Source organism: Mytilus galloprovincialis, chromosome 9 (assembly GCF_965363235.1).
Source record: "Mytilus galloprovincialis chromosome 9, xbMytGall1.hap1.1, whole genome shotgun sequence".
Lineage (NCBI taxonomy): Eukaryota > Metazoa > Mollusca > Bivalvia > Mytilida > Mytilidae > Mytilus > Mytilus galloprovincialis.
The window spans coordinates 31,252,067-31,396,245 of NC_134846.1; the positions used below are offsets into that span (position 1 = coordinate 31,252,067).

A 144,179-nucleotide genomic window follows, 5' to 3' on the forward strand; every position below is an offset into this window, starting at 1 on the left:
TGGCATATAATTTCATTATATTGACAACAATGGATGAGTAAGAAAAATGGACAAAATAGGTAGAAATGTCAAAAATTCGGGTACGGCAGTCATCCATTGTTTTGTAATCTAAATCAATTTATAATTTCATCTTGCGTAGCCATGCAGAAAATATATAAGGGTATTTCTCTTTTTAATAAAATATAACGTCTGTTTTGTATCGAATTTCGAGAGTTTTCTTCGGGAACTCCGGCTTCTTCCGCCAACAAAAACCGTCAGGTACGAAATAACAATAAAAAGGAGCTTAAAAGTGTCGTAAAAATAACAACAATTAATCAATCAATCTGTTTTATAAATAAACTTTTTTTTTAGGAATTCGCTATTAAAAATTAAAACTAATTTAACTGTGTAGAAAATGTAGTGAAAATATAAGAAGACACTGTGGCAATTCTTACATGTAACTTTCGTTCCTTTAATTTCATTGAAAAATGCATTATAAACTTGTCCAGTGTCCATTTTAAATGTTATTAAAGTTTGTACACATTTGTACACATTCAAATAAGTTCTAAAATATTCAGTATAAATGTATGAAAAACATGAACAGTTTGAAATTAAACTCATTATAACTTAATTTAATCAAATTGCTTAAGGTTCAATAACCATAGCCGAGCCTCATCATAATAGGTAATACAGAAGGAATGCATGTTTACTTTATAACTTAATGCATTAATGTTGCCAGATAGTTTAAACGTATTGTATTATCCAAAATATTGAAAACAGGATCAAATACACGTTTGGCAACTTAGAACGTCTTTTACATTACATACAAACACTTTTTTTTTATAGCTATACGAGATTGTTTATTTCTCATTAGTGAAGGCCGTACGGAGACTTATCTATATATAAGTTAATACAACAACGTCCTTTTGTCTCTGGGGAACAGTTGATTTGTGACAACCATATCATACCTCCATATTGAAATTTTTTTTTATTGATAATGTAGAACAACTTCCAAAAAACATGTTGCGCGATTTTTTATTCTTACTCGAGACCCAAAAAAACCCGACCCCTTCCTATGACGTTAAACTTGTTTTTCCCTAACAAAATGCGGCATGTCAGATAAATATATATCATTTAAAAAGGATAGCCTGTACAGGTCACATAAAAATGAGTTAAGGTTTGCAAAGAGTCCCTTTATTTTAATAACATGTTATTGAAAAGGAAAACTAGAGGCTCTAAAGAGTCTGTGTCACTCACCTTTTTCTTTGAGCATATATATTCAACAAAAGATCTCTCCAACATTGTAGACGAGAAGAGAATTCATGACAGAAATCTATGTTGTGTTAGTCTTGTATTACTGATAACTTAATCTGTGAAGTGTCCCTTTTCTTTTTAGATTTTGTCCAAAGAACCAAAAGAGGATAAACAAATCCTCAGTTAAGAGCAATTACTTCTACAACGAGTGACAGTCTACTTTTTATATCAGCAAAATTTTACTTGTTAGTAGAATTTGCCTTGTTGATCATATCTTTTTTTTTTTATCAAAGTCTCTTATTATCTATTACAATTTTTAACATATAAGCAACACAGATTAATTATAAGTATCGTCATCAAAGGACATTAATTCCTATAAGGAGTCGGAATTCAACGATTCCCCCATATTGCCTTAAATATAGATCTTGTCTTGCTAGTTTTCTTGACTTATTTATGTTTCTATCTAAGATATAAGGCAAAAAACACACAAATTGGTAAAATTCGTCATGAGAAGTCGACTGACGATTTCTACCATGCAAACCCATTTGTAGAACTTGTCATGTTGATTATAATTGCATTTTGAAGTTTCTCTCTATCTATTTTAGTTTTCAAGATAGAAGGCAAAAATGAAAGAAAAAAACAAGGATTACATTTATCCTTTAAGGGAAATAATTAATACAAGAAGTTGTCTGATAGTTTTGACGTATATTGACAATTTGAAGAGCTCACCACTCTGACATGTTTTGTCCCAGTCAGTTTTTTCTCTACTTATAATAGTTTGCAGAACAGTAGAAAAAACTTGGATGTCACCTTGATGTTCTTTTTTAGCCATGTTGGTTGGCAGTCGGGGTCAATTGACACATTTCTTTAAACTAGAACTTCTGATAATGATTGTGGCAAAGTTGTGTTTTGTCGCTGTAGTTTCTAATGAGAAGATGTTTGTAAAAGTTAACGATGGAAGACATTTTGTATCGATTGCTTTAAATGCTCATATATTGCTCAAGCTATCTGATTCTTTAATATACAATGCTTACAAGACCTTACGGTTTTGACGAAAATTTATTTACAAAATAAAATAAGTTGATCATAACGAAATATTGATAATCTGATTATTGTGAAACATGTATTTATTTCAATGATTTACAAACAATGCACATAAATTTGTAACTGCTAAACCTATTTAAAAGTAAAATCACAAAAATACTGAACTCCGAGGAATATTTAAAACGGAAAGTCCCTAATCAAATGGCAAAATCAAAAGCTCAAACATGTCAAACAAATGGATAACAACTGTCATATGCCTGACTTGGTATAGGCATTTTCTTATAAACAACGTCATCAAAACATATATACACTGATAAATTATTGTATAAATCATATCACATTGCAACAGGCATTTTATTGTAATTGATGAAATCATCGTTTGTCAGTTCCTGTATTTTGAATGGAAGATCACACCATTTTTCACAGTCTATAAATGAATCTGTTTGAGGATCAAATACCTTGATATAGTCTTGTGATAACGCAACAAATTCACTCTCCTTGTAGATGATTATCGAACCCCATCTATGTTGACACTGCAATCCAAATACTTTATCTAGTTTTTTACAGCCATCAAATTCAGTTTGCTTCTTTTTAGGGAATGGTACCCTCCTTATTCTTGTAAGAATTGTATTATTGCAAACAATGAACATTTTCTCATTAACATGTCGTAATAAATTATCATCAGTGATTAAGACTCCGCAATATTTACATTTAACAGAAAAAACTCCGTTTCTTTTTTTACTCATCTTCATTTGTTGTTTTCTTCTTTCGCTTTCTTCTTTTTCATATATTAGTTTCTCTGCTATAGCTATATCTCTGGTGATATTAAGTTTGGAAACTTCGTCTATAGCTTGTGTCATTAGATACTGCCTCTGGATGTTTTTCTTTTCAGTCTCAAATTCCTTTGTTGTACCAACTATCACTTCTTGGCCTTCCTTTTTGCGTACTCTACCTATACATTTAAATACAAGTGTTTATTCCTTTATATCAGCATCTACCTTATATTTGAGCAGCAAGAAAAAAGATGGTGACATTAGTATAGTTAAAATCTTTTTTGTCCAATTTCTGAATTATCTTTATTTCGATTTTGTGTTTAATTCTGCTGATATTAAATAAAGGCAACAGTAGTATACCGCTGTTAAAAACTCATAAATCCATGGACAAAAAACAAAATCGGGGCGACAAATTGAAACTGAGGGTAACGCATTAAATATAAGAGGAGAACAACGACACAAGATTAAGATTATCATTTTTATTTCATTGATTGATATTTGTACATGTTGTAGGTTTGGCTTGATTTTGTCGGAATTTGTCTTTTAAGGGTGCCCCTAACACTACAAGGATATAACTCAGTAAAATTAGCTTAACGTTTAAATCACGTTGTATTGTTAAGGAAAAATTAAGCTTCTCAATGATCAAAATTAGTGTATATCAAACTGCTATATATCCAATGAAATTTTCCCAAGAAAGTGTGTTGTTCAAGTTTTTGAAATTTTGATATTGTTGTCAAAGGGTCAAATTAAATATTTTGTAAAAAATGAATATGAAACGAGCCAAATTAGTTTTAGTCATGGTGTTTGGTACCATCTTAAATGAATTGGCCATTTGGTAATTATTTACTTTTTATAGTATTTATTCTAAAGTGATCATAGTGATTCTAATGTGAATTGCATGAACTTTAATTTTTATAATGCATAATACTTGATCTTAATATATATATATTGATAATATGATCTATGATTTAAAACAGAAAGACAAAAGATACAAAAGGGCCATTGAAACCCATAAGTCCAATACGAACAGACAACGCCAATGTCAAAAGAAAACATACTTTAGTTGCCCTTTCCAATCGATTTGTATAGTTTTGTCTTACGCTTTTCTCTTACATCACTGTCCCAGGATAGGGGGACAATAATGTACTATTAAACATTTTAAACCCTGACACATTCTGTATGTGCCTGTACAATGTCAGGAGCTTGCAATTCAATAGTTGGGGTCTGTTGTTGTTTGTTGTATTTGTTTTTTGCAAATAGATGTATACATACATCAAACTTTTGGTTTTCTGGCTTGAATTGTTTTTCAGTAGTCATTACGAACATTTACACACGTAAACTTGTGTTGTGATATGGATAAAGCTAAATGTAAGTATTACAAATATTCTCCCCGAACTTCACATTGATAGGTTGTCCCAGACTCACCAACCAATATCACAAAAAATAGTTAAGTCATATTATCTTTGTATGTGTAATTAATTGAATCATAAATGCCCATGCTCGAGTATTATATTTTTTAAATACCTGCAAGATCAACCGAAGTTGAACAACATAAAATGTTATCTCAGCTTGGACTGATGATAAAACCATAAAGATTTATCTCATTTTAAGTACATTGAAACTGTCGATTCAATTGCACAAAATAAAAGAGACTTGCAACTTATACTTTTTTTTTAGAAATATCTGTGTTCTTACAATACATTGGGATTTAATTGAGGTATTCTTTGATGTAATGAAATGTAATTAATCATTTGTAAAAGTAGTTTGTTCTATATGTTTGTTTATATCTGAAATATGTTTTCCATGTATCAACTGCATTTATTTGAATGCATTGATACATACATATTTGTCTATTTGATGTCATGATATATTGCAAAAGTGAGAGAAGAAATGTAAATTATTAAATAATTCATACCACGCATTTGCAAGCTGCTTATTTCATCTGCACTAAATCTATAACGGATCATCATATTACATTGTGGAACATCAAGCCCTTCACATCCTACTGACGTTGCAACAATGCACAAATGTTCACCATTTCGAAACTTCTCCAAGACATCTATCTGTTGGTCAGGAGGGCGACCTGGTATTCAAACATGAAATGTAGTAAGGACAAGTATTATTTTTGTAAATAAAATCATCATAGATATCAGGATTAAATTTTGTATTTACGCAAGACGCGCGTTTCGTCCACAAAAGATTGATCAGTGACGCTCGAATACAAAAAACTTAAAAAGGCCAAATAAAATACAAAGTTGAAGAGCATTGAGGACCAAAATTCCTAAAGGTTTTGCCAAATACAGCTAAGGTAATTTGTTCCTCAGAAAAGCCTTAGTATTTCAAAAATTACTGGTTTTGTAAACAGTAAATCCATAAATATGACCATATCAATGATAACTGGAACGTTTTTAATTCACTTTACAATGTTTTTCTATAAGAAACCTTTTTTTGTCATATATTACATAAACTTATGATAGTAGTGTCGTTCCCGAGGTCAGCTCTAAAGCATTGATACTTTCTCTCAGAATGTGGGGCAATATTATATTTGATGCATGCATGAAGCAAATATACGTATAACCATATACGTTTTTGGTCCTCAGCGCTCTTCAACTTGTTTTGGCTTTCGAACTGTTTTTCACCTGGGCGTCACTGGTTTGTCTTGTGTGGACGAAATGCACGTCTGGCGTATTAAATTTTAAAGCTGGTACCTTTTGTTAGCTATTATTCGTGCGTTTCTCTGTCCTATATGTTCTCCCATGTATTTGTATTGTAGGCCTGTCATGTAATGTTGTCATTTAAATGTTATATTTAACCTTGCCATCAGAGCAGGAGGCTTGGCATGCCACAAAACCAGGTTCAACCACTATTTTGTTCTTAAAATGTCCTGTACCACGTCAGGAAAAAGACCATTGTTATATAATGGTTCATTTATGTGTGTGTTACATTTTAACGTTGTGTTTCTGTTGTGTCGTTGTTTCCCTCTTATAATTGAAGCGTTTCCCTCAGTTGAAGTTTGTAACCCGAATTTTTTTTCGTTTTCAATCGATTTACGAGTTTCGAACAGCGGTATACTACTGTTGCCTTTATTTACCGGATAAAATGAAATCTACCAAAACGTAGCCATGCAACGTTTACAAAAAGAAAGTCCTTAAAAATTGCGTAGCAGGCATCCATAATCCATAAAAAAAAATAATAGCACAGAATATTGTCAAATTGTTCTGACATTAAACAAAACTTCAACTATTCCGTTTTGAGGATGTGAATAAAGCTTGGATGCTTTGGGTACTCCTCATTACATAAGCATGGATCGTTTGAGGTCAGTTCAACCCATTTTTCTATGATTCAGAATGTAATTGGTGTAATCAAAGAGTAATTAAGGATTCATCTACAAATCAAACACAAAATGAAAACTTTTGTCTGGGTCATAAACAAATGTTGGTGTAATTAAGCCCCAGTCATACTGTCGCGTTTAGACAGCTAGGTTTTAGTACGTTTAGAAATGCTACGTTTCATTAATTTTTTATCACTTTTTAACGGTCCATACGTTTTACAAGGTTATGCCATGTTTTGATCCGTTCGTCTATGTATTGTTACGTTTTGTTATTCTTTTTTAATGAATACACGGGGCACTATTAAGTTTTAATGCGTTTTATTACGTATAAACTACGTTGAACTATGTTTCAGAACGTATAACAAGGGGACAGTACGTTTCTTATTCGGTAAACTACGGTTAAACTACGCAGTATCACGTGTCACTACGAAGTGATCATTGACCTATGAAACGGCGTCCTTAATTATAAAATTCAGGAAAGACAGAGATACAGAGAGGAACCGAAGTAACTCTAAAAAGTCAAGGAGAAAAGCTTTGATCGCTTTAAGAGATGTACGAACGATGCAGTAGATTTTCAAACACAATATGCGTTATTTTCTGAACGCCTTATTAAAAAAAATATTTAGAAATGAAATTAAACTGTTATAAGGAAGTGACTGTACAACAAAGAAATGACACATTGATAGTTAAACTCAAATCTGTATTACTGTCTTGTTCCTTGGTATTTTCCACAGTGTTTGCAATACATAGAGAACAATATTTTAAAACACTTGGATACATTAAAAGACGACGAAAAGAAAACCTTTTTTTTTTATAAAAATACCTCTTTTCGCTTTCCCTAGGCTTAAAAACTTGAAAGACACCGACATCTTGGCAATTAACATCAACTGCAAACTATGAAAACATATTCTATACTGTGTTTGTTATATTGATAAACATGAAAAACAAAAAGAAAAGTATAGAAAAGTTTTAGACAAACATATCACGAGGTGTCGAGTCTCTTAAAAAAATACAGTATTTTTAGAATAAGTGTCACATGCATTGGCTTGGGCTCCTGGCAATGGAAGTTGACCATGGTCAATTCGTTTATTCTAATTAATCTAAAAAGATGTTTGAAAAATCTTGTGATCTATGCAGTTACATGGATGCTGGGATAGATTTGACAACGATTTATTGAAATAACTGTGTAATAATAATGCACAATTTATCAATTCCATCCGTTGTCTGTTCATCTTGCTTTTAGACTAAGAAAATATTTTAGCAATTCGCAGAAAATATGATTATCTGATGTGCAGTGCTTGTCGTCTGTTTATGTGGTTCATAAGTGTTTCTCGTTTTTATATAGATTAGACCGTTGGTTTTCCCGTTTAAATGGTTTTACACTAGTAATTTTTTGGGCCCTTTTTTACCTTGCTGTTCGGCGTGACACAAGGCCCCGTGGTGAAGGCCGAACCTTGACCTATAATGGTTAATTTTTATGAACTGTTACTCGGATGGAAAGTTGTCTCATTGACACTCATACCACATCTTCCTATATCTATACATCTGATTATACGTAGAAGAAGATAAACATACGACGTAATACGCATAGGCACGTAATAATGCTTAGCAAAGCGTCATTAAACCAAGTAATGCGTACCATGAAGCGTAATATAACGTACAAAATAAAGGCAACAGTAGTATACCGCTGTTCAAACTCATAAATCCATGGACAAAAAACAAAATCAGGGTAACAAACTAAAACTGAGGGAAACGCATAAATACAAAAACCTTATGAAACACAGCAGATACGTACTAAACCGTAATAACACCTAGTAATTAGAATCAAAAACGTCTTAGTACGGATCGAGTACGTTTCTAATACGTATTTCTACTTGTCTTTCACGTTTTACTGCGCTTTTCTACGTTCCTACAACGTTTTTATTTTTAGTCACGTTTGTATTGTGCTGACCACTACAAACGGGACAGATCACGTATCAATCAACGCATAGCTACATGTACGTATATAGCCGTGTTAAGTACTGATCGGTACGATTCGCTACGTATATTGCCGTTTCGCTACGTTTTGAAAAAGTAGCAAAACGGGATAACCGAAACGTGACAGTGTGACTGGGACGTAGGTGCAAATAGGATACCCTCACGTTATGCTTGCAACTCCTACGGTTTCAAATATCTTTTATGCAAATGTGTTGTTTGCGCAAATATAATTCTTTATAAATCTCTTTAGATTTCAAATAATAATAATTTGATAGCCTATCAACTATTATAATAGTGGTACAAGGCTGCTAACTTTTTTTTTATTTACAACTTACACTAGATTATTGTATTATATTCGAAAAACTACCGTTTATATTACTTTGTAGAAAACTACACGCATTTGATATGCAAACATACCTGGAATATACACAAAAGCATGAAAATTAAAAATGAAACTTAATATGCACAACACGGTTTCAAACTGCTTGTTTTGACTTAATAGAGAATGTCAAGAATCATCAAGCTTAATTTGGAAATTTTATTTTTCGAACAATCGGCTCTAAATGACCATCTGAATATGAAGGTGCTAATCTGTTGTTTTTTTTTGGCATTTGAATCAGTTTTAGTAACCTCTGTTAATATTTTAGTAGTTCCCATGGAAACAAATAATTATACCAAAATAAACTCAGTTTCTATGATTTTCAAGTAGTTCTATCAATTGTTTGACAATTTTCTTAATGCATCATCTTCCTGACCTTGGAATTGAGACAAATTACATTACACAATATTTCAAACTCTCAATTATGTTTTATTGGTAATCATGGGAACACAGTGCAATATTGCCAAAAAAACCAACCATGGTTTGATATATAAGCCTTGTTTTATTTGACAACTGCAGCAAACATGTGATTTTCATAAAATGCAGTTTCAATCATTTCTAGGGAGGAAGCTTGATGGTTCGTGTCACACCCTCTTAACCATTCCGTAACACTTTGACTCCATGTTGGCTAGGCTTAAGACCTTGTTATCAAACATAAAATTCATTTGTCCTTTCGTTTGATGTGTTTTGTCATTTGATTTTGCCATGTGATTAGGGACTTTCCGATTGAATTTTCCTCGGAGTTCAGTATTTTCGTGATTTTAATTTTTGTATATACTTAAAGGTTACTACCTCCTTCTTCTACAGATTTGTGCGAACCAGTCAGGTAGGTACTACGTAGATAACCAGGAAGTCTTTCTGCTAAGGCTATTGCTGTTGCTCTGGTTTTTACAAATATAATAAATCTTGACTCTTCTTCTAGTTGTTGATATGCGTTTTCAATTCTTTCAATAACAACCTTTATATCAGGATTGCCCTCAATGTATCTTCCTATTTCTCGAATTTCAGCAAACACGTCTTCGGAGAGAAAAATAAATACTATGATATGACACAGAACTCACAGTTATATATAACAAAAACTTAGCTGTCGTTTATGCGTTCAATATTTTAATAGATACTATTGCTATGTGAGATATATTCCGTAAACACATGGCCTTTTTGAAGCTTGGAAAATACATAATTTAATATTTTTCATATTGATACTCTAATATGGGTTGTTTGTACAGTTATGAAGTATCTTATCAAGAGTAAGCTGATAACTTTTTTTCATTCCTGATGTGTTAAAAATGGAATCGATATTTGTAAATCCGTACTATTACTTCTATGTGTTAAGCGTACTTATTGAGAGAATTGATGTCTTTTTAAAAAAAGTACCTCTTAATTTGGATACGATTTCCCTCTCTTCCTCAGTGTTTGCACTTTGACTTGCAAACGATTCACTTGCATATCCTTGCATGATCACGTCACGAACTTGATCAATTTCTAGCAATGCATTGATTTCAAGACATTCTGTATACAACTAAAATTTAGGAAATGTAATTATAATTTATCGTTACATTGACCAAAATTTTCTTAACTTTTTTTCATTTGATAAATACCAAAACAAAAGCTTCGAAAGCCTTAGGTGGCGAAACAAAGAAAGATTTTGGTGGAGATGGGGACGAAGGTGGGATGTTCATTTTGTTGGGCTTGTTAACAATTTTAGAATAATCTTTCGTATTTTTTTGTGTTGAAATCTATACTATTAAACGAGAAGACCTCATTTTGTGTGTCGCTTCTCTTCTTTCCACAATAAATTAATCATCATGCCTCTATGTCCTATAGGTACATGGCATAGTCGCATTTGTCATCCATTCATATGATTATTCAGATTGAGTTATTTTGGGAGAAAAACGAGAAAAAAAGCGTCCGGATATTATTCCGACATTGGATGAAATTTTAAGTCAGATTAGACTTCCGGTTTGCGTTTTCTTTATACTTTGAACATACATTTACTACGAATAAAGAGTATTTTTCTATCTGACATCATTTTCAAGTTAACTATCCACGGCGGTCACAGAGTTTATTAATTGAGAGAGTATGTCTAATATACCAGTGACAGCTGGTCCGTGGATCGATTAGTAAAGTGAGAATTGAAAGTAAAAACAAATACTTTATTTATAGTAATGAATGTATATACTATACAGATAAGCGCTAAAATTATCCATGTGTTATTAAAATTAATAGAAACCAAAGAGGAATTTTTGGGAGAAAAAGGAGGAGCCGGGCTAGAAAAACAACTGTCATGTCCCAATGTACCTATGACTTTTGATACCTTTTCTGAAATTCATTAAATCTTTTACAAAAATTATTGATTTCAATGAAAGAAGATGTGGTATGTTTGCCAAAGAGACAGCTCTCCACAAGAGACAAAAATGACACAGAAATTAACAACTATAGGTCACCGTACGGCCTTCAACAATGAGAAAAGCCCATACCCCATAGTCAGCTATAAAAGGCTCCAAAATGACAATGTAAAACAATTCAATCGAGAAAACTAACGGCCTTATCTATATGTACAACATATGAACGAAAAACAAATATGCAATTTATAGTTATGAATGTACATAATATACATTTAAGCACTAAAATTATATATGTGTTATTAAAATTAATAGAAAAAAGGGGAATTTGGGGAAAAAAAGGATGAGCCGGGCTAGAAAACAAGTGTCCTGTCCCAAGGTACCTTTGAATTTTGATACCTTTTCTGAAATTCTCCAGTCATTAAATCTTTTACAAAATTTCATTGATTACAAAAAAAGAAGATGTGGTAGGATTGCCAAAGAGACAGTTCTCCACAAGAGACAAAAATGACACAGAAATTTACAACTATAGGTCACCGTACGGCCTTCAACAATGAGCAAAGCCCATACCGCATAGTCAGCTATTAAAAGGCCCCGACTGAAATACAGTGTAAAATAATTCAAACGAGAAAACTAACGGCTTTATTTATGTTCAAAATATGAACGAAAAACAAATATGTAACACGTAAACAAACGACAACCACTATTTACAGGCTCCTGACTTGCATGTTCATAATATACTAAATATATGTTCACACTGTAATTAATAAAAACAAAAAAATGGGAATTTTGGAAATAAAGAAGAAGGGATAAAAAAGATTTTTTCCTGTCCCCAAGTACCTATTCCTGAAATTCTCAAGTCATTAAATCTTCCTACAACACTTACATACTTTCAACCACGCTCTGAATGCCCGCGATTTCGCGGGTGTGTTCTAGTGTTATTAATAGAACGTTTCTGTCCCCAATTCCGACTAATCATTGCTCTCGTATCAATCATTGACATCTTTTGTATGACAACAAACGTCTAAAAAGAAAAACCTTGAAATATACATCACGGGATAATTTTCATAGTAGGGAAAACTTAACCGTGCAAGAATGATTCCAGGGAATATGAATAATGAAGGCTTTGGTCAGACATCTCTTCATTTGTTGATTTTTTTCTATAAATTTTCGTTAGTCTTTTTGTTGTTGTGGATATTTTAATAAACTAGACTTGTAGTGTATATTATTTACCCAACAATTATGTTTTTGCCGTTAAGTAACTGACATAGTATATCAGTTTCTTCATACACCTGATGTATTTCCCTCGGTTTTGGTTTGTTACCCGGATAGGGTTTTGGTTTGTGACTCGGATTTGGTTTTGGTTTGTGACCCGGATTGTTTTCGCATAATCGAATTATGACTATTGAACAGCGGTAAACTACTGTTGCCTTTATAAATGAACATATTATAAATATGTTCGAATGAAGTGAACAAGAAAATCATTACACACAAACACAAATGTAATCCTCACAGTTTTAGATTATGCAAATATCATGAAATAGTTAAAAATTAATGATGTATCCTGAATCAGTTGAATTCCTTAAAGTAAAATCCTAGATAATACTGCATTTTTGCATCATTTTAAGCCCCGGTCCAACTAGACCACGATCGCACCACGCTCACTGCGATCTAAATTAAATTCAGATCGTGGTGAGCTCGCAGTATGAGCGGCATGAAATTATAAATTTTCGTTTCTTTTACGTTGCTACTGCGTCCTCATTACGCTTCTACAACGACCCCGCTACGATTATACCACGTTCTCACCACGCTTATTCTGCGTCCTCACTACAATCTTTCTACGCTATCCTGCACGTACTCACTACGACCATACCACGATTTATCAGATTGCAACACGATCTTACAACACTTCTACTGTGATTATAGCACGACCGATCTTACTACGCTCCAAGCAATGTATCGTCAACATCGTGTTTCATATAAATATCTTCTATTTCTCATTGATACGTAGAGTTTTCATCGGAAACGGAGTCATGCAACCAAAATATAACTCGTGGGCGTAGTGGTAGAGGTAGAGGTAGAGGCAGAGGGATTTCTAATAGTAACAAATCATGATCCAGTAGATATACGTCGGACCGACCAATCAAACCTCAATCACAACTTATTGCTGGTCCATCAAGATCAAATGACGATGATTTAGTGAACGATAGTAGGGGTGACACAGATGTGTAAAGCATGGTCGAGCCATTGGAGAAAGAGGATAAGAGGTCCAAATTACATACAGACAAACAAAAGCTTGAGAACTTTTATATATTTTATATGACAATGACAATGAACATGATGATCGTAGTATGAACGTTGTCAAGTCACAGCGCGATGAGGACGGCATTGGCGTGCTAAAATTGTACTATGGTCTTAAACAGCGTGGTATAAACGTGTTAAAATCGTAGTGGAAGCGTGTTTTGGTCGCGGTAAGAACGTGATGGTCGTAATGAGGTCGTAGTAAAGTCGCTATTAGATCGTAGCACAGTCTCCACGACTAGAATTGCGCTGTCGCTACGCTGTCGCTACGATGGTACAACGACCTTTGCGATCTTACTGCGCTCTCATTACTCTTCTTCTACGACCTGATTTCGCCACGACCACACCAAGATTGTTTTGATCATGTTCAAAGTTGGCCACGCTCATCACGATCATGAAGATTTCAACCCAACCGTACTACGACCTTACTTCGATCTGCACAATTGCACTACGATCGTCAAAATTTTCATTTTTTTCACAGATCGTAGTGCGATCGTGGCATAGTGGGACACAAAAGCATATCATTTAGTCAGCATCATAAGAATTACTCCCTGATCAAAGTTCATCTCTTTACATTCAACACAAATCCCTCACAAAGGTATGACACTTGTTTAGTGTTAATCATCGCATGCTATCAATAGTACTTATGTAACATGTTTAATTTGATAAATCTAATATACCTCTAAATGTCTCAGACATGCATGCAGCAATCGAGGTACTTGTGTATCTTTATGTAATACATGCTCCACTTTTTCTTTAGTTTCTCCGATCCACTGTATATAACGGACTTCCGTTCTTTGAAATGGTGGATTATGTAATGCTTCATATAAGTCCCTGTTCTGGTGTAGAATTTCACTCAAAAAATTTGAAACTAAAAAATCAAAGATTTGATAAGCTCAAAAGAAAAGTTTAATGTTAAAGTGCCCTGACTAGTTCTAACGATTTTGAGTCAACTCGTTTTCAAAAACGTACACTAAACCTAAGCAATTTTCACGTTTTCAAGAAGCGCTTTATCTTCTGATTTTAACTGCAATTTATCTAAAAACACGAATCGAAAATAGCACATTAAAGAAGGTCTCCGAAAGACAACTGGACAATGCATGTGTGATTTGTTATACTTTCTTTTAGTGAACACGTTAAAAAAAATGTTAATTTGAATGCTATACATAAGGACAATTGATTATCCTTTGATAAACATCATGAAGTAGTGATTAATTTACAGATTATTCAACTCAAGGAAAGTTATCCGGCTGTAACATAAAACATTATGCATCGTGTATGTGACTGTTCTAACCATTAGCTTTTTTCAATGGTGATAGTTGAACTATGCGTTAATCGAGAAGTTGTATATGAACACATGTATTTGAACAGTAGAAAGTTCAATCGCAAGATAAAAGTCTTTGATTGCAGAACCAAGAATATATGTTACTTTACCTATTCGAGAGTTTAGTTTGTGTTCTACGTATTCCATTGCCCTAAATATAATATCTTTCAAAGGATCATGTTTTCTGGTAGTAGATGTAATAGGCACTGAAACAAATTAAACAACATATATTACCATCTTACACATATGATGAAAGTAGATTAACTATGCATATCAGAAGTTAAAATCTTCTTGAAATCAGTCAACTGTTTGAATTCATGTCGACAATGATTCAGTTATAGATGTACTAAATGGGACACGTCATGACACTTTTCGGCATATAAAGATAACATGTTTTTGGTGTGAAAAACTTCATTCACTTAGAACACAAAGTAATATGCTCTTTCGGCTATTCTGAGTTTATTTCTAGAATTGAAAATGAAAACTGAAAATGTGTTAAAAAGATAACAACCAGAGCAGAGAGCAGAAAACAGTCAAATACAACCAACGTGTTTTCGAAATTACAAGATAATCCCGCATCTAAAGGCGGGCTACAGCTGGCCGCTTGAAAATAATGTAAACTAGTGTAGCAATATGGACGCCATACTAAACTAGCGTCTAGATGTGTTATTAGTATTAACTAAGAAATGTAAATTATATTGTTTTGTGTAAAACATAACCATTAATCATATTCAGTGACATGGAGATAGAATGTAGGATATTTTTATGTTTAACTTCTTGATCCCCGGTTCTAGAAATGTGAAAAGCGTTAAGATACTAAAGCACGTTTCCTTCGTTCTTTATGTCATACGAGTATTTGACTTTTGTATCTTTTGATAAAAACCATTGATGCAATATTACAAAATTATGGCATCAATTTGTTTCTACTGTCATATATGTCACCATTAATTTTAAATGTTTAACTAGTGCTAGCTTTAAAGCAACATATTGAATTAAAGTCGTATCGTTTATTTTTTTGTAATTTCAAAGTTATCAAAATTATGCATTCAGGGATTGTTGATCACCCACTAGTTAGCTTTGAGTTTGTTACCGATATTTACTCAATCCCGACATTGATAACAATCACATAGACTACACTTGAGTACGTGGAGCACGTGGCAAAATAATCTATTTTATTTGTTCAGTATAACCAAATGGATCAATAGTGTAAGGTTTAATTAAGGAATGAATGTAATATTATTTCTGTCTATGAAGAAAAAACATAAAAAATGTGGTGCACACTGAATAAATCGCGTAGCGTTAATTTTAAAGTGTGCACCACATTTGTTATGTTATTTCGAATAGGCAGAAAAAAATACAATCATTTCTTATAATTTAATTCTTAATTCCATTTTAAACCGGAGAAAATCATAATAAAGCGTTGATGACGTCACGGTCACATGACAAAATTATGTCTATGAGCTGATAAACAAAACGACATCAGTCCATCAGAAGACGCGTTGCATACAAAATTCAATTATTGTCTGATGGTAACATAGTATATGCATTCTAGACAAACACGTATTGTTATGGTGTTAACACGAACCACGTTTCGTGCTATACAGATACGCTGAGTTGTATTCCTATTTCTTAGCCAACTGGGTAATAGTTTCTACAATGATTTACCAAGTGGCACAAATTTTTCTGTTTGACAGCCGACAAGTCTTCGTATTTCTTTTCAGTTTTGAATATCAGTAGAAAATCAACAAGTAAAAGGTTTGTTTGATTAAATCTTGACAGTAATCAAATACACAACCTATCGTACTCAAGGCGAACTTACAAAAGCGATATTGTTTGAAACGGTTTGTTATGATCATTTATAAATGAACCACTGCAAAAACAACGATTTATTTCATCTTTGACAAAATATTGGATTTGAATATTTATATGACAATACATTTCAGGTGTCATTGTTGTTTTCCTCCATCTTTGATTTTTAAATAACGATAAAAATGAGTCCAGATCTCAAATGAAATGTACAAATGTAGAAAGTAATTCGTTAGTTCGTGTGTAAGGTTTTTCAAGTTATTCTGTTTTATCATATATTATAGCTGTATTTTACAAAACAGATTTTTTTTTAACTAAAGTTTTCGAATATTGCTACATAGGAAGAGATAACCCAGATAAAGTTAATTTTATAATAGAATGCGTTTTGAGTTTTCCTATTTTATTATGTACATGCACTAGTAACCCGAATTTAACTTGATCGGACAAAAACGTGTTAACGCTATTTAAATGAGATTGATCGTTATTTGATAAAGATTGACAAAAAATAAAAATTATATTTAATTCATTTCAATTCATATCAATTAATTTTAACGCCAGTCAAATAGATTTCTCTGCAGTCGATCAATTGAAATCAAGTTAGTGGTTAGTTGCGTCAAACTAATAGGCCACGCCCCTGTTAAGCTATTTCAAACATGCATTAATTCGTTTTAAACATGGATGAGACCCGGACTTTTTACAGGTAAATCACTCAAGCAGAATCAATTTGCGCCAATTGCAGTTTTTGTTTCAAACTTTAAATGCGTACAGTCTTAGTAAAGTCACATGTTTCACAATTTAAACAAGCGAATGAATAATAGGGCGCCCGAATAATACACGTGACATGTTCATATATAAGGAATTAAAATAAAAACATTAAAATATATATGCACACGCGGTTTAAAAATGAAAAACTTGTGAATTTGTTGAAAATAAAATAGATAGATAATTATATAACATGATTTTAATTTGCTCAAATGCACTAGATCTTTATCGCATATAAACATGCGTTTCAAAAATTGCCAAGTTCTATGAAAACTCGTGGCATGTAAGTTACGTGTGGTCCTTTGCAACTATTTACAAAACTTTATGTATTCCTGTATATTTACCGTTTCTCTTTTTTCTTTTTAACTATAATAATTCTTTATTCCGTAAGAAAATTAATATACAGCTCATAGGATCAAATACATACACAAATTATACAGTTTACTATATTGTACTCGTATGTAAATGTAGACACGGAAAACTACACAGAAATTATTCATTGTGTACATAATTTAAATCGATGTATTTCATATTTTCGGTATTGACTGTAAAAAGTGCTTAAGTGCAGTATGAGTAAAATACAGAATTAACTCTATCTTTTTTTATATTTCTTTATTTTAGAGGTAAGCTGCTGGCCAAGTTTCACTTATTCTGTCGCAAATCATTTACTTCAATAACCAATCAATTGTATTCTGAAAGAAGTTGATTTGTTCTCTGTACGAATACATGAAATATTTCTCACTGAACATTATGTTTGCAATCGATGATCAAATACAAATCTACAGTATTTATATGAAAGAGACTTAATAATATATTTCTTTATTATTATTCTACATATATTTGAAGGATCGAAATAATCAATTCTACAAATGGATGTTATTTAAAGACTTGAAATTTTACAATTATCAAGTGCATCCATGAAATTTTTATCGACGCACCAGATTTTTCCCTTTCATCGTGCATAACGATCTTCTTACTTGTTCGTTGCATTCTAAAATTAAAATCCTACACAAATTGCAAAAACTTTTATTCTCCGGCTAGACTGCGTAAAAGATAAATATTGCTTTGTTTGTGTATACACAATGTTTTGAAGGCCGATATCCAGTTTGGCTAAAAAAGAATTAATTTGCGCCACAAGTTAATTACGCGAATTCTTTTTTTTTTTTGTATCACTTAATCATAAAAACTGCAACATTCATTTGCGCCAATAAAACAATCATTTAATTGTGCAAATATCAGTGTATATAAAGTGCGAATCCAGCTAGTTCATTTTTACTGTTATATGCGGGTATGTCTATTGTAGAATAAAGGATCATGGGAAAACTGTATTTGTTTAAGTTTTGAAAATATCAAGTTAAAGGATTTTAAGTTACGTTTTAACATATTTTCATTGTGATATGTCTTTATAATATACAAACATAGCGTTAAAATTCAAAAAAGTGTTATAAAAGCATCATAATATAGCATATCGATTATTGAAAGCGATCCATTTTAACTATAGATGCGATGAATTATCACTGTTAGTGCAGTCATTATTAATGTAGAATTTTCAAAGATGCGAGGAATTTTTATTGTAGAATTATGTGATAAATGCACTTGCAACAAATGAAAAAAAACTTAGTTGATGACTTTAGGATTTATGATACATGTATTTTCAAATTGAAATACAAACTCCTCATTCATTCTTCATCAAATATATAGCTTTTCAAACTTGTAACAAAAGCGATTCTCAAAATGTCATATTGTATTCTTCAGATTACGTTTTTCCTTGATTTTAACTTATATAGGGAATCACTGGAGCGTGACAGCAGCGGGCCCTCTTAGGCAGTCAGTGGGCCCCTACTAATGAAAAATTCTAGATCCGCGAATGGATACTACCGCAGAGGTAAAACCATACACATATGGGTTATTGTACATGAAATGCATGCTTCAATTCATTTTTGTTGATTATAGACCCTTTGGAACTCTATGTGGGCTATTTCAGCAACTAGGCAAACAATCCCCAAACTAGATACACGGTTAGATTCAGCATGTCAACGAATTCCAAATATCTATATTAAAGGACATTTGTCTATAAATTTGGACCCAACAAAATTGAAAAAGGGATCAAAAATATAAAAAAATGCATGCATCGAATACATTTGTTATTGAAGGCATGACTGTAACAATAGGATGAATATACAAAAATATCTTATTCTGGGGTCTCATTGGGGGGTTCTGATCCCGGATCCCGCTTACTGTTTTGGCAGATTCCCGTATTCCGCTTATTGTTTTGGTAGATTCCCGTATCCCGCTTATACTATGCAGTTCTATTTTTTTGTGATTATCCGTGTCCCGCTAGACTTCATTTCCCGTTTTTCACTTCACAATCATTTGACTTTCACCTGTCACGCTTGCAAAAAATCGGCAATCCGGCGTGACGCTTATACCCAAATGCGACCCACTATTTTAGTTTTTTACTCTATTTTGACTCATATTAAGCCCATTATAAATATAGTAAAAAAGTAGCGTGGATTTTTGTGTCCCTTTTTATCCCGTCTCGTTTCCCTTTTGAGCCATATATAGATGTCGTATGTGACAATGAAACAACTCTCCATCCGATTCACAATTTATAAAAGTAGACCATTATACGTCAAAATACTGTCTTCAACATGGAGTCTTGGCTCACACCGAATAGCAAGTTATAAAGGGCTCCTGTGTAAAACCTTTTAAACGGGAAAACAAAGGTGCAATCTATATCAAGATGTACGTAATTAGTGGTGAAGTGTCATGGAAATGGATAAAAAAATAAGGATAAAGATCCCTATACGCTTTATAAGAAACTAAATGGAATACATTTGAAATAAATGTTATTTCTATTGAATTTATTAGAGTGTTTTAAAACCAAACTTTCCTCCGTAAGTTAAATTTTATCAAATCTTTCTCTTACTTTATCTATTGTTTGAGCAAGTCGGCTAAATTAAGGCTTTACAGCTTATTTCCTAATGCATGTAAAGCAAAACTTTGGTTGGCTTGCTTGCTTTGTTTGTATAATTGTTTATACAAACTTTGTAAATAAGATTGACATTTTAAAACAATATGAATAGGCATAGTTTAACCTGTATTTTTAATATTTGAATTAAATTGGGTGTTATCATAATGATTATCCAATAAAAAAAGCAAGCAAATCAACTAAAGTCTTGCTCTACATGCTTAAAGAAATGAGCTGTAATAGATAGAAAAAAAAATTATACAGTGAAAATGCACCGCATATACAATACTAATGATTCGTTCCACAGTGAAAATGAAAGAATAGTATCATTATTCGACAGTAAACATGACTATAGCATTACGAAATCATCATGGTGGAATTTAGTTAAATATGAAGAAACTGAATGACAAAACATATTCTACGTTATACAACTTTAATAATTGTATTAAAATGAATATTTTTTACTGCAACAACATCTTACCTGTTAGTTATAAAGCACCTGCACGATCTGTTCGTGAAATGGAATATATTTCACAGCTGGATGGCTTTAGGCGCGATAAAACTCCGCTCGCATCTCTTACTTTGTTTAATTAGTATTATGTATTTCTGAACATATACATTTTAACCAATTTTCCTCATTTTCTTCAAAAATTAAAAAAAGTTCGTCTGTTTATTTATCATTGAATTTCTACATTAGACATTTATGGCATATACAGTAAAAATGATATTTTAGGATCCGCACTTTACATACACTGAAATATTATACACTTGTTTTCAAATGTTTCTTCTTAGAGCACTGAGGAGGTCCTTTTTGGTATTTACATGTAGGTTCAGAATTCGCAAACTGAAAGGGCCTCCTTAGTGCACTTAGACTGACAAAAAAGTGCACAATGGACCTGATGGAAAGATAGAATTGACACAAAAACATGGCATACGGAAGGAGAAGTATATAATTTCGAATTTTAGTAATTATAAAGTTAGGCCACACCAATTTAATTTCTTGTTCTACGGATTTTTGGACTCCAAAATTTGGGGCGAGCGAGCGATTTGAAAATTTTGATAAAAAAATATTTAATTTGAAAATTTTTGAGGCGAAGCTTGAAAAGTAAAGGCGAGCGATTATAATTTTTTTTTGTAAACATAAATAGTAGGTTTTGACAATATTAAAGCTTGATTTATCACTTGTACTTTGACATTTCTTTAATTTCTGAAGTATTTTTTCCCTGTTCACCAAGAAATAATTAAATCAGGTCTATGTATGTGTGACTGACAATGAGACAATTCTCCATCCAGGTCATAATCAGTTTGGGGACAACCCCTTAATGTTATAAATATCCCTTTTACATGTTTTATGAGGGATCAATATAAGTTATAATATATTTGTTTGTACAAAAGGGCTCATATTTTCTCAAAGAACTATATATCTACATTGTATCTATCTGGTATTAAATGGTCAAAACATGTCCAAGAATTTTGTAATATTCCTGGACTTTAACCATGTTAACACATTTACTTTAACAGATTAATATTATTCAAAATAAGTGGACCCCTCTTTTAGAAAAAGTTGTTTAGAATATGATGGAACTCTCCTCTTTTTGAGTACAAAATTCCAAGTTTTCAAATGTTTTGTATAGAAGAACTATACAAATCCTTGGTATTTCTATTTTCTTTTCTACATCAGTAATATGACCCCTTGTCTGAGGGAGGGTTGTTCTCAACCTGATAATAACAAACACAGGTCAAAGTACGGCCTTTTACACAGGGCTTTGATACAAACCAAACAGCAGGCTATAAAGGACCCTAAAATTATTAGCGTACACAATTCGAAAAGGAAAACCAACGATCTAATTTATATATTATGTATATCGAAACGGGAAAATACCAATGAACAACATCAACAAAGGATAACTGCTGAACGACAGGCCCCTCAATCAATCAGTTCAGGTGAATAAACATGCAGCGGCTATGGATAGTTTTGTTTCGCCAGCATACAATATAATTGCAGTTGAAGGCAAATCCTTCAGAAGTTCTTTGTACTTTATTCTAACAACGAACATTTTTGATAGGGAATATAAGTAACGGGGAAAAAAAACCAATTTTTTGTTTTTTACAGGTATAATCCGCTGTTATAAATTTATATTGGAGCACTCCCGCTTTGGATAAATAGGTTTCATGCTGAAACAAATATTCTCACAGATATTTACAAAGTGTGGTGGGGTGCTTTTATGTTTAAAATCGTTATATACAGGTTAGACTGTGATTTTAAAAACAAATGTTGATATCTTTTTATAATATTTACCAAAAAACGGTGCAGGAAATGGACATGATTACATTTCGGGATGCGGGAAGCGGGAATATAAAAAAAATAAAAAAATTCTGTTTTGAAAAAAATAGGTGCGGGCGGGTCCGTCGAACAAGAAATCAAATTGGTGTGGCCTTATTTAACAGTTGAAGTAAGTATTCTAATGTTACATGTACGTGTAAATATGTTAATAGTTTGGGCAATAGTTTCGAGGTAAATATGACACAATTAATAAAATTGAGAATGGAAATGGGGAATGTGTCAAGTTCCATTTATTGGCGCAATTAATATTATAAAACAGAAGAGATGGGCGCTATTCAAACGTTTACAATATGACAAATTACACCTAACCGTTTTCACAAATCAGTAATTTTTTCGCCCGGGGATATACACCTGCCAGTAATCTACCTTCAGTAACTTTACAATACCCAGCCGTGTCATTTCCGTATATTGTACATGTAAGTATCACGTGTTATACATGTATATACACCAGAAATACCCATTCAAGTGATTTTTAATTTCAGAAGAACTCCATATCGGGTACATAAACATAAAATTATAATAATATAAAAAATAAATGTTGTTTTATTAAAAGCACCTAGGTATGTATTTGTAAACTTTTGTTAATTCGTTATTTCATGTATCTTTTTTTTTGCTTCAATTACTTTTTTGTATCTTATTAACTTATTCGTAAATCAAAAAAACGCACAAATCTGAAATAAATCGTATGCATGGCATTGAAAATGTTGAATGATTTCTCTAACTCAAAACTAGTTATACATGTACATGTAGATGCCTCTGAAATTACATTTTTCTCGTTGGGTTGCTTGTCCATTTATTGACGTTCACGCTATATTCTTATGTTCGGTATTTGTGAAAAACGCTCATCTATCAATTTTACAAGAAATATAATACTTGTAAGTCATGAACATTGAAGTTTAACTTGCTATCATTTTTTCGTATACGCACAAACATAAAATAAAATGAAACACCTTAAAGCGGTTTCAATTATGCAGTGCATTTTGAAAATATAGTTTCCGGTTATTTTTGTTTCATACTTTTTCTATCCCTTTTCCTAAAAATTAGTACACGGGTCACTGGTTAATATAGAATAAAATTAACGGTACCAATTTTCTTGCACCAGATGCGCATTTCGAAAATACATGTCTCTTCAGTGATTTGAATTTGAGCTGTTTTATAAGAATATATGATGGTGCCTCGTTTTTAAGGGATTGTAATTCTTTAAAATAAATTTATCTATTCATCCATAAAATACACTATAATTTCACTTTTTTTAAATGACAACTTGTATCAACCGGAACGGCGTTTTACGTTTCCGCAAATTGGCATTACTTTTCCGCGAAAAAAAGATGACGTTTCCGGAAAAAAAAGTTTACGTTTCCGCAAATAAATATCTTACTTTTCCGGAAAAAAAGTAACTATTCCGGAAAAAATAAATTATTACTTTTCTGCAAATAATTAAGGAATTATACCTATTGATCGAAAGCAAAGCTATAATAAAAAATAAATATGCATTAAGTTAAAGGTCATCATAACAAGTAAGTAAAAAACATCATTAAAATGTATGAAAACATATGTTCAAACATATCTTGATATGTTCATAAGTCAGTTCTGGCATTCGTTGTTCTCTTTTCCTCGGGGTCAGGGGTGATGCCCAAATGCTTGGTGGAAATCTCAATTGCCACCCATATGAAATTCCAATATATAATCGGTAGACCTCATGCATTTATCGTCAGATGGAGCATCGACAATTAATTCAACAAAGCATTCTTTAATCATGTCAGTTGGCAAGTAAGCCAAACCAAAGATTTCTCAATGAAGTTTAACTCATCCTTACCCGAGTCAACTAGTTATATCTAGAAAATTGTAGCTATAATGAGATCAGAACATTTGTTTTATTAAAAATAAAAAAAATAAAAAAATTATCACATATGTACATTCAAATCTTTATAATTTACCAGGTAAATTTGCGGAAAAGTAATAAATGCAAATTGCGGAAACGTATACTTTAAATTTGCGGAAACGTAGTATTGGGACTTTGAATAATTAGCGGAAATGCAATTTGCAGATATTGACACCTGTGCGTTTGGATTAGCATTAAAATGTTCTTGTATTTTTATAAGAAATACTTTATAACACAATCTTGGACTTGTACAAGTACATATATGCATCTCTAAGTCCAAGCATGTGCATACAATAATGCATGTATGTACATGTATACGCATGAGTTTCTCGCTACATTGAAGACCCGTAATATAGGCCTTCCTCTTTTGTCTGCTCTATAGTCAGGTTTTTGTCTCTTTTACACATTCCCCATTTCCATTCTCATTTTTTTGTAATATACGACGGTATATTAGGGAGCGTCTAAACACCACCTAGGCCGCCTTAGTGCACTAAGCTCAAGAAGCTGCACTAAGCCCATGATGGGATGGTGCTATGAATGTAAAAAAGATACCATCGGACGCTGTTTTTTTTAAGATAATGTATCGGATTTTTTTAGTCATTAGAAATTGTAGTTAAGTCGTAATTTGATTTTTTCTGTCATTAAAGGTTTTGTCCGACGACACGTGCCAGTAATTAACAAGGTAATAAAATCACTGACCCATGCAGAAATAAAGAAACATAACAATTACACGGCTTCCACCTTTTTGTTTGCCGTGTTATATAATTGTTTGTTTTTGTAGGATTTAAAACAAAACTTTGTATTTCTTTCTTTTTTGCGTGTATTTTTTTATAGGTTAATTATTTTGACTTTATGATACTTTTTTGGGGTTTTTAGTCAAACTTCATTGTAATTCGAAGTTGATTTATTTTTGTAAAACGATTGTTTTAGGTGGTGTTTGTTTCGTTGTATTTGTAAAATTGTATGAAAGATTGGTTTGTCCTATAATATAATATGGAGCAGGTTTATGGGGTCAAAAAACATATTCCTGTATTAACTCTATACATAATAGGGCTTGTAGATTTTTTTTCTCGGAGTACAAAAATATGCACCAAATGCTACAGTTACTAGAGACTTAGGAATACCACCTAATTTTGATAAACAGTGGAAAAGTATTATTCGTTTGTGGTGTAGATTAAATAACATGAGCTCAAATCGGTTAAGTGCAAAAGTTCACAAGTGGGGTCGGTTAAGTGCAAAAGTTCACAAGTGGGCTGATAGTGTGAGTATTAAGCATAAGTGTGTTAAAAACTGGATTTTCTTAGAAAAAAAACCTTCTAGCTAAATTCAAGTCATTTATCGTGTCCTGAAAATATGGACACTAACTTTGTTGTAATTTTTTTTATGTCAAAATTGTTCCTGTAACAAATACCATGTACATGTACATATATGAGGCTATGAAAGTAAATAAATAGAGTTTACAGAAATAAAGATGATAATGGGATAAGCACTTTAAATTACAGAATAAAGAGATGAAAATATAAAGAAAAGATTAAAAGATTCATGGTTGCTTAACGACCAGTTACAAATATTACACTCTACCCTCCATGTTTTTGTCCATCTGATGAGTTAAGCCTATTTAAACTGATTATTATAGTTCGTTTTTATGTTGTACATGTACTTTTATACCACTGACCGAGACTAGGGGGAGGACAGGGAGCCCGCTAACAATTTTAACCCCGCCACATTATTTATGTATGTGTCTGTCCCAAGTCATGAGCCTGCAATTCAGTAGTTGTCGTTTGTTTATGTGTTACATATTTTTTTTCGTTCATTTTTTTTGTTGTTATATAAATAAGGCGGTTAGTTCTCTTGTTTGAATTGTTTTACATTATCATATCGGGGCCTTTTATAGCTGACCATGCGGATTTGGCATTGCTCATTGTTGAAGGCCGTACGGTGACCTATATTTGTTAATGTCTCTGTCATTTTGGTCTCTTGTGGACTGTTGTCTAATTGGAAATCATACCACATCTTCTTTTTTTATATTCCTGTGCTTTTAAAATGCCCATTATAGACATATCATGATACATTAAGCTTAACATTTTAATTTATAAATATCAAATAGCGAACAATTTATATATTTATTCAATAACGACAATGTTGCTGCAATAGGTGCCAGAAACATCAACAATATTATATTGAAAAGAAACGGCATTTTTTTCACTTGTTCTGAAAGAAAAAGATGTTTAATTTCATTCAGTATACGGACACTGTAAATTTTGAATGTAAATGAGTAAAAATTTGTTTATATTTATATATTGTGTCTTATACGGCTCTCATTTATCTTTTTAAATTATTGTTTAGTTCTGTGATTCTCATTTTATGTTTGTATGTGGTGAGACTTTGAAATAATAATAATGATAAAATATTGAATCTAAAAATATTTAGAAACTATAAACTTTTCTTAAATTTATACTTGAGTCAGAAAATTAAAACCAGCAGTGTCAAAAATATTTTTTTTAAGCTGACAAATATTTTACACTCAGCGGCATTCAATGTCATTGACATACTATATAGCACTAATCGCAATATACATGTACATGATATTTTGGACATCTTATCAGTAATCTCTCTATTGAAGATGTTGAAATCTATGTATTATAATTATTCGCTTATTAGGCAAATTCATTTTCTACAAAGATATTTTCCATCATTTTAGTTTTGATAAATACCATTACAAATAACATATTTGTCTCAGTCTCCTGTGTGAGGATATTCGATTGAAAAAAAAAAACAATAAACAATTTAAGGTCGTCAGGTAAATGTGGATTACGGATTAAGATGTTAGATGTCAAACTTGAATTAACAAACTGAGGTGAATTTAACCCGAATATGTAGTTTCTCTTCAACAGTGTTTTAATTCCAAGTTCCTTATTTTCATTTAAGGTAGATCACAATTATATATTTTTTGAGACAGAATTTTTTTATAATTTGCCAAAATGAAGATTTTACTATGCTCTTTTCAAAAATTAAATAAAAAGTATGGGTCACCGTTCTATTTTTCAAGCTATGAGGCGTTGAAAATTGCCAAAATTTGGTTAGTTTGTTCATGAAAAAACACATTAGTGTGCATAAAACAAATTCTATGAGATAGAATTTTGAAATAAATTGTGAGAAGAAAGGTTTCATAATATGTTTTAAGAAAATAAAAAGAAAACATGGTGTCACCGAACTTGTTTTCTTGCTACAAGTAAAAATAAAAAAATTCCCTATTAGCCCAGTATACATTTTGTACTAAAAGAGTTATCTCCCCTTAAATGGCACATTTGGAAAAAAAAAGATTTTAAAAGCAAAAGAAATTATATTTGTTAAAATATTTTGAATAATACGATTAATTAACAAGTTTTCTCTAAATAGAAAAAATAGTCTAAACATTGAATTCCAAATCTGTCTCCAAATTTGCAGATTTAGGCAAATAACTAGACCGATTTTGTACTGTGATTGTACAATCCAAGATGGCGGTATACCATGAATCTACCTTAAACTAAATTAATTATATAGAATGATAGAAAGATTCGGAACTAAAGATAGTCACAATTAAAAATATGTACATTGGCTAGAGGTATGGGGGGGGGGGGGTTGAGATCTCATAAACATGTTTAACCCCGCCGCATTTTTGCGCAAGTCACAAGTCAGGAGCCTCTGGCCTTTGTTAGTCTTGTATTATTTGAATTTTGGTTTCTTGTGTACAATTTGGAAATTAGTATGGCGTTTATTGTCACTGGACTATATATATATATATATATATATATATATATATATATACATAAGTACGTCTGAGTCAGTGACAACCCTACAACAGATGTATCCGAGGGAAGAACCAAAAATTTGCGAAAGCAAATTTACAGATCTAACATTGTTGGGTTGATGTTTAGACGAGTTGTATATATATATACATATATAGAACTCGTCTAAACATCAACCCAACAATGTTAGATCTGTAAATTTGCTTTCGCAAATTTTTGGTTCTTCCCTCGCCGGGATTCGAACCCATGCTACTGTGATATCGTGACACCAAATCGCCCACACTGCAGCCGTCCCGCTAGACGCAAAAAAGAGCTTTCGGTGGGCATGTGTTACCTTTCCACTTCAGTTTTAATCTAGCGGCGTACTACAGTACATGATATATAAGGCATGAAGATGTTATTGTTTACAGATCAGCTAAATTATCTATAGTAAAGGATCCTACAAATTAATGTAATCAAGATACAGTCACAGAAAATAATTATATTCATAACTGACTCAGACGTACTTATATATATATAGTATATATTTGTTAAGGGGCCAGCTGAAGGACGCCTCCGGGTGCGGGAATTTCTCGCTACATTGAAGACCTGTTGGTGACCTTCTGCTCAGTGTTGTTTTTTTTTCTTTGGTCGGGTTGTTGTCTCTTTGACACATTCCCCATTTCCATTCTCAATTTTACAATGGTACGTAAATTAAGATTTTATCCGAAAAGACGGATTTTCTACATGTACTACAAAAAATTTGTACAACTATTGAATATTGTAAATGTTTAATGCATAAATGTCCAGATCTAGATCGAATTTGCTTTGCTTCGTCGAAAGTACGAATATAGAAAAATCACAGATTTATATTACAACTAAAAGGTCCTAGAACAGTTGCAGAAATCATCAGAATTTGTTTATTGTTAGTTATTTGTACATGTATAACTATAATGCGAACCCGAAGTTGTGAAATAGCAACTAAGCGTGAATTCTTTGGAAAAGCAGCGGTTCTATGCAAACCTATTGTCAATTTCAAGTTCTGTTTCGACATCATTGTAATATATATATATATATATGTCACTGGACGTTAAAATTTAATCCTTTATTTCGTCTTCGTCTTCGTCAAATATTGCTGTTGGTTTCTGCCGAAAAAAATCTTTCAAAAAGTTGAAACCTTTGGAACTTTTTCAGATAATTTAACCACATGACAAGAAATTATACAATAAACATTGGTCACGCACGATAGATTCTGATGTAAGACACGTACCGTTACAATACCCAGTTTACACGCATCAGCGCACACAGGTTTGTCGAATAGGCCAGTAGATTGGAGGAAAGTTACCAAAAACCACGCCTACCTTTAACTATTATCCAATCAAACGCCTTTGACATAAACTTAAATAATACATGGGTAATATAACAAAGATTTTGAAAAAAGTTGAGACTCTAAATTCTAACTTAAAAGTATAGATTAATGCTCGTAATGCATTTTCGCAATTTACATTAAATTTTATACATACTTTCACCTATCTAGTGAGGAAAAAATACAAATTTAAAACAATTGCAAATTACAACTATTTTGAATTATAATGCACAGCAAGGACGTATATGAATGAATGAATGAATAAATAATTTATTAAAGTGCAACCTGAATTGCCATTATATAATACATATGATATGAACATTGTTATTTTCAGCCAGCCTTATAGGCTTACGAAGCACTGTCATTTTAAAACATTATTATACATGTATAGCTACATTTGAATTGATATAAAATATTAAGTTTTACAGTTTTTACGTCGTGTAGTTTTGTTAAAGTAAAAATGTTTATATAACATCTTGTCTTATCCTTAAACAGTCTATGATAAAGTTTGCCAACGTTTTCGGGTTGCTGATTAACAGTTCTTTTAGTGTTTCTTCTGGGGAGTCAAAGTCAACTGAGATGAGTTCTCGTCTGAGTTCGTTCCTTCTAACAGAGTAACGGTTACACAAAAACAAAAAGTGGATTTCATCTTCAGTCACATTGGAGTTGCACACTTTACAGATTCTCCGGTCGGCTGGAATATTTCGATATCGACCACGTTCGACTTCTAAAGGTAGTGTACCGCATCGAATTCTAGCTATACTCGATCGCTGTTTTCTGGACAAGAACTTTTTAACATACGGTTCAGTACAAAATTCGGTCTTAAGTAACTTGTATGTTCTTAGTTTTGGCATGTTCTGAACATTAATAATCCATTCACTTTTAAAAGTATCTACCAGTTTAGTTTTAACGGATTCAATTACGTATTTTGTTGAGATCGTATCGTGGTTGTTTGTACAGTTAATTAAGGCTGATAGACCACTATTGTTCAATATTGTTTTAACACTGTTGAACCAGGTGTTCTTGTAGCGTGTGGAAAGGTCGATATCCCAAAGGAATACTTTACGACTGATCCTGAAATCAGACAATTTCATAAGTCTACACCATAAACGAACTATATTACATTGATTGTTTACAAATATAGAAGTCCATCCCATACCACCAGTTATTGCTGGAATCGGCGAGGTTTTTCCAACACCTAAGAAAGTTCGGATTGCTCTATACTGGAGTCTTTCAAGTACATCAAAACGCTTTGATCCCCACACCCCTGACGCATAGTCCATTACAGGGATAACCGTATTTTCGAATATCTTTGTATATGTAGCAAAGTCCATATTACCCATATGAATGTATTTTGAGGTAAGTGATCCAAGCGCTCTACTAGCTGCTGTTGAGAGCTCTTTCACAGAAACAGCGTAGTCCATATCTTCGGATATCATTAAGCCTAGATAGCGGTATTTATTTGCAAAATCAATCCGGGTATTTCCAAGCATAAATTCTGAATCACATCTAGTGGCGGAAGCTTTCCGAATATGCATGATCTTCGTTTTATCAATATTGACATGTAAACAATTTAACTTTGTCCATTTATGTAGAGTTTCCAGCTGAGTTTGTAAACCATGAACACTTTCAGATATAAACACAATATCATCTGCATACAGTAAGCAACTGACCATATCATTTCCAATTGGAACTCCATAAGATAGACTGTTAATCTCTGGCACTAAGCTGTCTATGAATAAAGCGAAAAGTGTCGGAGCGAGGTTGTCACCTTGACGAACACCAGAAATTTTATACATACTTTCACCTATCTAGTGAGGAAAAAATACAAATTTAAAACAATTGCAAATTACAACTATTTTGAATTATAATGCACAGCAAGGACGTATATTAGTTATCCGTCCTTGTGCACAGTTTGTGATAAATGGGTGTCAAAATGTCTTAAACAAAAACCCAAAGACCAGTTTCAAGAAGAATTCTTTGCTTTTATTGCAGAATCGCATAAAACATAATGTTGTCGTATTTTCAAAAAGAATTATCAATTTGAAAACTACTTTTCCTTTTTACCTTTCTAAAATAATACATTACGCAGATATAGATGTGGTAGTTGCCGATTGAGTCTAGAAGGTGTCAGGATTTACACAGAGAAGACAGAATATGCTGTCTCTGTGACACAAACAACATTGATGACGAGTACCATTACATAATGAATTGTAAAACATTTAAAATATAGAAAAAGAAGGAAATGTTTAAGGAACTACTGTTAGTCAAACCCTTATATCTTTAAAGCTGTTCAACAGTTAAACTCATCAAATATTGTAATATTAGAAAAACTATGTAAGAGTTATAAATGTGAAAGTCAGTCCTCCAAGTTTATTTAATTGTATCGTTTACACATGCATGTGATAATTTTACCTTATAGTTATGTTTATGTATGTTCTTGATAACTAGCAATTGAAGTTTTATGAGAAATAAAGTATTCGTATTCCTTTAAACCATAAATTACAGTACACGAAGACCGCCTACGGGTAAAGTACAAGTGAATATATCACAAAGATCATCCGTACGCGTCCTTGTAAATGCAAAACTCTGGATTTTCTTTGATAATTACCCGAGAGGTTATAAAAGATCTAGAAAAGACTTCCAAAGGTGTTTGCCAAAAATGAATTGAAATAAAAGATTTTTGTGTAGACGAGTTACAACATTGCATAAGCATGATTAGGAAATTTGAACAAAAAATGTAAGTGCACATCTTTCTAGTGGCGAAAAACACGTATATCGAGCTACGTAGACGAAAAAGAATAAGTTCATAATGATTATGATGTAAATTCACGAAATTATAAGGTTATAATTAGAAAACAATTTAAAACACGATTCGTCATTCCCCATGTATATAGATTAAATCAGAATTATAATTTTCTAATTCTTAAATTAAATTCTGAAATTCAAAAGACATGTTTCTGATACTTGACAGTTCAGCGAATACTATTACATGAAATGCACGATGATATTGACCGAAAACAAAGGTGAAAGATTCAAATTGTAAAATCAGCCGCTGGACGGTAGAATTTCTATCAATCATTCAACGATAAAAAAAAAAGAAAAAGAAGACTATTGAGTGTAAAAGTATGATAGAAATACTTTTAATTTATTATAATGCCTGTTAAATTGTTCCAGTCATTGGTTACTAGTGATTGTCAGTCCATTTCGATATTTCATAGCACTTTTACAAATTCTGAAACAAATAAAAGAAAAAACTAATTTTCCCATGGGAAAAATATATCTACCCATGAGAAGAAATTTGTCCCGCACAGTGTTCAACTCCCAAAAAGGGAGTCTAACCAACAAAGAAATGCTTTATCATCTGTAGATTGATTTTTATATATGAAACGATGTGTATTGATTTTACTTGGTTCAATGTTCAGTGGCAAGTATTTTATATATGCGCAGGTCCTGAGACAGAAAATCAAATTATTCATTCACTTAAGGTCTTCAAAAATAACGATTGCGAGATGACGGACAGGAAGACTTCAAACGTAACTGCTGCGCGAGTGGTTACAAGAAAAAAGAAATACGAACACATTACTTCGACACTTGAGTCTCTTCACTGGCTGCCTGTGCAATACAGGGTGCAATACAAAATATTATTATATGTATTCAAGTCCGTGAAACATGAAGCGCCATTATATCTTAGTGAACTTGTAAATTTATACAGGCCATCAAGATCATTAAGGTCTGAAAACAACTTAACACTCGTAACTCCTATTGTGCGAACCAAAACCTACGGCAATAGAAGATTTGATCAAGCAGCGGCCATCCTTTGGAATGCATTACCAAAAAAACTTCAAAATGCAAAGTCGGTGCCTGTATTCAAAAAGAACTTAAAAACTCACTTTTTTCGACAAGCATTTTTAATCCCTTAAATTCGTTTCTGTGATACATTGTGCCATAGACGTTAGCCTGCTTTTGATTTATCGAACCTTTCTTTTAACTGGAGATATGTTTCATTTATAATATGTACATTGTATGTTTTTAGTAGCGCACATATTTTTTCATTTCAGTAATTATATTTTTACATGGTAATATTCCTTTTTCATCTTTTGAATACGTTTTCAAATTTTTAACTTATATTTGATAATTTTTAATTGCAATCTTATTTTAGACTTTTTTGGCTATTTTATTTTACCAACTTTATTCAGTATAATTTTATTTTGATTCATTGATATATATATTCCACTTTTTTGTAAAAATTTCCACATTATTAATCCTTTTATCTAGAAAAGTTTTAACACTTAAATATTTATTTTGTGTGTTCATGTTCTATATTTTTATCACTGTCTGTGTGTATATTTCGTTTAACATGTGATGTAAAGCGCTTTGAGTAATATTGTTTTAGATTTAGCGCTATAGAAAAATTGTAATAATAATAATAATAACAGTTTGAACTAGCGGTCAGAAACTTAAGTACTCTCAGATCTTTTCTTGCTATTGTCGTTTTGTTCTTCTGGTAAACAAGTGATTCTTTCATTGTTGAAGATTCTCTAGCGACTATAAAGATGAACAGGAATAAAACGCTGACCATTGATAATTTGTATTTTTGTTTAGCTCTGACTTTGTGTTCGATAAGGTCCCGTGTACCTTTACTCCATATTCCTTTATTTTCTATAAAGGCGTCTGTCTTGACAGTAAGTTGACACCACTTAATACAAGTTAAACCCTTAAATGTAAGACACCAGATGGAAGTACTCAAAAAGGAGAGCCAGTTTGGTATTCTGTAATGTTAGAGTTCAATTCTTCATGAAGAAACGACTACTAGTATATGTTTTCTGTATTCAGCATAGAATCATATCTTCTAAAGTATATTTTGTCGCACAATGTCTGGATATTGGTGGACATGCATCATTGCGAAACCAGACATTTACAAATGAAAATTAATACTTGTATACTATAGCCATTTAGTAGGAAAGTAAATGCACAAAAGACAAGTAATTCAGAAACATGCATGGATCACGCAAAATTATGCAGGGGCGACACCGGAGTAATGGGAGTTAGCTTCTTGCAAGACATTCGCCGTGAAAACAATTTGATATGAAGACAAGCCTTTGTTTCAACTTTGTTTTAAAATTTCAAACATGAGGCTGTTACGGCCCAGGTCAATGTTCTTAAGCAACACATATTTTCCTTTCATTTTGCTGTTAGCTTTCTGATATAAATTTATACATATTATAGACTATTATGATTCTTTTTTTTCAATTTAGTTAAACACTATTGATGATTTGCTTTTAAATAAATTTTAACATGTTTAAATGTCTTTTTCTTTTTCTTCATCTTTTTGAAACCCTGGTTTTGTATTACCACTGACCAGTTCAGTAAAGAAACAGCTGCTCCATGTTTGCATAAATGTGTTTGTAACCAATCTAACATGCTATTATAATTTCCTTAGTTTTTATTCCGTGTCTATAGATAGTCTTCATCGGGGAGGCAAGATTTATTTTGTCTGTTGGTTGCTTGGCTAGCGTAAGCTAATCGATTTACCTCACATTTTGAAGTTGGATGGAGATTGTTTCTAGATAAATGCCGTACCTTTGTACTTTGGTTTCCTGTCGGATTTTCTCAATTTTTAATTGGGAAGTTTTATCATTTGTTTTGCATAATTATTATTTTTGACTTGCAAATGAACGATTAATAAATCTAGTCCCGTGTGTGCTAGCGAAATGTCTTTAGTGTAATCTCGGAGTGTAATTTTTATTTCAACTTTTACGTTTGCATCAGGACGACCTAAAACACAAAAACTTTCTTTTTTTCAAGAATGACATTCGTTACTTCAAACAAAAATCGCTTTTATCTTCTTTTTTTTTTGCAGTAAAAGACCTGTTTCATACAATCGACTGATTCGGGAAGGTCAAGGATTATAACATGTTTTTCGTAATTCTGAAAAAACTTTTTAGTAATCTCTGGTGTATTTATGATGGCTTAGTTTGAAGCGATAACAGACGAACTATGCTTACTAGTGCTGCATAAAAAACATGAGGATATGGTTTGTCCTTTATTACAAATTTGACTCCAATAAGGATAATTTTTGTCTCATAGAAAAATCGATAATTTATTTTTCGATTTTTATCGGATATAAAAGTTATTTTGAAAAATACAAACCGGATTATTATTTATTAAAGTTTCGTATGCATCATAAATCAAGCTCCGGCAACTTTTGACTTGTTCTGATATAAATAGTAATGATTTTCATCGGAGAAAAAGATAGATATTTTTGTCGTGATTGGAAGAATCGTAAAAGTGTTATTTTTCTGAATTCTGTTTGTTTAATCGGATATCGTAGAGTTTTAATTTGATTTCTTTTTGCCGAACTGGACTTCATATTGTGTATTGATTTGAAACATGAACGAGGACCTCGATGAGAACACCTGGATTGAAAGTTTGCAAACGTTCCGACCAATGAAATTCATTTTAATATGTAACGAGAGCACCTAGATGAAATATTTTATCTATACTACAATCAGTTTTAACTTAGAAATTTCCGCTCAAATATATAGGAAATAAAATTATATGAAAGCAACAATGCAGAATGTTTCTTTTCCATTTTCTGTTTTTTTAACAATGTTTATGTTCATTTCAATTTGGAAAGTAGACTTATATTAAATGCCCAAAACGTAAATGTATATTTTCTTTTAAAACATTAAAAAACGTAAGAGTATGCCGACAAATAGCCTGTCAAGGTCGTTAAACTTAAATCAACTTACCCATCTTTATCGCAGACTAAAATTTATCTCATATATACAGAATACATGTTAATTTATTACAAGTACGTCAGGGTGCATGACAGCACAATAATCTTTTTACAGAGTCGTAAGAACAATATTTTTGTTTGATATTTGTTTCTCTTCCACAATTAACGCCCGATTTGGCCAGTGACCGGTATTACAATTTAACACAGTTTAAGAAGTTCAGTGGGCTGCTGCTTCATTTAGAATTTTGAGCATGCCTTTCTGTTTATCATATTCAACGTCAACATTATCTTCGTCGATTTTATTATTCAACAATATCTTGTTTTTCATTACAAGCTTTTCCAAATATCAATACACAGCAAGAGAATGAATATATGTTGCTTCAAGACACATCGATTTAAATTATGTACACAAATTATGTAGTTTTCCGTGTCTACATTTGATTTACGAGTACAATATAGTAAAACAGAAAAAAGAGAAACGGTAAATATACAGGAATACATAAAGTTTCGTAAATAGTTGCAAAGGACCACACGTTACTTACGATATATACATCGAGGTCGTTTTGCTTGAGTGATTTACCTGTAAAAAGTCCGCGGGTCTCATCCATGTTTAAAACGAATTAATGCATGTTTGAAATAGCTTAACAGGGGCGTGGCCTATTAGTTTGACCCAACTGACCACTAACTTGATTTCAATTGATCGACTGCAGAGAAATCTATTTGACTGGCGTTGAAATGAATTGATATGAATTGAAATGAATTAAATATAATTTTTAATTTTTGTCAATCTTTATCAAATAACGATCAATCTCATTTAAATAGCGTTAACACGTTTTTGTCCGATCAAGTTAAATTCGGGTTACTAGTGATGTATTAAGAAACCGAGTCCAGTGACCTTGTTTTCCATTTCATTATCTGAAAACATACTTTTCAGGGCTATCTCCTCATATTTTTTCTATTAATTCTATGATTTATTTTTCCTTTTATCACATAAAATTGGGTTTACAATGCATAAATATCTATACATAATCTGATAATTTTGCACAGCCTATTGCATTAAGAAAACACATAGAGTTTATTATATTTTTTGAAAAATGCATGATTTTAACTACATTTACATATGTATACACTGAATGTGAAAGGACGTTTTAATATTTTAACAAAACCATTGTCCTATGTTAGCTATATAAAAAAAATGATTTCTATGATTCTTCGTGTTTACGTCATGCCGTCTAACAAATCGGACATTGTTATTTTGTAATATAGATGATTATTTTAAAAATACCCGTTACGAAAACGCAATGTAGTCTGATATAAACACAATATGACAATAAAACTGTGTAGCTTACATTTGTAATTTGTCTCTTTACAAGTCAATTCGTCTGTGTTAATTACTGTTTAACTAATACCTTTTTCTGGAATTGATGTATATTGAAGAAGTTCTTCTTTATTTCGTTTGACAACAGACAATTCTGATACGTCCAAATTTGCCATAACTTTTGTTAAATGATCTTTTGCTGACGACAAATCTTTGGCCTTGTTTGTACCTGGTGATGCTGTTAGTCCAAGTATCTTAAAACATATTTCAAACATTTATATCAATTAGAAGTTTTTACAGCAATTAACATTGTTTACGTATTAAAATTATACAAGTCAAGGTTGACATGAATTTTACAGAAGACATAAACAAAATACACAAGTCGTTTCTACAATTTAAATCTCAAATAATGTTTCGCTTGATGAAGGATTACTACCCAAGTAACCAAACCGAACAATCCAATTCTCGTCTTTGTCAGCATATTGAAACTTAACTGAACATTGATATGATAGTCTCGTGAATTTCAAAATTGTCTTTTGCAATTTTATTCCTGACAGATCATGCAATTTGATTAATAACATGCTCGAAATTTGGTCTTTAACGAAATAAAGCGAATGGAAACAATCGATAAAAAATTAAGATAAAAAAAATGTTTTGAATTTCCCTAAGAATTAGCAGAACTGTAATTTGAATGAGATAAAACGAGAGCAATCTAGTTAGTAGTTCGAAATATTTAACATTTATTCTAGACTAACTCAAGTTATTTAGAACCTATACCTGTGGGAGTCGATGTGTCTTTCCACTATATTTTGCTATTCTATAATATGACATCAATTCGTTGTAAACACTTTTATCATGTGTATGATGACATTCGTCAAATATAATCAATGTAAACATATCTATAGAAACTTTGACTGCTGCACTATCTATAAGGTGGTTGGATAGAGATTTTGGAGTCATAAATATCAAACTAGTTTTGCCAATATCTTTTTCAAAATTTTCACTGTCGTCATCTTCAGCTTTCCATATTTTGATTTTACCCTAAAGAGAAGAAAAACATCTTTGTTAATATTTGAGACAAAATAAATAGATATATGAGCAATAATTTCTGGATGTGATGTACAGTCATGTTTTATTGATATTTTATTTTGAGTGAAAGACCCGTTTACGCGCGTCTGCGATTTAAAATTAAAATCCGGGTACCTATGATAACTATTTAAACAACTGGAAACAACTGGGTCGATGCCACTGCTAGGTGACGTTTCGTCCCCGAAGGTATCACCAGCCCTGTTATCAGCACTTCGGTGTTGAAATAAATATCAATGATAGCGTCATTTTTATAAACTCCTTCATGTTCTTGTTACAAAACTTTGAATTTTTCGAAAAACAAAGGATGTTCTTATCCTAAGAATAGATAACCTTAGCCGTATTTGGCAATTTTGTTTTGGAATTTTGGGTCCTAAATGTTCTTCTACTTTGTACTTATTTGGCTTTACAGCTATTTTGATCTGAGCGTCACTGATGAGTCTTATGTAGACAAAACGAGCGTTTGGCGTATTAAATTAAAATCCTTGTACCTTTGATAACTAATTACCACTATAACATCGTCAGGTGTTCGCAACATAAAAGAATTATGCCGATTTTTGTATACTATTAACTTTTGATCCTTTGTAATGATATTCTATATATAATAATAATTTCCTTAAATGTGCAACCTTTATGTTACACTGTAAAATACTTGTTCAAATTTGAAATATCCCCTGTGAAATAAAGTCCTCATCTTTATTTTTTTGTTTATGATATTTATATTCGCGAAACATTTAATTATAGTATCAACAACGTTATTGTTCATTTAAAAAAAGGGAAAAATTAACTTATACCTTATGATTATAAAGTTTTGATATTTTAGTGAGTCCCCGTTGATATGAGTCGAATTAGTAAGAAACAGTTTCCATTTACTGCTTTTTTTTATATAAATTACCTCATGTTCAATCTATAAAACTCAGTAATAACTACTCGCAGTATATTTATAAAATATAAATGTTATCGAATACCAATGTCCGAAGTAATGTGAATTCATAGCAAATTAGAAATGAATAAAGATATAAGCATCTGACTGAACAAGCACAATTTTAAAGGCTGTGTCCGACTACATATTAAAGATTCATTTCATGAAAAATGATCGACGCCGACGCAACTAAATACATTTGTGTACATTTTAAACCTGTAGATGTTATAAGGGATATATAGTGATACATGAAAGATGAAAATCATCATATACGCGATTACAGTCATGGTCATAAATGATTTACCTGAATATTAAGTGTGGTAAAAGTATCACATGCCCTACTGTACTGCTGTCCTAGTAATACATTTGTCTTGTTAATGAACACAATTTTTCCTGCTGAAGAATGATACATTTATTATTATAATTTATAAATGAGAGCAAATATGTATATTTCAACTGTGGTTACTTTCAATTTAAATGTGTTTTCTATTTCTTTACTATTAATTAACTCATTGTAGATACCGAGATGAAAAATTCGTATGCCAGACAGACATTTAGTCTACAAAAGATCTAACATTGATGCTCGAATTAGAAAAAAACAACAAAAACTAATTGTGCAACTGCTCGTGATATCTCTGTAATGTTAGGCCATATAGATCTTTGTATTTAACTAGTCAAACACAATTCATAAAAACATTACAAAAAGTAAAATAACAAAAATACCGAACTCTGAGGAAAGTTCGAAATATTGAAAATAAAATTATTTGGTAACATATTAAAAACTGTCTAATAATATCAAAATTGCGGTTTGGAAAATTATTTTACATGAAAAGTCCAAAATATATTAAATAGAAAGTCTTTCATATTTGAGGTAAAATGCTGTACCTGCTATCGATTATAGATAATTTTTCTACTTTGAGAGATTTGTATTTTTCTTTCAGATGTTTCAACATGTTTAACAAGTACGAAGACTGAATCCGCTTTGTTGTACAAAACGCTATGACAAAGAACAAGTGAAGGAGAAAATATACCTTTTGGATTTGTTAACAAATGACTCTCGATCACATGGAAAGCCACGTATGTTTTCCCTGCATTTGTCCCAGCGCAAATTATTGTGTTTTCGCCTTTTAATGCAATTTCTGCTAACTCTTGTTGGTACATACGGAGTTTGATTAGAAAAGGTGGTCTTTCTAAAATAAAAATAAACCTCTATAGCTTATTTTATATGCAACGATTTCAAATTAAGATATTTTGTTGAAATCGCATACTTTAAATCAAAATTGACATGTTGCTTGGCAAGCTATTAAATTAAATCATTCTTAAAGTAAGTTAAAATGTTTCTATTCATTTTCTATTGTCCTTAAACTGCTGATTTTCTATAACGTTTTGGTTCACCAAATAAAAATATCTGCCTTTCGCGTGTGTATTATACATATCGGATATGTTCCTTACGTCGTAACTACAATGCCCTTCCCTTTCATGAATGTGACCTACCGAATTAGACTATTTACCGGATTTGTAATCACATAAGCAACACGACGGGTGCCACATGAGGAGCAGGATCTGCTTACCCTTCCGGAGCACCTGAGATCACCCCTAGTTTTTGGTGGGGTTCGTGTTGTTTATACTTTAGTTTTCTATGTTGTGTCATGGGCACTATTGTTTTTCTGTTTGTCTTTTTCATTTTTAGCCATGGCGTTGTCAGTTTGTTTTAGATTTATGAGTTTGACTGTCCCTTTGGTATCTTTCGTCCCTCTTTTATAGGTCCGCTTCGAAGTACAAAAGTTCTAAATTTTCCTGTTAGACACTATATTCGTAAACATTTAACACCTCGCTTACGCTCGAATTTAAGGTATTTACAAATATATATTGCATAGGTGTTTATATAATTTATTTGCTGTGTACCGGTATCCAGTGCACTCATGAGCATGATGAGAACAGTCTAACAATATATTTTATATATATGTATAATCGGAATTGGCCATGGCTGTTGCATTTTGTCATCCGTTGAAAAAAGCATCTGCTACAGCGGTACGACCACATGTTCAATAATACTTTTTATTTAAAGCTTTCGTTTGTAATTAATAGCATGATACTATTTTCGATATATATGTATATGTTAGCGGCAATAAGTAAAATTAGGCATTAAGCTTAAATCCTAGGCAATAAGCTAACGCCTAGGCATTAAGTTATTGCCTGAAATTTTCAGGCATTAAGCTTATTGCCTGAAATCTGATGATGATTATTCATCCTATTGCCGAAGATAATTTTAGGCAATAAGTAAACCCTGGAATTTATGCATATTGGGTGATTTATTCTTGATAAAGAGTCGTTTTTTTATTATATTTCTAATTCTACATTTATAAATATACATTCATTTGACAGATCTTCAAAATTAGTAAGTTTATTTAGTAATTTTGAAAAACAGAATAAACTCATACTTTTTTCGTGTTTGTGTGGTATAAATAAGTATCAAAAAGACTTAAAAAAAGTAATTTTATCCAATTGAAAAAGGGGGGAGATTCTATAGAATAATTATAATTATATTTATTTGAAAATTTGTACACTTCATTAGTCGAGCTGGTTTGAACTTGTCAAAAGTAGACCAAATTAAGATTGGATTTTTTTTTATCACACCATTTTCTATTTTTTTTTTATTGGATAAGTAAATTGTCTTTGTTAATAGTTCGACAATTTGTGATAACAAAATGATTTTTTAACACAAATTTCTATCAAGTTTTTATATTTCTAAATTATTATTTGATGCATTTTAATATAAATAACATATTTTATTTGTTAATTTATTTCTGGTCTCTTGTGGAGATTTGTCATATTGGTAATCATGCCACATCTACTTTTTTATATTTAGGATGACACTGGGTCCTGTATTTTTGCATTGTTAAAATCGGTGAAATTTGATTTTTTTTCTTCTTTTCATTCTCAAACGTATGTTATTTGCAGTAATAAAATAAAATAGTTGAATTATTCAGTATTTATATGAAGATGCACAAGATTTTTCTATGAACTTTTAAGTATGAAACCGTGACGCTTCGAATTCAGGTCCCTCAAAGCATAACATGATTTTACCGATTATATATTCAATTTTTACTATTTACAATTATTTTGTTCAATTCTAATATAAAACGTAGTTATATTTTTTACTTATATTTTGTTTCAAAGAGTTTAGATCTACAATTATAATATAAAAAATATTTATAACCTTTCATTTAAAACTAGTAATTATTTTCTAATAATTAATCGGTGTGTGAATTAATGTTTTTGGTCGAATTTGAAACAATATTTCATTTTTTTCATTTGCTATTTTCTTTTACGCCAATACTTAGGACATCCCAGCTAATGAAATCCTCAGATAGCTTTCGATGTGCAGAATGCTAAGAAATGTCGTAAGTCGATCCTAACTATATCATATTTTCTGTCCTAAGAATATCTTATAGGACTAATCTTAGGACAGTGTCGATAAACAGGCCACAGTTATCATAATATTATTATGTAACAAAAATATTTTAATTTAAATGAATAAATGTCTTTTATTTACTCGCATTTACATTTTAGGCATTAAGCTTAATGCCTGCTCACATTTTTCAGGATTTAAGCTTAAATCCTAGGATTTAAGACTAATGCCTAACATCATTTAGGCAATAGACTTACTGCCTAGGCGTTAGCTTATTGCCTAGGATTTAAGCTTAATGCCTAATTTCACTTATTGCCTCTAACATATATACCACAGAATCAAAAATGTACAAATCAATGACAATTATAATTTATCTGTCACATAAATCCAAATGTACTATCTCAGTGTGCAAAGAATATACTGAACTCGCTGTGTTAAAACTTGCATTTTAAAAAACAAAATTGACGACTCGCATGCCATACATTTGATAAGTGTGCAATTCAGTATACAGATTCTTACCAATAACATCCAATCGAACATCTGTTATTTTATTTCCAATCTTTACAGTGTATACTCCTGCGTCTTTTCTTGTAGCATGCAAAATGCTCAGTTTGTATGTTTGATCTTTAGAATCATCACGAATATTATCTGATAGCACAGCTTCCTCTCCTTTATACCATTTGCTTGGTTTCTTTCCTCCTTCTACTACACATTCTAAGCTGATAGGTTCACCTTCATAACAGGTCTTGTTAGTCAGAGGTTCTCGAAAGACGACTATAAAATGTATCAAAGTTTTCATTTTATTTTGTTACAATTATCATAATATTCTTATTATCTGATGTATTGTAATGATAAGGTAACACTTTAATTGCGTGTTGTTCTGTTCGCTTTTTAGGTACAAGGAGCTGAAGTATTTGTATAGTTAAACTTTTTTCATTTTGCTGTTATCAACTGTTTACTAGCATTTGTTTCATAAAAGGTTAAAATGACATGTGAGGCAACTCTACTCTTGAAACCAAAAATATACCTATATATCTTATAAAAGAAGTGGTATTATAGAAAGTTAAACAGTCTCTATTTGAGTTGTGACACATGTATTTTGCTCATAACTTGAAATTATGACTGGTACAATGAGATTTCTATAAGAAATAGTTATGTAGTACAGATTATCAGTTCTGATGGTTCCAAAGGATATTATTACAAGAAATTACCCTTTCAATTTGTAATTATATCGTTTGACATCAGCTTTGTTTGATAATCAAATTCCTACATCTTTTATTTTTTATTTGAGAAGGTTAAACATATATGACTAAGCAGTCTCGTGATTGCATTGAAATCAATGAAAAATAAACAATTCGCAGTGGTCATGTGAATGAAACCTAGTTCTAAATACACAATGATAAATTTAATAAAAATTTAACAAATATAGCACAAACACAGATTAGAATAAAACTTACGACTCTCGTCTGCCGATGAATTCACAGACTGCATTGCTTCTGAAGATTATACAAACAGAAAATAAATGTTGATAGAGATTATTGATAAGATATTCTGCTTTATGTCCAACACATACAAACCAGGCATGTGGAGAATAACTGTTAACACGCTAAATCATTAAGTTATATTCCTCATGAAGACATGTGCACATATCAATACACATTAAAACTTCTTATGTCCGAAAAGTCATTTTTCTTTATACAGCATGCGATACAGATTTTGTCATGCATTTATCTGTTTGTCATATATGTTAACAAAATCAGATGAAAATAAATAAACTTGTTTTATTACAAATGACTTTTTTTTTATTCCGGCAACAAATACATTTTTGAGATTATTTACAAAAGTATCCAATATTAACAAAGCATCCGGAATGAAGTATTACCAGTTGTTGGTTTGAGGAATGCTAGTGAACTCCCCCCTCCCACCTTTACATTTATGTACACATAAATGAATATAATTTTGTTTATGAAATCTGATAAAAATATATTTACCTGTCAGAGATTGCATATCTAACTCAACCTTTGATATGCGCTGTTCGGTGAGATTGCTCCTTTTTTCTAAGTCTTTAATGGATTCATGGTCATCTGTTTCCATCTCTTGAATATCTCGGAGTCTGTCTAAATACATCTTTTCCGTGTCTTCATCCATGCAACAAGTTCTTAGGTTTTCAAATTCAAAGAATAATTCGTTTGGTTGTAATTTAAGAACATTTTCAAACCTCATCGCCATGGATTTAAATTCATTAAAAATATCATCCAACTCTTGATCTTTAACTGTTGTATTTCCTCTGTGTAAAATTGCATTACGATATCTTCTGCATCTTTCAATATCATCTCCTAGTGTAGTTTCACGCAATTGAGGATTTGTTAGATGATCCCATCCATTTGTTGGGCAAATTGTAGGAACAAGATTTCGCAAAAGTGTGTAAATGAGTGGGGTATCGAATTCATCGTAACCATTTTTTGCAGCATTATGTATTTTTTTCCATTCTACAGTTTTTAATAATTTACTTCTATTTCCTTTAAACCATCCATTCACACAAACGAGTAGGGCATTTGGTGGAATATAATGAGCCAAAAGTGCTTTCAGAATATTAGGTATCAAATGTTGCGAGGCATGTCCAAGACGCGCATAGTGGGTCTTATGCGACACATCAAGACCATGTGCCATTGAGGTATGTTATGTTGTTATTCCAAAACACATCTGATTGCATATAGGTTAATGCAACAGGTACACTGAAAACAATGATTGCGACAATTATTATAACATGTTGACCATTTATTTGAAAGACAAACACGTTTGATATCGACGAAATGGTTTCTCATTACAAAACTCGGCAGACAACCTGTAGCAACCCAATCTTTGAACGAAATTTGAAGAAACAAACACAAGATATAGTATTATACTATTTTTGTATTTTAGTTCTATATACTTTCAACATTTATAAACAAATGATTATTTAAAGGTATGAGACTCATGTTAATATTAAACTCTAACGACTGAGCTGATGATACCCTCGGGGCCTGATAGACCACAAGAAGAGGTATCGACCTAGTTTTGAAACGAATGAAAAATATCTAGTTATAAACTGTATGCTTCCAAAGTTTTTTTTGTGGATTAACGTTCATGAGGAATGCTTAAAGCCAAATATATAAAAGCAAGATTTCTGAACGTCAGTTAAATATAGGAACCGAAAGGATTGAAGAGCTATATAAACAAGAAGGACCTTGAAAAATAGCAAAAATCCATCCTACAATGTTAAATGTCTACTTTTGACTAAGGGAGTCGAAACTTTAGTTCCTATATAATTCCAAAATTAATAAACGGACAATTTTTAAAAAGGTCTGTTATAAATCAACTAATTATCGAAGTACTAATGATCAGCTGATTATACTCTCTGGTACCGATGCATTAATAGTATACCAGTAAAGGTATTTGCCCAGTGCTGTAAACAAGAAAGAAAAAAAAACAATCTTTATACATGTAGGTTCAAAGGTCCTGAGCGTTTTTCTTGATTTTCTTCCATTAAAAAAGCATAAAGACAAATAATTTAAAACCAATGTTTAACAACCGTCAGTGTTGAAAAGCTACTTACCTGGAAGATGTAGATACTATATAACTTAAAAATTTATCAGCAATGAAAATTTGGAAACATTAATGTTATAAAGCATTTCAGTTCAAAATGATAACTACTGAACTAATTATATCCTCGTTTCTTTTGTTGAAATACATTAAAGATAGACTGCAACGGAAATTACATTCTGATTATTACCTATGTATTGTTATCGTCTTTTGTCTGGTGTATTAAATTATAATTCTTGAATAGATTACCTAAGCCGTATTCGGCACAACTTTTTGGAAATTTTGGGTCCTCAATGCTCTTAAACTTTTTACTTGTTTGGCTTTATAACGTTTTTGATCTGAGCGTCACTAATGAGTCTTATGTAGACGAAACGCGCGTCTGGCGTATTAAATTATAATCCTGGTACCTTTGATAACATTTTACATAACTGATCAATGCCACTGCTGGTAGGCGTTTTGTGTCCGCGGGTATCCCAGTGGTCAGCACGTCGGTGTTGACCTGAATACAAATTATATGATCATTTTTATAAATTTCCTGTTTACAAAACCAAGAATTTTTCATAAAACTAAGGATTTTCTTATACAAGGAATAGATTACCTCAGTCGTATTTGGCACAACTTTTTGGAATTGTGGGTCATTTATGCTCTTCAACTTTGTCCTTGTTTGGGTCGATACATTTTTTGGATGTGAGAGTCACTGATGAGTCTTATGTAGACGAAACGCACGTCAGACGTATTATATTATAATCCTGGTATCTTTGATAACTTCTTTAACTTTTTACATTGATTCTGATTTGTCGCATCGGAAATGGAGTTCACACATGAAGAATAAGTGTGTGAAGCAGTTTATTTTTGATACTTTTCCTTTGATGTTTTGTTTTCTTACTAAAAACAGTCGCTATCGTGACAAAATTTAGGTTTTACGCGTCAAACAAAGCATTTCAAGAGCAGTGATTTAAGGAGGATAAGTCTTGATCATACCATAATGTCACATTGTGTGACAGGAAATACACAATGTACCTAAATCATTATCAGTTTAATCAAAAACGCATAATAACGCTCTGTATTTCTTGTATTGGGATTATTTCGAACTTAAAAGATTTTGAATACAAGGATAACAATGTATGTTTTACGGGACTCAATCAACATTCCAAATCAAACACCATTTAAAAATCAGAAGTTATTCTTTAGCTTGATGCCGAAAAATACTAGGTTTTCTTCACTTTTTGGTGTCTCCGAATATTACCGAATATGGGTAACATATTCTTCAAGAATTTAATCTAGGGATATTGAATACTGTAGCCGATTTCTTTATGGACATTGTGTCTTTAAGACAGTTCTTATTTTTATTTCAGTTCAATATTGTTTTCTTCATGTTTTACTTCTTTGATATAACATATATAACACAATATTGACTACTGTATTTTTGACATTTTTACCTATTCTGTCTTTTTGTTTTGTTTAACATCGTTGTCACTATAATGAAATTTGCTGCGACTGCTTTACAAGTGAGAGGTTAAGCTAGCATAAAACCAGGTTCAATCCGCAATTTTCTATATAAGAAAATGCCTGTATCCAGGGGCGGATTTAGGCGGGGCGTGGCGGTCGAGCGCCCTCCCCCTAAAATTTGCAGAGCATGGGTTGTCTTCAACTTATTTGAGTATCAGGAGAGACCATTCAATCTTTTTTAACATTCAAAATATATAAAACAGTCTGTTTTACATAATCAACGTAATTACTAATCAACTGACCTACGATTTATTTAAGTTCTATAAATATTATATACTTCCAAAGGAAGGTGTCAAACGCGGAGCTGTGTTTGATGAAAAAATAAATAGATATTTAGCAGTTTAAGTACAAACAATTGTGCCATTGTATTTGCGGTTTTTATAATCAATTTCTCTGAAGTTCCAAAACATCCCTAGCCCTTACTCCCTTTCACAATTCCATTATGGCACGTAACAGTCCAGATGGGATGCTTTCTTAATGTCCTTAATGAAAGATAGAAATACTATTTCAAATGAAAGGTTAGTTTATAATTTGTATCTCTGTGTCTTTATATATTTCTTACTTTCAGCCTGAAAATTTTGCCGAATTATGTACCGTATTACATCCATGGGAACCCCAGAAAATAAACGCAACTTCGAAAAAATTCAAATGCATCTCATTCTGATTTTAGTTGTTTGTGGCGAACACATGTATATAAAGTCTGGCACGACCACCGAAAATCAAAACAAGTAAAAAAAAATATTATGGATAGGACAATTAAAAATCACGGAGGAAAGTAGAAATTTTCGTCTGCAAAATCTAATACTACTATTGGTCAGGTGAGCTGATGTGATCTGTCTAGTCTCACTTTGCTTCCGTCGGTCCGTCCGTCTATCTGTCAACTCCATTTCCATCGTCTTAACCAAGTTTGTTGGGGCTGGTGTTATGGAGTGTTAAAGTCATTCTTAAGTGAACCGGTTTCATTTCACATTATTGAAACCATGTAAATTTGGCTTTAATAGACATATTGACGATCTGCAAACAAGGGTTATTTATTTTTGTTATGGTTCTGTATTTCTTTTTGTCACAACTACCAGCACCATGTATTTCAAGGATTGGTTGAGATATGTATTATCTGATATTGCTCTATAGATCATTTTACAACAAGTGCTGGTGCATGTCTTGATTGTAGATTGGTTTGCATAGGAACACAGAGTAAAAAATAAAATGATCTTCAGCTTCTGTTTTTTGGGCTGCAGCTTTATAAACAAATGTATATGCAATATGAATCTCTTAGTGCATTAGTTAGGATGTTAGGAGATTGTTGCAAATTTTTCTGATATGTAGGAGACCTTGTCATCATAACTCGAATGTTCTTCGCGGAACAGAAACATATTGTTTCACCATCTGTCCGTCAATCCGTCAGTCAGTCACTAGTGATTGTAGATTGTTATCAGGTTGGATTTAGGTGGTTTCTTTGAAACTTTAATTTCTCGCTTATTTTATCTCACAATAGTCCAAAATACCTATATTCCACCCCTTTAGAAGAATATTTCGATAATCGGTTACCTCAAAAACATTTAGCCTCGCTCCGCTCGCCGAATATAATAGTTTGCGCCCCTAATCTAAAATCCTGGATCCGCCCCTGGTACCAAGACTGGAAGATGACAGTTGTTATTCATTCGTTTTATGTGTGTGATGTTTTTTTTGTGTTTTTTTTTTTTAAGCATTGATTTACTGTGTAATAAAGCATATGATTAGGTAGTTAACACTTTCGAACAAAAGCTATCTCTCATGACAAATTATAATGACCTTGTCCGTTATCTATTAACTGAAACAGTAAAACCTGATATACACTGATTATACTTGTATGTGTACGTGTATGAATTAAGGAAAGGTATCCTATGCCATGTATTTTTGTTTTATTGATAAGGTATCAGGCTTAGATCTCTGTTTTACTCCACATTGTCATATTTACACTTATTTATTAATGACCTTGATATTGACTGGTTTTCATTACTATAAATAGATAAACAATGATTACTTAATACAGTTTTGCACCTTTACAAATTGTTTAAATATATGAAACCTTTTAAGTGTTTAATACTTAAAAATACCCTTATTGTAGATAAAGGTATGCATACCATAAACTCAGTGGGTTGTTATAATGACAAACTATTCGATGCTTCATGAATACAAAAGTTTACGTCATAGCCATGATTGTAGGAACGGTAAAGGTTTATGTACCCTTCTGTAGCCATTTTTGTACGATTTTTTTAAACATCAATTGTATCAAAACTACAGATATAACGAATAATAGAGACAGGCCATTTTGAACATATACTAGGGGGAAACTTGATGCAAAGCATTATTATTTACTGTTGCATTGCATTTAATAGAAAAGGAGTACTTTGTGGCAAATAAACCAAGATTTTTATAGAAAATCCACAGCCTTTAATACAGAGATTTTTGTTATAAAATTTGAAACATAGATTACTCACTTGCTTTTCTATGATGCGCTAGTGTTTGTTTATTACAAAAAGTTCTAACCAACCTGTAAATTCCAAAATACCTCGTGCAGAGTAACTAAATTCGAGCGCACCCTAAAAGGTGTACTTGATTTGGTCCATATTTTTATTTGTTCTAACCAATAACTACATTAATAAACTTGTTTTAAGGAAAGCAATGCTAGCACTGCATGTAATAATCCTATATCTATCGGTCATCAAATTGCCAAATATGATAGAACAAGGGTAAAGGCTGTGGATTTTCTATAAAATGTCCATATGTTTAGCATTGAAGCAACACAAGGGTACATAATCCTTACATAATATTCCAGAATCGTACAAACAGGCGCGATCATGATTTTTGATCAAACTGTTATTTTAGGCCAATCAATTATAGTATCATGATATTAAGCACACCATAAATCCGTCTTGGTGTATATTAACGTAACTCATCTAGATTATTACAAAAAAAACTAAAGTTACATACACTGACATTTGTATGATAATTATATTTTTATCAACATATTAATTGTCTATTGATTTAGACTGCAGCTCTATGTAGATTGTCACTTTATAGATTGATGTATTAAAATTATTTTCAATTCAGATATTCACTTCATCTGGTGAAAAAAAAGATTACCCTATTTCTTATATTTCCGATATCGTATTCACTCATACTGAATTTTTTAAATAACAGGAAAACCGATTAAACGAAAACGAAAGTAAAACATGTATATTGTAATTTTTGATATAATTAAAGTTTGACTGAACCATTTAAATCACCTTATGTTATGGACATTTATGCTTAGTAGTTTAATCATAAAGGCATACACGAGGCAATTAAAATAAGTATGGTGAATTTTAATGGTGTGACTGTCGGTATATTAAGGAATGCACCTTAATCATGTTAATGTATGTTTAATGAATCATTCGAAACATGTTAAAGCTTACCCTTTGAATATACAATTTGGAGTCCATTGCACTTAATCCAACTATTATTTTCTTCCAAAGTTCACTTTTTGTACATACAGCAAAACAACATGTATGCACATTTATTTTGTCGGTGACTTATGTCTAAATTTAGCTTCTATGTCATAACAAACATTTAAAATCGATAACTGTACTGCTGTGTATACATAATGCTTAGTTATATAATATGTCGCGTACATGTATTTATAATACAAGTTACTGTTACTTTACATACTGAGGTCCGATCGAGATTGTGCTTTAATTCTGTATTTCGCATAGTTTATTTTATGTTTACATTTATTCTATTTACTCAAATGGCTGCTAATTTTGGAGAAACCTTTGCATGATTTGAAAGTTTTGATTTAATCGGAGAATATCAAATGATTAATAACTATACTTTTAAAGTGCATATTTTAAGGCACACATCATTTAATTTATACTCTTATTACATTTAAACATGTAAAAGCAATTGCTTCTTTTATCTAATAAAAAAAAAATAGGAGATGGGGTATGATTTCTAATTACATGAATCAGACAACTAGAGATAGGAAGATGTGGTGTGAGTGCCAATGACATCCAAATAACAATTTATAAAAGTAAATCGTCCTGAATATGCATGAAATATTTGACACTGGACGTTAAGCAACCAACAATCAATATAAAAGTAAACCATTATAGGTCAATGTACGGCCTTCAACACGGAGCCTTGGCTCACAGCGAACAACAAGCTATAAAGGGCCACAAAATTACTAGTGTAAAACCATTCAAACGGGAAAACCAACGGTCTAATGTATATAAAAAACGAGAAACGAGAAACACGTATAAATTACATAAATAAACGACAACTACTGTACATCAGATTCCTGACTTAGGACAGGTGCAAAAATTTGCAGCAAGATTAAATGTTTTAATGGTACCAAACCTCCTCCCTTTTCTGAAACAATAGTGTAAAATCACAACATAGAAAAACATACGATAATTGGAAGGCTTAACTCAATCAAAAAACATAAATTAACACACGATGAACGAATACATTTGATCTGGTATACCTGTACATGCTTAATGCAAATACATAGTTAATAAAATATTAGGAACAAACATTAAAGGCCAAAAAGCAAACGAACAAGTCCAAACAAAGCCATGGCAAGACACCACCGCGAAATATTTATCAACCCTTCGAAAATGTTCACTTTTGAAAAAAAAAACTGTTTTCATAATATACACAGGTAAATGAAAAATAACTTTGTCGTTTTAGATATACTACTTACAATGTATGTGTATATAAAATTTTCCAATAATTAGGAATACCAAGAAAGTTCTGTCATATAAATACCTAATTTAACACTAGATACATATGGGGTGAATATCAACAATAAAATTATACAATTAGAGCCAGATAAAACGTACTTGTACAGATTTAAGGAGAATAATCCTGATGTTCATACAAATGTAGTACAAAGAAGTGAAAACTAGTTTATTCCAAAATAATCAAAGCTGGTATATAGACAAGATCTATATTAATATGAAATAACAAAAAAAGCATTACAAATAGTATCAACAGGTCAAATTAACAAGAAAGTACGATTTGAGAGTACGCGCAGAGTTGAAAGATACATCGTAATTTTGTTTTACAGAATCACTCACTCACAGTTCAGCAAGTTTAAAGCAAAAAACAATCAATAATATAAAATCATGCATCAGAGACTAAAGTCTACTAAAACACGTCCCAGGGATTTAGTATTATAACGTCATGAACAGTCAGAGAAGACATGACTTGTACTATATATTTAAGGTCAACTGAAGTGGATGTTACCAATAACCGTCTTGAACAATGATAAAAAAAACTATACTTTAGAGTCGTTTATAAAAGGGTCCGACGTGGAAAATATGAAACACATTAATTAAGAAAAACGAACGGTCTAATTTATAACAAAACAATTTACAAACAGGTATGCCAGACAAGAACCAGCGACACCAACTTAACTACAGGCTTCTGCCTTGGGACCGGCACATACACACTGTGTCGGGGTTAAACATGTGTGTGAACTCAACTTTCAATCTAACCTGGGACTACGGTGTTACTGCACTGCATAATAACAAACTATTGTAAGCAGTTGAAAAGGACTTAAATCATCTGACCTCTTTAGATCGATCTTCATGTACAACAGGACAAAATAATATCTAACACAGACCGGAGTAGTCAGGGTGCTAAACATACCTAACAACAAGAACAAAACAAGATCTGAAAGTTCGCGCAGTTACTGGCAGCTAGTTTAAAGTGTAAAGAAATTATTAGGGAAGAAGACATAACATTTTTTTTTTAAATTCGGGTGAAGGATAAAATGACCCTCCAATTGTTTTCATTCTTTTTCGAGAGAAATGTTATAATCATTTTATATGTAAAGAAAAACATAACTTTTTCAAGTTAGACCTATTCTCTCACAGTTTGTTTACAGTGTACATATACAACTGTCAAAAAGACCAACACAACTGTTATACTTTTGAATACACACGTTAGGTACGGCAAACCAATGGGAGATAACTCCAAATTACCTTAAATAAATGTTCCCGGATGTGTGTAAAAATAAAATCTTTGGGTGACCTCCTATAACGGCCTATTATTAACTTGTTAAATCTCTGAAGGTTCTGATTTCTTTTGATAGATATTATATGAATATTCATGATTTTGTATGTTATAATTTTCCAGAATACGATGAAATATTTGAGGTAGAAACAAGGGTTGAAAGTTACATTCTTTCAAAAAAATATACAAGGGAACGTTATACAGCCATAAAATGTACTTTTTAATTAATTAGGTCCAATAAATAATTCTTGATAGCTGTATTCATATCAAAATATTTTTTTATAAATAACCCTTCTGTTTGTATATACGGAGTTTTTTCCCTTGCATTGACAACTTCCTGTTTACTTTTGATTTAAATCAGCGTGAAACTGTCATATAGTTAAAGACTTTAAAGACACTTTTGCATTATAATGCCAGTTTATTGCCATTTAAAATTATTTTACCACATAACACACCAGAAAGAAAAGATACTGAACCATTGCACGTGTCATGACATGAGATAGTAAGGATACTGAATAATGTCACATGTGGTTTAAAAGGTTGCGCCCCCCCCCCCCCCAAAAAAAAATGAGGGGTATCCCATAATTGAGGGACTGTCCCTAAAATCAGGGTTCATTTTACTAATGAAAATAAGAAAAAAAGAAAATTTTGATTTTTTTCACTTTAAAGATTTCCTTTCATATATATATCAGCTGTATATATTTTGAACAACTTTTCAAGAACTAGAAGTAGAAGAGGGGTCCAATTATTTTTGATAATAAAGAAGATATAAGACAAGAAATATTAGAAAATTCTTGGACATGTTTTGACTATATAATACCAGATAGATGTATAGTTCTATGGGATGGTTTCTTCAAATGATATGTGCTCATTTGTACTAGAAAGTCTTTTCTTACAATTTTTTTTTTATCAAATATACCCCTCATCAAAGGGATAGTCATTGCATTGGCTTTCATTGTCGATCCCACCCCTTGTCGATCAGTCTCAAGTACTCTGATAGTTTAATAAAGTTATTAAAATTTTGAAAATATTTAACCACAGAGTGAATGTAATGTTTCCATTTATAAGTAAAATACGGGAAAAAATAGCTTTCAGGTACTATTTTATGATCATAGGGGGTCTCATTGGGGGGTTCCTGTCCTGGATCCCCCTTACTATTTTGTCGAATTCCTGTATCCGGCTTACACTATGTACGTAAGCAATTCTCATATTTTTGTAATTTGTAAAAATGAAGATATATAAACAATTAAATGCAATTCATAAATGACACTAAATAGAATGAAATTCAAAACAATGTGGCTGTGGCCATTGATTGACACATTAAATTCATCCATTGACTGGGACAATTTAGGTGAACGTTTGTATGTAACGACCACTTCTCACTATATACTTTTTAAAGGCACTTAAACTATGGGGTCACCAAAGGTTCTCAACACCTTAATAAAGTAATTCGAAAAATTAATCAGAAATAACGCGATGTTTTGATTTATATCAATTATATAAATCAAAACATAAAGGTTATTCCTGATTAATTTTACGAATTATTTTATAATTAAAGGCGTTAAGAAACTTTTGGTGACCCCACAGTTTAAATGTCTATCGTAGGTACGTCGTGAACAGTGGTCGTTACAGACAAACGTTCACGTAAATTGTCCAAGTCAATGGATGAATTTAATGTGTCAATCAATGGCCACAGCCACACTGTTTTGAATGTCATTCTAATTCATCTTACTTCTTCTGCTTACTGGTACTCCAATATATTCATACTAAACTAACATGTTTAACCCCGCCACATTATTTATGTATGTGCCTGTCCCAAGTCAGGAGCCTGTAATTCAGTGGTTGTCGTTTGTTTATGTGTTACATATTTATTTTCGTTCATTTTTTTTTATATAAATAAAGCCGTTAGTTTTCTCGTTTGAATTGTTTTACGTTGTCTTATCAAGGCCGTTTAATTATAGCTGACTATGCGGTATGGGCATTGCTAATTGTTGAAGGTCGTACGGTGACCTATAGTTGTTAATGTCTGTGTCATTTTGGTCTTTTGTGGACAGTTGTCTCATTGGCAATCATACCACATCTTCTTTTTTATATTGCCTGTTGTCATGCATCCATCATTGATACTTTTTACAAATAATCATTTCCATTTATACTGATCAAAATTTGTCACCAAATCCTCTAGTCAATATAGTTTATTTCTTATTTTATTATGGGGAAGAATTGACTTTTGGCCGAAACGACTTGGGGACGGAACGACCGGATACCTTTATATTGAGATGTTACCCCTCATTTGGGTTCACAACCCGTTTAACAACAATCAATATATATATTTTTTCAACTTAAACATACATTACTTAAGAATCCTCCATGCAGTAGCGGCAGTTCACTTTGAGTGCTTTTCTGTATTCACACTCGCAGTTAACGTTTTAATAACAAACAAAATGACTTGGCAAATTATTCCAACGTCGTCAATTCTCCTCTGTTATAAATATCACATTTGAAAATAATAATACAGTCTGAAAAATGGGGTCATATTAGTTTTATTTAAAATACATGTTGTATTAACATGACCCTATTTTTCAGACTGTTATTAACAGGAAACTTTAACGATATAATTTTTTGTTTACATATTTTTGTGTGTGTGATAACATTCACTGAATTGTTAAAATTTCCCCCACATATATGTTCTGAATACAATGGTATAATTAAATACTGACACACATTTAATTTGCTGATACCAAATCATTGCATTCTAAGAAATTTCAAGCATTGGCATCTAGTGTACATATTTGTATTTCAGATCTATATCATCATGGAATTTCCATCTAGAACTATCAAGAAAATGAACCATAAGAGCGTTTTACAATATTTATGCAATCGAAAAAAAAAAAGTAAGAATAGAAGATATGATATAAAACTTGCTTACGCCCTTAGTACTGAACTTGCTTTGTATCATTATAATGACGTCTTTCAGAAGCGACTATATTACCACTTAAACAAAGTAATTGACTGCACAAATGCAAGAGCCATTTTTATCATAAACTTTTTAGAAGAACTTATTTGTGATGTTATTGAGCCATGTCACCCAGACAAAATGGACATTGTTTTTATATATTTCATGATGAGATCAGAGTTTGTGAAATATGAAAAAATGAAAAAAATGAAGTGGATAGTAGGAGAACAAATTACTAGAAATATGTTAGATAACTTGAAGAAATGGTTTGATGGTACATTTTAATATTCTATGCTTTGCTCATTGTTGAAGGCCGTGAGACCAATTTCTGTGTCATTTGGTCTCTTTTGGAGTTGTCTCATTGGCAATCATACCACATCTTCTTTTTTATATTTAAACTCCAACAAATATTTTGACTCAATTACAAAATGTCTCGAATAACAGACTTCACAAATTTGATTCCACTTTTTGATAGACATAGCCTTTCAGACTTAAAGTTGACCTACATTTTGTATTACACAAAGTATGTTATAAACAAACTAAGGTAATCAGGTAAATTTATCATTCATCAATGAATTATAAAAATGAGATCACGGTCACATGAGCCCTGCCAGACAGACAGATATATTGTATATAACGTGACGGTACCCAAATTGCACCTATTTTGACAGTTTTTTCAACTACGTTTTTTTATGATCAAGACAAACATTTCCATTTTGTGTTTATTTTGTAGCCATATCCTTCTTTATTATATAGGTACACCAATTAGATTTTCAAATTCATATGGAATCATAGAAAAATTGGTCTGAACTAACCTCCAAACCATGAATGATTCTGTAATGAGGAGTACCCAAATTGCATCCATGCTTAAATTTGCATCGTCAAAAGTCGAATAACAGAGCTTTTGTTTATTTTTTTCAAATATTTTGAACAATTGGATATTTGTCCATGCTTACTCTTCGTTTTTTAAGAAATGGATACTTGAAACATATTGTATTTGCTAATTTTAAAAATATGACGTTTTGATGACGTCGCATGGCGACGTTTCAGTACATTTTGCTTTTTCAGTAAACACTTCATCTGTTGATAAATACTGTAAACGTTTTGTGTATATCTAAATATATTTACCTATGTTGAAAGACGTGCATACTATCGGATCATAAAAATACAACTTGTTTAGTCTCTAGGAAATCTTGTAAGATTTCAACTGCTATTTTTGCTACATAGGTGCAATTTGGGTACTCGTTGCAATTTGGGTACCGTTACGTTAGTATCTTAGAAACAAATTTAAGCAGGAAAACTTAAGATTGACTAATGAACCATGAAAAGGTGGTCTTGGTCTTGTGATAATTGCCAGACAGACATATCACCTTAAAATCATTCCATTCACCAAATAAAGTTGATCTATTGCCTATAGTATTAGAAAAACAGACCAGAAAAAAACTTAATATTGAGCAGTGAACTGTAAAAATTAGTTCACAGTCAAATAATACATGCCAAACTGACAAGTATATATTAAAATATTTTCATACACCAAATATAGTTGACCTATTAATTGCATTTAGTACTAGAAAAATAGACCAAAAAGACAAAAAAAAACTTAACTTTAACCACTTAACCATGAATATGAGGTCACCTTACAATCGTTCCTTAGACCAAATATAGTAGACCAACTGCTTGTAGTATCTGAGATATAATCTTTACCACTGTGAATTAAAGACGTTATATATATTTTATCAATATGAATGTTACAAATATAGTTGCATAGGAATACTAATTTTCTGTTTCAAAATCTTAAGGTATAGTTCAGTTTTAATCCAAAATAAAAATAATAGCATATCATTGTTTGAATTTATTTTGTTCTGGATGCTTTTGACTTAATCATAAAGTGTTGGTGTACAGTTTTGAAGAATATTACCCACAATGCATTTAAGAAAATCTGCTGATTAAAATATAAACATTTTCATTAAATGAAGTTTTCAACAGATAATTTTATCAACACTGTTGGCTCTAAAGATAAGTGGTGGGTCCTTAATAAATATACAAGCATCTAAAATATAGAATTTGTGGTGGAAAATTTATAGGATGCCTCTGAACTTGTCATATAATAATAATCAAGGATGGCCATTTCTAGACTATATATAATGACCATGAACAACTGTGTCGATGTAAGTGGCAAGTTGTAAATTATTTGCATATTCAGGATGAGAATATGTAAATGTGAGACGATAATGAACCTGGCATGCTGATCTGACATTTTAACTTGCTAGTTCAAAAGGTAACAGTCTGCAGGTAGACAAATCATAGCTCCTGGACAGGTTATTAACAGACTCTTCTGTTAGTATTTGATCTTTCTCCTATAAAAATATTGTGTGCGAAAAGCAACAAATACCAATTGGCAAATCTTTGATATGCTTCAGTCACTGATTGATTTTTTAAGATATAATATTTGGTAAGAAAAGATTGATTAATTGAGTGATATATTAGTGTTTAATTTATAATAGCTGTCCATTTTTCATTGGTGGAGAAAGTAAAACTGACAACCCCTAAAGTTGACAGGATATTAATAAAGTAATTGAAATACTCAAACCATTCTGCCACTGAGGTCCCTGGGAAAAAATAAATGTTAACATGCAAGAAAAAGATAATGCAAATAACAAGGATTTTATCAAGAGTCTATTTGACAGATCACCTAAAAGAATTGTAGAAATTCAGGGGTATCTGAGCAAAACTGTTTGATGCAATGCATACTGTAAACCGACTCATTTTCGCCAATACTCCTTTTCACATATAGCCTTGTCTGTCCCAAATTGCGGAGACTTCATTTCCCCATTTTCAAATTAACTTTATGTAGTTAGCCTATATGTATGTAGACAAGGAAAGATCCAGGTTTTCAGTATTTGCAACAATGTAATTCACGTTTTTCTACCGCCCACGAATTTTCCGAAAATTGATATTGTTTTAAACAACCAAATGGCATTAGAAATTTTTAATTATATCAAATCAAAAAATATCAACCAAGACAAAATGTGTAAGTGGTTTACTGAAATAACAAAAAACAATATAGAGAAAAAAACTTTAGTTACAAGGTTGCACAAACTGAAAAAAGAAGTAAGTCGAAAAAGAGGCACAGAGAAGGTTGCATTATTAACAAATGTTTTTAATACATGTAATATGTGTGCAAGTGACTGCAAAATACAAAATCAGAAGTCTACTGAAGATGCTACTTATAAAAGAACGGCAGAAGATTTAGCTAATGAATTACAACTAAATCAGGAAAAGAAGTCAATTGTAGTAATCAGTTGAAAAGAAAATTAGAAAAAAATGTTGTTCTTCAAGAAAAAAAATGAAGAAAGTTAAACTGGAAAACAAAACTTCATGTGAAAATCTGAAATCTAGAATACAACAGCAAAATAGTAAAATAAAAAAGTTAAGATATAGTTGTAAACATTTAAAAACTATAATCAGAAGACAGTCATCCTGTGTAGTAAAACACAAATCATGTACTAAAGATTTAAAGAAGAATTTAACAGACATAGACAATACAAATAAGAGCAAAACACAAGAAATTAAAAATTTAAAAAGTGAACTGAATAGAATTCATGGTTTGTACAAGGATGCATTAAAACAGTTGAATGAACATGAAGAGCTTGTAAGTAACCTTCAAACAAACCTAAATGACTCTATGCAAAGAAGGGATTAACTGTTTTCTTTAATGCAAGACGATAAAAAAATAGATATTTTGGACGATAGGTTACGTGCATATACACCAGAATTTAGACAAGCCGTTATGAATATATCTGGTAAGAATGTAGCAACTGAACACATAGTATCCGTTATTAATGAAAGTCTTAAATTAGCTGGAAAAACCTTAAAGCAAATTCCAACACGAAGAACCATTGATAATATTGTAACAGAAAAGGTTGTGGTAAGTAATATTCAGGTCGGACAGTGTTTGCAAAACAAAGAAAAAACAACATTATATTCTGATGAAACACGGAAGTTTGGAAAGACATACAATAGCTACTTTATAAGTGATGATCATAAAAATGTATACATGCTAGGTTTAAGAGAAATGCACAATAAAGCATCCTCCACAACTTTAGATACTTTTAAGGAGATTTTAACAAATATAGCTGAACTGTGTAATGGAATTTTAGAAAACAATGAGATATCACATGGATATAATATATTATGTAACATTCGAGACTTCATGTCAGACAGGGCAAAAACAATTATAGCCTTTACAGAATTATTAATTGATTACCGTAAACAAATTATGCCAGAAGTTGTTGATGGTTGGGATGATCTGACAGATGTTAAAAAAAAATGCCTGTTCAACTGTAAATAATTTCTTTTTGTGGATTACACCTGCTTGATAACTTTGCCGAGTGCACCACACCTGCACTAAAAGAATTTTAAGTCCTTCATAAAGAGGACAATATTGTGAATGACCTTGAAAATGAGTTTGGTGTAGATGAAAGAGATGACAATTTTTTTTTTATCTAAATTTGATGGTGATGTTATAACATTTTTGAGATTCTGTGCAAAAAGTTTTGCCAGAGGAGTTGACAAGAAATGTGGTTGTTTTGCCTATTTAAATTCATATTGTTTTGAGAAAAATGAAAAAAATAACTTTATTTCTTTCAGAGGAAACAAATTTAATATTGTTTTTCTTATGGGTGAAATTGCTTTTTACCATAGAAATCATATAGTAGATTTTTTGCAAAATGTGCATGGTGCAAATAATTTCCTGCAAAAGCCACACTTTCTCTGTGTAGATCTAATCTTGTATTAGCCGAGTGTAAAGTTCTTGGGTTAATATCAAAAATTATAACTGCGCCATTGTGGCGCCTCATTGAAAAAAAAACTGATAGACATGTTTTAAAAATGAATGCGTATTATGATATGCTTCTAGACTTTAGCAAAGATGCTAATTCCTTTATAAATTGTGAAGTATTTCCATTTGATGAGATTTTAACTCATAAAGACAAATATTTTGATTGTTTAAAAATGCAGAATGATCAGATAGACACCCTTGCTGTGCAGGTAGCACAAACTTTGTTTGCTTCTTTTTATAAACTTCTTAGAGTAGCTATGAAGGATCAACTGCCAGGAGGTCTATTTTATGTAGTATCACCAGAGTTAACTGCTGAAACTTTATTAGTTATACTACACAACAAGCTACCAGGAAGAGCATTTGGGATGCTTGATTTCATGGTCAGATTTAGACCTAATGCTTCAATTTTAACAAATGAATCATTTATTACATTTTCGTTCAACAAAACACACGAATGGTTGGATAGTTTACATAAAGAAGAGAGAGATAAATTGTTGACAGATGCAAGGAAACAAGGTAGGGAATTAAGGGGAAATTTTAAATTGAGGTGTGTTGAAATAAAAAAGAAAAGATTAAAGAAGAAACAAGAATAAATGAGGAAAAAGAAAGAAAACAGCTTCAAGAAGAAGGAAAACAAACATCAGAAGCTATTTTCTATGGATTATGGCAAAGTTCAAGTGTAGCAGATGACATACTTAGGTCCATATCCAGAACAAGTGAGAAACGGAAGGCATTGATTGCGCAGTTAAGGTTCCGACAAAATGTCTTGAAGCAATGTGTTAAAGATAAGTAAATATTTAATGCATCTATAAAAGGTAAGGCGCTTAGTATAGATGCTCTAACAGAAAAAGTTAAAAAGCTCATTGAAGAGGCTGCCAGCAAAGATGTGAGTAAAAATATACAACAAAGGTCATCTAGGATGCCAATTTTTGTTGGGAAAAAAGTTCAACATACTTTCAACGACGGAACATTCACTGTCAAAGTAATATCAACAGTACCCGGATTTCCAGACTACTACAACTTAATGTACGATAGTGAATTAGACAGTGAAGGGAAGGTAACGGACACTACATCTATCTATACATACAGACTATCAGAGGATTATCGAGCCAAAAAACTTGAGATAATACCTGAGGTGGTACGTCTAAAACCATGTTTCAAGTTCTGTTCAAGCTTCGTTCTGCATGTAATCGCACAGGAAGTGAAGTAATATGATTTCAGCATGGTCATGTATAGGAATACATGAACTAATTTAAGGCACTTGTTTACACCAAAACTTTACTTTTGAGTACATGTGCACCTTCATGACTTGTTTACACAAAAACTCTACTTTGAGTACACAATGCACCTCCATGAAACTTGTTTACACCAAAACTTTACTTTGAGTACATGTGCACCCATCAAGTTTTACTTTGAGCTTCCCATATTCTGAATTGATCAGTATTGAAGTAATTTCATGGCCAGAAAAAAAAACACTAGTGAACTTCAACACCATGCAATTTGATATGTATCCTGAAATAATATATGGGAAGCTGCAAGTCATACTAACAACTAATGATTGATACAGTGAAACCTGTCTAAATTAAACCCTGAATAAACTAGAAACCATATTCTGAAGTCCCTTCATCTGAGAATCAATGCATTTTGAACTTCAGTCATGAATGAGTTTGGTTTAGTCAATAGACAGATTTCACTGTATAAATATTGTAACTAATGTATACAGATATTAATTTACTTTACTTGTATACTATACATACAAGTCTTTACATTGATCAGACAAACTTATTTTGTTTGAAATTTCTAAAATAAAAAAAGGTAATTTTTATATTCATTGTTTTTCAGTGCAACAGTTATTTTAGACCTATAATTGTTGGAAGGTTAATGTTTATTTTTATTTATAAGCATTTACTATATAAGAATAAGAATGTTTCAATAAATTAGGTTAATGAAAAAGAATATTTTAAACTATCATGACTATATAAAGACAGATGACATATTTCGAAACTTGTCTTGTGTCTCATGGTTTACACACACACATACATTTGTATATAAAGAGTAATTTTACACATTCAAATGTTTATAAAACTTTATTTTGCATTTTCAGTATACCAATTGATGTTCTGAAGAAAGGAATTTGGTACAATATATAAAGGTATTGTCATAATTAATGTTATGCGACTTTGAACGATAGCATTTCATGGGAGTGGTTGACATTTTCATGCTTTATGCTTCTATTTTGACCGAAAAACTGAACATGGTGGATTGAAATTGAGTAAAAAGATTTAAAAGAAGCAGTATTAACAAAACTGTAACCCAAATGATTACAAATATACATTTAATTGATTTTTAAAGAGAGGAAACAGTTTTTCTAGGATAGAAAAAAAATGTCATTTTGAAAATTTTCTATTTCTTTGTTGTTATTATGTGAATTCATAAAAGTGAAACTGTTTTGAAAATGTCTTCACAATGCCTTTAAAATGAGGCAAAGTTTTCTTGGATCAGTTAATTAAAAAAAATCACTTTCCGTACCTACACACGTTATTGAAGATTACGAATACACTCAAGTTGAAAGATAAATCATAATTTTGTTTTACAGAATGTTCAGTTAGAAATGGTATTGCTTAACTTTTTTTAAACGATGTTTGGTTGTTTTTTATTTTATAGATGAAGTTTGTACTTATATACATGCCATTTGAAAACAGCCGAAATATAATCAAAAAGTTCTAAAAAGATTAATCAAGTGAAAATTATTCTCGTACTTAACGACCTCTCTAATTGCCAGTTTTGTTCGACGTATGAGTTTTGATGTTCTTGTTGATATTCACGATCGCGACCCCTCTTGTTATTATTGGTATTAATTGTTACTATATATCTACTAAATTTTCGGATAATTGGGAAACATGTAAACAAATTGGTTTAAAGTCTTTGAGGAGGCGATAAATCCAATGATGCGTGTGATAAAGTGTCATTGTATTCCGCAAATACCTTTCAGATGAAATGATTTTTTAGGCAGATATTAGACGACAAAGACGGACGCCAAATTATGAGGAAAAAAACAACGCACTCGGTCTTTTAGATAAATAAAGTTATTTTTCCATACATTTGGTCAGGTATAGATTTGATCGTAGATCTGAGCACTGCACACGTACATGATTTTTCTAAAAACAAGAAATAAATAGTATCAAAAGTTTGATCTGCGTTTTGTAAAGTTGTCACGAGCTTATTAAAATCTTCAGGGATTTGAGTTCTTCACATATCGTGCTCTTTTTTGTTGAAAAAACTAATCATTTTGAAGAAAAAAATTGCTCTGCGCTTAGTCTGGTATTCCCAGTCTGTTTGAGCTATTATCATTCAAATTAAAACCAAATAAAGGCCATATGTTAATGGAGTCAAAATATGACAGAACCTGTTATTTTTTAACATAGAATTACGACCGAACCGGTTATTTTTTCCTATAGCAATTTAATTTCTTTAAATTGAAAATTTGTCTTACTGACTAAATCTTTCTATTTATTATTATGCGTAGTAAATTAACTATTCAATAGTACATATAAAAAGCATCATTTGGCAGGTAATTCTTATCTGACAATCTTGCTCATTGGAAGATGACGTAATGCTTTTATATCGATATTTATCTGTTAATGATAATGACCCATGAATGTATGGTATGGAAACAACAGTTCAGACATGTCATGCGTCCGGAACATTTCCTTCATCTAGTACGCCCAAAGCCAAATATTTGAAAGCCAAGAATGTATAAGATCATAAACAGATTAAGAGCTTGATGATCAAATCATTCAAGCATATAAATACAAATTTAGCATTATAAATAAAAAACAAATAAAGAGTACACGCTAAAAAGTCATTTTAAATGATAAGCAATTTATTCCCCATATTTCAGACTGATAACGATTTAGTGATAGGAGTCTATTAAGGGCAAAATGATTGTCTCAGACTGTATCAGCTTTGGTTGTATCACAATCCTCATTCTAACATGAACGGCAATGGGTTACTGGTAACACACCGACATTTCTATACATTGGCATAACCACAATCTGTGAACACTTTTTAAAATATACAAAATACAAGTAATTCATTGAAAATGGAGAAATTATATACAGTAATTATGGTAAAACTTGCATGAATTCTACAATTTAGCATAAATTCAATTAGGGTTTCTCTTGCTACATAACTGGATATTTGAAATATATATATATCATAACAAAAACACTTACATCAACCTTGTAACCTATAACATATTTAAATTATAAAACATTAAATAACTCATAATAACGCAAACATAATATCACCAAAACAGCTTGACCGGTTTATAATGTACAAAGACAAACAAAAGAACACTATAAAACGTTATTAAGGATGTTTGCTTATCATGTTTTGAGTTTTTTGTCATATTTTTGGAATACTCTGGTTTTATCCATTTGAATGCCTTAATCAAATTTGCCCATTGACACCCATTTTTCTTTTTATAAATCTTTTATATGTATAATATATAACTGAAATTGTTAGCCATCTGTTAAAGTCTTATAAAATCTTTGTTATTTTTTATTAGTATTTGAGAACTTTAACTTGTTAATGATAAAGCTATGAAAAATCAAAAGAGTACATTTTCCCGCCAAAATTTGTATGGCTTTTATCTCAAAAACATTGACCCATTTATTATTTATTTTTTCCTTTATTAAACCCATATCAATATATACTAGTGTTATACAAAGCTTGTTATTTTGAAACTGAGAAGCGAACTTCCTTAAAACGAAAAACAACGTAAGTAGCTATAAATTATTATAATAAATAAATAATACTTCAGGACCATAAAATATTGTTTTTAAGTTAATACAGAATATTTATCAATAATTTAAAGGTATTTATGTCTTCACTTGAAATGTTTTTAAGAGGAAAAAAACAAATGAATTAAGTCGTTCTTTGACTTAACCCTTGATCATCAACTTCTGTATCGGCCGTTTTGGTATATTGCTACCAAAATGGGGTAAAATTGATAATTTCGATATCAAAATTGTTCCGTGTGTACTATGTAGTAGATTTGGTTACTGATATGACCGCTTATGTCAAATTTGAGGGATGAGTCTGAAAATGGGAAAGATGAAGCCATGTCTTTTGTTTCTGCACATACTAGTTTTAGAGGAAATATAATTTTAATGCAATCTTTATGTAACACGCTTTCTCATTGGCTCTTGTCAAGCGTACAATTACAACGTTCCCGTCGGAGTCGCTTCACAAAATTCCTTGCGTATGAATCTTGCTAAAAATATCGGAGGGGAATTGGAATTTAAGTTATTATTTCTTGTTAAATAAATTGTGAATTTTGTTGAAAGTATAGTTTTTCACCTCTTATACTATGAAATAAAAATTTATTCACACAAGCGTTCTTATTCACTATTTCTTGGCGGATGGATAACGTAAATAGCCATGTTAATGTCTGTGTCATTTTGGTCTTTTGAGGACAGTTGTCTCATTGGCAATCATACCATATCTTCTTTTTTATATTGTAAACATTCAAATTGGATTTATAAAACTAGGTAAACTTAGGTTAGGAGAACTTGCCATTAGAATAGAGATAACTGTATTGTATTTGAAGCTTAACGGACGTCCATCGGTAGTTTGACTGTCGCAAATATCAGTTTATTGTTATTGTAAACTCAATCTACAACAGTAAAACTATCGATAGACGTCCGCAAACTTCAAATACAATACAGTTATTTAGAAATTTTTTATTGATAAATATCAATGTTTCATGTTCTGTCCGACTCGGCTTCTGTAAAAATTATTATTTATTTAGGTGGACGATACACATTTTATTACTAGATTTATGATGTCTGTGGTAAAGACAGCAATGCTTTCTTAACCGTCTCATGCACTTCGTGCACGTGTTAATTTTTCAATTTTTGTCAGGTTTATTCAGTCAGTTGCATTAATTAGTTAGTAGCAGTATAGCAGTGCAAAAAATAAAATCATTTTGATTATTTCACAACTTCCTTAAAATGCCACCAGTTCGTAAAAAGTGGGTTTCCAGTAAGAAAAGTAAGAAAAGTGACACACCAGTTGTACAGAATTCAAGTTATACGGAATTGACATTTGACGAAGTTAAAGAAAAACTGAGGAAGCAAGGCATCAGGGCTCCATCAACATTCACCAAAGAGCAGTTATTGGAACTATTAAATGAGAATTCAGGACAGGATAATACAGTTATGCCCGAAATTCCAGCATTAACTCAACTTACCACCAGTTTAAACAACATGGAACAAACTGTTTAAAATCAAGGTACTTTAATTCAGTCGCTTTTAGTTCGAGAATCAAATATCATTAGTCAACCTGCAGTCGTTAGTGATATAAATAATGGAGTACATCATGATACAGGATCTTATCACACTGCCAAGGTTTCATCAGGCATGTTTCCACATGTTCAAGCAGTGGCACCGAACGTTCGGAAGCATATTTTAGAAGGCAAGTACATTAATCTGGCTACTGTACTTAACAATCAAGAGAACGTACAAGATTATAAAACCGTTGATGAATCTGACGGGTCCGTTCTGTTAATCAAACATCGCGATCCTCGACTTCAAAGAAACTTGTCTATTCAAGAATTTCTAGAAGCTTTTAATATTTACAAAAATATTATTTGTGAAAAGCAAGACCGACGCATCGAATTCGATATGTATATTCAAGATGTTATTGATATCTCTGCAAGATATAAAGGTCCCGTTTTCTACGAGTATCATGAGGCTTTCGCAAATAAGGTAGCTGCTATCAAACTGACCCACGGTAAAGCTGTAGATTGGTCCAAGGAATGTGAAACATGCGGTAGTCTTGGGCATCTCACAGCTGTTTGTCAAACGTTACCAAGCCTTGGTCAATCGAATAATCGATCCAAACCAACTTATAATCAAACTCATTTTCAGAAATCACAAGTTGGGAGTAACGGTCGTCATGATTCAAATACAGATATACGAGGACGCCCTGTTCTTTTCTTTCGTGGTCGGGAAGTGTGTAACAATTTCTTATCAGGAAAATGTTTCAAGGGGACAAAATGTTCATTCGCCAACGGCAATACTAGATCATCTAGTGGTGCTACTCCGAACAGTAGGCCGTCACAAGAACAAGCGCAGGCTAAGAATTGACTAGTGTCTACGCCTATTGATATCGATCAACTTGAAGTTGAACTTACACATTATCCAGATAAAAATTATGTTTTTAATTTAATTAATGGACTTCAATATGGTTTGTACACAGGCATAAACGTACTACCAAGTAAATCTTTGGAATGTAAGAATTTATTGTCTACCAAGAAATTTCCCGATGATGTTACGAAACTGGTAGATGACGAACTTTGTAAAGGATACCTTATTGGACCATTTACAAAACCTCCGTTTGATACTAATTATAGAATAAGTCCGATAGGTATTGTTGAAGGAAAATATTAAAAAAAGAAACGATTAATTCTAGACCTTTCGGCTCCTCACAACAATGATGAGCATCACAGCATCAATGATTTAATAAATAAGGAAGACTATTCATTAACTTGACGACGTTATAAATATAATTAAGTCATCAGGAATCAAAAGTCAATTATGTAAGTGTGACGTAACCGATGCATTCAAATTAATACATGTACATAAATCTTTATGAAGATTTTATGGATTAAAATGGAATGACATGTTATATTTTCATACTCGTTTAGCATTTGGTTGCCATTCAAGTCCCAAGATATTCATAACATTATCAGTGGCTATATGTTGGATCTAACAAAATAATTACGGTTTGCGGCACGTGTTACATTTGTTAGACGATTTTCTCCTGATTAACAATCCTTACGTTGGTGCTACAAGGAATATGAACACAATGTTATATGTATTTTATAGTTTAAAGATTCCTCTCAGCGCTCATAAAATAGTTGGTCAATCTACTTCATTAGAATATCTCGGCATAATTCTCGATTCAATGCATATGATTGCTAAATTACATGATGAGAAGCTTGTTCGAATTAAGGATATTTTATACAGCTATCTTAATAGACGTTCATGTATTAAGCGTGAAATGTTAAGTTTATTGGGTCATCTCAATTATGCATGTAAAGTAATTATACCAGGGAGATCGTTTGTGTCGTACTTATTGACATTAGCACACTCTGTTAAAGAACTTAATCATCACGTTAAAATTACAAAGGGATGTAGAGATGACATGGCAATGTGGTTTAAATTCTTAAGTCAGTGGAATGGTATATCTTTTTTTATCAGCGATAACGTTATAAATGCGTCCGATTTTCATTTATTTATGGATGCTTCATCAACAATCGGATACGGAGGTTATTTTAGGAAAAGGTGGTTTTAAGGCATTTGGCCCGACGATTTTATTCGGCCCGATGAGAAATCTTTCTCAATGGCTTACTTAGAATTGTATCCAATTGTTATATCTGCTATTTTATTGGGGCATGAATGGTCTACTTAACGCATTCTTTTTCATTGTGATAATATGTCTAGTGTGTACATTATTAATAAGGGTTTTTCAAAGTGTAACGTAATTATGAATATTGTACACCGTTTAACTTGGTGTGCGGCTAAATTGAATTTTGTTGTACATGCCGTACATGTACCAGGAAAAGAAAATAACATAACAGATGCTCTTTCTCGTTACCAGATGAAGCAGTTTCGACAATTGGCTCCGGACGCTTCGCCAAATCCATGCACCTGCCCTCCTCATTCCGAAATTCTGTGGAGTTAGATCAAGCAGTCGACAGCTTATGGAATAAAAGTATCAATGTGAATACCCGCAATGTTTATTCAACAGGATATAAATGTTTTATTCAATTTTGTGGCGATCATATCACTGGATTCAACTCAAGGAGCTTCAATATGTCTAAAGTTTCGGAAGATTTATTGATCTATTTTGTGGCCCATTGCTAATCAGTGTTAAAACTAAAATATTCAACAATCAAATTATATCTCGCTGGAGTTCGTTTTCATGGAGTTAATTTTGAAAATGTGAACCACCTTTGTGATAAATTCGGTCATACATACCAACGCTTGCAAAATGTGTTAAATGGAGTTAAAAAATCTTAGAGTAAGCCATTACGACAAAAGTTACCAATAACGTTTAAAATTTTACAGGAAATAGTTACTTGTTTGCAATGTAGATTTTTGAATCATGATTATATGGATTTAAGATTTCAAAAAGCGTGTGTTCTGGCATTTTATGGTTTCCTGAGATGCAATGAGTTTACATGTAAAACTGTGTTTGATAAATTACTATCCCAGCTGATGAGTGTAAGACTAAACCTAAACGCAAAGCACAATGATTCGTTTTTGGTTGAAGAAACCGGAAAACCATTTTCCAGGAACTATTTTATAAGCAAGCTAAAAACAATACTTATAGCATTAGGATATAGTGACAAAGATTATAGCGGACAATCTTTTCGATCAGGTGCGGCCACAAGTGCTAGTTCTCAAGGTATTGAGGACAGCATGATACAAACACTGGGACGTTGGAAATCAGATTGTTTTAAACGTTACATTAGAACTTCTAAATTGGATATTAAATCTGCGCTGGAAAAGATTAAATAACAAAGCTACAATGCAGAGAAACGTTCTTTACCATCGGTAATAACTTTAACTTGTCCTCCATCCTAGCCTTGTGTCTTTTCTTCTCACGTTGATCTCAATAGTGTGGTTAAGGGATTTTATATTGACATTCAATTTTTCTCTAGATCAACTTTAATATTAACAAGACACAAGGCTTCATTATGCACATGAGGCACAACATCTTCAATTTTTAGGGTTACTCAATATGCAACTTGGGCAGGCAATATAACGTTACATATTTCGTTTTGGGGTATGATATTTTATTTTGGCCAAATATAATATCGTTTCCCCAAAAATGTTTTGAGTAGTTAGGGTGCCTACGTACCTTAACGAGGAATAGTCTCATCTTGATTGCTCAACAACTCTATTTCGGTCTATGCCGAGAAAGATGTACTCTTATGCGGTACCACGTGGAAAATCAAGTAAGGCTATACCGCTCGGGAACGGCTTGCTAAATTACTCTGAGACAAGTAGACTGGTAGTCGTACACACACGTGTATGCAAATACCCCTATGTTGACGCATTTCTGTCAAAGATATGTGGCTAGCTAAGGCACAGTATTTTAGCGGCAAATTATCCTTAATTATCTGAGAACACACTATCATTTTATGTACATACTGTGTGTTTTGTGTCAACTGTAGGTAGCATGTAATTTGTTTTGTTCTTGATTTACAATATGACAGAACTGAGTGAATTACATGATACTAGAGAAAAAATATCCTCAAGCATTCACACAGTGTGTCGCGCACACTGCTCGGATAGTTAAGTATAATGTTGGCGTCAGTTAGTTTACATTTACCGCTTTTTATTCACTGACGCAAAGGAAGTTTTCTGTAACATAACGTTGTTAATATCAGACTGGGTATCTTGAAATACTTCCTGCTTGACGTTTATAGGCTTTATATCAACAATAACTACTTTTGTAATTATCGTATATTGTCTGTGATCGTTCTTATAAGAGTGGTCATTAAAAGCTATCAATTCTCTGCGGTCAAGGTTTATTTAGGTTTATTTGTATCTCTAATCATTGTTCACGCCTGTAATTATTTTACCAAGTGGTCTATTAAGGTCAACGCATTGAGGTTTTATTAGTTATTGGCTTTGGTCTGCTGTGTCGGTATTAAATTTGAATCATACGCTTGATGTGTATTTTATTATGTTTGAAACATGTTGTATAAACTCTTAAATAGTACACTATTAAAAAAGTTTGGATTGTTAATAGCCATAATTTAAATATAGAAAAAGACAGACATTCTTATATTCGTAGAGAGCAGAGATTATGCCTTAAGTGTAACACATTAGAAAACGAAAAACATTTTAAATTAGACTGTAAATTAAATATTGAACTGAGAAACAACTTTTTTTTTTATCAAATTGTATTTTAATTTTTCTGTTCAAGAGTTATCTGATGAAGAAATGTTGATTTTTATACTCAATCCATCAACACCATCACAAGTAAATAAATTGGGGTCCTACATCAAAAGGTCATTAGAAGTGAGGACAGTGGACACTGGAATATTTACTGTAAATGAATAATTGTGTATATATATATATAATTATGTGAAGTATATATTAAAATTGAGAATGGAAATGGGGAATGTGCCAAAGAGACAACAACCCGACCATAAAAAAAACAACAGCAGAAGGTCACCAACAGGTCTTCAATGTAGCGAGAAATTCCCGCACCCGGAGGCGTCCTTCAACTGGCCCCTAAACAAATATATACTACTTCAGTGATAATGAACGCCATACTAATTTCCAAATTGTACACAAGAAACTAAAATTAAAATAATACAAGACTAACAAAGGCCAGAGGCTCCTGACTTGGGACAGGCGCAAAAATGCGGCGGGGTTAAACATGTTTGTGAGATCTCAACCCTACTTATTGTTTACTTATTTTGTATGTCACAAACTTATTGTTTAAAGTTTAAATGGCACTAAATATTTGAATTTGAAATTGAATTTGAATTTGTTGATGGGACCAACAACATCAATATATCTGAATGTGAAATTAAATGATATGTCTACTTTGATTTTAATGCCTGACAAGAGTCAAAAGAAACTCCGACTTAAAAGACAAATAGAAGAGTACGGAAAGGAGAGGCACACATGGAAGAAGTAAGTAAAGGTTTTCAGTTTAACCGTGTTATAACAACTCATAACACAGGCGTACAATACGCATGACTCGAGTTTTGTCTTCCTGATACTCGCCAGAGGCCCAAAAATCAAAACAGTGCGAAGACAAAATCCAATATGAAGTTGAAGAGCATAATACACCGAACCTTTCTCATTAGAAATGAAAGATTTAAATGAAATGCAGCAAATATATTTGCAATCAGATTTATCAAGCAACCATTCAATCAAATAGGATAGCTTATTTTTTATCAGAATGGGTGGACGTAAAGTGTAATGATGTTGAAAAGTCATAACTATCAACAGAATGAAAATGATCATCAAAAGCACGTTATTTATCTAAAACATACAAGGAAATTGTAACATGTCAATAGTAGTAAATATCAAAATGCGAAAATGAACATTGTTTGGCAATATTTCAGAGACCCTGAAATCACTGAGAAAATTAGATGTAGAACACTAATAAGTGGAGGTCGAGATAAAACGATATATTTTAGTTTTTTTTAAGTTCATTTAACCAATACACTGTTGTGGACTTCAATGTTACGAAGAAGCCTTAAGTTGTTAGGTGTTTGTGCTATGGTTACTTACTTTAAGACAGTTTGGGGAAGCCGATGACACGGACTTGCAAGTAGAAGCATTTAGGAGTTCATTCTTAGGAACTTGCGAAATAACCCACAAGTATTTAAAGTGTTTTTTCTTTCTAAAAATAGACGTACATTTTACTCTTTTATTTCAAAAATTCCACAATGCGCAGTCTCAAGTTGGAAGAGTAATTTTATCAACATTTGACGTCTGGTTTACTGGTGAATAACAAAACATAATGATTCTGATGTTATTTTTTGTATATATTTGATTGTTTTAATATCAACTTGTTCATATTAATAAAGGCAATTTAAAAAAATGGTTTAGTAAGGGTAACATTTAAAGATGGCTGAAAGATATTAGAGTAGCGTTCAAACTTATATGTCATGTCATGTTATTTTCATTTGATTTTTGTAGTCATAAACATATCATAAACACATAGAAGGGGGATAAGAAAGAAAGAAAATTCAATATATGCATAAACGATTTTACCTGCATCATGACTAACAGTGTGCGCAATTATGCAAAAAGCCTGTCTGAATTTATTTATTTATCATAAGTAGGAATTTAAAATATCAAAATAACTAACTTTTATAGATATGCGAGGGATGTAAAAGGGTTCCCGATTCCTTAATCCTTAGCCCTAACACTGATTTCCCTGCCCCATAACTCCCAACTCCTTCCGCCACACTTCCAGACAAGAATTGGTCAAATACATTTCCAGAATAACCACATTTTTACTCCCTCTCTTTCTCCACTTCTATGATGTTTAAGTGTCGGTTAGTCTGTCAAAAGATGTATACTATGAAATTTAGAGCAAGTGTCCCGAGCTCTTGATTTCACAGTAGCACATATTTAAAACTCGAGTAATTCAGTTGTTTTGTGTATCTACTCACTAGGATCAATGTGAAATATGTGATTTCAAAAGACCCTTGACTTCAAAATTAATAATAAGCGGTGTCTATGATTAGTTTATTTTCTATACATGCAGTTCTTTACATGGTAAAATAAACAAATGAATGGACCGAAATCGTTCAATATTTAAATTGCAGTGGAACCTTTCCCTTCTTGCAAACATTTTTCAATTTCACAGTGAAACTTAAGCTGTAATGAATTTGAAACATATAGATAGTTTGTAGTAGCGGTTCCAAAACAGAGGGGTTCGGCCGGAGATTGGAAAACGCCCTTTTTTAACGACCAATACTTTTGAATGGGGCCATATAGTTGGACCTTCCCTCTTGATAATGGGTGGGACTCCTTTTCATATGGCTAAATCTGCTGCTGGTATGTATCCATAGATAGTTTAGCGGATAGTTATTACAAAAAGCAACTTCCAATAGATCAAAGATACTAGGGCTGATTTATTATTTTTATTTAATAGTAAAAACTAAAAGATTTAACAGGAACATGTGTTTATATATAAAAGGTGACACATTCTTTTTAGACATTAACTCTTTTTTTTATATTCACATCGTCCTTGACATGCATATACAATTTGCCACTGGACATGTATCAACCATTATCAATCAATTATTGACGAAATAGATCAAATAGCTTTAACGTTCTGTACCAAGTCAGGAATACGACAGTCGTTATTAATTCGCTTGATGCGTTTGAGCTTTGATTTTGCCGTTTGATTAAGGACTTTCCGTTTAAATTTTCCTCGTCGATCAGTATTTTTGTGATTTGACTATTCCCTTCACAAGGTTTCATGATACACATTTTTTAGTGTACAAAGTACCTGCATGGATGATACTAGTATATGATTACAATTTAAGATGGCGTTGTAATCTGATCAAGGTATACAAACCATATTTGTAACTCTTTATTTAAAAGAAAGAAACTTACAATCGTCAAACAAGTTTAGATCCAAAGATAAGATTGTAGGATATTAAAAAAGCAATGTGAGAACTGTTTACAAATTATTTAATTTTGAACACAGCATTTTATTTGAAAATAGCCAGTGACAATTTTTGTTTTACTAGCCTGATTACGATACAATGAAATCTTACCCTTGTAGTCATTCCTGCGTAGTTATTTAATAAGTACACGTAAATAGGATGTAATATTCAAGCAATTTGATTGAACAAGAAGTTGTAAGTATGTGTTTATACATATAAAAAGGACTCTTTTGTTTCCAAGACACTTTTCAATGGGTTGAACAGATTTATTTTCTTCAATACAGACATATATTGTTTTTATTAACTATTTGGAGTGTAATGGGCTGGAACGATTACTGTTATGATTGTATAGTTGTCTTTTTCCTTTGTAGTAAGTTTTAAACTAACATAAGAATGGTTGCACTGCTGTACATTACTTTCAGTTGTATTCATTCAGTTAAGATAAAGTAATACATACATATAATATTGGTAAAGCAGTCACTGTGGTTATTTCCGAGCAACTAACATTTATAGTATCATGTAGCTAAATCTACATAATACAAGTTATTATACATATTGAATAATCTTTTTATTTGAAAATTCATTTTAGATTAAAAGGACACATCCATATTACTTTTTATGATGTTTATAAAGATGAATTTAAAGTGAAGCTTACTAATGTCTATTTTGTTTCAAATCAAATATTTTATCCAAATAAGTTTGAAAATTACCATAAACAATTTTATTGTCAGAGATTTGGTAACTTGAAAGCAATGGTGTTATACAACACACGGACACTGACAGAAAGTAAACTCAGAGAAAAAGACTTATTTATTTAAAAGTGCAACACTGGTAAATTGTGTATTGAATAACATCTAAAAAGGTGATTTTTGATTTATGCTTTACAACGATAGGAAATATACTGCAACACTTTTAGTGAAATATATCATAGCAGATTGAAAGCGTGCTCTATATCATATGATTCATGCCATGTTGCATGTGAAATAAAAGAAAAGCATTAAGAACGAATGTAAAAAAAATCAAGAAATGCATTAATTGATTTTGGAACGTAGTAGACACAGAAATAAACATATAACATCATAGGAAAATAGTGTGTTCTTGTTTCGAGTGGATTTATCATACAAAACAAAATAAGAAATTGACCGATGAAACATGGTATAGTATTGTGATAATCTAAAATCTATAAAGTACAAATAAGGTGTCAATACAGACTGACTTTGTAATCGAGTTGAGCCATTTCAACTGATATTTTTCAGTGTATCTTTGTTATGTTGTAATGTTACACTATTGTTTAAGGATAGAGTAAATGTTGGTGACTGTCAAAACATTTAAACCAGCCAGCTTTTCATATATCTGTCCTAAATTAATAAACAGTAACCGTTGTTTATAACGACAAGATTCCTTCTCTAATTATAATATATTCAGTGTCCAATATATATATATATAGGTTTTATAACGAGCGAAAATTTAATATAGCTTGATCAGCTCGAGTTATTTAGCATTAAAGTAATATTGAACTCACTTTCCGCTCACTAATTATTTATCTTTTAAATTTTGTAAAAACATGAGCAACACGACGGATGCCATATGTGGAGCAGGATCTGCTTACCCTTCCGGAGTTCCTGAGATCACCCCAAGTTTTTGGTGGGGTTCGTGTTGCTTAGTCGTTAGTTTTCTATGATGTATTTTAGCCATGGCGTTGTCAGTTGATTTTCGATCTATGAGTTTGATGTCCCTCTGGTGTCTTTTGTCCCTCTTTTTAAATAACAAAAGTTGAAACCAGCCAAAATCAAATTACCAGGATTTGTTAATTTTATTAATCTGATCGTTATCAATTGTATTAATTAAATACAAATAAATCCGCCAAGTGTTGGTCTGGTCTTTTGCATATATCAGTATATGTCCTTTGCCAGCTTCAAACGTTAACATTTGAAATATAAACAACTTTTGTACGCTTCTGAATTCAATAGCATTTGAAAAGATGGTTTCGAGATGAAACGTGTCAGTGCTATTCATGTTATTTAAGAAATCACACATGTACGTTGTTATGCAAACCGTCTTAACATGTGAAATGCATCATTGACCTAACGAATTGACATTGGAAATGTTGTTATATCGTATCATGATTCAGAATAAGCCAATCAAATGAACCCAGTTTTCTCTTTTTTTGTGTCAAACTCTATGCAATTTAATACCATATATGTCTTTTTCTGTAAGCAATAGACAAGAGGTTGTACCATGAGTGAAGTGATTGTGTCATGTATTCTCAGTTTTATCTTTAGCTATTGTTTTCTCTAGTTATATATATTTCTAAACAATGAAAATCAAAATTATGCAGTTGGTTATAAACAGGAACATCAACATGGCAGACACTTTTCCTTCTGAAATATCTACTTATAGAAATATAAATCAAGTAAAATGGGTACTTAAAATCATGCAACCACAGACAACAGATCAACCATCTGATTATTGCTATTCTGCATGGAAAAATGCTAATTCACACTGTCATCAGCATTGTCTCACTCCTGTCTTTGTCATATTTCTGAACGTTAAACTAAAAAAATGTACCAAATAATAGACAAAAATTCAAACAGAAGTAAAAGTGTGTTTTGTATATCGCATACAAATAAATTCATGTTGGTAATAGTGTCTTTCGATTATATGCCTTCATTTATATTGAATGAATTTTACTCAAATAAAGAAAAGATTCAGATATGTGACGAGTTTCTCAAGCAAAATAATCATAAAAATATATAAAAGAATATGTTGAGTTGGTGTCATGCCAAAGAAGCAGATGAACTATATAAATATATGCAATCCGAGGAACTGAAACCTGAATTTCTATATCATTTTAAAGTATAAAAGTACGATTCTGTAACGATTTGTTGTAAATCATTTCAGCACAAAACTGACTATGAACTAGTGATACACTCGGGACTAAGTAGTTTTTGTTGATACGTTGGACTGTTGTCTCATTTGCAATGTACACAACCTTTAGTATTTAAATTTTTTTACCCATTGAACGTAATATTGTAATATTTTTACGATTCACCAGACAGTAACTTTTTGGTGATGTCAGTAGGAAATAAGAGTAGTTGGAGTTGCTTAAGAGTGTTACGAGCTAGTTTGTATGGTCTTTTTAAAACAATCAGACCAAATGACATTAAACCTTGCAGTTTTGTTCCACCACCAAAAAAGGGAACCGGAAAAAATATAGCAGTACAGATTTTAGATTTATGCTTCGCAATTGACATCTTATCGGGGCCTTTTATAGCTAACTATGCGGTAATGGCTTTGCTCATTGTTGAAGGCCGTACGGTGACCTATAGTTGTTAATGTCTGTGTCATTTTGGTCTTTTGTGGATAGTTGTCTCATTGGCAATCATACCACATCATCTTTTTTTTATATAAGCGGTCATCTTCGTTCAAGAATCTATTAATTTTAATTTTAAATTTTAAACTCCTCCTACTGTAGCAGCAATACACCAACTGCACCTGCATACCATATATACATTTCGAAATCATTCAATATTTAAGAGCTAACATGTGCTAATCAGGCTTTATAGAACATCCCCAGTGTCTGAGTATAAAGTTGATGAACCCTGGTTGTGTAAAATAATGTCTAGTCATCTAGAGATTATTTTTCAGTTCCTATCGTTAATTAACTTTTTTGAGATGGTGTCGTTCCCTTGTCACCATCATGGTGTTTATTTATCTGAACTTGTACGATTCGCTCGTGTATGCAACAACGTATTAGAATTTAACGGTAGAAATTATGTATTACGTATTACTGAAAAATTATTACACAAGGGTTTTTGATATCATAAACTACAATGAACTAGTCAAAACATTTCCTTAATTTTCATTTTTCGAAAAACTAATTAAAAGATTTTCTCATCCCAGGAATAGATTACCTTAGCCGTATTCGGCACAATGTTTTGGAATTTTTGATACTCAATGCTTTTCAATTTTGTACTTGTTTGGCTTTATAACTATTTCGAACTGAGCGTCACTGATGAGTCGTATGTAGACGAAACGCGCAAATGGCGTAATAAATTATAATCCAGGTACCTTTGATAACTATTATCATTCGTTTGATGTGTTTGAGCTTTTGATTTTGTCATTTTGGTTAGGGACTTTCCGTATTTTTGTGATTTTTCTTTTTTTGTCAAGCAAGTGTTTTTTTCATAGTTTCCTTAAGCTTAACACTCTATAAATTAGATAATTTGTTGAGTTGCATGTGTCTTTTCTGTACGATTTCTCTCACGATCCGATACAATATAGTTACATGTACCGAGCATATCGCAATACTTAATCATTTTTTCGTATTATTGCACAATAAATTTCTCAATATTCCATCGGACAGCCATGTAAAAGGTCACAAATTTGTAAAACAGAGACACTCTTTGATCTGAAAGTTACACCAAGTTCTTCAAATAGTGGTATTCTATCTATATATGTATATCAAGGCGGTCAACATATTAGTGGTTTCTGTCATTTTCAATCTGTTCACAAAAGTCATATATGTGTGAGCGCTCGACGTACACCAACTCGTGTGATATTACTACAAAGAGTAAGAGTAAATTTTGAAAATCTTTTGAAAAGGTCATCTGATCGGAATTTCAACAAAAACAACTAACATATAGACAGTATTTAAGTTACTGGTCGTAGTATAACCACAGTAATTGAAAACAACTTTAATCTCAACTTTCAGCCAAGTTTAAATCAAACTTCAAAAGAGCAATATGATACTAATGAAAGATGCCATAATAACATTTTACACTAATGACCATCAAAAGCTATATAGACTGGTGATAGGGATTTTTGTTCTTGTAGCACAAAATAAAACAAGTTCGGTGACACAGTTTTTTTTTTTTCTTTTTTTGTTTTTTTAAAGCATATTATAAAACAAATCTTGTAATATTTTATTTCAAAGTTCTATCTCATAAATTTCTTTTTATGAACAAAAGAGTATTTTTTTCATGAACAATCTAAGCAAATTTAGGCAATTTCGTACGACCCATTATAGCTTGAAAAATAGCACAGTGACCGGTACTTTTTATTTTATTTTTGGTAAAGCATGGACAAATCTTTATTTTGGCAAAGTTTAAAGGGAAACTTCGCAAAAAAATCAAAAATTGATATTATGTCCATTCTGTATAAAAATGTTCAAATTTATAAATATTAAAGTTTTATTCCGCTAGATAAGAGATCACCATCGATTTTAAATTTTGAGTATCAGTTCTCTGCGTTCCGCCATTTTGTTATCGTGTACGAATAAAAATCACGATATGTCTATAAACCACAAAGAAACAAAACTACAGTAACCGATGTAGTCGTAATTACGTGTCGATATCTTGTCAATCGTACGGTTGTTTTATCTGACTAACTAACTTTAAATAATACGGAAAATGTTCTTATTTTTTTTTTAATAACCATATAGTCTGTTTATTTTTAAACTGTTGATATTGGAATTAGTTAAAAAGTCAAAGTCATAAATAAGTGTTCCGTGAAAACTGTTTTCGAAAATGTAATTCGTTCATAATTCTTTAAAGTAATACACTTTATTCAAAAAATTAGGATCTTCGCTCCACTGATCACCCGCATGGCTAAAGGTATTACTCCCATAGGTATTGTGAGGGGTGTAAGGTGACACGTCCAGGTATTCAAGCGATTTCCTATATGGCTTGCAAGTTCATGCCGGCCCGTTCATGCATTGTTTCACTTCTGTAGGTATTGATCAGTGTACACGGCCGATAACTTATAACTTTCCATTTTGAACTATCAGGTGCATGTATAATATACATCTCTGTCTTGCGTGTCCGAAAGTGATATAATATACTAGTCATATAAATGTAATATATACTCATTGTCAAAAGTGATGGACAGATTGGAACATACCAGAAAGATTGATTTAAAAAATGTACGCACTTGCCGACGATTCGTTTATACGACTGGATAGAAAGTTACGGAACTATAGCGCAATTTAAAATATATACATGTATACATTGAACATAAGAAAAAAACATATATTTTGAATAAATAGGGGTAAAAGTGTTGTAAATAGACTAGTCCACGTATGCCAACAGTATGTAATCATCGAATGTCGATAGACTATTGAATACCAGAAGAAGAAGAGAACCAATTTGATTTAAATACAGGTCGATGTATAACTTTTGCTTTGGTTCATTGAAGTTGTGGACATAGTAAAATCACAGATTTATGTTTCAATAAGATTGTTCTCGAACAAAGGAAGGAATTCGTCATCACAATTGTTACATGTATATATGCCACTGGACGAACACTAATTATCCCGAAGGGATGTGAATATTTTCCTGGGCAAAGTTTCAAATTAATTTCGGAATTATTTTTTTCTTTTTTGGTATTCAATAACAGAAAAAAGAATAAATTACTTGTCCGCTAAATAGGGGTATTCTTGTCAGATGAAAGACTTTAAGTTATATTTAAAAATTAGGGAAATAAGACATTAAATTGGTTCTGTCTTTTTTTTTAAACATCGTTAAAAAGATGTGTGTCTAGGGTGAACGCCACAAGAACCCTGTAATACTAGTACGAGAGTATAGCATGTAAACATTCCTTCTCAATAATATGGTGGTATTGGAAATCTTTTCATACAGATTGACAACTCATTGTTCGATATGCATGTAATATTTGCCACATGACGCCCATAGTTCTTTCTACCATCGTCATCTTATTCTTTGATATCGCTGTCAACATCGATGGTTCACACCCAAACAAAATGGGAGTAATGGACCTTCAGAGCTTCTCCGTGTTATACACTTGTGAAATATATAGACGAAATTTCTGTATTGAAATGAATATACATCTCACAAACATGATTTTCAAATAACGATTTTGAGTAATCACTTTACAAACCAAAATAAACGTATGGCAAGATATAACCATGAAGGAATTTAGTTTTTGTCAGACACAAGAACTCATCACTATCATAAACGTTTACGTATATATGCATACAATTTCAAATATTTTCAAATATCAAGAACAAGCGGTAGATGTCGATAGTCTGTTTTCTAACTGTTCAGAGTTAGACATGTCACTTGTTCATTCTTGAAAGCCGTCATATTCCCCGTCTAACGATGGGAACTGTTTCTGATTGTGTTGACTATAAATGCTTGTATGGTAATTCAGTCGTTTATCTGTACAAGCGGTTGCATTTCCTCTCCTTTCCCAACAAACAAACGAACGAAACGCTACTAGTCTGCTTTCTCTGGAGCTCATCCTCAATGGCTCTTATACGTCAGGAAACTTACATGTATACTAATAATGATTGTTTCAAGAACAACGATGTATGGACGAACTATTTCAAATTCGTCAATATCAGTTATGCATGACTAAAAAATAACTTTTATTACAACTACTGTATGACTTATTTGGATTAATGACGGCTATCATGTTCAACATTGCACAAATATTATCATAGAATTAAAAAAAAAAATCCTCAAAAATCCTTAAAAAAATAATGCCTTAGCTTAGATAATTGGTATTTTTTCACAAAAAGTTCGTGTAAATGATTGTCAAATGAAGTTAATTATGTAAGAATAAAATGTTAAAAAGAAACTAAAAAAAAAAATCATGTATGTTGTATTTTTTTTTGTCAATTAAAAACTTTAAAAATGCAACAGTTTAAACACAGCCAGATTTGAATACAAGTTAAGAAATTCCGGTAGAGTCAATGATACCAAACAGATGTACAATGGTATATCAAATTGGGTAATATTGCATTTAGTTTTTATTAAAGATTAAAACTACTATTTTTTACTTCATATTTGAATCTTTACGCCCATTGCCGCTGAAAAAAGTAATAACAAATTTGTTTCCTTTTATTTTTATACATTTTCGGATTTACGAATCTGAATTTTATTTTCAATTAATTTACACAATTTAATTATTGAATCTTTATTCTCATCGTCTATTAAATCTTAGTGTATTAACATCGTGACATCAGACTCTTTCTAATCCTGTCTGTTTATCCTTTCCAAATAACAACATTCATACCTGTGTACGCTTGAACTCACACCTGCGGCTAAATAGCTACAAGGTAAACGAATTTACCTCAAGCCGAGAAATATACAGTCACCTTTACACAATGATATACACACTCTGCTCACACATTAGTTTCATTGAAATGGTTATCAAAACAATAACGGTAAATAGAACTCAAAATTTTAGTTCAATATCAGTAAAAATGTTCAATAAATATTTTATGAATAAAATCTCAACAATAATTAATTAAATTTATTCAAAAACATTTACTAGAGATAATTTTATAGGAGTTTAATTCAATCAATACAAACGGTATATGCATATTCATTTTCGTTCATTATTATATTGTGGTTAATAACTACGACCATTCGTCAGCTGTGCGCTTTTAATTACGTATATTGTCGATAAGCTATAAGAGTTAAACAGATTTTATTTTTTCCCAGCATTCAATAAATCGGGCTAATACGTCACGACCCACTCGAGAATTCAACCAAAAAAGTTACAGATACTTGATTTTATCCGTTATTAGAAGGAATATAAATTTAAAACTTTGCAAATGTGTTTTTTATGTTAAGATGAACATAATTAGATGATAAGTAAAAAAATCGCGGAATTTCCCTTTAAACAAGTTCTATCTGAGGAAATATATACCTATGATCTACCTTAATAAATTACAGTTGATACTTCATAGAGTATTTTTCTATGATGTGATGTTACACTATTGTTTCAGCTTAGGGTTAAGGTTAGTTTCTTTTATAACGTTTACACTCGCTGCATGTGTTTTCACCTGTCAAGAACCTGGTCGATGTTTAGTGGAAGTCGTTTGTTAAAGTGGTTTATAAAATATTTTTATTTCTCGTTCTATTATAGATTAAACTGTTGTTTATGAAAATAGTTTAATACTACCCATTTGGGCCCTTAATATCTTGCTTTTTAGCGTTAATCAAGACTCCGTGATGAAGGCCGTACTTTGATCAAAAATGGTTTACTTTTTTCCAATTATTACTTGGATAGAGACTTGTCTCATTGGCACACCTAACATGTCTACTTTTTGTAAGAAAGAAATTTGTGTACGTTCATTGGCTCGGTGCTATTAATAATAACATAGCTTCCAATAAGCATCAACGAAGCTGTAAATGATCTTCTTTGTCTTCTTTTTCGATAACGATATGTTTATCAATGTTAAAATACATTATAATATTAACTTTGCGAAAACATCAAACTATTTTCTTAGAGTCCTATATTATCTAGCAGAAATTCGACAAGAGCTTGAATTGTAAGTAACATTGTTTTTGTTTTTATTTCAGGCCGCATATAGACTATATTCGTGCTTTGGTTTTATCCCTTTTACTATTTCTCCTTACTATAGACTATAAGTTAATATTACATAAACTGAAAATATAATCTTTGGTCCGAAAGGCAATCTAAAAAAGTAACGAGCTTAATTCGTTAGTGTTATAATTTTTTATAGTATAAATATAGGTTAGTAATCAAAGAAAGAAAATGAAATTAAACTAGTACGCACTCGAAAAAATAGAAAAACTTTGATTACTTGTATAAATTAATTACATATGCCCCGTCTCTTTAAGAAGACACATTCATCTTATATGTCAATCTCGATGTAAATTCTTTTAAATGTATGTTATCTAAGCGCGAGAAGGAAGACATAGGCACTCTTTCCGAATGGATTAAGGCGGTGGGGTCGTTGATACAAATCAGAATTAAAAAATTGAATGGGTCTATCAATGCCCTTGCTACGTCAATCTTTAAAGACCTAAAGGTTGCAAAACATTTATCTAACCTCCATGACAAATATGTTGTTGTCCCCGCAGATAAAGCCCCAAACAACATCTTTTTTTTTTTGAAAACTCATTACATTAACTGCTTGCTAAACGAATTAGGTATTGACACTTCACTCAACATATACCCTCACGACACTTACCAAGAGGAAATCAGGGATAATCATAGATCTGTTCTATGTTCCTATAGAATTTCAACCAAAGATGAAGACCTGGATCTTCCATCACTGTAGTGGATACCTAAACTACATTCAGTGTCCTTACAAACAACGGCATATTGCTGGGTCTTCAAAGTGCTCCACGAAACCTCTTTCTAAATTATTAACATTTATTCTATCAGCAATCGAAGACGGGCTTCAGAGTTATTGTGTAACTGCTTGTTCTAGAGGTGGCGTAAATTAGATGAAGATACTAAACATGCTAAAAGATTCCACAGATCTCTTAGAGTACATACAATCCAACTCTCTTTCATCTTGCAATAGTATTAACACTTTTGACTTTTCTACACTTTACACAAGTATTCCACATTCCAAACTAAAAGACTAATTGAAAGAGTTGGTATTGCTTATTTTCATAAAAAAGAATCGCCAACGTAGATACAAGTATTTTGTCTTAGAGAGGAACACATCCTACTTTGTAAAGGACCACTCTGATTCAAACTAAAAATTCTCTGAAACTGACATTATCAAGATAATTGATTGACAACATATTTGTTACGTCTTGAGGACGTTTTTTTTCAACAGACTGTCGGCATTCCAATGGAAACAAATTGTGCCCCTCTTCTTGCCGACTTGTTTATTTATTATCATGAGGCTGACTTCATGCAGGAACTTCTTAGGAAGAAAAATAAGATGTTAGCAATATCCTTTAACTCTACTTTCCGCTATATAGATGACGTTCTTTCACTAATTATATAATTTAAATTTTGGTGACTATGTTGAACGCATTTATCCCATCGAACTCGAGATAAAGGATAAAACAGATACAGTTAAGTCGGCTTCTTGTCTAGTCTTACATCTAGAAATTGACAATGAGGGTCGGTTGAAAACAAAACTTTACGACAAAAGAAATGATTTTAGCTTTCCAATTGTGAACTTTCCATTTCTAAGTAGCAACATTCCAGCAGCACCTGCATACGGGGTATATATATCTCAATTGATACGATACTCTCGTGCTTGCATTTTCTATCATGATTTTCTTGATAGAGGGTTGCTGCTCACAAGGAAGCTATTAAACCAAGAATTCTAAATGGTGAAGTTGATATCATCCCTTCGTAAATTTTGCGGACGCCATCACGAAGTGGTTGACCTTTTCACAAATGATATTGGATATGTTCCTTACGTCGTAACTGTAATCCCCTTGCCTTTCATGAAGGTGACCTACCAAATTAGACTATTTACCGGATTTGTTATAACACAAACAACACGACGGGTGCCACAGGTGGAGCAGGATCTGCTTACCCTTCCGGAGCCCCTGAGATCACCCCTAGTTTTCAGTTGGGTTCGTGTTGCTTATTCTTTAGTTTTCGATGTTATGTCATGTGTATTATTGTTTGTCTGTTTGCCTTCTTTCATTTTTAGCCATGCGTTGTCAGATTATTTTCGATTTATGAGTTTGACTGTCCCTCTGGTTTTTCCGTCCATCTTTTCTCGGTGAACTGAGACATCTTTAATTGTCTTGCACAAAATATCATTTATATTTTCAAATTATACATTCCGCTTGACTAAGCTGTGATATTTACATGCTGACTGTCATTGTCGATATTAAATGTCTTCGTCCATGCTACATTTTTCCAAGACCTCAAATTGAGAGACGAATGCGTTAGGCTCTTTACCGAGAACTTTTTCAAATCGTCGTGCCACATCTTTAAAGACACTAAAATAATCATTCAATTCTTGGTAGCTTACTGTTGTATTGCTCCTATGTGTAATAGAATTTCGTATTATTCGACATCGCTCTATATCATCTCCAAGTGATACGTTGTGACCTTGTATGTTGTCGAGATTGCCCCATGCTCCGGAAGTTTGAATACTCGGTACATACATTTTAATAAGTCTATACATTAGAGTCAAGTCTAATCCCCTATATCCTGTATCTCTTATTTCATTTATTTTTTGCGTATCAGCAAGATTAAAATAACGCAAATCACGTGTAGGTATGGTTTTATGAAGAATATTCGGGTGTATAAAATGTGCCAACAGTTCTCTAATCATATTTGGTATCAGATTGTATGTGGCATGTCCAAGACGTGCAAAATATGTCTTTTGTGATATCACGTTACCTGAAATATAGAACTATTAATTAATATAGTTCACCAAACAACTTTTTGGAACACCAAATGCCCCGACAGCACACACAAACAAAAAAATTGCAATTCACTTAACACAGCAAAAATCAAAAGGTTGGTCAAACATTTCAAACAGATTTTAAACAGTCTTGATCCTGGTGTCAAAGCCAACCCTGAACCATCAGAAAATGATTAAAACATCACCACCAACCGATGAAGAGAAAAGTGCAATCCAATGAATGAAAACAGACAAACGACATGACATTGGCTTTATCCACGCAGAGATGTTAAAATCAAACTTAAATACATCATCCGAAGTACTTCAAAATCTTATTCTTGTCATCATGAAAGAAGGGTACATACAGACTCGAGCATAGGCTTCACTGTAAAAGTACGAAAGAATAGTAATCTTCGCAGCTGTACCAATGGAGAAGAATAACATAATTGTATGTCCCTAGTAACGTATTCTTCAGGAACAAACTGATAAAAATTGTGGATGAAAAGCTTAGTGAAGAACAAGCAAGGTGAGGATGTATTGACCAAATTTACACTCACAAACAGCACATCTTTGTGCAATTCATAGAATAGACATCCACTGAAAATTAATTTCATTGACTTCAACAGGTTTATTTTTGTTTTTTTATATCCTGAGTGTTTTTGCTTTTATTTGAACAGTATTCTTGTGATGTTATGTTTTCATATTTGTGGTATTTCGTTAACATTGCCATACACAGGAGATGTTTGGCTAGTCTTGAAACCAGGTTCAATCCATAATTTTTTTCTTAAAATATCCTGAAACAAGTCATGAATATGCCAAATGTTATCAAATAGTTTATATGTGTTCGTATATTCTAGGCCCCACTTTGGATGAACAGGATATGTAAAAAAAACATGTAATTAAAGAATTCAACCATATTTATTTGATTGCATCCATCTTTGGAATTAAAAAGAAAATTAATCAAAAATTGAATGGCCACAGAAAGGTATTATTTTAACATTTATGGTATGAGAACTATTTTTGACAGTCCATAAAGGATTAAAATTTAAGACCAGACTGATTTTAATATTATGATACATTCCCATATGAAAAAAAAAGTTGTATTAGTGAAAATATGACAACACCAAAGAGACCAGAAACATGAATTAACAATTACTTCAACTTCGTACTTATTTGGCTTTATTAATATTTTGATATGAGCGTCACTGATGAGTCTTATGTAGACGCAACGCGCGTCTGGCGTACTAAATTATAATCCTGGTACCTTTGAAAACTATTTACACCACTGGGTCGATGCCACTCCTGGTGGACGTTTCGTCCCCGAGGGTATCACCAGCCCAGTAGTCAGCACTTCGGTGTTGACATGAATATCAATTATGTGGTCATTTTTATAAATTTCCTGTTTACAAAACTTTGAATTTATTGAAAAACTAAGGATTTTCTTATCCCAGGAATAGACTACCTTAGCCGTATTTGACACAACTTTTTGGAATTTTGGACCCTCAATGCTCTTCAACTTCGTACTTATTTGGCTTTATAAATATTTTGATTTGAGCGTCACTGATGAGTCTTATGCAGACGAAACGCGCGTCTGGCGTCCTAAATTATAATCCTGGTACCTTTGATAACTATAGGTCACAGAACAGTCTTCAATAAAGAGAAAATCTTCAATCGAGAAAACATATTTAATAGTTAGTATCTAGTTAAATCTGTTAAGTAATATATACGTACCAGTTGCCACTTGAGCTTTATTTACACTCCCGTCAATTATTAGTTCTATAAAAGAGATAATAAAGAAATTATATACTTGCTTTTTATATATCAAATATTTATATCAGAAAATGGTAATTATTTTTTTATTCTTGCATCCTGAGCTCAGAATTTTCAACAATATCATTTTGATGTTACTTTTAAACCTGCACAATCACTGTAGATTTTGAATTATACCTCTAATCAAGTATTTATTTTTATGCAATTTCATTCAATTGCAAGCATTCATGTTTAAAGTCATAAGAAACCTCAAATAAAATAAAATAATGCATATGTTTTTTATAACTCAATGGATAGTTTTCATTATAAAACTTATGTCCATATACTTTTTTCTGAAGAAAATTCTTTAATTTGTTCATATTTAAAAGAGGTTTACATTATTTTATTTGCGAAGGAAGCAATTCCCCGACATATTTTCAATATGCAAAATGACGTCAGTGTGTCCGATCTCGTAAAAATCCGGTGATCGCAATACGCATGGATGTTCTTAAAATGAGCTATTATCTGATTGTACATTTTAAACACGTGCTCAATATCCATGCTTGTAAAACGAGTGAGCGGTGAAAATGTTTGTTGATTGTTGACAAAAAGGTGACAATCGTCAGACTTCGGCTTTAAAACACGAACTTTAATTACCTGCCACATTTTCACTACAACACTGACCGATTGTTACAAAAAAAGACGATTATACGACATTTATGCGATTAATGATAAAATCATGCACAGAAGTTTATGATGTTTGTATGCATTGGTTCAAGAATTGGAATAACATCATTTTCACCGGTCACTCGTTTTATATGACTTTAAATAGAAAAGCCACAAAACTACTGAACTCCAGGGAAAATTCAAAACGGAAAGTCTCCAATCAAATGGCAAACTAAAAAGCTGAAACACACCAAACGAATTGATACCTGACTTTGTACATGCTACATTTTTTTATGTAGAAAATAGTGGACAAAATCTGGTTTTATAGCTAGCTAAACCTCTCACTTGTATGACGGTCACATCAAGTTCCATCATATTGACTACGATGTGTGAACAAAACAAACAAACATAATAAGAATGTCAACAATAGAGGTACAACTTTTAATTACTTTTATAGCAATGCTTGATACAAATCCGATAACTCCTTGACACTTGTGGTTATAAAAAAATAATTAATGTAGATGTAAAGCAAATACAATTCTTTTCCAGAAATTTAAATTAAAGAAATGTGAAAAAATAACACATCTTTTTGTTTTATATGTTGTATATAGTATACAGTTGTTTGTATTTATTAGGTTTAAAAAATCCTTTGGTATTATTCTGTTCTCTTTCTTTACGATAGGTTTCAAATTTAAAAAAAAATCAGTTACAACTTTATTAACTTCACAGCAAATTCCCCTTTTTTTAAAAATTAAAAGCAGTATCATTATGTGAGGTAGCCAACTTACCATGTTCACTATATGTTTTTTGAGATGTATTTCTATTAGTTTTCATATGATGAGTTCAGCATTTGTCGACTGATTTGTATAGTTCGATTTTATGTTGTGCTGTTAAATCACTGTCCACTGTTATGGGAATGATGAAATTACGGTACCAAGTTTAATCAACCACATCTGATGTATTAACTGTCCTAAGTTAGGAGGCAGTGGTTGACGTTTGTTGCTGTTTTACATATTTTTGTTTTTGTTTTTGTTCTTTTCGGGTTACAGTAATCAGGCTGTAAGTTTTTTGTTTATTTTTTTGAATGGTTTAACATTTGTAATTTCGGAGCATTTTATAGCCGACTATGTTGTAAAGCCCTTTGTTAACTGTAGAAGGCCTTACGGTGACCTTTAGTTGTTATACTGTGTCCTTTGGTATTTTGTGAAGAGTTGTCGCATTGTAGCATTCATATCATATCTTTTTGTTTTCTATTTACATTGAAATGTTAAATTGATAACATCCAATAAAAACAGCATATTTTTGTTTTTATCTATACCTCTGATTCAGTTTTTCGAATAATCTAGATAAAAGCCTACAGCGGTTGTATAGGAGCAAAAAATAATTAAAAACTTTGTAAATTTGATTGTTGAGCATTCTAGACTCACAAATTATAATGTAATATTCAAAAGAATTTATGTGATTGATTTTATCGATAGTTAACAAACATACTTTCCTATTTTCGTTGCAAAACAGTGCACTTTTATATCTGACAATGTTGTTTGTGTCTTATTCATAGTCCATCAGCTAGTTCTCAAAAGCGCGCTAGTTAAGGAGTTTGTGTTACACCCCAGGGTACCGCGATTTTTTTTGATAGAATTCAACTTCATTATCTTATTGATAAAATACAAGGTGTTAGACTAAAAAAAAAGTGTCCAAAAGAGGTTTAAAAACGTCCCTTTCAATGGTCCTCTCATTAAGCAATCACGACTAAGTAATTTTTAAATAAGATTTTTAATATAAAGCATTTAAAAAAAATTAAAATATAGGTTTAAACAACTAAAACAGATACAAAACTATCATATTAATTGTAACTCGGAAGATTTTTTGTTTTAAAAAAAATGTTTTTTTACATTAAAAATAATCCGATTTTTTTTGTTCAAATTAAGGCATATTTTCTCCTTTCATAAAAAAATTCGTTATACAATTACCCATTTTAGTTAATTAAACTTGAGAATTAATCATTATGCAATGTTTAAATCATTTGCAGTATTTATATATCGTCTAAAATATGAATTATTTCATAAAATATATGTACATGCAAATACTCGTGAAATACCGGAAATCACCAAATTACCGTCTTTGATTCAGTATACAACATGTACAATGTATTTACACATTAGCATTATCAATTTGCAACTGAAAACACACATTTAATTGTCGATTTATGATGTTTTTGTGAAACAAATTATTTTATAAAGTGAATGTGTAACGAAATATTTATGAACAAAATACAAATTAAGGTGATTTTTTGTGTTCAGAAAAGGTGCACCCTATCGAACTCAATAAAGGTGTGCTTGATAACATTTTGTTTTTTAGCTATGTAGTGATTGACTTAAGATTGTTAAGTCATTCAATCGACAAACATCGCTTTGAACGAACGTCAAATAGTCAGTTGTGGGATTTAGTAATACTTTTTACTTTCTTAGGTTTCTTAGAGATACCAAAAAAATGGCTTTGTTGGTTTCAGTTTAAATAAAGATTCTGATAAACGTTGGTTGCTAAATGCACATGAAAGAGCTTCAATATCCTTAAAATGTCGACATTAGGTAGGGATGGTTAACCTTGAAACATCCGCCCAAAAAGAACTCAGAAAAACTCGAATGAAGCGAGACGAAACTGATGTTTTGAAATTGTGTCAGACACTGCAAAGCTGGTCAAATCCAAACATCTGAGCAGTACTAGTTATATGGCCTGTTCTCGGTTCTGTTGTTTCTTTGGAATTAATGTGCGACCTTCTAAACGCGTATGAAAAGGGAAAATTTGCTACAGAAATTTTTATTACGGAACGGCTCATTCAAAAGTCAACCGATATCTTCAAAACACTCAAAAGAAAATCATTGCTTACATTTTAAAAAAAGGAAATAAAAGGCAAGCAGATAATGGCTGATAAGAACAACAAAATATTGAAAACAAATGCAAAAAAAATGTCGCCTGCTTGTCATAGCCAAGACAAGATAGTTGGTTTTGCGATACATTCTCCAGTTTGAATTATGTCCTCTTCCAATGTTTGTTGCAAACTTTGATGGTACACATGTAATGAAAAATTAAAATCTGTCCTTGGTGGTCTTTTAGAAAAGGGCATTCCTTAGGAATTTGATGAGATGACAGTTATTCAATTCATTACTAGGATACCAAGCACTTTTTTCGATTTGGCAATTATTATTTAAAAAATCATCCTTTTAGTTTCAAAAAGAGGTCCTGCATTGATTTTGTCACTGATTATTATCCCACAATATTCATAAAGAAATTAGAACGGCAGATCCTTGGGAGGGCATTTATCAGTACGATAAGTTTTAGAACACCACTATCGTGTTCTTGGGAATGGAAGAAATGGTTGTTAGTTGGGGGAAACAAAGTTGCTCTTGTTGAATTCTTTGGTTTGGAAAAGAGTAAACAATCCTATAGATTTACACATGAATGTATTGATTTATTTGTATCACATGGAAGTATGTGCCACAAAATATATGTTAAAAATGAAATAGCGTAGAGTGGTGTTAGCTTATAATCAAACAGGAAGAAGCCGATAAAAAAGTTTCTTAATGCAAAAACATGCAGCGAAGTATTGGCTTACTATTTTCACAGTTGCATATCAATTCTAATATTGGTAGTCTGACAGATACATCTTCCAAATGCAGATTATCAAATGTGCAATCAATGTGTGCGAAATTTGGTGAGCATGTTTGTAGAAAACTACCAGGATTTCACGCCAATACAGGTTATGATTCAGTAAGTGTTTTGTCTTGTGAGGAAAAAAGCAAAGCATTCGCCTTTTTGACACGTTATGTGGAGTTTTCAAATGGTCTATTCCATCTTGGTGAAACCTTTGAAGAGGTTGGCGAAGAGTTGTCAAAACACTCGAGAGGTTTTCGTGTTCTATATATGGCTACGAAATTAAAAATATAGATGAATAAAGATCAGAACGTTTTGAAATGCAAAAGATGCAATGTTAAGACACATTAAACAAGCTAACTTTCAGACGAAGATTTGGAAATCTGCTTTTAAACACAACACTGGTCTGTTGCCAAACAGCTATGGTTGGATCGTTTAGAACGCTTTGATCAGTATCAATTGGTTAGACCAACCACCAGCGTTAGATGCTTTGATAATTCTGATGTCCTGTTCATGTAAAGCTTGTTGTGCCAACAAAAGATGTTCATGTGTTCAACACTGTGTTGAACAGATAGCTGTATATAATGCTGGAAAGCTTGTAGATATAAGGATTACCAAATCGTTGATATTGCTAACGATGACGACGAAGATGATGTAAATGATGATAATGATAATTCGGTAGATGCAGGTCACCAAACTGATGATGATTCTATGGATTGACCTTCTGAGTGACCTTAATATGTGGTGATTCGGTTGTTGAAAACAATTTTAAAAAATAAAGATCTAGAAACCCTGACATTTTTGTGTGTTTTAATATGAGAGTTATTTGATGAATGTGATGTATAAATACATGACAGAATCGTGCATTTCTGGTTGCTTATGTTTGGGTTTGTCGTGGATTCTATGTTTTTGTGTCCCACCTTTAAATGTTTTTTCAACAGCCTTTAGTTACTTTATGCGCTATGTTTCAATGTAAAAAAATATATACCATTTTATCAAGAAAATTAGTACGTATGCTTCTTTTCATTCAAAATCATGACTTTTTGAAATTACCCTCCCCCTTTTTTCTTGGTCCTCTACGATTTAAAAAATAGTTAAAAATTAGCCTGCGTTTTAATTAGATATGATGTGTTCCATTTAATAAAAATAATAGTACTGAATACTTGGATATTTTTTACATTTTTCTGTAAATATGTGCAAAACAAAATTTTTGATATACCCTTAAATACGTCCCCTGTTAACCCCTTTTGGACACTTTTTCAGAAGTCTAACACCTCTTAAAATATTCTTCAGATATTACTCTTTAAATTTATACAAAAAAAAAATGCGGTACCCTGGGGTGTAACACAGAATTGAAATTTTGCCCTACCAGCTGATGGACTATCATTGTTGATTGGTGTTAATGTATGTGTCATTTGTTAACTTTTTGGAGATTTTGGTAATCATATAACATTTGTATTTCTCTGTGACAGTGATACCCGAAGACTACAATATCGCGTTTGGGTTTATGTGACAATAGAAACTAAAGCTTTTGAAACTGAACTGGAAGTAAATGTTTAGAAATGTAGATTTATAGTTACCAGCTACTGGAACATCCATTTCTAGATCCAGTTCAGCATATTCTTTTCTAATGTCTGAAAGGAAAATAATTCGATCGTTGTAATTCGTTGCAAGACTTAACCTGATCCAAGTGAAGTGTGCTATAAAAAACTTGTACTTCTTAATTGGTTGACTTTCATTTGAGAAGAATAAAGCGTATGAGATTTGGCATAATTTCCTTAGACAACTGTTATTTCCGCTGATTACAAGTGTATTATTTAAGAATAAGGTAGTCTGAAACCCGCAAGATTAAGTTGCAACCTATTACATTATAATAAACATTACCGGACTTTCCTTTAAACTTTTAATTATTGCTTTTCAAACAATTACAAACATTTTTATAAGCCTAAACAAAACACATGACAGTGATTTGAAAAAAACAAATGCGTAAATAACATAACTATTTCATGAATATGAGAATTTTAATAAAATGAATTTGCTTTTTTTAATATCAAGTTTCGTTTGTACAAAACTTTTAGAGATGCATGTAAAATGAATACAATCAAATTCATAAGAATTCCATAATGAACTCAATTATCGATAATTTAAACCATTTATAACAAAAATAATCATAATTGAAGTTATTTTTATTAATATAAGCTAGCTAGTGAACTAGCACTGGATGTTTTCTATTTCTTAAGTCGATCCCCATGAAAAATGTCTAAATCTTTAAAATAAGCAATTTATATTTTCTTTGTGACATATGGTTTATGGCATATTTAAAATATATTTCTAAATGCTATGCTGACAATGCAAAGGATGTGAACATATGCATCGTTCAATATGTAAACAATGAATATGCAAGATAAAGATACGATACAATGTAAACGCAATAGTAGACAAATTGACGATATAGATACAAAAGTGTGTACTAATAAATAAACCATTGCAAGAGTAATGCAGCATTCGTATGAAAATAGAAATGATAGATATCCTGGTATCTTATTATGTGTTACCCTATTTATGTATTTTATTTCTTTTCAAAATTAAAATCCCTCTAGAAATAAAAGTAAGAAAAACAAAAAGAGGTTTAAATATATCAAAATGAATAGTCGATTTTACTAATTAGGTGCGTTTGATTTAACACCATATTTTGAAAAGGTCTCTACTACTTTGAGTGGTTTCGCGTATGATCTTTGTCTTGTCTTAAGCTGATGGCAACAATATGAAAGTTGTTAACAAGTTTATTACAATTATAATGAATATGATTGTATATGTTTGTATCAATATCAATGAACATCTGTCCATTGGCAAGCATTTGACAATTACAGAAGGTTAAAAATAATTATTTAAAATCACTGTTACTACATAAAAAGGTTGAGTACAATTAGAGTCCAGTATGCGTGAAAGGATTATGAAAATGACAAGTATAAGATTTAGAATGGACATGAGGACTGTTTGAAAGAGGCAACAACTCGACCAAACAACAGAAAGCAACTGAATGCCACCAATAGGTCTTCAACGCTGCGAGAAAATCCCGCACCCGGATGTGTGCTTCAGGTTACCCCTAAACAAAAACGTGTACTTGTTCAGTAAAAATGGCCATCATACCGAAATATATAAAAGAACTAAAATAAAAATCATAAAACACTAGCAAAGGCCAGAGGCTCCTGACTTTAGACAGCCGCATAAATGCAGCGGGGTTAAACGTATTTTGTGAGAACTCAACCCTTCCCTTATACTTATAGTTAATGCAAAAAACAAAGACACATCAAAACGCACAGTAAAACTCAATTTAAAAGAAGTTCGAGTCCAATAGCAGAATACATCAAGGTAACAATAGAAACTAAAGAAAATGACAGGATACATACATTAACTAAGGTCTACGGGCAGTTACTGCCATGCCAGCTCAAGACCTCAGTTAAACTGATCGAATTAGTATGTCTACGTCATCATCTGAATATCAAACAAAAGTCCTCCCGTTAGGGGTTTAGTATCATGCCATCATAAAATATATGTTTACAAAAACAATTTAAGGTCAACAAATATATAAATATTCCTGTTAAAGGGTACGCTCTTTAAGCCACCAATAATTTGCCAATGCCATTTTAATATACAATATACAGAATGCAATGCAACCTATGTTGACAGCTAAAACGTTGTCACTTTTATTATAAAGTTTTGTAAAAATATATATTTTAGATTGGAAAGTTGTTACGTGCTTCTATTTTATCTAAAGGTCAACACATAGGGCTAATGCGGTACAATTTCATCATTAATATGCCCCAGACTTCTACGAATTTAAACTATTAAATTTCTCTACTACTCATTCCTTCACTTTGAGTCTTAATTAGGATTCTATTTTACTGTTACCATGTGTTTTTATACTGGTATAATTCCCAAGTTAAGTCTCTACTAGATATATTATAGAGATTATATCTGGGAACCAGAACGTTACCAAAACAAAATATTTATGAATATTTTATAAATTTTTCTCTATGATGCGTAATTTTTACAAAAAACAACTTTAAACAAGTGTATTACCTTGACAAACGAAGACGACAAGAAAACTTCTATTGAACGAAACGACCCAATTTAACATCTTAAATATTCTTAGCATAATTATTTGTATGCGTGATTAAACAAGATTTTTTTTCGAACCTTATGGGGGCTAGGATATTTCTTTAAAAAAATCTACCAGACATCCACCTCTAACATATATGGTTCTCCCTATTGATACAAGAGATCATAACATTAATTGTATGACATATCATGCATCTTACATATACCGGCTCTCAACTCCAAGCATAAAACACAAATACGTGGGATAGAGAGGCACTGATTTCATAGATAAAAACTAAATACTTGCCAGATATCTCTTCCGTAAGGCGTTCAATTATCTCATCTTTCTGTTGACACTTCTGACATTCAAAGCTTAGGTTGCAATATATGCATGTTGTTTTGTCTTTCTTTTTTATGTCCAATTTTGCTGTTTCTTTCTCTGAAAAATTAAACACATATATCTACAAAACACAATACCTGTGTGTGAGAGAATATGACATTGGTCATACAACTTACAGTAGAAGTTACACATTTATTACAATAAAATGTCAAAAGAAAAAATAAATACAACAAACACATCAACATTCGAATACATGAAAAATAATTATAAAAATAATGGAAACATATCCTAGTACTCCTGTTCCTTTTAGAACATAGGATACTCAAATTAATTCCCAGACTTGACTTCCTTTGCATAAAATGAAAAAGAAATGTAACTAATAAAGGAATGATGCTGGACAATTGAACAAAAAACAAAATGCATTCAATCATCAGCATATTGCATGCATTCATATTGTAATGTGTTTAGTTTTTACTTTAGCAATTATTCTTTACATGCTCCTGAGTGTTCTATATACATATCATGGATGTGTAGATTACAAAGTTTTTATTCAACGTATCTTACCTCTGTAAACTAATTCATCAAGCTTTATTATCAAATCTACTTTAATGACCGTAGGTACATCTGCATCGATATTGCAAAGTTCAACAACCTTTTCCAAGAATAACTGTATCGATGTTCGCATTTGATCTGGATTATCTAAAACGTTTTTGTTAACTAATGTTGATAGTACTAAGGATCCGACATAAACAAATTCTATTTCGAACCATTGTCGTAATAGTGAAGAAAATTTCTCTAACGTTTCTTTTATTTCTGGTAAATTCCATGTATTTGGGGTTTCCAGTCTCCATTCCACACGACATTTCCGCACATCTACAGAAAAAAGTTTGAAAGTCCAATTATTTTGTTCCGACAGTTTTTGTAAACACAACTTTTGTCGCAAATCATGTATTATAACATCAAGATATAGATAATAATATTTACTATATAAAATTTAAAAATAAAGCGCAAATACATCTCTATTAACACGTATAGAAAACATCAACGATAGTATAAAAACAAGTATACTGACAAACTGGGAAAATGAAAACTCTGCTATACACAAAAAGAAACGTTGTGGAATTTGATTATTTTAAATTTATCTTAATACATGTAGCAGATTCGGTAAGATCTGCTTAAATTGGATTTAGACGTCAAAGACATGTTCACCGGTTTATCTCAAATTCCCGTATTTAATTTATAAATAACTAAAACGTATATCCATATTACAAAAGTCTAAAAATGAATAATATAAAAGGCACTGGCTCGATAATATGTATCATCGTTTTGTTTGTATTTAGTCTAAATGAAATCTAAATACTAATCGAGTTGACATTTGAAGACTGTCGAAGGTCATATAATCACCAGACACATACATATAGATATAACAAGAAAGTTTACTCGTGCAATTGAAACTTTATAGTTTTGTTTAATTTCATATTGTAGGTTACATATATATCTTAATTATCATTTTACCTGTATACGAATGAGATTTTGTCAATTGAATCGGTCAAATAATTTACCCTTTTACACTTCCAATAATGTCATTCTTTAAACATCTCTTGGTAAGGGTTTAATTTAAGGTTACATACATACGGATTCAATGAGGTGAAGTATTCACTTGCACGTGACTTATTTATCACCGATGTTCCTTAGCTTTATTTGACAAAATTGAACCATACGGGCTCTTAAAAGCGGAATATTATATCACTTTTTCATTTGTATTAATGATGAAACAAAACAAATTATTTTTTTATTATTTTGTAATATCTCGTAGCTAGCTATAGTGTTCCTTTCGTTCATCAAGTCGTTTTCTTATAACAGGGTGACTAAAATTTGATACAGGTTATCATTTTTTGTTCTTGATGATGTAGACGGTTTATTGCTGATATTTATTTAAATTGCATTTTGATCTTACTCTCATTCACAAATTAAACAGGTCAAACGATTTGTGCTATTATATTTGTTTATAGGAGGTTTATGTTTTGTGTGTTCAATCGAATTATTTAACAATATGGTTTAGCGCGGATATTATGTCAACATGATTATTGCCCGATTAAAGCCTACATGGATGTACTTCCAACGTTTGGTCTGCTAAAGCAATAGGCGCGAGATGGATCGTATAATTAGAAGTTAGAAATATCCATTACTGACACATACCTGAATGTTAATATCAAAACTTACTGTTATCACTTTCTGTAACTTGTACGTCAGGACCGCCAGCTGCAACATTTATTTTGGAAACTGGACCAGCTAATAAATATAATCAAATTTTTGATGAACAAGAGCCAACCCTTTTTGTACCAGGTTTGTTCATAAAATTGATTTTAACATCAATATTTTATCATAACTTAGAATAGATAAAGATATTCATTTCATTTTCATGTCACATTGTTAATTTATAATCTAATTAGACATATGTGAAATAAGAATGCTCTGTATCTTAAAATTATGACATTGCGATAATTCCCTTAGATACATGTATATGAAGCTTTTACTGCATTTTGTTGCATAACGATAATATGGCAAGTGATATATAGCTTTAGTCGCAGACGTTTTTTTTAATAAAGCGAACATTGTTGTTGTGAATTCCATTTTAATTCCATTTATTTGTTAAAGTTTCAAAAGAAATTGAACGATATTTGGACAATAATCAAGAAAAATGCCAATGCTCGGGCTGAATATCTAACAATTGTCTGTATAATTCAATAAGATATAGTATACCATTAAATGCTCTGAAAATTTACCTGATTTGTTGACTCCCTCCTCTGTAGAACAGAAAGCAGATTGCGTTATTTCAAATCTAAGTTTTTGAATATCGATTGACAGTTCATCTAATTGATAAGAAATATAAAAAAAAAGAAGTGAATAACAAAATAAAACTGAAAACAAAACTTTGATGGCACAAAAATAATCGTGGATTAGTTTCATAACTTAATAAATCAGTAATTGTTCCAATTTCACTGCACCAGAAAAGTTATACGTCAGAAAACTTATCTTCAAATTGTTCAATGATACATGGTGCCAATATTTTTAAAAATCCAAATCTTCATACAATCAATGAAAAGCTGACAACCAAAACATAACTTAAACGAATAAAGCCAAAAATGGAAAATAAACAGGTGCTTTCATGCATGATTTTGGAAAAGATCGAGATAATGCCGCTACAAGTGTAAGACCACCACAAAATAGTTCCTCACATCCAGTTGCATACAAAAAGGGGTCATTAAAAAATATTCCCTAGAATTTGCAATAGAAAATTATCTAGGACAGAGACATACATGTACATCTCGAATGTTGCAAAGCAACATTATTTTTCTATTTGGTGTTTCTATAGAATATTTTGGAAACTTGAGGGTACATTGTTTCTAAAGCTTGTACACAGGAAGAAAATGGTTAACATTTGCTTTGTTAACTTCCAGTAATGTTTCTTTTCTTATATGCAATGAAACATTATGTGAGTTATTTTCTGTAGTACTGGACAGGATAAAACTTTACTCATACCAAACATTTCTTTATATGAAACAAAGATAATTTATGCACACTTTTTTGAAAGTGCAAATTTAACAAAGAGTAATAGCGGAACATAAATGGTGGTAAGGCAGCAAACGCACCAATACAATGGAATAGGATAGATACAAGATGGAAATAATTTATCTCCCAAATTCACCATAAATAGTAATGGCTTTTATCAAGAACCCAATCTTAAACAAAGACTTCAGTTAGAATGACTTGTGTTATATATTTCCATCGATTTCATCTGGTATATTCATTCCATCGCAACATTACAAAACAGTGAATATTAGCATTCAAACCATTGGCTTCAAATATAACATATTTAAAATAAAAACGTGTAGAAAAATATGTAATTAAGAAACATCATTATTAATGAACGATACCAATAAACGGAAGATTAATTTAATTTGACTGATTTCAGGTATATAAGACCGACACAGCTGGTTGCACTGTTACTAACATAATTCTATATTAAAATTCTTATACAATTAATCAAATAACAAAATAAGCAACCTAATCCATTTTTTAGAAATTTTCTTGTGACGTAACTTTTTATAGCGTTGATTCGTGTTACAGACACACATTTCGTAATTCTATTAAGCCGTTTTTATAAACTGTCCTAACTTATTTTGGTAACTCGTTGTTATTCTGTGGTTAAAATGTCCATATGTACTTTTATATTATTTATTTAATGTATTTCATTGTCTTGGGTGTTTTTGCATTTATTTGCCTTTTGTTCCCGTCATAACATACTGTCATTTTATCGGTATATCAAAAATAGCCACAATGCGCGGAGGTTTTGCTAGCCACGAAACCAGGTTCAAACAACGATTTTGTTTTCTTAAAATGTACCAAGTCAGAAATATGGCATTTGTTATCTAATAATTCTTTTCTATGCATGTTGCATTGTCGTTGATTTTTTAGTTGCAATTCTGTGTTCTGTTATTTCTTTTTTCCGCTCTTATAGTTGATATGTCTCCCTCATTTTAAGTTTGTAACCCCGATTTGTTTTCTCTGAATCGATAAATGACATTTAAACAGCGGTATACTACGGTTGCCTTTATATCCAACTTGAAATTGACATAAATTTAGATTAAGATGGAACAAATACAGAGAAAGCTTCTTGGATGTTCTTGTTTATATACTGCACGATAATCTGCATACATGAACAATAACCTGAACTGTTGTTTTTTTTAATTTTCAAGTGAACATAACAAATAACTTTGAGGCCAAGTCATTTCATCTTAGATTTGTGCATAAAGAAATAGCTTAGATTTAAAATAAGAAACAATATCTTTCGGTTTAAATTACCTTTATATTTTTTAAGATGGTCAATGATCTCATCCTTTATCTGTACTATGCATTTCCTCTGGTCTTCAATTATAGTTCGAAGTTTCTACAATTATAAAGTATTCAGATTTTATTCATTAAGTAATTCAGGGTATTAAAAACGCATGTTTTTTTTTTATTATTTTAAAAGTTTATATGAATTAATTGGGATAACATTCGTCTGTATTGCATTTAAACTATTTTTGTTTCTTCAAATCTTCAATGATTTGAACTTGAAATAAATGTTTTGTAAACAAAATCTTTAAAAAATAAGATTAAAACAACACCAATTCGTGAGCTTCAGGACACCATGTATTTTTTTTGAGAAAATTGTACAGCAAACAATGAAACAATCATAGAAACCATTTGTATATGTATGTATGATAAAAAATATTTATCCTACCTCCTTTATGATTTCATCAACATTGGTCTCGATTATTTTGTTTATTGCTTCTATTGATAATTCATTAGCTTTGAATGCCTCGACTTTCTTTTTATTCTTTTTAGCAAAATAATTTCCCAATGAGCTACCTATTTCTAAAATAGCTTGCTCAGTCTCAGCAAACCTGGTGTCAAACTCTGATTTCGAAATACATGCGTTTGGTATATGTGCCAAAAAGTTTCTCGTTTCTTTGATGACCTCAATGCATCTTGGGTTTCCATGTATGACTGCACTGTTTTTGAAACAGCAGGATTGAATAATTGCATACATTAGAGTAATGTCCATACAGTCGACATCATTAGATCTTTTTGCCATGATTCTACAAAGACACTCCTTGGTAATTTCATTATGGTTTCCTGTTTTATAATGGTCGATTTCAATGAGAGGTCCACACTCAAACAATAACATAAACTGGTTTTTAGTTAAACCTCCTTTTTTAGAAGGCGGAGCACGACAGTTTAGAGAACATTTACAACATTCTACTCTAGGATAGCATTCATGAAACAGATTATGTTTGTTTTCATCTAAGAACATGTGAAATTCCAAATGGTCTTTTGCATTCAAAATATTCTGCTCAAAATACGTATGTAAAACCTTCATACAAATTCCAAGGGTAAAGGTGACAAGTTTAACGTAGTATCCACACTGTTTGTCAGATAAAATTGTTTCCATTGTTAGTTGATTTTTATCTAAATATGAGAGAAATAATGTGTTTTAGATGAAAGTCATGATTAGATCAGTATAAACTTTCCATTGTTCATTAAGTTTCCAAACATTTTTCCACCCATGTATTTTCAATTCAAATTGATAAAATAAAACGATAGGCATAGGCAATTAATTAGTGTGTAATTACAAATAGAAATGACCTTAATTCTCTCTTTTGTATATAATAAACTTTTTTTAAGTTATCAAAGAAAAAGTTCAGGAAGATTGTATTTGTCTGCGGAAGATATCATTATCATTGTAATGAATGATATCTAAGTAAAACCATGTTATCTTTAAGTCTTGTGCATGTTTTATAAATTGAATAATGCCTTCCCTATACATACATTGTATTTTTATTCTTACAAGAAATCAATCTGTTAATTTTGTTTGTTGTAACAACATGAACAAATTAATCGGTTTATTTATTCAAAACATGTACAATTAAAGAATTGGAAAAAGACATTTTGTTTAAATCCGTAAATCAAACAATTATGCAATATTGAAAATATATTAATTTGATTTGGTAGCATGACTCCTCAGCATGACTCAACCTGTCGGATTTTTATGCATGACATTATTTCAGAGTCCAATAACGTATGAATATATTTTTAACAGTGAATAATTAGAAGTATTTTCAGTAACACATTTACTAGACTGCGTACGTCAAATATGTGTATATCATTTTTTGTCTAATTTGTGGCTACAGAATCGTGAAGTAACTTCATTGTTTAGGGTACTGTAAGACCCATTTTAAAAACACTCAGAGTAAAAACAACTATATGCCGTCAAACATATATTTAGAATCCAAAGTTATTTTAGGACATTTAAATGCCGACTTTAAGTAAAGTATGTCATGGTCTCCTTGACATTGGAAAACTATGAGTCGCTAGTGTATCACCATAACTTACTTCCTTGTTAAACAAAAACAATGTCTTATTATCAGGATTACCCTAAATATTAAAAGAATTTTTTTTTTATGTTATAGACGCATTATTTATGAATATAAATATTAAGATAAAACAAATGATAAAATCATTCTAAGTGAAAACAATCTTGATTAAATTAATTTATTTGTTCAATGTATATTTTGTGGTCAGTAACAATGTAAGCATTATAATTCAAAGTCTTACCTCATTTGTCGACTACTGTATTACGCTTCTATAACAAAAAAGTCTATCTTTATTGTTCTCTATCACATGTGGATGTACTTACATTATACAAACCGTCTCTGTAAATACGATCATTTGACAAAAGTAGACCATTACCATGAATTTTCATTGTGATAAGAAATATCGGCAAATACAATTTTCGGATTTATTAACAAAACGTGACCAAAGGAAGAGATATGTATTTGCAACAAGAAATTGACTTTAAATACTTACATGACTAATGCTTTTAAATATTAAGATAAATTGAGATCTTATTTAAATCTCAATAAGCTTCATAAATTCTTTACCTATATAATGATCGGCATCTTACTTAATGAGTCTACTTTTACTTTTGTGTCATCCGAGATAGCATATGCGTTTTTGAGGGCTCGTGTAATGCATAATAATTTTTATGTGAAAGGTACGCACTGCGCACTTTTATCTTTTTGTATTCGCTTCTCTGGTTTTTCTTATAGGTTTGGAAGTTTCCCTATTAGTTTCGAATGTCCTCTTGATACATTCTTCTTATTACTTTTAAACACAAAATTACTAATAAATCAACTGAAATATGCGCTAAACTTTTTTTGTTGTTGAATTATTCATAGTTGAAATGTCTTATTTTGAACAGATTGCTGAAAGTATTAAAGTGATTGAGAATAAAATCACAAAATAGACTTAAAGTAAACATACTGTTTGTATTTTTATAAGATGAAAGTGGTCATTGATAGTATTGCAATTATAATCGACTTGAATAGAGTTTTATTTCAAAACAAAAACTAAAAAAAAAAAACAATTTTGTCTATGATTTATTGGAATGAGCAAATCAATAAGTAAAAAACGTCTCAGAATAAGTGTTAGATGAATATTCCTCTGTTTACTCATAAGATGACCGCAATGAAGCCAAGGGCAATGTCATAAATATTACATAAGATTTAACTTTTTTTTTTGTGTTGATATTGCATCCGAGTTTTTCATATTAATGACTCTTTGCATTCTAACCCTTAACCTATTTCTCGAGATAATTTGTTATCAATTCTGACGGAACCATATTTATATAACAGAAAATATATAGCGTGTTATTATTAACAGTATTGAATTTATGTGACTCTTTAATAAACACATTTATTATTATTATCATTATTATTATTATTATTAAAATTATTATTGAATCATTTAGATTGCAGAAGGTGATGACAAAGGTTGGCATACAATTTCGAAAAGAGAAATTAATAAGATTTAATCATTAAGCATTAAATCAATTTAATAAATTGGGATTAACGTCTGCTAGACTGGAGTTAAGATTTCCAGAATTCTGAAGAACTTGATCGTCTTTTGTTAACCTACATAATGTCATAAGCGGGTATCCCGCTTTAAATTGATATACAACTGCATGCTTTTCTTGATTTGTTCATAGCGTGATTTTAACCGAAGGAACACAAAAAGAACAAGCGGATTCTAACATAAAAACAAGTACATACTGTTTTATTGATATTTATAAATAGTTATTACAGTTGTATTTTCAGGATGATATCAATTCTGTAATTTGTTAAAGAAAATATTTGATTTGATTTGAAAGTTATTTCAAATAAATAGTTCGATTCATAATTAAATTTTCGCTTACTTGGATAGCATATAACATGTTGCTTATTCTTTAGTTTTTCATGTATACTATTGTTTGTCTGTTTGTCTTTGTCATTTTTAGCTATTGCTTTGTCTGTTTATTTCGATTTATGAGTTTGACTGTCCCTCTGGTATCTTTCATCCCTCTTTACACTGAAAAAAATACAATCTAATAGTTAAGTTATATTGTGCACAAATATATTACTCATTGATTAGCATTAACATTGAATTCTTTACTACAGGTGATGTATTAGTTGATTCGAATGTATGAGCGATACTTTATAGTTATCCCATAAGGACGCGGTGTGTAAGTGTAAGATCACCCCGATGGCAGAATGCTATGCGTTCGTTCAATATGTTCAGGATGAAATTCTCTATTCCACTGTGTTTGCAATCAAGTAACAGACAAATTATTCGTTTTATTGGTTTTATGTGAATCATTATTATTCATCTACAATTAGATCATATAAATGAGTTACAATTTCAAAATTCAAGGAAATGAAGATTTAACTAAATTTTATATCATTCAGAAACTTTTGGGTAGTTGTGATATACTATACCAGTGTAACGATCTCGGGGTACCATTAAATATTGATATTTTAATCAGATTTAATGCGGCTTAGATGCTCGTGTGCCTTTTAAGATATAAAACCATCATGTTTCAAACAGCAAGTTATCTTCATTTGCTGCAATTTTACGTGTGAGTGAATTTGACACTACATTAAATTTTATACAAGAAAATGTTTTAAATAGGCGAGATGTTTCGTTGACCATGTAAAAAATCAGCTGTTTGTATCAATAAAAGTTTTAAAAAACTCATCAAAAGGGAGATCCACTACTTTAGTTGTTGATAAAAATAAAACAAATATATAATTTGAAAGCATATTTGCAAGACATAGAAATGATGGTCCTCTTTTTTGGCATATTATTGAAAATCTTTGACAAGATTTCAGAATAGTAGCAGCGACATCAGTGGTTTTGTCTGGTAAATCTAAAAATCATATAAAAACCATAAGGAGCTGGATGTCGTCGTCATTCCAGAGCTACATTAGAATTCCTCATATTTCATTTTTGTTTCATAAAAAAAAAAAAATACATTTGGATTATTGGTTTATCTTTATAATTTAGTTAAAATTAAAAATCATTTAGTTTCAATAAACATGCATTAAGTTGAACAGTTCTGATGAATATACAATTTTGTTGCGAGTTGGAAATGCACACAAGTGAATAAATGTTGAGTTGTACACGTTGCTAATATTTGTTATGTTGTATAGTAAAGTTGATATACTCAGTTAAGCTGTTGTATACTACGTTTGAACTGTTATACAGTAAAACCTGTATAAACCGAGTGGCTACGGGACTATGAAAAAGGGCTGGTTTGGACGGTGAGCCGGTTTATTCAGGTTTCCGTTTTGACCGGAAGTTAATGACTTGTGACGTCAAATATTTTGCACATAAAAGTTCTCTCTGATTGTAAATTATATCTGATAAATTAAAATACTTTAATTCGTTTTTCATTGTTTGCATTTGCATTTGCATCATAATGCTCGCGTTTTTTGGATTGTCAGACGAAAGTTTCGATTTACTTCCATGATCATTAATTTGAAATGTTGGAATGGCCGATTAAAAAGCCAGAATATTATCAAACGTAATTTCATCACTGATGAGTATAATAACATACGTGAAATATTTGGTTAAAAACATAGATTTTTGAAATCATAAATATAATTATTGCATTTAATCGTTTCTTTCGGTAACTGATATACGAGTGTCTTAATGATGTTGATTTACTGATTAACAGGAATATCAGCAACATTGGAACATAAGCAGGTCGATTGTTACAAACTATTAATTCCTTTTTTCTAAAACATAAAACATATTCCCGCAAAGTTTCAGATCAACTTTTAAACAATATCTTAATATTGCAATATAATAACGACACATGGTTAAAGACAAATCAATAAAATATTTGATAAACAAATGTGTATTAAATTTGGTTTGTCAATACAAAACGTTATTCTAAGGAGCAGATGATGTACAAATACTTCAAGAGCTGTATTATTAAAATTACTAAATCTTCATTTTTGATTCCACCCCCTTATCGTACGATCAAAATGCTAAATATTATGACCTATTTAAATTGCTGATCCCTACAAGATATCACACAGTCAAAAAATATATTAACCAGTTTTCTATATATATTTGAGTATAAGACGATGATTGCATTCGTTTTTAAATCAGAAATCATACTCCAGCCTTGACCTTCGTATAAACTATATCAACGTTTCCCATTTCTTTTGATGTTGATAAAATTTACATCATGCAAGCTTCACGTGGATTATCAATTCTGATATATCTTAGAGTATTCTTTTTCTGTAAAATACCAGGTTTCATTTGATTGTTTGAGTTTTTGTTTATCAATGATTGGAAACCCTAATACCAGCTATCAGCAATAAAAAAAACCCGGAGGCTTAAAAAACAACAGGGATACAGTCTAGTTTTTAATAATTGATCAGATATTTAATGTTGAAATATTAGTATAGTAAAGGTTAAATACTTTTTACTACTGGTGAACAGTATCGAAACCTATAACAAGTATAACAAGGATAATGATTGTCTGATATTTACGGCATATTAGTTAAGTACAATTTCTTTTTTTAACTAAAGAATCCTAAATTGGAACAGGGGATCCATCTTGTTTTTCTAAATTATACATCAACACGAGTTTATTGTGCTAATAATGCGTACAATTCTTTTTCAGTACAATTGTGAACTTTAAAACCAATTATTTGATATTTTTCAAAGGAATAATGCTTTTTAAATGAGTATATTATAATTTAATTGATCTAACATCAATGTTGAAATATTAGTATAATAAAGGTTAAATACTTTATACTACTGGTGAACAGTATTGAAACCTCTAACAAGTATAGCCAGGATACTGATTGTCTGATATTTAAGGCATATTAGGTAAATACAATTTCGTTTTTTACTAAAGAATCCTAGATTGGAACAGGGGATCCATCTTGTTTTTCTAAATTATACATTAACACGAGTTTATTGTGCTGATAATGCGTACAATTCTTTTTCAGTACAATTGTGAACTTTAAAACCAATTATTTGATATTTTGCAAAGGAATAATGCTTTTTAAATGAGTATATTATAATTTAATTGATCTAACATCAATGTTCAAATATAAGTATAATAAAGGTTAAATACTTTATACTACTGGTGAACAGTATTGAAACCTCTAACAAGTATAGCCAGGATACTGATTGTCTGATATTTAAGACATATTAGGTAAATACAATTTCGTTTTTAACTAAAGAATCCTAAATTGGAACAGGGGATCCATCTTGTTTTTCTAAATTATACATTAACACGAGTTTATTGTGCTAATAATGCGTACAATTCTTTTTCAGTACAATTGTGAACTTTAAAACCAATTATTTGATATTTTGCAAAGGAATAATGCTTTTTAAATGAGTATATTATAATTTAATAGATCTAACATCAATGTTGAAATATAAGTATAATAAAGGTTAAATACTTTATACTACTGGTGAACAGTATTGAAACCTCTAACAAGTATAGCCAGGATACTGATTGTCTGATATTTAAGGCATATTAGGTAAATACAATTTCGTTTTTAACTAAAGAATCCTAAATTGGAACAGGGGATCCATCTTGTTTTTCTAAATTATACATTAACACGAGTTTATTGTGCTAATAATGCGTACAATTCTTTTTCAGTACAATTGTGAACTTTAAAACCAATTATTTGATATTTTGCAAAGGAATAATGCTTTTTAAATGAGTATATTATAATTTAATTGATCTAACATCAATGTTGAAATATTAGTATAATAAAGGTTAAATACTTTATACCACTGGTGAACAGTATTGAAACCTCTAACAAGTATAGCCAGGATACTGATTGTCTGATATTTAAGGCATATTAGATAAATAAAATTTCTTTTTAACTAAAGAATCCTAAATTGGAACAGGGGATCCATCTTGTTTTTCTAAATTAGACATTAACACGAGTTTATTGTGCTAATAATGCTTACCATTCTTTTTCAGTACAATTGTAAACTTTAAAACCAATTATTTGATATTTTTCAACGGAATAATGCTTTTTAAACATGTTAAATGAGTATAAATCAATATATACGATACTGTTTTCAGGTCATTAAAGATTGTATATGTTGGCTTTAATATTGATTCACTTATAGGGTCTTTGCATGGGAATTTAACACATTTTTTTCTAAAACAAGTTATTGACATGACACGGGTTATGCTCTTTTAATATATTTTATGATGGTATATTTCTAAACCCCTAACGGGATGGATTATGCTTGATATTTAGATGATGAGCATACTCTTTTAATCAGTTTAATTGAGGTCTTGAGCTGCCATGTCAGTAACTGCTAGTATTCCTATGTTAATTTATGTATCATTGTCATTTTGTTTAGGTTCTTTTGTTACCTATTCTGACATCCGACTCGGACTTCTCTTAAACTGAGTTTTACTGTGCGTATGGTTCTGTTTGTTTTTTTCTACATTGGCTTGAGATATAGGTGGAGGGTTGTGATCTAAAAAAACTTGTTTAACCTCACCGCATATATGCGCCTGTCCCTAGTCAAAAGCCATGGTCTGTGTAAGTCTTGTATGAATTTTAGCTTGACGTGCATTATCACTACACTAGTATACATATTTGTTTAGGAGCCAGCTGAAGAACTCCTCCGGGTTCGGGTGAAGACCCATTGGTGGTCTTTGGCTGTTGTCTGCTATATGGTCGGGTTGTTGTCTTTTTGACACATTCCCCATTCCATTCTTATTTTTACATCATGTTCATCGCTGATTGTGCAGCAAATTCATTCTAAATTGAAAAGAAAGTTTGGATGAACATGGGTCTAAATTCTCAAAATTGATCTTTTTAGCTAAATATCAAAAACATTTACTTGAGATATATCAAAAGAAACATGATAAAAAGGGCAATGTAAGAATACAAATGAAAAATGAAAAATAAATTATTAACATCAAGAATGCTCAAATAAAAGCATTAGAAAGGCAAGACTGTATGAATACTTAGAAATTTTAGGCATACAAGAGACTAAAATATAATAGCAACAATAATACTAATTAATTTTCTTTTTTTTATATTTTGGATATCTTTAAATCATGTCAGAATAAAGTTACTAAATGCTAAGAAGTAACGGTCTCGGGAAAAGTGTAATTTGAAATGTTGATCAAAAAGATATGCATCATGTATATGAACATCAAAGGCGTACCACAAAATTATTAAATTTAGTTAAGTTTACAGACCGGCTGCCGCGCACCGGAAAGCAGGAAACTTACAAATACCATGCGTGTGTCCGGGCTATACTACAATTCTTCTAAGCTTTTCATGGAATATTTGTCAAAAATTTATATCTGATCAGTAATTTTTGAACGATTTCGAAATTAGTACCGTTCAGTTATTTTTCTGAAAAAATCAATGTCAATTCTAAAGGTTTATTATCAGGAAAATGCGTTATAATGCTTAGCGCTATCAAATGTACAATTCTTGTCAGATTTTTGTAAAATTTGTATCATCATTTATGTCATCAATATATTGATCAAATTAAAAACTCAGTGCCGATCAATTCTAGTATTTTAAAATGATTTATGACTCTGACAATATTATTCATACAGGTGATATGAATGACATCATTGTAAGCGTTATAATGTGTACCATTCCTGTCAAATTTTATACAATTTATATGAACGATCCATATCAGCATTGTATCAAACAAGTTCGAAAATTAATTCAGATCAACTATTTCTTAAAGAGTTCAGCTTCTAAGAAACATCAGTTAAATTGAAAATGCATTGCATGCACCCCAGAGCCCTCATGGCTTTGAGATAAAATTGTTAAAACATTAATTCGTCAATACTGTCAAGATAACACGGATATTATGTTGATACACTTTCCCTGTTTGAAAATTTAACAGTCTTTGAAAATGTATGAATATATCTGAGACAATATCTTAAAAAGTCTAATTTTTGGCATAAGAAAATCCAAAACTAAAAATGCCTTTAGATGCGGAATTTAAATAGCAGAAGAACACAAATTGAGGATCTAGGAACTGTCTTTATTTCAAACAATTGTTAAATGTTAAATGGCAATTTTAAAAATGGTACAAAAAAATCCAGTTCTTTCCTGTAACAAAGTGAATCAATTTTAAAAAGTTACTAATGGGAATAAGGAATAAGTTTAAGACACTATTTGTGGTTTACTACATGTAGTACATGTAGTATATCCTGCATTAGTGTATCAAATGTCAATTATTGATTTTTGTATTTGCAATACAAAAAGTTCAGAAATATACTAAAATATAGTAAGATATGTCGGTAACATGAAAGAATCTTGAGTAACAGGACAACGGTAACAGGAAGGATGTTCAAGACAATTTCACTGATAAATCAAAAAGTGAATCCACTATATATGCCAGCCATTTCATTTGATATAATTTATCATCACCCTATTAAATAAATTTCAAAATACATGTAATATACAGTATATTGAATGAAAAATAGGTATTTTGAATTTAATAACAGCAGATAACATTGTGCAATAAATAACAGGGTATTTACTGACCACTGGAACGGATTCATACGCGCTAACAGTGTTTTTTTCATCTCTAAGAGCACATTGTTACCCCTAGAGACATAAACACAATTGAAAAACGATTTATTTCAAGGTGCAACGTATTTACAACGTATTAAAGGCGAAGAATTAACGAATAACTAACAGGGTATTATCCGAGCACTGGAACGGGTACATGAGCTCTAATAGGATTATTTTATCTCTAATAGCACATTGTTACCACCATAGACATGAATACAATTGAAAATCCTTTTCTAAAAGGTGCAACGTATAACAAACGTATTATAAGCGAATAAGTAACAGCCTGAGGGTATTTACCGAGTGCTGGAACGGATACATACGCGCTAACAGAATTGTTTCATCTCTAAGAGTACATTGTTTCCACTACAGACATGAACACAATTAAAAAACGATTTATTTCAAGGTGCAACGTATACCCCGCATATTAAAAGCGAATACGTAACGAATAAGTAAAAGGGTAGTATCCGAGCGCTGGAACGGGTACATACGCGCTTATAGGGATATTTCATCTCTAAGAATACATTATTACCGCCAGAGACATGAACACAATTGAAAATCCTTTTCTAAAAGGAGCAACGTATAACAAACGTATAAAAAGCGAATAAGTAAAGAATAAGTAACAGGGTATTAACCGAGCGCTGGAACGGGTACATACGCGCTTATAGTGATATTTCATCTCTAAGATTACATTGTTACTACCAGAGACATGAATACAATTGAAAATCCGTTTCTAAAAGATGCAACGTATAACAAACGTACTATAAGCAAAGAAGTAACGAATAAGTAACAGGGTATTTTCCGAGCGCTAGAACGTGTATATACGCGCTAATAGGGTTATTTCATCTCTAATAACACATTGTTACCACTAGAGACATGAACACAATTGAAAATCGATTAATTTCAATGTGCAACATATACCTCGCGTATTAAAAGCGAATAAGGAACGAATAAGTAACAGCGTATTATCCGAGCGCTGGAACGGGTACATACACGGTAATAGGGTCATTTCATTTCTAAGAACAAAAAGTTACCACCAGAGACATGAACATAATTGAAAAACAATTTATTTCAAGGTGCAACGTATATCCAAAATATTAAAAGCGAATAAGTAACAGTGTATTATCTGAGCGCTGGAACGGGTACATATGCGCTAATAGGGTTTTTTTTTACTTAGAGAACACATAATTACCGCCAGAGACATGAAAACAATTGATAATCGATTTATTTCAAGGTGCAAAGTATACCACGCGTATAAAAAGCGAATAAGGAACAAATATGTAACAGGGTATCACTGTAGCGGTGAAACGGGTACATATGCGCTAATTAAGAAATAATTCATGGAAGCCATAGATTGTTGGAAATTTACACATGGGCTTGGCCGTGATATTCGAATTTTATCCTGAGCATTAGCGAGGGATAAAATTAACGAATACCACGGCCCAAGCCATGTGTAAATTTCCAACAATCAATGGCTTCCATGAATTATTTCGATTCTAATAGGACAATTACGGTCATTAAAAAACTGAAGTGAGGGTGGGTATGCTGTGTATGTGGCTGTTCTTTTTTACTCACTGTTAGATAAAGCTCAAATATCTTTATAAATATGTAACTTGCGTAGGTTATTTCGAGAATAACTGCTAGAAAAAAACTTTTTAATTCTTTAAATTCTCAAACCCAACATTTGTCATTTTTAATTTACATGTTTTTCTCATAAGCTTCCGTCAAATCAAAAGTTGACATTTTGTAACTAAGGAGCCACCATGTTGACTTGCTGAAATGGGTAAATATGCGAATAATGCAAAAGAATAGAAAATAAAACAAAAACTACCTAAAAAAATCAGTTTTAATATAATATCTTGCAAATTCCGATGGTTCACGTAACAGAAAACTTTCAAGTTTAGCGGTTTCATTTATATGACGTCATGTTTTGAAAAAACTTAAATGCGCCAAAAAGATTAATAGACTTTCGCGGAATTTTATTTAATTTTTATTTTGTTGATTTCCCCGAGCTCTTGTGCATTACTTCTTTTTATTATGCATACGAATAAGAATAAAAAGTTGTTTTGTCTTTTTTTAATTGCACTTTTTAAAACATTAAAATCGGCAAAGGATCTGCAAATAGGTTCCAATACATTTAGATTTACGTGGGAAGGATATTGTAACAGCCATAATTATGCATATCTCTGAGTCTGCGCTAAATATATGTTATCGAGAATTTTATCACAGTGTTGTTTACAAAGCTAAAGAAGCACGTCATATTAGAATAGTTTTTTTTCCACCTCAGACAACACATAATTATCGCCAGAGACATGAAAACACTAGATAATTGATTTATTTCAAGGTGCAACATATACCACGCGTATTATCAGCGAATAAGGAACGAATAAAAAACAGGGTATCAGTCTAGCTCTGAAACGGGTACCTATGTTCTATTAGGGTTATTTCACCTATAAGAACCGACAGTTACCACCAGAGACACAAAAATATTTCTGTTTTAAAGTGCAACACATAACACACGTTTGATAAGCGAATAAGGAACGAATAAGTAACAGGGTATCAGTGTAGCGCTAAAACGGGTACATATGCGCTAATAGGGGTTTTTCAACTCGGAGAACACATAATTACCGCCAGAGACATGAAAACACCGATAAATATATTTGTTTCAAGATGCAACGTTCACCACGCGTACTATAAGCGAATAAGGAATGAATAAGTAACATGATATCAGTCGAGCGCTGAAACGGGAACATTTGTTCTATTAGGGTTATTTCATCTCTAAGAACCGACAGTTACCACCAGAGACACAAAAATATTTCTTTTTTAAAGTGCAACACATAACACACGTTTTATAAGCGAATAAAGAACGAATAAATAACAGGGTATCAGTGTAGCGTTGAACCTGGCGGATATGGGTTAATAGGGTTTTTTCCAACTTAGAGAACAGTCATATATTTACCGACAGAGACAAGAAAACAATTGATTACCGATTTATTTCAAGGTGCAACGTGTACCACGCGTATTATAAGCGAATAAGGAATTAATAAGTAACAGGGTATCAGTCGAGCGCTGAAACTGGTACATATGTTCTATTAGGGTTATTTTACCTCTACGAACCAACAGTTACCGCGAGAGACACAAAAATATTACTTTTTTTTAAGTGCAACACATAACACACGTTTTATAAGCGAATAAGGAACGAATAAGTAACAGGGTATCAGTTTAGCGCTGAAACGGGTACATATGCGCTAATAGGGTTTTTTCAACTCAGAGAACACATAACGACCACCAGAGACATGAAAACAATTGATTATCGATTTATTTCAAGGTGCAACGTATACCACACGTATTAAAAGCGAAAACGGAACGAATAAGTAACAGGATACCAGTGTAGCGGTGAAACGGGTACATATGCGCTAATAGGTTTTTTTCACCTCAGAGAACACATAATTACCGCCAGAGACATGAAAACAATCGATAATCGATTTTTTTCAAGGTGCAACGTATACCACGCGTATTAAAAGCGAATAAGGAACGAATAAGTAATAGGGTATCAGTCGAGCGCTGAAACGGGTACATATGTTCTATTAGGGTTATTTCACCTCTAAGAACCGGCAGTAACCACCAGAGACACAAAAATATTTCTTTTTAAAATTGGAACGTATAACACACGTTTTATAAGCGAATAAGGAACGAATAAGTAACAGGATAACAGTGTAGCGCTGAAACGGGTACATAGGCGCTAATAGGGTTTTTCCCCTCTTAGAACACATAGGTACCACCAGAGACAAGAAAACAATTGAAAATCATTTTCTAAAAGGTGCAACGTATAACAAACATATGAGACGCGAATAAGAAACGAATAAGTAACAGGGTAACAGTCGAGCGCTGAAACGGGTACATACGCGCTTATAGGGTTAAATCACCCCTTAGAACCTAAATTTACCACCAGTGACAAGAAAACAATTGAAAATCATTTTTGTTTTAAATGTGCAACGTATAACACACGTATTATACGCGAATAAGGAACGAATAAGTAACATGGTATCAGTCGAGCGCTGAAACTGCTACATACCCGGTGATAGGGTTATATCACCTCTTAGAAACGCAATCTACCACTAGAAACAAGAAAACAATTTAAAATCCTTTTTTAAAAGGTGCAACGTATACCACGTGTATTAAAAGCGATTAAGGAACGAATAAGTAACGGTATAAACCGAGCGCTGGAACGGGTACATACGTGCTAATAAGGTGATTTTATCTCTAAGAACACATAGCTACCGCCAGGACAAGAACACAATTGAAAATTATTTTCTAAAATGTGCAACGTATAATACGCGTATTATAAACAAGGTATTAATCAAGTTCCGAAACGTTGTACAACCCCCGAACATGTTGTTTAGCTGACCATGCGGTATGGGCTTTGCTTATTGTTGAAGGCCGGATCGTGACCTGTAGTTTTTCATTTTTGTGTCATTTTGGTCTATTGTGGTGAGTTGTCTCATTGGCAATCATACCACATCTTCATTATTATACAAGCGCTAAAAGGTGATTTCACCTCTTCGAGCCAAGAACCAGATCTTCTAACATACGAATATAAAACATTTAAAAGGTAGAACGTTTAAAAATCAAATAAGAAACAAATAAGTATCGAACATAAATCAACAGGATCGTTTGAGCACAAACACATGAAAATTGGTCATAAAAATCATTTTACCTTATCAAATTTAGAACATTAACCAGAGATAAGAATATAAACAATTAAAAAGGGGGAAGGATATCTAAAATCAAATAAGTAACGAATAAGGAATAAGTAATAAGTAACGAATAGGTAACGAATAGGTAACGAATAGGGAATAAGGAATAAGTAACGAATAGGTAACGAATAGGGAATAGGGAATAAGTAACGAATAGGTAACGAATAGGGAGTAGGGAATAGGTAACGAATAAGGAATAAGGAATAAGTAACCAACTTGACGTCCATTTAATTTTTATATCATAAGTTTGCACAAATTAGGAAAATATAAATCAGTAAAATCCGACCGAATTGTATTTAAAAGTAATTATCAGGAAAAGACTATTCCTGATTTGTTTTTTATTAGAGATATGCTAGTATATTTTGACCTTGCTCATCACGGAACATACATTTTCTCACAAATTTCGAATCTGGTACATAGACAAAAATACCGTTTATATTATAACGCATTCAAATAATGACATGATTCGTCTGTCAATACCATAACGTGATAACAAAGTAAGACGAGATAATCTTACAATAAAAATATTTTATATGTATAATGAATCTAAAAAATAAAATTTATTTTAAAATATCTTCAATGATGATATTTTCACACCCGAGACAGATATTTCTTAGTGCGTTTTTTTTTTAACAAAACACGCAAATTAAAAACAAATTGCACCTCCTCTATCCAAATATATTTTACAGTGAAGTGTTGTATTTCTGGACGAATCATCAAAATTATATGAAGAGGCTTTCGGCTATATGGATATATTATGTCCAAGGGGTGATTAATTCAGTTTGACAGATTCAGACATACTAATTTTTTACTTTTCATAACTGGACAAAATCACTACTTAACCTAATCAATACAGCCCCAAAACTCTGTGACCATGTTATTTCATACTTCTTTTTACTATTCCAGGCATAACATATACAGACATAGATATGGATGGTGTATGCAAAATAATTTCAGGTTATACACTGTCCAAACTAGGGAGTCTAATTCGTAAACAACATAGATAAAGATAACTGTATCATCGGACCTTTTTAAATGTCATATGTTTTCATATTTTTTCTACAGTTATTGTATCTTTAAGCATTGTTCGCAGATTGCAAAGAATAGGACGATAAATATATTCTTAATCACGTGATCAAGTATTTTGTTACAACACTTTCTACAATCGGTGAAAAATTTCAATTGATCATATTATACTTTAATGTACAGCAACATATCAAATTTGCTGTTGCCGAGTGATCTAACTAGTTCAACTACCGTGTTACTAGCTAGCCAGTTAACATTGATGTTGTGTGTTCGAATTGACTTGTTTCCTCCGGTTTTCCCCGACAACACAAACTGACCACCAAGAAATAGAAATACAATTGAAATGTTTTCTTATCAGCAAACATAAGACAAAACAAAATATCCAATCGGACCTACCGGAAAAACATCATAACTAAATATTTGAAGGATATTGAAATAAATTTGCACTTTAAAAAAAAATGTGCGGAATTTATATTTGTTTCCAATAAAGAAATACTTGGCATGAGTAACGTTTTATCCTGTCCAAATGAATAGGCTGACGTCATTACGTTTGTTCAAAAGAGGGACGAAAGATAACAGAGGAACAGTCAAACTCATAAATCGAAAATAAACAGACAACGCCATATGAAAAAAGATAAACAGACAATTTATAGTACATTAGAAACAACATATAAAACTAAAGACTGAGCAACACGAACCCATAAAAAAATCGGGGGTCATCTCAGGTGCTCCGGAAGGGTAAGGAGATCCTACTCCACATGTGGCATCCGTTAATTGTTGCTAATGTTATCAAAAATCCGGAAAATATTTTAATTCGGTAGGTCACTTTCTTGAAAAGGGAAGGGGATTGTACAAATGTACTTATATAATTAAAGAAGTAAAATTAGAAGGATCATTTTCAATGAATTTATATGTATTGAATTTATCTTTCTTTTCATTTTTTAATTGTTACAAGCGATAAACATATTTGACAACCGTTGTAAGCAATCTTCTTTTGTTCCTGTACAATAACATTATGGAAATAGGCAGTGCATTGAAAATGAAAACTCTTAAACGAGTTATGTTTTGTATATGAATGGCCGTTCGTGTAAAAATAAAGTGATGTTTCATCTAGTTGTCATTTCCATCAAGATATTTATAAGTGAGAGCCTTTATATATTATATCCAAGATACTTCGTATAACTACAAATATCTAGATATAAGATGGTTTACAATATATCTAAATATACATTAACGTACTAACTTTATGCTGCTTACCATCTAGATGTTGTTTCAAACTATCTAGATATTTGTTAAAATAGCAACTAGTGACTTAAAATCGGTATCTTAATGTTTCGATTTGTGTCGACATTAGCTAATTTTAGATGACGAGGTAGGACGTTCATTTTGCACTTATGTCTAATAGTTATAATTTGTTTATATCTTAAATGTCAAGGCAAACATATTAACTATCTTGAAAGTGTCATCGAACAGTCTGCTAATACAATTATAATTGTTATTGAAGCAATCACAAATTGGCCAATTTTATAAATGTTTTGTTTTATTCCTCGGACATATATTAATCGAGACATGGAACCAATTTGCACGTCAAAGGTAGTTTTTATCATGTTAAGTGTCAGTTTTGACTATTACATATCATATAATATATTATATATAATAAAACATGTAAAACATAAAATGTGTTTGCTTTAATATGAAGTAGTGAATATATATTTTTTTTCAAATCCATATTGTTTTCAAAACATATAGACATCATCACCATAATTTATATACAGGAACTGATTTGGAATATATTCTGGTTTAACGTTGCATGAGCTCACATATGTATGAACTCTGATGGTCACAGGGATAATAATTCCATTTAAAGTCAAATCTTTTCATCATCACCATGTATAACTCATGTGTCGGTCCATTAGGTTCTCCCTCTTCAAAGTCACTGAATGGCATTGATTGGTTGGGTTGTCCTACCCATTCCATGTCGTAGTCATTGTGGAAATTATTACCTCCGATCCAGTATTCATCTACTTGGGGGAAAATATGTATAATTAGTTATCAAAGGTACCAGGATTGTAATTTAGTACGCCAGACGCGCGTTTCGTCTACATAAGACTCATCAGTGACGCTCATATCAAAATATTTATAAAGCCAAACAAGTACAAAGTTGAAGAGCATTGAGGATCCAAAATTCCAAAAAGTTGTGCCAAATACGGCTAAGGTAATCTATGCCTGGGATAAGAAAATCCTTAGTATTTCGAAAAATTCAAACTTTTGTAAACAGGAAATTTATAAAAATGACCACATTATTGATATTCATGTCAACACCGAAGTGTTGACTACTGGGCTGGTGATACCCTCGGGGACGAAACGTCCACCAGCAGTGGCATCGACCCAGTGGTGTAAATAGTTATCAAAGGTACCAGGATTATAATTTAGTACGCCAGACGCGCGTCTACATAAGACTCATCAGTGACGCTCATATCAAAATATTTATTAAGCCAAACAAGTACAAAGTTGAAGAGCATTGAGGATCCAAAATTCCAAAAAGTTGTGCCAAATACGGCTAAGGTAATCTATGCCTGGGATAAGAAAATCCTTGGTATTTCGAAAAATTCAAACTTTTGAAAACAGGAAATTTATAAAAATGACCACATTATTGATATTCATGTCAACACCGAAGTGTTGACTACTGGGCTGGTGACACCCTCGGGGACGAAACGTCCACCAGCAGTGGCATCGACCCAGTGGTGTAAATAGTTATCAAAGGTACCAGGATTATAATTTAGTACGCCAGACGCGCGTTTCGTCTACATAAGACTCATCAGTGACGCTCATATCAAAATATTTATAAAGCCAAACAAGTACAAAGTTGAAGAGCATTGAGGATCCCAAATTCCAAAAAGTTGTGCCAAATACGGCTAAGGTAATCTATGCCTGGGATAAGAAAATCCTTAGTATTTCAAAAAATTCAAACTTTTGTAAACAGGAAATTTATAAAAATGCTGTTTAGAAATATCAATGATACAATGCTTTTGCTTTATCTTTTATTGACGGGGATTTGTCATGATAGTTTAGAATATTACATTAAAGACCTTATACACGAAACATTGCAAAGAAATTGATAAAGTTATTGACACGTCGTAATTTAATTCATACAGAGTAAAAGTAAGGAAGTTAGAACTTCGTAAAAAGGATACTTGATGTCTAATAGATGTGTAGTAATTAGCTGTTAAGATCATTTCATATAAAATTTGAAAATTTAGTTGTTGATAGTCATGTGTTTTAAAGTATCTGCTCCGTTTATTCACTTCTTTCAAGATAAACTTAAACAGAGTAAAAAACAATCTTAACAAATGTGAGTAAACGTTTTATAGAAAAAAACCAAAAGTTGACTATAGATTTTTTAATTGTGTTTTTTGCTTTCATATATCATCTTTGATACATGTCTGTTGTGGCGTTACTGAAATGGTTTTTTTTACAAGTTACGAATGCCGAGAGTTAAAGTAATATTTCAACACGGTTGTGATCCCTTTTTCTATTGATATTCTCATTCATTTCATAAAAGAACGATGTATTCTTCATGATTGAAGATTTGAAAGAATTTATTCTGAAAGGTATTCAAATCAACTCTTCTTCACTTTGGTCTTATTTGATGGGTCAAGCCATTCCAATCTTACTTTAAAATTATGATCATAAGTTGTACAGTTAAACCCTATCAAAGTTGTTGTTCGTTGTTTTAATCATACCAAAAATCAACCATTTGTTTCCTTTTTTTATATGTTTCATATTTAGCATACAATGATGATTTAGCTATCTCTATGGTATGAAATCGATCATTGTTCACTTTGGTGCGTGAACTTGTCGTTAGGTCTCGAATTGATATTTCTACAATGATCAATATAACCACATCTCTGCCTTATACCCAATAAGAAAAAAAGAGTTAGTGGTAGTCATAACTAATATTATTTTAAACTGTTTGAACTGATGTAATGTAGCCTCCTAACAGCTGATAACTTGACATTATGTATCGATTGAGATCGTAACTATGTTAAACTCTAGAATTGTTTCTATTAATTGTGTAGTTTGTGTGTCTTATTGACGTGAAATGCACATTATAAACTATACTCATATTTATGATACAAGGTAAATACATAAAATACCAAACTCCATGGAAAATTCAAAATGAAAAAGTGTCTTGTCAAAAGCTCACACGTCAAACGAATGACAAATGACTGATCAATCTCGCTCTTGAATCAATACTAAACACTCATTGCAAATATCATGCTTATGATTTTATACGACAAACATGTGTTTTGTCTTCACAGTTTAATGACTGAACACATATTACGAAATTGAAAATCATTGACATGATTGAAGAGCAAATTCTTATATGATATTAGTTCACCTCCAGTATTTCTGGTTCTCAATTCATGTTTAATGAACTCATTCTCCTCCGATGTTTCAAGTTCCGCCAGCTTGCCTCCCAAGAGTCTACAATTTTCCTAAAAGCATTTTAGAACAAAGATGATTAAAACTGCATTTCAAAATCAAACCATTTCAACCATATATCTGGTTTCACACTAAACTCGTTCTAGCTCAATGAAAGAATTTCAATGATATCTGATGAATTGAACCTATAAATAGATATGTGGAATATCCTCGGATGCACGAAGTTTACCAACGGTTATTCTCATATCAAATCCGGTAACCAAGATGGTAAATGTCTCCCTGCGGACTTAAACAAATAAGGATGATGCTGTATCTGGTCCAAACACGTTCCATATACAGGGTATTTTGTGCAAAGATTTCTAATTTTTGGAAGTATGCTACCGACATCTCTAGCATTCACTAGACAGCTCTTATACCATTTGTATACATATGATTAAAAGTAAAGGCGCTTTAATATCAGAGTCGTTAGAGATAACGTTTATATAAATGTTGTGTTTTCATCTGTTTAGATCAATTTAACAGTAACTGATTTTCAAACTGCTTAATAGCTGCATTTGAATATATCTGTAATACGATGAATAATTTGAGAACTAAAATGAACTACTTTTGGATCTCAATGCTCTTCAACTTTGAAATTTATTTGGCTTTTTTTCATTTTTGGATTTGAGCGTCACTAATGAGTCTTTTGTAGACTAAAAGCGCGTCTAGCGTATATATATAAAATTTAGTCCTGGTATCTATGATGAGTTTATCTACTACATTTTAGTAACATGCGCCAAAATGTATGTTTTGTATTTTCGGAATGTTAGTATATACAAAGCCTAATGTGTGTTTCGGAGCCTACTTATGTTGATTGATTGAGCCTATTAAGTTGAATATGACAGAGACATTGTTATTGAAATATGATATTTGATTCAATTCCATAAGAATTGATAATTTCTTATGTTATCTTTCAAAGAAAAACACGTTTGTATATTATTTTATTTGTTTGAAAGAATCAAAACTGAGCTTAGAGTCGCATTTATGTGAAATAAATGTTCGTTTAGGTGCAAAATCTCAATCCAATTCATATTGTGTTATAGGTAAATAAAGGCAACAGTAGTATACCGCTGTTCAAAACTCATAAATCCATGGACAAAAAACAAAATCGGGATAACAAACTAAAACCGAGGGAAACGCATTAAATATAAGAGGAGAACAACGACATAACACTAAAATGTAACACACATAGACAAAATCCCACGAGAATAACAAATATAACATATATATATAACATCAAAACCAAATACATGAATTTGGGATAGACAAGTACCGTGACACGTCTTATCGCAATGTGAATTTACACTCAAAAATAAGAGAAAACAAACGACACAACGTTATAATGTAATACACACAGAAACGAACTATAATATAACAATGACCATATTCCTGACTTGGTACAGGGCATTTTTAAAGGAAAAAATGGTGGGTTGAACCTGGTTTTGTGGCATGCCAAACCTCGCACTTTTATGGCCATATGAAATATAACATCAAAATGACAACACAGGACTACAATATAAATAAATTGGAGAACACAATTGACAAAGAATCACACGAACAACAGCCAACAAAAGGCAACAAGTTCAAAATTTTAATACGCCAGAAGTGTATTTTGTCCACACAAGACCTATGTGTGACGCACAGATACAAAAGTTTGAAAGCCGAAACGAGTACAAAGTTGAACAGCATCGAGGACCAAAAGATCAAAAAGGTTGTGCCAAAAACGGCAAGGGTTTTCTGTTAAGTTACCAGAAAATCCCTATAATTTAGAGTAATTTATACTTTTGCAAACAGTAAATTTAATAAAATGAATATACAAAAGATGTACATGATAAAGCTGAAGTATTAACTAATTACAGGAAACAACTGAAATACATAAACAATTATAGGTAAAACACGGCCTTCAACACACAGTCTTGGTTAATACTATATAGAAATTAAACTGTCTAGGGTAAAACTCATTCAAACATCAAAACCAACGGTTTAATATTGATATAATAGGTCAATAAACAACATGAAAACAACAAAATTTCATAGTTAAGTTTAACCAGTCAACTAGCATTGTCTATCAAAGTATTCCTTCAATAGAGCAACATTCCATGAGGTTTCTGTTTTTTTCATTAACAAATATAAAAGAGAGACGAAAGATACCAGAGGGATAGCCCAACTCATGGATTGAAAATAAACTAACAACGCCATGGCTAAAAATAAAAAGACAAACAGACAAACAATAGTACAGAGTAAAATCACAAAAATGCTGAACTTAGAGGAAAATCAATTCGGATGGCAATCACATGGCAAAAAAACAAATAACAAAACGCATCAAAAACGAATGGACAAGAACTGTCATATTCCTGACTTGGTACAGGCATTTTCAAATGTAGAAAATGGTGGATTAAACCTGGTTTTATAGCGCTAACCCTCTCACTTTGATGACAGTCTCATCAAATTCCGTTATATTTACATTGATGCTTTAACTAAACAGACACAATTAATAAAATAGTCAAAATATGGGTACATTAGTCATCATCGTATAACAATTTTAAAAGGAACAATTTAACAGAACACAAAAAAATCTATCTACAAACACATTCACTGATTTGTGTCTGACGTCAGAACATTTTATACGTCACATAAATTTGTCGTTCAATGTGCATACAAACAATTTTAAAATTTACATAGCCAATGTTAGCATACAGTTTTAAAAAAAGTATATAAGAATACATTTCAGAAATAGACCGAGATTTAAACTAGTACAAAAGTTATATATAGAATTAATAAGAATCCACAAATAGTTAATTCCACTACGCGATTGAATGATTTTGACGTTTGTGGTTCAACGTATATTGTTATTCATAATAGAAATATATCATAATGACATAAAATAGAACAATATCATACTGACGGGATCATTTAAGTACAGAGTCACGTTATAAGAACCAAAGAAATACAAAAAGTCGCATATACAATACACACCACCAAAAAATGAAAGACAATACAAACACAATGACGACATGCATAAGTACCGAGCCACGTCAAACGGATATCACATAAAACTATTCAACAGTAAAAGTAATATTAATAATAGAACAAAGACAAATGAAAGAACTATAAAACACGTTGTTCAGATGATAAACAACATCAGTACGCAGAATCTATATATCAAGACCATCGTGTATTATTTGTGAAGTTGATACGGAATATTTATCAACAAGGTCTTGGTACCTTCCGATGAACTTTTTTAGAAAAAGGACGAGACGTTCGTTGATATACCCCTGGTTCATCAACTTTCTACTCAGACACTGATGCGTTTACAAAGTCTGAGTAGGAGCTGCAAGCTCTTAAATATCGAATAAGTTGGGAAATATATATCCCATATGCAGGTGAAGTTGGTATATTGCTACTAAGGTGGGGGAAATTTATCATTTCAAAATTAAAATCGTCTTGTTTGTCATAGATTCTGGTACTGAGATGACTGAAAGTCAAATTCGAGATACAAGTCTAGAAATGAGGCGGAGGAAGCCGTGTCTGTTGTTTCTTTCATCTCTAGTTCTAGGGGTATACTAATGGAACCCAACCAGAAAAGTTCGAATTGTTTATGGAAAGAACATCATCAATATATCTGAAAGTGAAATTAAATAATCTGGCTTCTTTGATCCTTTTGTTTTTGACAAGTGTCTGGAGGAACTCCGATTCATATGAAAATAAGAAGAGGTCGGCAAGAAGAAGCGCACAGTTTGTTCCCATAGGAATGCCGACAATTTGTTGGAAAAGTCTACCTCCGAACTCAACAAATATGTTGTCGATAAGAAACTCCAGCATACTGACCACTTGTTCTTCTGTGTAGCATGTTTTACCTTTTTGTTTGTCACTATTAACGAAATATGCCTTATGAAATCCCAAAGTAATAAATTTATAGCGACAGAAAACACAACATAAAAAACTAAAGACTAAGCAATTTAACTTTATAACTTAAGTTAACCATAACTAGTTATGTTGGAGTAATTGTTGTTTCTTACAAAGGTTTGTTTATGTAAAACCATCGTACCAACCAGTTTTATAAAGTGACATATCTTTATAAAGTGCTAGTTTTATAAATTGATATGTTAATTACAGCGAAATGCAGTGAAGTTTAGCATTTGATAGTTCATTGATAACATTCTGCCGTATTATAAACAAACAACTTGTAACGTCTCATTTCATTGGCCTAAAGATTCAAATACAACAACAATAAAGGAGTGTGCACGTGAATTTACACAGGTGACCGACAATCGAATTTACTATGTTACTACGAACGTAAAAACAAGGATTTGTTTAGTTTACAAACCTTTGATAAAAATAATTAAATAAATCTGTTGTTAACTTCAAATAGTGGGTTCGAAAAATTATACTGATATTTTGTATTAAGTAATATTCTAAGTTCTTTAAGCATGTAGCAACTGAATTATCGTGTACCGCATAATGAGAAATATAAGGATACAATAAAATGCATGTGCCGCTTTTATACGGATGAATATATGAACCACTTTTAATTTCTTTCATACTGACGATAGCTGTTATAATCCTTACAATGTCGTAGTCACTTATAATAAGTATCTCATAATACTGATCCATTACAATAATTAATGATGGGTTGCACTGACATTCCTCTTTTATAATTTTCATGCTATAAAACATACACACAGTAGCTAAGCGTACCATAAACGGAGCCCCGGAAATTGTCCCAAAAATAGAAACAAAATAACTTTAATCGTAGCATTTGTGCACCTGAATGAATTCAGTGAAGGCATGTTGTTGTAATAAATTAAAAAGTACATCGGCTAAGATTATTCAGTGTTCTTTTGCACGTGTTGAACAAAATAAAAAATTAATACTTGTGTTAATGTCGTAGTTTACAAGGAACAATTCTCGTTTAAATTATTTTACATTGTCATTTCGGGGCCTTTTATGGATGACTTTGCGGTATGGGCTATGTCCATTATTGAAAGCCGTACGGTGATCTATTATAGTTGTTAATTTCTGTATTATTTTGTTCTCTTGTGGAGAGTTGTCTCATTGGCAATCATACCACAGCTACTTTTATATATGTATTTATAGTATACAAGGTATTATCCCGCAGTTAAGATTCGTCCACTTTTTAAGAACACATCCGTAAAAAACGGACGCCCATCGCACAGAAGGGGTCAGAAGGGAAATACAACATCTTCTTTTTTATGAACATTTATTTTTTAATTTTATACTGTAAGAATAGAGCTGCATAACATTGTTGAACTATTCGTAAAAGTACATGTAGTATGTATTCGTATTTTTATAAAATGAAATACAAAACGAAACATGTATATGATAGACTGATAAACAAAATATCAAGAAATTAAGGATGACTATAAATGCATGTACAAGAAGAAACTCACCTTTTTATCAAAACATTTTATGATTTCTATTGACATGTAAATATTAACAATTATTATATACAATTTACGTTCGTTTTTCAACCGAGAATAGCAAAACCTCATGAAGTATATCGTTGAAGTTTAAAAACTACATTTAATTCCCCTGTGTCATGGTTTGCCATCTGCGTTTTTTTTTAACAAAGCATGGTTGGTAACATATTATGAATTTACTTACAATTTCGGTAGACGGAATCAGAAAAAAATCACTATCCTGTGTCGAATACCTAAAAATTGTCAAAGAATATGAAAAGTGTTTGTAGAAAAGTACGGTTTCATTTTTCAAGTACAACGCTAATTCGTCGAGTCCATTGAGTGAAAGAAAAGGCAGGATGAGCAACTTGTGACCGGGGGGGGGGGGGGGGACGGATGAGTCCATGCAAAAAATATGTGGATTGAGCTTTTTTTAGTTTTTCATTGAACTTTTGATGTCGTCCCTTGATCCCGAGGACAAATTTGAATTAAATATTTCGATGGGAAAACTGTTAAGATTTTAAAGTTTAGAATTTTACTATCAATTGAAGAAAATTATAAAACCAATGAATTTCACATGCACATTTATAAAAGCTGGAATTGTGATTGCTTAATCAAGAACACAATCATGTACGCAAATACGACGATGGAAGCTTTAAACGACCTTGACCAGCTACGTGAATATTGATCAGTCCATTCAACGTTACATAGTACGTGTGTTCTATTTTCGCAGGTGTGAGGTCGAAGGTTTGAATTGACCAATGAAAACGATCGTTCCTTAAAGAGTTACTCTAATAAAGTTTGTTTGACTGATTACGTCGCAATACCTTTCGATAAGCTTTACCGCATATGAGTATAATGATAAACTGAATTATATGTTATTGACAAAGACAACAAATGTATAACTTTTTAGCTCTAGGTTTACCAAGTATACAAACTAATTTAATTATTTTATGATCCCATCAAACATTTATGGCAGATATTAATCTAATAATGTTACAACTTACGTTTCTCCTCATTTGGCGTATTTATAGACAACACTTTATCTGTAAAGAAAAATATGTACTTAATTAATAGAGAATATCATATGGCAATTTCAATATCGCATCCGTATCAAGCCGAGACACCAATATAATCCCAAGAGCTCTGCTCGAGGGATTATATTGGTTGAGGGTTGATACGGTGTGTGATATTGAAAAAGCCATATCATATACACTTTATTATATACATATATACCTCAAGTAGATGTTTTTATGTGACTTGACGTCATACAGATAAGGAGGTTTGAAATGACGTCATACAGATTATAGGTTTGAACATTGAATGCAATCGATGACGTGACGTCATACAGATTAAAGATATCATCACGGGTGGCTGATACAGCAAGCTTGCCAATAATTGTATTACTTATACAATTTATCTGTATTTACTATTAAGTATATAATAAAAGAAAATATCTGCTTATTGTTTGATATTGTATCTTGACCTACAAGAGACATTAAATCACTTAAAATGTGTTCTTCCATTGCAAATACCGAAGTCTAATTCAAAAGTAATCCGCTTTATACTGTATTTTTTGTAAAAATACTAAATATTTTTTAATTCAACTTTTTGTTAACTACTTGTTTATCAGATTTGTGCCGCAAACGCCCGATATTGGTTACATTAGAAAACAATATACAACGGTCCGAAATAATGGGAAAAAACGGAAAGAAAAAATATTACGAACATTACAAATATATATATATATATATTACGGATTACAAATGTGTCGAGGTTTGTGATTGGATAAAAACACAGAGATGTCAGTATATATTCAGGAAACTGCAGGCGTATATACGACGTTTGTATCCCCAAAAAAATCATCATAACACCGGTTACTCTGTGACGTAGTCAATAGCTATACAGAATACATAAGTAATGGCAAAGGCTCACAGAGGGAAAATAATGCTTCAGTCAATAATACATTTTTAATACAAAATCACACAATTTATACTTTTAATACTTAAATTTAATGTTAAAAGTGTTATTATAAATTATTACATACACAATAAAATTATGTTCACAGCAAATTAGAAAATCCTTCACGTATGCGGAACATATCAGGTTGGGTTTTTCAATATATGTGTTGTAAAAAACAAAACCACAAACACATACAAACACGTTAAAATATGATATTTAAAAACTTTATTGAAACCACTTTTTAACGGGGAAAAATTGTCACGATAAAAAAGGTGCATTTAAATGGATTACTTAAAAATATTAAAGAAACAATAAACATGTAATGAATATACATGCTGCATTGTGAATGTTCAACAAATACCTGCACTGGAAAATAACACTAAGTCAGGGGTAATCCGTTATATATATGTAATTCAGGTTTCAGACAGGGTATATACTGTGACATTCCCGGCTTAGGGCTTATATTCCCTTCGCCTTTGGCTCAGAGGATATAAACTCTAAGCCGGGAATGTCACAGTAAGTACATACCCTGTCTGAGACCTGAATAACATATAATATTTCGGTTTTAACTGTTTAATTGTATAAGATAGTTTATAGTTTAATCAAAGTAGATTGATTTGATTCATGTCATATCATGATCATACTGATGAAGGATATCTATTATCCGAAATATTTATAAATAATTGCATTTAAAGTTTCCTTTTTTTTAAGGGGGGTGGGTTATTGGTGTTGTTTTGAAGACTTTTAGGCGTTTATATATTTATATATATATATAAGTATGTCTGAACCGGACTCTACAACAAATCCTATTAAATTTTCTATTGGATCACCATCAGTGATGCTGATACAAGGTTGAAAATATATCTATATATATAAATCGTCGAAACATCGGCCTAACATTGTTAAAATGCATATATGTTTCGCAATGTTTTTTATTCTTGCCTCACCTGGATTAGAACTCATGCTACTGAGATATCGTGGCATCAAATCGTGTTGCACTATGCAGTACGCGCTAGATTCTCAACCACCTAGACTTCACAGTTATAAAGCTTTCGGTGGCTAGGTGTTACATTTTCCTCGTCAGTTTTTTATCTATCGTCGTAACACAGTACATGATACAGAAGGCATGACTTATTTTTTGTAAAGGATCCTACCAATTAAAGTAAGATGCAGTCAAAGAAATAATTATATCATAAATAAGTCTGAACCACTGACGACCCTACAACATTAAGTTGTTTTGTTTTTGTGTAAACAATAATTGTTGTTACATAACCAGAAATAAAGTTTATATCCAATATTTATTTACTTGAAAAAGCCTGTTTTTTAAAACAAATTCTAGAAGATTGATCAATCGAAACATGCGAAATGTTTTAAGAACGCGATTTTTTTTACGCTGATTCATATCAAAATTTTAACATGTAATACCAATAAAGAAAATTATTATAGAAAATTATAATACTAATTTTAATTATGATGTATTCTAGTAGACTTTTAAAGGCGTGGCTTCATGACAGAATGTCTATATATTTATAATGAATCGCGATCGTACAAAACGGTACAAGAATCGTTAATAATGATCTTACCATTTGATAACTTAAATCAAGTGCATCGTCAGGATTGAAGATTTTCTTTATAGATTTTATGCCAAAAATCATCTGCTTTCCAATCAAATGGGGTAGGATGCACAATTATAGTTTTTTTAAGTTGAATTACTCCCTAAAACAGCAAGAAGCAATGGAAGTTGTACATATATCATGTATATTAGATAAAAATCAAAGTATCCGACTCAGCTGTACAGAAATTAAGAACAAATCATGAACAATTAAGAGAAAAAATTGAAACAATGGACAAATGATAGCTTATAACTATAGAGAGCTCACTTACGAGACTGTTAATTATGCTTTAAACGACTTCTACGAATACGAGAAACTTACTTGTTCCAGCGTTTTAATGTTGTTGCATATAACAAAATAATATACCCCCGAAATATCAAAATATTCATCCGTCATCAAGCATCAAGCAGCAGGCTAACAGACATTACTAATACATTGTCGTTTTGGGTTCCAAAATATTATAGATCTTACAAATTATAGATCCTACAAAATTTAGATTTGTTGTGTTTTAAACCACTTTTAAGCACCGCATTTGGGCCATTTCGTGGCGACCAGTTTTCGGAGTCCCCGGAGAAAACCACCGACCTTCGATAGGAAAAATGACAATCCTAGTCAATTAAGACTGGAGTCGAGTGTACCCGCACGAGCAGGGTTCTTACAAATATAAAGCCAACATATTTGAGATTTTTGCAATTTTATTGTTGCCTATTTATTTATTGAAACTGAAGAAGGAGGAATCGACCAAGTAAAAGAGACAATTGTATCCACAATTCCCTCCAACATTACTAGGGTAAAGTGTTTTCTATACCTAAGAAACTGCCTATACCAAGTCAGGAATATGACAGTTGTTGTCCCTCATTGTTGTCCATTCATTTAATGTGTTTGAGAATTTGATTCGATTAGGAACGTTCCGTTTTGAATTTTCCATCGGAGTTCAGTTTTGTTTTGTGATTTAATTTTTTTACAAAGCAGAAAGTATGCATACATTTATGCATAGACAAACAAAGTTACATACAATAATATCATCACTCTGATATGATGACGTAAAAATACAAAAAAAAAGAAGGTACCTGTCCCATATTTGTTATATTACTAGTATAGGAAATGGTGGATTAGTCCTGGTTATATAGGTAGCATCTAAAACCCTCACTTGTGTAACAGTCGCATAATATCTAATGATATTGACAACAATGAGTGAACAGAAGTCTACATGCTGTGCAAACCTTTATCACAATAAAGACAAACAAAAATGTCAACAAAGAAAAACAAAGAAAACCAAAAGAGCATATAGACAAAGCACATATTAATTGAAAAGACAAGAATACACAAAAAAAAACAGCATAACAGATCAATGGCTGGATACATAGTTATTGAGCCACGCCTAAAACATATTACATAAAATGGAATATTACAGTACTTGCAACCTTAGGCGTTACTGTTTGACGTGAACTTGACTGATCGGTGAATGATCGGTGACGGATGTTTGACTGATCGATGAGTGATCGGTGATCGGTGACCCATAGGATCCGTCAGATAAGTCAAATAACCTATGTGAGAGTTACCCTGACAACTGTCACCGATCGAACAGTAAATTAGATTTATGCACGGATCGGACGGATACGTATATATTTAAAATTCTTATGTAAACCGAACTCCACAGTATTTACAATCGATGAACGCGGACCTCTACGAAGACACCTTAATTTACACGTTATAATTTGTAATAAAATTAGTTGCAATACAAAAATAAAAATAGTTTAACAGAATAAGATGCTTAGAGCGTTAAATTGTTTGTGTTGATTATTATTTTCGTATTAAATATTATAAACATCAGAGACATATAATACATAATTGTATTATATGACTCTGTTAACATGAACTTATTTCTACGAAAACGGTTATTGTTGACCGCCATTGGATTTTTAAACTTTTTTAGTTTCGAATAGGTTGTTTTTTTCATGAAATTAAAAGAATGTCAAAGAAATGATATTAAAAGTTTGTTCCCATTGTTTAGAATTACCAAAATTGACATTCTTTTTATCAAATATTGTACTATTTTATTTGCAATCAGTTATTTTTACCATCTTGAGACAAGTCTTCTAATTAGAATTGAGATATAATGAGAATTAAAATACTTAAACTTTTATTTTTGTGGAATAAGAATGTAGTTATTGATTTATTTTGATGCATATTATCAACTGTCATATGATTTCAGTACTTTTTGTACATAATCATTGGCTGTTCTTCATAAAATAATCTTACTTTAAGGAAAACGATATTAAATTTTTGTACGCATTGCCTAAAATGCAAATATTTCTTCATTTTACTGAAAATTATTGACCGCCATTGGATTTTTGTACTTTTTATAGTTTAGAATAGTTTTTTTTCATAAAATTAAAAGAATGGCAGAGAAATCATATTCAAATTTTATTCGCATTGTTAAAATAACCAAAATTATTCTTCTTTTTATTAAAAATGATACTATTTTATTTGAAATCAGTTATTTTTACCATCTAGAGACAAGTCTTCTAATCAGAATTGACATATAGTGAGAATTAAAATACTTAAACTTTTATTTTTGTGGAATAAAAATGCAGTTATTGATTTATTTTGATACAAATTATTAACCATCATATGATTTCAGTACTTTTTGTACATCATGATTGGCTGTTCTTCATAGAATAAGTTAACTTTCAGGAAAAAGATATAAAATTTTTGTACACGTTGCTTTAAATGCAAATATTTCTTCATTTTACTGAAAATTATTGACCACAATTGGATTTTGTACTTTTTATAGTTTAAAATAGTTTTTTTGTTCATAAAATTAAAGGAATGTAAGAGAAATCATACTAAAATTTTGTTTGCATTGTTTAAAATAATCAAAATTATTCTTCTTTTTATGAAAAATGATACTATTTTATTTGAAATCAGTTATTTTTACCATTTTGAGACAAGTCTTCTAATCAGAATTCAGATATAATGAGAATTAGAATACTTAAACTTTTATTTTTGTGGAATAAGAATGTAGTTTTTGATTTATTTTGATACAAATTATTAACTGTCATATGATTTCAGTACTTTTTGTACATCAGGATTGGCTGTTCTTCATAAAATATGCTTACTTTAAGGAAAAAGATATTAAAGTTTTGTACGCATTACCTAAAATGCAAATATTTCTTCATTTTACTGAAAATTATTGACCGCCATTGGATTTTTATACTTTTTATAGTTGAGGATCAATTTTTTTTCATAAAATTAAAATAATATCAGAAAAATCATACTAAAATTTTGTTCGCATTGTTTAAAATAATCAAAATTATTCTTCTTTTTATCAAAAATGATACTATTTTATTTGAAATCAGTTATTTTTACCATCTTGAGACAAGTCTTTTAATCAGAATTCAGATATAATGAGAATTAAAATACTTAAACTTTTATTTTTGTGGAATAAGAATGTAGTTATTGATTTATTTTGATACAAATTATTAACCGTCATATGATTTCAGTACTTTTTGTACATAAGGATTGGCTGTTCTTCTTGAAATATGCCTTCTTTCAGGAAAAAGATATAAAATTTTTGTACGCGTTTCCTAAAATCAAATATTGTTTCATTTTACTGAAAATGATTGACCGCCATTGGATTTTTATACTTTTTATAGTTGAGGATAAATTTTTTTTCATAAAATTAAAATAATATCAGAAAAATTATACTAAAATTTTGTTGGCATTGTTTAAAATAATCAAAATTATTCTTGTTTTTATCAAAAATGATACTATTTTATTTGATATCAGTTATTTTTACCATTTTGAGACAAGTCTTCTAATCAGAATTCAGATATAATGAGAATTAAAATACTTAAACTTTTATTTTTGTGGAATAAGAATGTAGTTATTGATTTATTTTGATACAAATTATTAACCGTCACATGATTTCAGTACTTTTTGTACATCAGGATTGGCTGTTCTTCATAAAATATGCTTACTTTTAGGAAAAAGATATAAAATTTTTGTACGCGTTTCCTAAAATGCAAATATTGTTTCATTTTACTGAAAATTATTGCCCGCCATTGGATTTTTTTTATACTTTTTATAGTTGAGAATAGGTTTTTTTTCATAAAATTAAAATAATATCAGAAAAATCATACTAAAGTTTTGTTCGCATTGTTTAAAATAATCAAAATTATTCTTCTTTTTATCAAAAATGATACTATTTTATTTGAAATCAGTTATTTTTACCATCTTGAGACAAGTCTTCTAATCAGAATTGAGATATAATGAGAATTAAAATACTTAAACTTTTATTTTTGTGGAATAAGAATGTAGTTATTGATTTATTTTGATACAAATAATAACCGTCACATGATTTCAGTACTTTTTGTACATTATGATTGGCTGTTCTTCATAAAATATGCTTACTCTATGGAAAAAGATATTAAATTTGTACGCGTTGCCTAAAATGCAAATATTTCTTCATTTTACTGAAAATTATTGACCGCCGTTGGATTTTGTACTTTTTATAGTTTAAAATAGTTTTTTTTGTTCATAAAATTAAAGGAATGTCAGAGAAATCATACTTAAATTTTATTCGCATTGTTTAAAATAACCAAAATTATTCTTCTTTTTATTAAAGATGATACTATTTTATTTGAAATCAGTTATTTTGCGATCTTGAGACAAGTCTGCTAATTAGAATTGAGATGTAATAAGAACTGTTGGTGACCCTCTGCTGTTGTTTTTTATTTGGGCGGGTTGTTGTCTCTTTGACACATTCCCCATTTCCATTCTCAATTTTATTAAAATACTTAAAATAAATGATTGCATTACTTTTTGTCCATCAGGATTGGTTGTTCTTCATAAATTATGTTTACTTTAAGGAAAGAGATATTATTTTTTTGTACGTGTTGGCAAAAATGCAAATATTTCTTCTCATATTGGAAAATATTGTAATTTAAATTGCAATCAGTTGTTATAAATGATTTTCATATGTTTTTTGTAGAAAATGTGAATTATTCAAGAATAAATTTGCTTATTTCTTTTTTTTAAGGAAATATATTTATGTTTACCACCATTGGATTTTTGTACTTTTTATTGTTTAGGAGTAGTTATCTTTTTTATTAAAAAAAAGACTATCAGAAAAATATAATGTAATGTTGTTTGCATTGTTTAAAATTATTTCTATTTCTTGTTAAAAAATACAGCAGTTATTTTTGTAATTTGTTATTTTAAATGCTTCGATTGTGACGAGAATATAGAAAGTCCGTGATTATGATAAGTTTTTTTAAAGAATTTTATGATGATAAGTATACAAAAATTGAAAATATTGAAAAAAATAGACTACATTTTTCAATAACTGATTCTTTCATTTTGTTTTTTCCCGAGAATGTTTGGAAAATGATAAAATAAAAATCGCGATGTAGACACCGTTTTAGAACTCGCCGGTTTTGAAAATATATAACCTAAATAAAACGAAAAAGACCATTCTTTAATGATGATATTTTAATTTAGGTTTTACCTGTACATTTCTTTTCATTTCAATTCATAAAACTTTGCTAAATAATTAATAAACAAAATGTATCATTGAACGTTCGATTTTCAAGAGTCGCTATTTTAATTAGATTAAACGAAACTAAGATTCCGTAATTTGTATTAGTTTATGATGTGACGTATTAAAGTTCAATCCGTCATCAAGGTCGATCGGTACTATCCGTCCGATCAGTCCGATCAGTCAATTACTTTTACTATAAGTCTGACGGATTGCTGACGTGAGTTTGACGCGAACTTGACTGATCGGTGACTGATCGATGACCGCTGACTGATCGCTGAAATAGTAACGCCTAAAGTTGCAAGTACTGTAAATAGTAAAGATAAACAATTAACAGGATTAACAAAGACAAACAAATGAACACAATAACATGTAGACGACGATAAAAAAAAACGTCAGTACTTAGAACTGAAATGTAAATCGATATATTTGGATTGACACATTCGTAATAACGTAGTCAGATATCATGAACTATAATCATCCGATATCGCAAACAGTATGTAAAAACAAAATATTACCGATTCCAAAATATACTGTAAAGATAGAAATTTATTTTATTCAAGTTCAATACAATCTTCCCAAAAAGACAAAGCATATGATTTAAGAAATTAATAAACTTGACAAATAGGATAAAAAGGGAGGTTTGGCATGCCACAAAACCAGGTTCAACCCGATATTTTTTTCTTTAAAAATGTCCTGTACCAAGTCAGGAATATGGCCATTATTATATTATAGTTTGTTTCTGTGTGTGTTACATTTTAACGTTGCGTCGTTCGTTTTCTCTTATTTTTGAGTGTAGATTCACATTGCGATAAGAAGTGTCACGGTACTTGTCTATCCCAAATTCATGTATTTGGTATTGATGTTATATTTGTTATTCTCGTGGGATTTTGTCTGATGCTTGGTCCGTTTCTGTGTGTGTTACATTGTAGTGTTGTGTCATTGTTCTCCTCTTATATTTAATGCGTTTCCCTCAGTTTTAGTTTGTTACCCCGATTTTGTTTTTTCTCCATGGATTTATGAGTTTGAACAGCGGTATCCTACTGTTGCCTTTATTTATAACCTGTTGAATGCATAATTATAGCTACACAAACATTGGATTTTGTTAACTGTGCTGTTGAAGTACAATTAAAAAGACACATAAGTTAACCCTGAAAAACATTCTGTCAAAATTTGAAAATTCCTGAAACTTTTTATTTTGATAAATTGTAAACTTTTGATATATACTTCAGAATTACCTGATGCATATATATAAAGGTTTTGTTTTACGAACTGTAAGAGGAATTGACTGGACGCACCATGCATTCCGTATACACAATTTCACTTAAATGACCATGTTTAGCCTTCTATTATTTTTGTAGAATTCTAAGAAAATCATAATGCTGCTTTGATTTAAGGTATGAAAAAATATTTTTTCAGCATATTACAGACGTCCAAATTTGAAAACTGTAGCAAGCTTGAAAACACAGTGTACCTCTCATGTCTAATATCATAGAGAAAAACATAGTTTAACAACCTGTCATTTTTAATGTAAAGCAAACATTTAGTATCTAACTTACACACCACCTGAACAAAAGTTCTACCTCTCCAACTGAGGGAGAAGTTTAGCTGAATAATTAGGTAACCCAAATGCTTAATCATGCATAAACGAATGACTTGAGTCAAAAACCTGTCACTTTTATGAGTTACTAAATTCAAACAATGTGCATGCACACACTCCGGGCTATCACTTTCATAATTTTAACATTATATTCCATATCTAACTTAACAATTATAGGTAAGTTTGTCAAACATGATAAACTTTTGTATATCTATGTGTGATGGAAGAAAAGAATGATAGACTGACGGGTTATTCTTTTAATATTTTTTTGCATAAATTTGGTTAACAACTATTTACATGTAACTCAAATCATTAATGACACTATAATGAACTCCAAATGTTTCACTGCCATCCAGGTCATCAACAATTGAATCTGGGTGCTCTGTTGTTCTTTGATTCGATTCAAGTTCTGTATCATGTTCATAGCATCCAACAACAAGATATGCCTTCCTATTAAATTGAAAATATAACTGTGTTTATATCCAAAAGAGGTGTCTTTGCTCCACCATTGGCTGTTTGCACAACTGTTAGTCAATTTCGAACTTTACGAAGTTATTGAGTTCACCCCTTTGTGTGGTCGATTTTGTATTGATGAACAAAACTAGTGTTCTGTGTTGTAGACTGGTTTAGTGATTGTCTTTTAGGCGTTCTTGTTCAACTTGGGTATGTGAAACCAAACGATGAACAACACAAAACAAAACATAATGCATGGAGTATCAGATGCATTTAATTTACATTGTATTGTCATAAAAAGTTTGGAGACAACCCATCAAAGAACTTTTCCCAGTGCCAAATAGTGTTACGTCGCCGTTAAAAAATGATGACTGTTCATTGAGGTATTATATTTTTACCTCAAATACAATTCAACAAACATAAAAAAAACAATACTAAATTAGAAGTTCAATCACTCGATTCCGGCCGAAACCGCTGACTATGTGAAAAGCTTTTTCTGTCGTGTATATAATTATGTTAACTTTGTAACTATCATATTTTATGTGATTCTATTTTATTCCATAAGTAAAGTGGAGATTTATTTCCCCGTTGGTATCACAAGCCCAGTAGTCAGCACTTTTTGTGTACGAAGGCTTTTCTACCTCAGGCATAGATTACCTTAGCTGTATTTGGCAAAACTTTTAGGAATGTTGGTCTTCAATGCTCTTCAACTTCGTACTTTATTTGACCTTTTAAACTTTTTTGGATTCGAGCGTCACTATTGAGTCTTTTGTAGACGAAACGCGCGTCTGGCGTATATACTAAATTTAGTCCTGGTATCTATGATGAGTTTATTTACATAAGTCAACCATAGTCGTAATATTGTAGTAGCTATAAAGCAGATATGCGTTTGCCTAGAAAATTTAAACTTACAATAAAACTGCAACCAAAACGAGAAGAAGTCCTCCAAGAAGGAAGATAACAATTATCCGAATATCAGTCAAATCTGAAAAGGAATAATAGTTCGAGTACGTTTATGGCATAATAATTACCTAGGTTAAGGTTGTTTAATAATATGTATTTTAAGGTACACTGCAAACAAAATTCTCCTCCTGGAATTTTAACACGACAGACCACATGCAAATGACCATGGTTTTGACTTTTTTTAAATTACAGGTTCACGAGGCTTATTGTATCATTACAAAATTATTTCCTTTATTCACTATATGTTTCACTGATAGTTGTGGTCAAGGAAATGTCCTGGTTCAAAATCACTATAAATGAATCAATTAAATGATGTTTTTTTTTCAATTTCTTCAGACTCCAAAAAGTCATGTATCATCTTTCTACATAGCAATTTTCAATCAATGTTTAAAGTATTGTCATAAAAAGCGATTGTTTGAAAAACAAACTGTTACTCGAGATAACCCCTGTATGCCTTAAAGTTCTAATGCAAACACATGGACAAGGAATTGGTAACCTTGAGTTTAACTTCGCAGAGCCAGGTATATCCTGAACTGTATATGAATTACTTTTCTGCATGCTAATTTTTAACCATTCTTAAAGTTTTTACACTAAAAGCATGAAAAGCGACCGTTCAAAATACAACTGCTTTTATAAATAACCACGGGTTTTCGGAAAAAATTACAGTAAAAAAAAATGTGGTATGCTTGCCCATGCGACAACTCACCACAAGAGAACAAACAAATATAGTTCATCGTTCTGCATTTGACAATGAGCAATTAGAGGATACAAAAAGCACATTCATTCTCAATTTTAAATGCAAATTCATGAACAAATACATTTTAGCTCAAAATGTTGTAAGTATATATTTCTCGTTCATCAAAATTTTCATTTCTGCAATTTGTTGATTTTCTTAACATGTTTAAAAGAGGGACGAAAGATACCAAAGGGACAGTCAAAGTCATAAATCTAAAACAAACTGATAACGCCATGGCTAAAAATGAAAAAGACAAACAACAAAACAATAGTACACATGACACAACATAGAAAACTAAAGAATAAACAACACGAACCCCACCAAAAACTAGGGGTGATCTCAGGTGCTCCGGAAGGGTAAGTAGATCCTGCTCCACATGTGGTACCCGTCGTGTTGCTTATGTGATTACAAATCCGGTAAATAGTCTAATTCGGTAGGTCACATTCATGAAAGGGAAGGGGATTGTAGTTACGACGTAATGAACATATCCGATATCATTTGTGAAACGGTTATTCCATAACGGTCAACCAACTCGTGATGGCGTCCGTAAAATTTACGAAGGGATGATTTCAACTTCACCATTTGGAACTCTTGGTTTAATAGCTTCCTTGTGAGCAGTAACCCTCTGTCAAGAAAATCATGATAGGAAATGCAAGCACGGGAATATCGTATCAATTGGGAGATATATACCCCGTATGCAGGTGCTGCTGGAATGTTGCTACTTAGAAATGGAAAGTTCACAATTGGAAAGCTGAAATCATCCCTTTGTTAAGTAAACAATGACATCAATGTAAAAGTAAAACTATGCAGTTTGTCTTCTATATGAGATAACAGGTCAGCAACATTTGGTTTATAAATATTCAGCATGTTCATCTACTGGAATCTAATTTTGATAAGAAATATGCAGTGATGTCAGAATGTGTTCAGTATAGCAAATTTAGAAAAATCTAAATTAGGAATTATTTACTAGTTAATATCTTACTTTGATGATCAACGCCGCTATCTGTCTGTGTATAACTGATCATCGACGATGTCTTGTCAGAATCATTATCATTCACTGTGACTAGATAAGTCTTTTCTTTTGTAGAAGATATTGTTTTAATTATATATATATAATATAAAAAGAATCTATATCGATACAGTTATAAATATAACTGTATAAATAATTATCAAAATCACGAAAAAAATAGAATTATCAATTTAATAAAAGAGTGACGAACAGTCAAAACAATACTTGTTTTTATTTCTTAAAAATCATTTTCCTATTAAAAAACGTTGAAAAGAAGGGTTACAAATTTCAT

General features: G+C 31.5%; 4 protein-coding genes and 1 long non-coding RNA gene across 6 annotated transcripts in view; 1 reads left to right on the forward strand and 4 right to left on the reverse strand.

Moving 5' to 3' along the window:
• Positions 1 to 2,273: 2,273 nt before the first annotated feature.
• LOC143044802 (ATP-dependent RNA helicase DHX58-like) lies at positions 2,274 to 51,738 on the reverse strand. Of its 2 annotated transcripts, none has more exons than XM_076216967.1 (14): positions 51,611 to 51,738; positions 45,074 to 45,817; positions 44,540 to 44,578; positions 43,602 to 43,856; positions 40,702 to 40,860; positions 39,975 to 40,063; positions 38,440 to 38,703; positions 37,754 to 37,916; positions 14,815 to 14,910; positions 14,061 to 14,251; positions 10,112 to 10,256; positions 9,530 to 9,754; positions 4,966 to 5,133; positions 2,274 to 3,229 (listed from the first exon to the last, which is right to left on the reverse strand). In XM_076216967.1, exons 2-14 carry the CDS (start codon positions 45,750 to 45,752, stop codon positions 2,613 to 2,615), a joined length of 3,090 nt encoding a protein of 1,029 aa, XP_076073082.1. In that variant the 5' UTR covers positions 45,753 to 45,817; positions 51,611 to 51,738; the 3' UTR covers positions 2,274 to 2,612. The 2 variants fall into 2 exon arrangements, with proteins under 2 accessions (XP_076073082.1, XP_076073081.1); XM_076216966.1 differs by having other exon boundaries at positions 39,975 to 40,066.
• Positions 49,856 to 50,736, forward strand: LOC143046745 (uncharacterized). The gene is made up of 2 exons (XR_012969256.1): positions 49,856 to 50,248; positions 50,390 to 50,736. It is a non-coding gene; the product is annotated as an uncharacterized LOC143046745 (long non-coding RNA).
• A 36,012-nt stretch (positions 51,739 to 87,750) lies between the features above and the next one.
• Positions 87,751 to 96,042, reverse strand: LOC143044803 (uncharacterized). Its single transcript, XM_076216968.1, has 3 exons — positions 95,991 to 96,042; positions 90,076 to 90,120; positions 87,751 to 88,340 (listed from the first exon to the last, which is right to left on the reverse strand). Exons 1-3 carry the CDS (start codon positions 96,007 to 96,009, stop codon positions 87,823 to 87,825), a joined length of 582 nt encoding a protein of 193 aa, XP_076073083.1. The 5' UTR covers positions 96,010 to 96,042; the 3' UTR covers positions 87,751 to 87,822.
• A 2,702-nt stretch (positions 96,043 to 98,744) lies between these two features.
• On the reverse strand, positions 98,745 to 106,145 carry LOC143046529 (uncharacterized). The gene is made up of 7 exons (XM_076219685.1): positions 106,013 to 106,145; positions 104,139 to 104,866; positions 103,718 to 103,802; positions 101,638 to 101,724; positions 101,075 to 101,143; positions 99,416 to 99,724; positions 98,745 to 98,950 (listed from the first exon to the last, which is right to left on the reverse strand). The coding sequence occupies exons 2-7, from the start codon at positions 104,847 to 104,849 to the stop codon at positions 98,745 to 98,747; spliced, it is 1,467 nt and encodes a 488-aa protein (XP_076075800.1). The 5' UTR covers positions 104,850 to 104,866; positions 106,013 to 106,145.
• A 34,848-nt stretch (positions 106,146 to 140,993) lies between these two features.
• LOC143046746 (uncharacterized) overlaps positions 140,994 to 144,179 on the reverse strand; it is a 5,049-nt gene continuing 1,863 nt past the window's right edge. The window contains exons 3-5 of the mRNA XM_076219836.1: positions 143,861 to 143,956; positions 142,092 to 142,164; positions 140,994 to 141,176 (exon numbers count right to left, since the gene is read on the reverse strand). Coding sequence (XP_076075951.1) covers positions 141,020 to 141,176; positions 142,092 to 142,164; positions 143,861 to 143,956 — 326 coding nt within the window. The 3' untranslated portion in view covers positions 140,994 to 141,019. The remainder of the gene's footprint in view (positions 141,177 to 142,091; positions 142,165 to 143,860; positions 143,957 to 144,179) is intronic.

Coding starts and splice junctions, on each gene's coding strand:
- LOC143044802 (XM_076216966.1), bottom strand. CDS start 45,752: ATGGCACATGGTCTTGATGTGTCGCATAAGACCCACTATGCGCGTCTT. Junction 37,917..38,439: donor AGACACATCGACTCCCACAG/GTATAGGTTCTA, acceptor ATATGTTTTAAG/ATACTTGGACTAACAGCATC. Junction 3,230..4,965: donor AAGCAGCTTGCAAATGCGTG/GTATGAATTATT, acceptor TTAAATGTATAG/GTAGAGTACGCAAAAAGGAA.
- LOC143044803 (XM_076216968.1), bottom strand. Junction 88,341..90,075: donor TAAAGCTCAAGTGGCAACTG/GTACGTATATAT, acceptor TCTATATTTCAG/GTAACGTGATATCACAAAAG.
- LOC143046529 (XM_076219685.1), bottom strand. CDS start 104,849: ATGGAAACAATTTTATCTGACAAACAGTGTGGATACTACGTTAAACTT. Junction 103,803..104,138: donor TTGATGAAATCATAAAGGAG/GTAGGATAAATA, acceptor TTATAATTGTAG/AAACTTCGAACTATAATTGA. Junction 98,951..99,415: donor TGATGAATTAGTTTACAGAG/GTAAGATACGTT, acceptor TTAATTTTTCAG/AGAAAGAAACAGCAAAATTG.